General features: G+C 43.6%; 3 protein-coding genes and 1 long non-coding RNA gene across 4 annotated transcripts; 2 read left to right on the top strand and 2 right to left on the bottom strand.

Annotated features, from left to right (window-relative positions):
* The first annotated feature begins 969 nt into the window (after nt 1-969).
* On the top strand, nt 970-2,565 carry LOC311142418. The gene is made up of 3 exons (XR_014614304.1): nt 970-1,282; nt 1,551-1,693; nt 1,936-2,565. It is a non-coding gene; the product is annotated as an uncharacterized lncRNA (long non-coding RNA).
* Nucleotides 2,566-39,052: 36,487 nt separating this feature from the next.
* Nucleotides 39,053-44,001, top strand: LOC311142164 (creatine kinase M-type). Its single transcript, XM_084177756.1, has 8 exons — nt 39,053-39,111; nt 40,654-40,862; nt 41,405-41,559; nt 41,752-41,884; nt 42,126-42,297; nt 42,424-42,547; nt 43,101-43,290; nt 43,586-44,001. Exons 2-8 carry the CDS (start codon nt 40,670-40,672, stop codon nt 43,762-43,764), a joined length of 1,146 nt encoding a protein of 381 aa, XP_084033882.1. The 5' UTR covers nt 39,053-39,111; nt 40,654-40,669; the 3' UTR covers nt 43,765-44,001.
* A 5,940-nt stretch (nt 44,002-49,941) lies between these two features.
* LOC311142625 (uncharacterized protein) lies at nt 49,942-53,917 on the bottom strand (the record flags this gene model as incomplete). Its single annotated transcript, XM_084178285.1, has 8 exons — nt 53,304-53,917; nt 52,818-52,958; nt 52,547-52,680; nt 51,992-52,128; nt 51,802-51,895; nt 51,586-51,685; nt 50,604-50,826; nt 49,942-49,954 (listed from the first exon to the last, which is right to left on the bottom strand). Exons 1-8 carry the CDS (start codon nt 53,383-53,385, stop codon nt 49,942-49,944), a joined length of 924 nt encoding a protein of 307 aa, XP_084034411.1. The 5' UTR covers nt 53,386-53,917.
* A 19,445-nt stretch (nt 53,918-73,362) lies between these two features.
* On the bottom strand, nt 73,363-110,603 carry LOC311142252 (MAP/microtubule affinity-regulating kinase 4-like; the record flags this gene model as incomplete). The annotated part of the gene is made up of 18 exons (XM_084177872.1): nt 73,363-73,714; nt 73,972-74,016; nt 79,942-80,028; nt 80,523-80,810; nt 83,609-83,712; nt 89,012-89,223; nt 89,899-90,088; nt 90,375-90,484; nt 90,752-90,851; nt 93,332-93,451; nt 93,854-94,090; nt 95,989-96,045; nt 96,255-96,325; nt 96,929-96,994; nt 101,593-101,641; nt 103,489-103,542; nt 104,418-104,615; nt 110,553-110,603. 18 exons carry the CDS (start codon nt 110,601-110,603, stop codon nt 73,363-73,365), a joined length of 2,391 nt encoding a protein of 796 aa, XP_084033998.1.
* Nucleotides 110,604-144,179: the final 33,576 nt, after the last annotated feature.

Genomic DNA, 144,179 nt, shown 5'->3' with positions numbered 1-144,179 from the left:
AGAAAAGTTAGAAGGTTGTTGATTTGTCCTCCATTGAGGGTGTGTGAGACTTTTATTATCCTGTCAGTCCTGTGTCTTCACTCAAAAGACAAAACACTGATCCCACACAGTAGGTCTGTCTCACCTACAGAGAATGGAGAGGAAGTCTGATTGGCTTGTCGATTGGTCGTGGAGATTGTTTACTCTCTAATTAACTGTGTAGATTACTGTATGTTTATTGTCAATTAACCAGTTAGCAGTATACCTGTTTATTTTCTGTGTGCCAGTCCTTATTACTTTTAAGCAGCGTTACTTGCTCAGAAATCAGAGGATGCACTGTTAATTAATAAGGATCTTATTCCAACCAGCCTTATAATTTTTGTTTGGGTGAGTGCTAGGAGTAGGAAATTATGATCATGTCTATGAACCGTGTAATCTGTTTATAATGTGGCATAGACTGCCTGTATTCTATTAGCATAGGCAAGGCATCCGCATGCTTCCCAGCCGAAACAGTTCTGAAGAGTTCTTGCATATATTATGATTGCATTTTGTGATATTTTTGTCCGTTTTGGACTTCGGTAAAGGTTTTTACGGCTGTTCGGGCAAGTCACATTTTTGCTCAAGGCCAGCCTAAATTCGGGAGCTGAAGTGTACGTGATTGGTCAACTGTAGGGATTCTTAAATAAAGTATTTGTTGGCATCCATGAAAAAAAATAACATAGCGAATTTTGCACAATTTTTTTTAGTTAGACTAAAGGCGTCAGCATGCTTCAGTTTGGCTGGCGAACTCGGCTAGCCGAATCGAACGAGTGTGCTTCCATACTCCCTTAAAAGACCTTCGCTTGAAATACGAGAAAAAAGCGCCAATAGTAGTTTGTCCATTTTGAGACGCTTTAATGTACGCTTCCTCAAAATATGCAGAATTAATCTAAATTAACTCAAGAAATCTGTCATTAATTTTGGGTGTGACGAAGGGGTGTAGACTTCGGCTCCGAACTTTGGCTTGCCTCTAGAAAACGTTTTGTGTGCCCGAACAGCGGAAAAAAACACTCACCGCAGTCAAAAACGTCACAAAATGTCGCCATAATATATGCACAAATTATTTCGAACTGTTTCGGCTGGGAAGCATGATGACGCCTTTACATCTCCTCTGCAAAAACATCAAAATGTATGACAGATTTCTTGAGTTATCGTATATTAATTTGGACTATTTTGAGGAAGTGTATACTGGCTACGGCGTTTCAAAATAGACAAACAGTACAATTGCCGCTTCTTTCTCGTTTTTCAAGCGAAGGTCTTTTAAGTGAGTATGCGAGCACAGCCGAACTGAAGCATGCTGACGCGTTTAGGGCGGCCGCATGCTTCCAAACCGAAACAGTTTGTGCATATATTATTGCATTTCTATTTATGTGATATGACAATTTAACAGGCATCATTTCCATTCAGTAGTGTAATTACTCTCAATTATGTGATAACATTTGTGATAGGAGATACCCAAACAATTCTAGATGTTCATACATTGTAAGATATGGATACAAGTGTTCTTCCTCTTCTATTCCTGTTTGAACCAGTGAAGAGGGCCAGTGTGAGAAGAGCAATAGGACAGCCTATTCGACTCCACAGACTGTGTGCTGTAGGGGAATCCTCTGAGCATTGTAGTGCCCAGCTGAGGGTGATCGGGGATGAGGTGAACAGTATGTTCTCCAAGGGAAAGGTGAGTAAGTTCAATGGAGTGAGAGGGGAGAAAGAGAACAATAGGTTAATAGAGGGATAACAATCAAGAAGAAAGAGAATGTGTCATACTAGACCGGGTTACTTTTAAAGGACTTTGAGACAACTGCTGATGTAAAAAGGCCTTTATACATTTGATTGATTGCTTGATGTCCTCCTTCATAGAGATTCCTAATAAAATATGTCATTCATTCACACCTGATGTTCTGTGTGTGTGTGTATTAGGTGGGGTCCGCACAGTGGCAGACCTGGAGGGAAGGAATCATCACGTGCCTGTTCACCGTCCTCAGTGGCCTGGGATCTCTCTACCTGCTCCAGCACAGAAACCTCAGGACGCCCTAGAGACCCACTGATCCACTGCGTCACACCGCACTTGACCTTGGACCTTTCTTAATAAATGTCTATCCATTCCTACAGAATGTCATAAGGCATTTATGATTTGATTTATTTTGATTTATTTGATTGTTTATTGATTTAGTTGATGTTGCACAATATGTCATATAGAGTTGAAGATTTGCACTTGCTGTTCCTTTACTTGACAATGTAGGCTGGCTATTTTGAGGGGCTAGTTGACAGTGCTTACTGTGGAAATGGCTCCACCTAGTGGGTTTTGATGGTGTCTGAAGCTACTTATTTAATAGCGCCAAAATCCAGTGCTGTGGAGAAATATGTGCTTTATCTCCACTCAGGATTTTGGTAGTGTCAGACACCATCAAAATCCACTAGATTACACAATTGATTAACTCTTTAATGATTTTATAATTTACTTAAATCATACTGTGATTTTAGTAGACTATACAGTCACATCCGAAATTATTTGCACCCTTGATAAAGATGAGAAAAAAAGACGGTATTAAATAAATAATACAAAAACTGACCTATATTGTATGCAAAACATTTTTTTGACAATTTTATTATTTTATACATACACAATTGCTCAGAGAAAAAGTAAGGAGAAAAAAAAAGTTAAAATAAAAGTCGTAAAAAAAAGATAGGTGTCAAAATGATTGGCTCCTCTGTCTTCAATACTTTGTGTACCCTCCCCTTGTGAGGATAACGGCACTGAGCATTTTTCTATAATGTTTTATGAGATTGGAGAGCATATTGGGAGGGATCTTAGACCATTCCTCCATACAGAATCTTTACAGATCCTTGATATTCTTCGGTCTGCGCTTATGGACAGCCCTCTTCAACTCAAACCACAGGTTTCCAATGGGGTTCAAGTACGGAGACAGAGATGGCCATTACAAAATGTTGATTTTGTGGTCAATTAACAATTTCTTTGTGGATTTTGATGTAGAGTGCATTCGGAAAGTATTCAGACCCCTTGACTTTTTCCACATTTTGTTACATTACAGCCTTTTTCCAAAATGGATTAAATAGTTTTTCCCCCTCATCAATCTACACACAATACCCCATAATGACAAAGCAAAAACAGGTTTTTAGACATTTTTGCAAATGTATTACAAATAAAAACAGAAATACCTTATTTACATAAGTATTCAGACCCTTTGCTATGAGACTCAAAATTCAGGTGCATCCTGTTTCCATTGATCATCCTTGAGATGTTTCTACAACTTGATTGGAGTCCACCTGTGATTGGATATGATTTGGAAAGGCACACACCTGTCTATATAAGGTCCCACAGTTGACAGTGCATGTCAGAGCTAAAACCAAGCCATGAGGTTGAAGGAATTGTCCATAGAGCTCCGAGACAGGATTGTGTCGAGGTACAGATCTGGGGAAGGGTACCAAAAACTTATGCAGCATTGAAGGTCCCCAAGAACACAGCGGCCTCCATCATTCTTAAATGGAAGAAGTTTGGAACCATCAAGACTCTTCCTAGAGCTGGCTGCCCGTCCAAACTAAGCAATCGGGAGAGAAGGGCCTTGGTCAGGGAGGTGACCAAGAACCCGATGGTCACTCTGACAGAGCTCCAGAGTTCCTCTGTGGAGATGGGAGAACCTTCCAGAAGGACAACCATCTCTGCAGTACTCCCCCAATCAGGCCTTTATGGTAGAGTGGCCAGATGGAAGCCACTCCTAAGTAAAAGGCACATGACAGCCCACTTGGAGTTTGCCAAAAGGCACCTAAAGGACTCTCAGACCATGAGAAACAAAATGATCTGGTCTGATGAAACCAAGATTGAACTCTTTGGCCTGAATGCCAAGTGTCACTTCTGGAGGAAACCTGGCACCATCCCTACGGTAAAGCATGGTGGTGGCAGCATCATGCTGCTGGGATTTTTTCAATGGCAGGGACTGGGAGACTGTGGTCCTCTGTAGCTCAGCTGGTAGAGCACGGCGCTTGTAACGCCAAGGTAGTGGGTTCGATCCCCGGGACCACCCATACACAAAAATGTATGCACGCATGACTGTAAGTCGCTTTGGATAAAAGCGTCTGCTAAATGGCATATTATTATTATTATTATAGTCAGGATCGAGGGAAAGATGAACGGAGCAAAGTACAGAGCAATCCTTGATGAAAACCTGCTCCAGAGTGCTCAGGACCTCAGACTGGGGTGAAGGTTCACCTTCCAACAGGACAACGTCCCTAAGCACACAGTGAAGACAATGCAGGAGTGGTAAAGGCCCCAGGACCAGTGGAAGCAAAACAGCCGCATAACATCAAATATCCTCCACCATATTTTACAGTAGGTATGAGGTTATTTTCTGCATATGCATCCTTCTTTCAAGGCCAAACCCACCACTGGTCTGAGTGGCCAAAGAGCTCTATTTTTGACTCATCTGACCATAGCACCCGGTTCCAAGTGCCAATGCCATTTAGCAAACTCCAGGCATGTCTCTTTTCACATGTGAGTTCTTTGCCTTTCCCCATGGTGATGGCTGACAAATAGATTTTACATGTGGGTTACCTCATTTTTATAGCTCAGTGAAACCCAAAACCATGAAAGGCCACAATACAGTTCCTTAAACTGAGATTAACTTTAAAAAGTGGATTGTAATGCAGATACAATTTTATTTTATTTTATTTATAATAATCGTAAGGGGTGTCAATAATTTTTTTGCATACAATATAGCTCAGAATTTGTATTATTTATTTTAATATTCATCTTAATCAAGGGTGCTAATCATTTAGGATGTGACTGTATGTGCTTAGATGAGCTGTAGCAGGGGTACTCAAATCTTTGGGCAGTGGGCCAAACAAATACACATTAGGCCTATGTATTTAGACATATAAAAGGTAAATAATAGCTATTTTTGGTCTTTAAACAATAGCTTTTTAGTAAGCAATCATACAAATCACACTTCAAACATTAATAAAATTGTAGCCATATAACTTGACACCAAACAACACATTCTGATTACCAGTATTAAATATGTATAAAAAAAATTTAAAAAAATTTTGTGGCACAGAAACTGCAACCAAGTGTCTATGTTCAGAAGGACAATAACTTGGATATGTGTCAAATGACTTGAGGGAAAGGTGTAACAATCAGTAAGTGACTGAAATGCATCAAAACGGTATTGGAAATGTCCATGCTCAATTAAGCACAATGTACCCTCAAATATTTGAGTCACTTAGGTGAGACAAAAATGTTCAGCTGCCCCCTTTAAGGGCTGGTGGTTGGTTACACTGCCATGTCAGAGATGAGATTCCCCGACCTCTCTTCTCCAATCGCCAGCAGTTGAGAAAGCTCAAACTAACATTGAAATACAACCTAGCGTGTGAACAAAACGATGTAAATAGCCAAGAAGCACAAGGACCAACTTCTATCCCTGCGCGCTCCTAAAAATGAATATTTCAGTTTCGGCTCTAAAAATGAATATTTCAGTTTCAGCACTTCACTCACAGTCCGCACAGCCCCATTGCTGCAGAGGGTAAAATCCCTCCTCACAGTCCTCGCGCAACAACGGGGCTGTGCATACTGTGAGTGAAGAGCTGGAAAGTGGAAAGCTGCTGATGGATGCACTACCAAATTTCAAATTTGCACCTGTGTATTATAATTTTCTAACTCCCAACAGTAAATTGAGAACTAAGGGCTATATTCCTTCTGCATTGCAGAAGTTCAGCTTTACAGCATGATTGATATTGTACATTTTAGTAGACACTCTTATCCAGAGCGACTAGGGTTAAGTGCCTTGCTCAAGGGCACACTGACATTTTTTTCACCTAGTCGGCTCATTGGATTCAAACCAGCGACCTTTCGGTTACTGGCCTAAAGCACTTAACCAATAGGCTACCTGCTACTTAGCTACTTAGCGGAGACTGCTGCCACAAAAAAACGATGCATAAGTCAGCTCAATTGGACGTTACCTTTACATTTCTATTGCGGAATCTTTAACAGAGCCCTAAGTTGTCCCACCCCCCTCCCCCTCCATTGTCGGGCCCCAGTTTGGTCGGCCCTGAGCTATATGGACATGCATTGTACTAAGCCCTTAAGTAGAGCATGTTAGGTGTTAGGCAAGAATTAGTGAAAGGGTGTTTCTCTGTCACTATGGGTGTGTGTGTGTGTAGGTGTGTGTAGGTGTGTGTGCATGTGCATGTGCTTGTGTGCAACTAGGGCTGGAGTATTATACAAGCTAATTTATGGTTCAGCTGCTAGTGGCATAGAGAGACACCCATACCCTATACGGGCTGTCAAAATCTGGCAGGGGGCAGCACAGGGCCTGGAATCATACTGGGGAATGACACAGTTAAATGTACCCAAATTCTCTCGTTGCACCAAGATACTTATTAACCAACAAATTGACGTTTGAAAGTCAAGTGCCAAGACTGTATTTCACAGTACACATTTAAACGCTCTGTGAAACAGGGTACAAGTAAACACTGTGTACTTATAGAATAGAACTGTACTGAGATCAGTGAAGAAGCCTCAAGGATGTAGATTGTAGATAGACAGCTGAGCTGTCCAATGATCGGCATTTGCTTGACGTTTTGTTGCTTTGTACTTGATGTGTTTTAAGGGTGGGGATCGGTGGGGTTGGGATGGGCACAAACTGTGCAATAACATATTTTGCAATGACATGAACAAGTGTGTATGTGTATTTTGTCTGTTCATATACAGTATGCACTGTATGTAGCAGCATGTGTTGTTAGGCAGGCCTCAACAGAAGGGAGTGGTGCTGGCATAGGGTGTTTTCCACTGCACTGGGTGAAGGCCTATATACTGTCTGAGCCTGTGCTTAGTGTTGGGAATGCCTGTGCGCAGGCCAGAGGCTGTTTATGCTGGGATCAATGCAACCACACCAGGTGATGCCCATGGGACAGCTGGCAAACAGCAGTTGTCTGTTCCTGTGCATTGTGGTTGTACCATATAGGCAGGACATGTGTTAGGGGTGACCCCCAGCTCCCATTAGAGCCGTGAGGGATCAGGAGTTGATCCACTCAAGCCGAGAGACAGTAGATTATGTCAAATAGGGTTTATGCTGCAACATACTGTATGCAAATATAATTGACATTAAAGGTTTAAGAATTACATAATTGTTAAAAAATGTATTTCAATAAATAATAAAATATTATATACCCTTTGTTGGCAATGACACAGGTCAAACGTTTTCTGTAAGTCTTCACAAGGTTCTCACACACTGTTGCTGGTATTTTGGCCCATTCCTCCATGCAGATCTCCTCTAGAGCAGTGATGTTTTGGGGCTGTCGCTGGGCAACACGGACTTTCAACTCCCTCCAAAGATTCTCTATGGGGTTGAGATCTGGAGACTGGCTAGGCCACTCCAGGACCTTGAAATGCTTCTTACGAAGCCACTCCTTCGTTGCCCAGGCAGTGTGTTTGGGATCATTGTCATGCTGAAAGACCCAGCCACGTTTAATCTTCAATGCCCTTGCTGATGGAAGGAGGTTTCCACTCAAAATCTCACGATACATGGCCCCATTCATTCTTTCCTTTACACGGATCAGTCGTCCTCGTCCCTTTGCAGAAAAACAGCCCCAAAGCATGATGTTTCCATCCCCATGCTTCACAGTAGGTATGGTGTTCTTTGGATGCAACGCAGCATTCTTTGTCCTCCAAACACGACGAGTTGAGTTTTTACCAAAAAGTTATATTTTGGTTTCATCTGACCACATTCTCCCAATCCTCTTCTGGATCATCCAAATGCACTCTAGCAAACTTCAGACGGGCCTGGACATGTACTGGCTTAAGCAGGGGGACACGTCTGGCACTGCAGGATTTGAGTCCCTGGTGGCGTAGTGTGTTACTGATGGTAGGCTTTGTTACTTTGGTCCCAGCTCTCTGCAGGTCATTCACTAGGTCCCCCCGTGTGGTTCTGGGATTTTTGCTCACCGTTCTTGTGATCATTTTGACCCCACGGGGTGAGATCTTGCGTGGAGCCCCAGATCGAGGGAGATTATCAGTGGTCTTGTATGTCTTCCATTTCCTAATAATTGCTCCCACAGTTGATTTCTGGTGCAGGTCTACAATTGTGTTTCTGGTGTCCTTTGACAGCTCTTTGGTCTTGGCCATAGTGGAGTTTGGAGTGTGACTGTTTGAGGTTGTGGACAGGTGTCTTTTATACTGATAACAAGTTCAAACAGGTGCCATTAATACAGGTAACGAGTGGAGGACAGAGGAGCCTCTTAAAGAAGAAGTTACAGGTCTGTGAGAGACATACATCTTGCTTGTTTGTAGGTGACCAAATACTTATTTTCCACCATAATTTGCAAATAAATTCATAAAAAATCCTACAATGTGAATTTCTGGATTTTTTTTCTCTCAATTTGTCTGTCATAGTTGTGTCACACCCTGGCTCTGGGACTCTATATGTTGAGCCAGGGTGTGTTCATTCTATGTGTTGTAATTCTATGTCGGGAGTTCTGGTTGTTGTGTTTCTATGTTACATTTACATTACATTTTAGTCATTTAGCAGACGCTCTTATCCAGAGCGACTTACAGGAGCAATTAGGGTTAAGTGCCTTGCTCAAGGGCACATTTACGTAATTTAGCAGACGCTCTTATCCAGAGCGACTTACAAATTGGTGCATTCACCCTATAGCTAGTGGGATAACCACTTTCCAAATTTTTTTTTTTTTTAGAAGGATTACTTTATCCTATCCCAGGTATTCCTTAAAGAAGTGGGGTTTCAAATGTCTCCGGAAGGTGGTGAGTGACTCCGCTGTCCTGGCGTCGTGAGGGAGCTTGTTCCACCATTGGGGTGCCAGAGCAGCGAACAGTTTTGACTGGGCTGAGCGGGAACTATGCTTCCGCAGAGGAAGGGGAGCCAGCAGGCCAGAGGTGGATGAACGCAATGCCCTCGTTTGGGTGTAGGGACTGATCAGAGCCTGAAGGTACGGAGGTGCCGTTCCCCTCACTGCTCCATAGGCAAGCACCATGGTCTTGTAACGGATGCGAGCTTCAACTGGAAGCCAGTGGAGTGTGCGGAGGAGGGGGGTGACGTGAGAGAACTTGGGAAGGTTGAACACCAGACGGGCTGCGGCATTCTGGATGAGTTGTAGGGGTTTAATGGCACAGGCAGGGAGCCCAGCCAACAGCGAGTTGCAGTAATCCAGACGGGAGATGACAAGTGCCTGGATTAGGACCTGTGCCGCTTCCTGTGTAAGGCAGGGTCGTACTCTCCGAATGTTGTAGAGCATGAACCTGCAGGATCGGGTCACCGCCTTGATGTTAGCGGAGAACAACAGGGTGTTGTCCAGGGTCACTCCAAGGCTCTTCGCACTCTGGGAGGAGGACACAATGGAGTTGTCAACCGTGATGGCGAGATCATGGAACGGGCAGTCCTTCCCCGGGAGGAAGAGCAGCTCCGTCTTGCCAGGGTTCAGCTTGAGGTGGTGATCCGTCATCCATACTGATATGTCCGCCAGACATGCAGAGATGCGATTCGCCACCTGGTTATCAGAAGGGGGAAAGGAGAAGATTAGTTGTGTATCGTCAGCGTAGCAATGATAGGAGAGGCCATGTGAGGATATGACAGAGCCAAGTGACTTGGTGTATAGGGAGAAAAGGAGAGGGCCTAGAACTGAGCCCTGGGGGACACCAGTGGTGAGAGCACGTGGTGCGGAGACAGCTTCTCGCCACGCCACTTGGTAGGAGCAACCGGTCAGGTAGGACGCAATCCAGGAGTGAGCCGCGCCGGAGATGCCCAGCTCGGAGAGGGTGGAGAGGAGGATCTGATGGTTCACAGTATCAAAGGCAGCAGACAGGTCTAGAAGGACAAGAGCAGAGGAGAGAGAGTTAGCTTTAGCAGTGCGGAGAGCCTCCTTGACACAGAGAAGAGCAGTCTCAGTTGAATGACCAGTCCTGAAACCTGACTGGTTTGGATCAAGAAGGTCATTCTGAGAGAGATAGCAAGAGAGTTGGCTAAAGACGGCACGCTCAATAGTTTTGGAAAGAAAAGAAAGAAGGGATACTGGTCTGTAGTTGTTGACATCAGTGGGGTCGTGTTGGTTTTTTGAGAAGGGGAGCAACTCTCGCTCTCTTGAAGACGGAAGGGACATAGCCAGCGGTCAAGGATGAGTTGATCAGCGAGGTGAGGTAGGGGAGAAGGTCACCGGAGATGGTCTGGAGAAGAGAGGAGGGGATGGGGTCAAGCGGGCAGGTTGTTGGGCGGCCTGCAGTCACTAGTCGCAAGATTTTATCTGGAGAGAGAGGGGAGAAAGAAGTCAAAGCATAGGGTAGGGCAGTGTGAGCAGGACCAGCAGTGTCATTAGACTTAACAAACGAGGATCGGATGTCGTCAACCTTCTTTTCAAAGTGGTTGACGAAGTCATCCACAGAGAGGGAGGAGGGGGGGGGGGGGGGAGGATTCAGCAGTGAGGAGAATGTGGCAAAGAGCTTCCTAGGGTTAGAGGCAGATGCTTGGAATTTAGAGTGGTAGAAAGTGGCCTTAGCAGCAGAAACAGATGAAGAAAATGTAGAGAGGAGGGAGTGAAAAGATGCCAGGTCGGCAGGGAGTTTAGTTTTCTTCCAGAGTGGCTCCCAATCAGAGGCAACGAGTGTCAGCTGTGGCTGGTTGTCTCTGATTGGGAGCCATATTTAAACTGTCTGTTTTCCCTTTGTATTTGTGGGATCTTGTTCCTGTTGGTTGTTCCTTTCGGTGTGTTCCGTGTTTGTTGTGTACAACATAGGACGTCACGTATCGTTTATTGTTTTGTTCGTGCATTCATTCAATAAAAGTAAAGTATGTTCGCAACTAACGCTGCGCCTTGGTCCACTCCATACGACGATCGTGACAGAAGATCCCACCATACCAGGACCAAGCAGCGTGTCCAGGAGCAGGCAGCCTGGACGTGGGAGCAGATCTTGGACGGGCAGGGGTCCTGGACCTGGGAGGAAATCCTGGCCGGGATGGATCACCGGCCATGGAGTGAGACGGTAGAGGCGCGACGGAGAGAGGAGCAACGGCGTAATCAGTGTCGTTGTCGGACGGACGAGAGGCAACCCCAAAAAAGTTTTAGGGGGGGGCACAGGGCATGGACGACGGGGCCAGAAGGCAGGTTGGCGGAGCCTGGATGGAGAGCGGAACCAACTTCCCGTACTCAGGCATGGCAGCATGGGACTGGGCAGGTGCCGCGGTATGCGGAGCGGCGTACGGTGCCACGAGTGGTCCGGCAAAGTCCGGTACGTCCTGTGCGAGCACCCCGCACGTGTCGTGCGAAGGTGGGTATGCAGCCAGGACGGAGTGTGCCGGCTCAGCGCTCGTGGTCTCCAATGCCTCTCCTCGGTCCCGGATATCCTGCTCCAGTGTCACGTGCTGTTATGCCAGTACGGGTACACAGCCCTGTACGTCCTGTGCGGATGCCTCACACAGAGTGTGTGAAGGTAGGCATTCAGCCAGGACGGGTTATGGCCGCTCTTCACTCCAGGTCTCCTATCCGTCTCCACAGCCCGGTACGGCCTGTTCCTGCCCCTCGCACCAAGTCTACGGTGCGCGTCGCCAGCCCGGCCCGGCCTGTTCCTGCCACTCGCACCAAGCCTACGGTGCGCGTCGCCAGCCCGGCCCGGCCTGTTCCTGCCCCTCGCACCAAGCCTACGGTGCGCGTCGCCAGCCCGGCCCGGCCTGTTCCTGCCACTCGCACCAAGCCTACGGTGCGCGTCGCCAGCCCGGCCCGGCCTGTTCCTGCCACTCGCAACAAGCCTACGGTGCGCGTCGCCAGCCCGGCCCGGCCTGTTTCTGCCACTCGCACCAAGCCTACGGTGCGCGTCGCCAGCCCGGCCCGGCCTGTTCCTGCCCCTCGCACCAAGCCTACGGTGCGCGTCGCCAGCCCGGCCCGGCCTGTTCCTGCCACTCGCACCAAGCCTACGGTGCGCGTCGCCAGCCCGGCCCGGCCTGTTCCTGCCACTCGCACCAAGCCTACGGTGCGCGACGCCAGCCCGGCTCGGCCTGTTCCTGCTACTCGCACCAAGCCAGGGGTGCGAGACGTCAGCCTGGTAAGGCCCGTTGCTGCTCCACGCACCAAGCCTACGGTGCGCGTCGCCAGCCCGGCCCGGCCTGTTCCTGCTACTCGCACCAAGCCAGGGGTGCGAGACGTCAGCCTGGTAAGGCCCGTTCCTCCTCCACGCACCAAGCCAGGGGTACGAGTCGTCAGCCTGGTAAGGCCCGTTCCTCCTCCATGCACCAAGCCAGGGGTGCGTATCGTCAGCCCGGTCCGGCCCGTTGCTGCTCCTCGCACCAAGCCAGGGGTGCGCATCGTCAGCCCGGTCCGGTCCGTTCCTGCTCCACGCACCAAGCCAGGGGTGCGCGTCGTCAGTCCGGCACAACCCGTGCCTGGGTCACCGGTGCCTGATCAGGTACTGGTCGGCTGCTCCACACCGGAGCTGAAGCTATCCGCTCCTACTATGTCCAGTTCAGCTCCAGCCAGCGGGGCCAGATCGGACCAGGGGCGCTATGGGGGGATTATTGGAGGGTGGTGGGCAAGCCCGGAGCTAGAACCGCCGCCGAGGAGGAATGCCCACCCAGCCCTCCCCTGTTTGGTTCTAGTTGAGGCGCGGTCGCAGTCCGCGCCTTTAGGGGGGGGTACTGTCACACCCTGGCTCTGGGACTCTATATGTTGAGCCAGGGTGTGTTCATTCTATGTGTTGTAATTCTATGTCGGGAGTTCTGGTTGTTGTGTTTCTATGTTGGCCAGAGTGGCTCCCAATCAGAGGCAACGAGTGTCAGCTGTGGCTGGTTGTCTCTGATTGGGAGCCATATTTAAACTGTCTGTTTTCCCTTTGTATTTGTGGGATCTTGTTCCTGTTGGTTGTTCCTTTCGGTGTGTTCCGTGTTTGTTGTGTACAACATAGGACGTCACGTATCGTTTATTGTTTTGTTCGTGCATTCATTCAATAAAAGTAAAGTATGTTCGCAACTAACGCTGCGCCTTGGTCCACTCCATACGACGATCGTGACAAGTTGACGTGTACCTATGATGAAAATTACAGGCCTCTCTCATATTTTTAAGTGGGAGAACTTGCACAATTGGTGGCTGACTAAATACTTTTTTCCCCCACTGTATTCCCTGTCTTAGGTCAGTTAGGATCACCACTTTATTTTAAGAATGTGAAATGTCAGAATAATATTAGAGAGAATGATTTATTTCAGCTTTTATTTATTTCATCACATTCCCAGTGGGTCAGAAGTTTACATACACTCAATTAGTATTTGGTAGTGTCGTGTCCCGTCGGCTGTTGGTGGCTATTGCTGTCAAACAAAGAGTCCGCTTAGGCTGCACCTTGATTAGAAGCTTTTATTAATATCACAAGTTTACAGCATAAGTTACAGACCCGCGGTGTCTGGAGAAGCACCGTCCCAAATTAATCTGAATGCTTCTGAATCCCCTCTTTGTCTAGCTCATACTTATAAACAATGGGAAAATATGGGTTGCTCCCTCTTCCGTCCAATCACCGGTCTCCCCTGGGGCGTCACCCTAAAACGGACTACTTTTGAACTAACATAAACAACATTCCATTTCTTCATGAAAAACATTTAACAAAGGCATAATCCTAATACACTACATTTCCCCCCTTCGAGACTAACTAAAAGTCTCGAAAACAAACAGAATAGGATTATGACCAGTAACAATTTATCTTATTGAGTATCTTTAACATTAAACCAAAAACATTCTCCTCTAGAGTGTAAATACCTTTCTATGAAGTATGAACAAATGTTTATGAAGTGTGAATACATTATTATGAAATATGAACAAATCTTTATGGAGTGTGAGAGCGAAAAACTGTCCGGCAACCTTCGTTCCAAATATCCATCCATCAATCAAGACAGTAAAATTCTCTCACGGTACCTCTGCCCCAGGCAACCACCTAGATACTCCAGATAAACTCATAAATCCCTATCAATGCATTTGAAACTATGATGCAATTAAATACACATGTAAGCCCCTGCAAACAAAATACTATCCAAAAAAATGTCCACTCTAAGGCTGGTCAACCCATCAGATCCTACAGTGGACCTCTCCCTGCCTAGACTCCCTGTCCCTAAGCATCAACGAAATAAACAAAAACATCTAAGATCCCCACATGTATCCAATAACATCAAATATCATTCTACAAAAATTAATACCTAAGAATATGACACAAATTATGTATTACACATGCAAATATGTCTATATTTCATTGCAGACACTGGAATGTAGTCCACTACACTTCATCTCCCCGTAGTCTCCTCTTCCAATGTATTGTTGATGATGGAATCGGAATCTTTCCACACCTTCTTTGTTCCATCTCCTCCAGTCATTGTCCTTTCATATTGTCCCTTCATATTGTCCTTGTTTGAGTATTTCAATCTCCACATATTCCCCCAAATGCTTCTGGAAGAAAAGAAAAGACCAAACAGTATCTTTTGCAAAACAACACTTTCAAATTAAACATCAATATCAACTAAGAATATAAAAAGTATATATAAATGATGTATGAATCAATATAAATGATAGAATAATGAAATAGGATAATACGATTCATTCATACACTTCCCCCCTTTGATTCATACAATCATACTAAAATCACCCTAATATTGAAAAACAATTTTTTTTGTTGAAAAATGATCAAATATTCAAAAAGGATATTTATCCATTAATACTCCATCCAGACCCCCTTGTCCATCTTCATCCAGATCAGGAACAGTCAACAACGGCATCTGAGTGTTGTCTCCAGGCATCACAACACCAACCCATCTTAAAATCATAGCTTTCGCAAAGGTCAGTAACAAAGTACAAAAGCAAAACATCACACACAACGCTATCAGAGCTGCAACTAAAATCTGAACCATCACTGCCCCTACTGGGCCTAACTGATCTTGCAACCAAGACTTCGCTGACCATCCAGCTCCTTCAGATCTACCAAACGCATCCCTTATATTCTTCAACCCATCTATAACACTCGTGATATTATCGGAACTATCTGGGATCAAAGTATAACAATCATCCCCCGTCAGATTCATAGCCAAACATAAGCCACCTTGTTTTGCCAAAATATAGTCAAGAGCCATGTCATGTTTCAACAGCGTCAGTCTGTGACTTCTTTGAGTATTTGACAGAAGGTTAAACCCTCTTATTGTTTCATTCGCAAACCCCTGCAAAGTATATGTAATATTATCAATATGATCTGCCAAAAATGTTACACCATACCATGGAAAAAGACAGAGTCCCCACTTCTCTCCCAGACTTATTCTCCAATGGTAGGCTTCAAGACTATGAAATGTAGCCATGTCTCTTTTCACCCTATTTTCAACTCTAGTTTCAGATTGATCTGTGTTCGGTGCTACCCCTCTTTTAATGGTAAAAGCCTCATATGGAAGCTTCAACGTTGACATGTAACAACATCCTGTCCATCCATATGGTAAGAATATATATGCTTTATCACCACAAACCCACCAAATATCTCTAAAATTCCCAATAGTCACATTGCCAGGCAAAAGCTGATCTTTCACCATCAAAGTCCTGCTCTTCTTACTACCTGGTACATAAAAAGTTACATTATATTTGTCATTACTACCCTTAAGGTCATGCTTACCCAAAGTTATCATATAATCATCACAATCTGATATTCCCATAAACATACCCCTTACATCATATGTTTTATTAGAACAAAAACAACTTTTAGCCCTCAATGGTTTCACCTCCAATGCTTCAGGGTTCGCTGTTACCTGATTTTTCTTCCCATTTAACAAATTCCCAGAGGGTAATTCATTTAACCAAGAACACTTAAACCTAGGCTTAAACAAATGTTTTGACAACGACATTATTTTATCTGTTACTGATCGTTGTTGCTGATACAACAGTCATGACAAAGCATAAGATTGACACATACTTGATAGAGATCGAACCCCACGTCTCTGGTGCTGGAATTCTCAACAGACATGGACCCTCAAGATTCCTCACTGATATTACAGAATGAGCTGCTGGAACCAAAGATTCCTACCTGCCCATCTATCTCTAATTTTCACAACAGAAGAATCAAACCCATCCATTTAGTTTCTCTCTTCCCTAACGAGCGGTACTGATCAGATACCTCTCCTTGTCTGTCATTAAAATCAAAGACCTCATCCTGTACCTCCATGATAGTATCCTTCACTATTTCAGATGAATCTATATTGTTCTCTACTATATCTGCTCTCCTATTTTAACCCTATTCGTACTATCATTGACAGCACTCTCCATCCGTAACATAAACCCCTGAGTCCTTCTTGCTACCCCCTTTAATTTCAGAAAAGTTGTTGTCGGTGTCGGTGTCATACTTCCTACATTTGCTATTGCCATTGTATCATTAATCCCTTCCAAAGTTACCATTAAAGTAGTTGATTTAGTTGATGTATTAACACTCTTAACTACTTCTAGCGGGAAAGTTACCGATATCCTCTGTGTATTATCTACTGTTGGAGTGACTACTGTAATCTACTCCTCCTGAACTCCTTTGGTGACTGTGGAAGCTTCAACAGATTTCACATCTTCCATTTTAAGCGTCACTTTACGAATTACATAGCCTTTTAACCAATAATTCTTAACCGGAACAAATTTTAATGCTTGCACTAGATAAGTACACATATATTCTCCCTGATCTTTCTCTGTAACATTACGCAAAATAAGTGAACAGTCACTCATAACCCTCTTCCACTTCATATTGTTGTACAAACTATACCTCCTTTGACTAGGTGCAACAGCTTCTACTCCTGGTCCTGATAACAATACTTCTTCTCCATAATTATCTCTCCATGTGGGAGGAACGTCCCCATCCTAACCCTAATAAGTATTTTTCCCCCTAAAATTGGTGCTGGAGCTATTGGTTCCCTTATAATCAAATGCGATATATTTATGGCTTTAATAACTATCAATGTTGAAAGAGTTAAATTGCTTCTCACTGTTGTTATAATAGACTGAAGTGTTGATGTCATTGTTGTTACTTCATCCATTTTCCCCAAAGCTTTGAACTCTTTGCTTGTACTTCCATCTATCACCACTAGTGTCACTTTTTCAACTCTCAGTCCTACCTCTTATCCCTGACTTTCAAACTTTTGATTATAAAAAATACACCCACAATTACCTTGATCTTCCTGCTGGGAATTGTAAATATAGATACTCAATCACCCTCAATCTTCTCTTATCATTCAGCAACGCATCTGCTCCTAACAGATCTAAACTCCTACCATATTTATCTTCCCACTAAACTCTAAAAATGTCCTTCACCATTGTTCTCTCTCTCTTACTACTAACTAACATTGAAACTTAGCTTACTGTCTTAGAGTTCCTTCAACCCTAGTTCTCCTAACTTTTTTTAATCTAATCTTTTCTCCTAACCTTTAAAAACCTTTTCCACTGATTTATTCACAAAATCCTTTACCACCAATATTTAGAATATGTGATGACTTCTTTACACACAGACTTGGCAAACGACTAAACACCTTTTAGCCTAGCCTGAAATTTCTTGGTGTAAGAATGTAACCCAGAATAACAGTCACCCCTTTTAACTTTATTTTTCAGACAGATTGTCTAATAGGCAGTCTAATAGATTATCATCCTTCCTATGATATTATCTTTTTAAGCAAATATGATTCCCAAAAACCCTACTTTTTAAAATATTCTACCAGACAGCCGTCTAGTGTACATCTTATTGTACAGTTCAATTTACACAATGCATCTCTTCCCAACAATGCAATAGGTATATGTTCTAATATTAGTATGTCTATTTTAATTTCTCTTTGATTTTTATAGCAGAGCTCAATTGGTTCCTTAAGAGTAATTAGATGTTTTACTACCTCAAATCCCTATCCTAATTAGTTAATTTTACATAGTGAGATGTTTAACCTCTTTAGGCTGAACACAGATAAGTTTTTCCACTGTTCCCCATTATTTCTCATAGTCCTTTGTTTTCACTTCAATTGTTAGATATTTTTCTTCCTAATTGGTGCTACCAGCTGACACCCCCCTTCGTATCTTCTAGGCTCTAGACTCTTTGCTCCGGCCCCCTGTAGGGGTTCACCTGTCCTCCTGATGATCTTGACTGGCTTCTGTATCTTCCTCTGAAATTCCCTCTGATGTTTCCTCCTGACTTATTGCACTCACAGGTAAATTGACCAACCTGTCCATAAGTATAACACTCTTCTGAAAGTTGCTGGAAGTGTAGCTGAAATCTTCCTCCTCCTTCTAAGCCTTCTCGTCCTCTTCCTCTCCAATTCTGTGTCTATCCAGAAACTGGCTGTGGATATGAAACACCTGGTACCCCCCTTGGCTGGTACAATTGCATTTGATATTGTTCAGTTGAAGCTGTAACAGTGATTGTTGATTTGGTTCACTCTGATTCTTCATAACCAAAGCTTCTCTTCTCCACCAGTTGTATGATTGAGTTTTCTGAGAGTTTCTTGGTCCTGTTCTTTCTTGGTGTTGACATATCAGGATTCTTCAACAGCTTATATTCTAAGTTCTGTCCTCGAAATATCATCTTCCATCATCTTCTTACTTTTCTTCAGCTTTTTGGCCTCAATGTATTCTTCTCCTCCAATTCTTGGGATCCTTTTCTCAGCAGTTTTTCTTCTCTTCTGTATCTTCATCCTCATCTTTCCGAACCTCATTCTTCTCTTAGTTTCCAGACATCTCGGTTTTTCTTACTTCTGGAGTTTTGGATTCATCTTCATTGTCGTTTCTGCTTGTCCTCTATCTATTATTCGTTCATCTTCATCTCTGATGCAATAATCACCCTGCTAGAGGATCACTGGAAGCTGAGGATAAACATCCCTAAGCTCTACTTCCTTCTCATAAGGTGGGTGTCTTTTTGCTGAATCCGTATGTGAGAAAGGTGTACTAACTTCTGCCATTAGTTTTTCTGTCGCCTTCTCTTCCTTTAGCATTTTCTCTATATCTTTGTTTATCTTATCGCTGGAATCTTTTATCAGTTTTTGTTTGAGAATGAAGGGCAACTTTTGTTTCATTTGCCGGATAACCTAGCAATACTTTAGTTAAAGGATTACTATTTTGTACTATATCAACAGGTGTAATCACCTTCATAGCCTTGCTGTCCTTTCTCCCCATTGTAACAACCCTTTTATATTCCTTTATTGTGAATTATTTTATTTTAGACTATATAGCCTATGGCTTCCCCCCTTTAATTATTAATATAAACTAAACAATCAACAAAAATATGACTATCAAAAAATTATATTAAAAAATTTATTCAAAAAATATTTTTTATTAAAATAAAAAATCAATTAAAAAAAATCAATTAAAAAGTATGAATAATTAAAACCAATTTTTTATTTCTATATCCTATCTTACCAATTTATCAATTAGTGGCTATCTTACCACAACCCATCAAATGCAAGTAGTCAACTTCAGACTACAATCCTAAAAACAAAGCCTCTAACCCTACCATCACTACAATTCCCATAAACCCCCTTGCTCTATAAGCACCTAATTATCTTAATTTTACAGAATAATGTCAGTCCTTGATTCCCAACACATCTCCAATCAAACCCAAGTGATGCACAGAGCCTCGCAAATGCAATTTTTAATGAATCAGTATTTGCCAAGCCTATGTGAAATTGTCATAACATCAAACATCCTGTAGGGGAAGATTTTGCAAACAGACCAGTACCAAAACCCCTTGAATGATCCTCTGTCGCGTTACGTGATGTCACGTCAGCACCCCCTCTCTTTCTCTCTCTCTCTCCATTGTTCCTCTCATATGACAAAAGAACAGAGACACAGGAAAAGATTTTAGTAGTTAATGCAATACTGAGTTACTTCAACCATATTCAATATTCCCCCACTCACATTCTCTATAAGACTTAACTCAGGACTAAATAGATCAATAACATTTTTATTTAATTTTAATTTATTTTAATCGTCTTTTAATTTAATTTATTATAATCCGTCAACATATATCTAATTCATCAATTCAATAGGTCACAAAACAAGTTTCATCTTTAACCAACAGCCGATGTAACAACTAGAAGATTTAATTCATTTTCAAATCTTTCCTCTTTGTTCCCTCGTCTGTGTTTCTCTGTCTCCCCCTGCAGCACGCAGCCCCACAGAAATATGACACTTTACCCACAATCCCGTGTTGTAGTTTTAGCAAATCCCCTCGTGTTGTAGTTTTAGCGCCGTAAAATCAAGCGCATGCGCAAATCCATTTAACAATACGATTGCCAAACAATAGAACGCCAGCATTCTACCTCAGTTCTCTATTTTACACTTATAGTCAGACAATAACACTTAACAGAGCTCACATTTGCGTAGAACTCTGACTTCCACACACACAAACACATTTAAGAGGGTTATTCCATCGCAATGGGACCTCTAAGGACACCCGTTAGCATGTAGCACGCAACACAATTAGCATTTAGCCTTAGCATTTAGCATTAGCCGCTATGTACAATGTGGTAGAAACATAGCCAGCATTTAGCATTAACATTAGCCTTAGCCTTTAGCTAACTGTGGCCTACCCCACGCAACAAGTACCCTGCACTGCCCTTTCCTTTTGACTTATTTTCCTACCATTTGTGCTACCGTGAGTTTAATGACCATCTACTGAGAAATTACACCCAAGCGGACCCCCCGTCGGATGAAAGTCGAGCAATAATCACAATCAGATAAATTCCATCAACCCGAGTTTTCTTTAAAACACACCGACTGCACATTCTAACGCGCAACCGGATTTTCGGCCCATTCTAAATGGCCCCCCTGGGGTCTTACGCGGTACAGTGCTCTAATGTATACGCATATCTGCCTTAATATCTGCCCATATCTGCCTTAATATCTGCCGTTAATATCTGCCTTCGATTGCTGTACAATTTTAGAATAATTATGACAGACCCTTAGTCGACCGCAAGAGCACCACATCCGCACAATCCCAAGTAATTTTACATGGTACACCTTCACCAGCGCACATTCACAAGCCAGCCAAACAACTAATGCCCAATAATTTGTGAGGAATCTCACCTTTTTTTAGCCGGCTTGAGCGGTAGTCACCCCGCTGCTTATGAATGAAACAAAGGGAAGTTGCAGGCCAATCTCAGCGGAGCCTCCATTTTGTCGTGTCCCGTCGGCTGTTGGTGGCTATTGCTGTCAAACAAAGAGTCCGCTTAGGCTGCACCTTGATTAGAAGCTTTTATTAATATCACAAGTTTACAGCATAAGTTACAGACCCGCGGTGTCTGGAGAAGCACCGTCCCAAATTAATCTGAATGCTTCTGAATCCCCTCTTTGTCTAGCTCATACTTATAAACAATGGGAAAATATGGGTTGCTCCCTCTTCCGTCCAATCACCGGTCTCCCCTGGGGCGTCACCCTAAAACTGACTACTTTTGAACTAACATAAACAACATTCCATTTCTTCATGAAAAACATTTAACAAAGGCATAATCCTAATACACTACAGTAGCATTGCCTTTAAATTGTTTAACTTGGGTCAAACGTTTTGGGTAGCCTTCCACAAGCTTCCCACAATAAGTTGGGTGAATTTTGGCCCATTCCTCCTGACAGAGCTGGTGTAACTGAGTCAGGTTTGTAGGCCTCCTTGCTCGCACACGCTTTTTCAGTTCTGCCCACACATTTTCTATAGGATTGAGGTCAGGGCTTTGTGATGGCCACTCCAATACCTTGACTTTGTTGTCCTTAAGCCATTTTGCCACAAATCTGGAAGTATGCTTGGGGTCATTGTCCATTTGGAATACCTATTTGCGACCAAGCTTTAACTTCCTGACTGATGTCTTGAGATGTTGCTTCAATATATCCACATAATTTTCCTTCCTCATGATGCCATCTATTTTGTGAAGTGCACCAGTCCCTCCTGCAGCAAAGCACCCCCACAGCATGATGCTGCCACCCCCGTGCTTCACGGTTGGGATGGTGTTCTTCGGCTTGCAAGCTATCCCATTTTTCCTCCAAACATAACGATGGTCATTAAGGCCAAACAGTTCTATTTTTGTTTCATCAGACCACAGGACATTTCTCCAAAAAGTACGATCTTTGTCTCCATTTGCAGTTGCAAACCGTACTCCGACATTTCTATGGCGATTTTGGAGCAATGGCTTCTTCCTTGATGAGCGGCCTTTCAGGTTATGTCGATATAGGACTTGTTTTACTGTGGATATAGATACTTTTGTACCTGTTTCCTCCAGCATCTTCACAAGGTCCTTTGTTGTTGTTCTGGGATTGATTTGCACTTTTCGCACCGAAGTACGTTCATCTCTAGGAGACAGAACGTGTCTCCTTCCTGAGCGGTATGACGGCTGCGTGGTCCCATGGTGTTTATACTTTCGTACTATTGTTTGTACAGATGAACGTGGTACCTTCAGGCGTTTGGAAATTGCTCCCAAGGATGAACCAGACTTGTGAAGGTCTACCATTTGTTTTCTGAGGTCTTGTCTGATTTCTTTTCATTTTCCCATGATGTCAAGCAAAGAGGCACTGAGTTTGAAGGTAGGCCTTGAAATACATCCACAGGTACACCTCCAATTGACTCAAATGATGTCAATTAGCCTATCAGAAGCTTCTAAAGCCATTTTCCAAGCTGTTTAAAGGCACATTCAGCTTAGTGTATGTAAACTTCTGACCCACTGGAATTGTGATACAGTGAATTATAAGTGAAATAATCTGTCTGTAAACAATTGTTGTAAAAATTACTTGTTTCATGCACAAATTAGATTTCCTAACCGACTTGCCAAAACTATAGTTTGTTAACAAGAAATGTATGGAGTGGTTGATGAATTAGTTTTAATGACTCCAACCTAAGTGTATGTAAACTTCCGACTTCAACTGTATATACACCTGTTCTGAAAGGCCCCATAGTCTGCAACACCACTAAGCAAGGGCCACCACCAAGCAAGCGGCACCATGAAGACCAAGGAGCTCTCCAAACAGGTCAGTGACAAAGTTGTGGAGAAGTACAGATCAGGGTTGGGTTATAAAAAAATATCCAAAACCTTGAACATCTCACGGAGCACCATTAAATCCATTATTAAAAAAACCACAACAAACCTGCCAAGAGAGGGCCGCCCACCAAACCTCTCGGACCAGGCAAGGAGGGCATTAATCAGAGAGGCAACAAAGAGACCAAAGATAAACCTGAAGGAGCTGCAAAGCTCCACAGCGGAGATTGGAGTATCTGCCCATAGGGGAGACTCCCCAAACATATGGAAGAAGGTACTCTGGTCAGATGAGACTAAAATTGAGCTTTTTGGCCATCAAGGAAAACGCTATGTCTGGCGCAAACCCAACACCTCTCATCACCCGAGAACACCATCCCCACAGTGAAGCATGGTGGTGTCAGCATCATGCTGTGGGGATGTTTTTCATCGGCAGGGACTGGGAAACTGGTCAGAATTGAAGGAAGGATGGATGGCGCTAAATACAGGGACATTCTTGAGGGAAACCTGTTTCAGTCTTCCAGAGATTTGAGACTGGGACGGAGGTTCACCTTCCAGCAGGACAATGACCCTAAGCATACTGCTAAAGCAACACTTGAGTGGTTTAAGGGGAAACATTTAAATGTCTTGGAATGGCCTAGTCAAAGCCCAGACCTCAATCCAATTGAGAATCTGTGGTATGACTTAAAGATTGCTGTACACCAGCGGAACCCATCCAACTTGAAGGAGCTGGAGCAGTTTTGCCTTGAATAATTGGCAAAAATCCCAGTGGCTAGATGTGCCAAGCTTATAGAGACATACCCCAAGAGACTTGCAGCTGTAATTGCTGCAAAAGGTGGCTCTACAAAGTATTGACTTTGGGGGGGGTGAATAATTATGCACGCTCAGGTTTTCTGTTTTTTTGTCTTATTTCTTGTTTGTTTCACACAAAAGTTTTTGGGGACATCTTCAAAGTGGTAGGCATGTTGTGTAAATCAAATGATACAAACCCCCCAAAAATCCATTTTAATTCCAGGTTGTAAGGCAACAAAATAGGAAAAACGCCAAGGGGGGTGAATACTTTCGCAACATGATACAGTATATTGTGGTCAATTACATGACATTTTTGCTGAACCTATAGGCTTTCTGGGAACAGTTTGCATGGCATGGATCTTTGGGATGGAGGACAGACAAGAGACTGACTCAATGAAACTTAATCACTACATTAGGTAGGTGGTGGGGGGGGGGGGGGCAGTGTTTGGGGTGTGATAAATATAGCCTCCTCTTGATCTCAGTACACGTGACCCTGCAGGTTCTGGTTTCAATTAGGGCGGGGGGGGGGGGGGGGGGGGGGGGGGACTATAATGTCATAGCAGTTGGACAGGTGAACAACGATAACATGGTGGTGTAAAAAATTGTCACCATTAAAATTGTATTTATTGGGGGCTTTTAAAAAGCTTGATATGCTGCTCAGGACAAGAGGTGAAGAACAATTTTGAAATCTTATTTCTGTGTCATGTTTCTTAAGTAATTCACAAGAGTATGGATAAGGGTAAGATAATGGTCTAGGAAAGACTATGAGGAATCCTAATGGAGCCCCCTGCTTTGGATGAGTAACCCCCTCCACAATGCTGCTCCTTCGTCTCCCACCTTAAGCATTGAGCCACCAGTTGAAATCCCTTAACATGTTACATATGTAGTGTTCAGAATCAGGTTTCAAAAGGCTAGAAGTATTTTGGGCAGCTGCAGCTTGCCACCATGCTGTTCTGACATGGGTTGTACAGTTGACATGGCTAGCTCCTCCAAAGGGTCAAATTGTATGGATTCCAAGCAAGGCGCCCTCAGGGGCTCCAATTCTCACTTCCTCCAACACGTATCCAGAGTAGGCCACAAGTGATAATGTCTTCCATGTACAACGTTCTTATGTTCCCAACATATGACTTTCCTTAAAATGCCATCATTGTAACTTTCAGGAATCCTTACAGGTTATGCTTTTGTCTTTGATCCAGTAGTGCTCTACAAAAAATAAACTAAATTAACAAACAGACAAAATGTCCAACATTTTACAAAAAGTTGTACACTGCTTTTGCCAGCATCACGTCGGTTTACTAAGCTTACGTATCCACCTCTCGGCCTTCATCAGAGCTTCTTTGATACAGTGGCTTGCAACAGTATTCACCCCCCTTGGCATTTTTCCTATTTTGTTGCCTTACAACCAGGAATTAAAATGGATTTATTTGGGGTTTGTATCATTTGATTTACACAACATGCCTACCACTTTGAAGATGCAAAATATGTTTTATTGTGAAACAAACAAGAAATAAGACAAAAAAACAGAACTTGAGCATGCATAACTATTCACCCACCCAAAGTCAATACTTTGTAGAGCCACCTTTTGCAGCAATTACAGCTGCAAGTCTCTTGGGGTATGTCTCTATAAGCTTGGCACATCTAGCCACTGGATGTTGGATGAGTTCCGCTGGTGTACAGCAATCTTTAAGTCATACCACAGATTCTCAGTTGAATTGAGGTCTGGGCTTTGACTAGACATTTAAATGTTTCCCCTTAAACCACTCAAGTGTTGCTTTAGCAGTTTGCTTAGGGTCATTGTCCTGCTGGAAGGTGAACCTCCGTCCCAGTCTTAAATCTCTGGAAGACTGAAATAGTTTTCCCTCAAGAATGTCCCTGTATTTAGCGCCATCTATCATTCCTTCAATTCTGAGCAGTTTCCCAGTCCCTGCCGATGAAAAACATCCCCACAGCAAGATGCTGCCACCACCATGCTTCACTGTGGGGATGGTGTTCTCGGGGTGATGAGAGGTGTTGGGTTTGCGCCAGACATAGCGTTTTCCTTGATGGCCAAAAAGCTCAATTTTAGTCTCATCTGACCAGAGTACCTTCTTCCATATGTTTGGGGAGTCTCCCACATTGCTTTTGGCGAACACCAAACATGTTTGCTTATTTTTTTCTTTAAGCAATGGCTTTTTTCTGGCCACTCTTCCGTAAAGCCCAGCTCTGTGGAGTGTACGGCTCAGAACAGGTGTATGTATACTGAGATCATGTGACAATTAGATTGCACACAGGTGGACTTTATTTAACTAATTATGTGACTTCCTGAAGGTAATTGATTGCACCAGATCTTATTTAGGGGCTTCATAGCAAAGGGGGTGAATACATATGCACTCACCACTTTCCCGTAATGTATTTTTTAGATTTTTTTTATTTATTTTTACTTCACCAATTTGGAATATTTTGTGTATGTCCATTACATGAAATCCAAATAAAAAATACATTTAAATTACAGGTTTTAATGCATTAAAATAGGAAAAACGCCAAGGGGGATGAATACTTTTGCAAGGCACTGTACAGTTGAAGTCAGAAGTTTACATACACCTTAGCCAAATACATTTAAACTCTGTTTTTCACAATTCCTGACATTTAATCCTAGTAAGAATTCCCTGTCTTAGGTCAGTTAGGATCACCACTTTATTTTAAGAATGTGAAATGTCAGAATAATAGTAGAGAGAATGATTTATTTCAGCTTTTATTTATTTCATCACATTCCCAGTGGGTCAGAAGTTTACATACACTCAATTAGTATTTGGTAGCATTGCCTTTAAATTGTTTAACTTGGGTCAAATGTTTTGGGTAGCCTTCCACAAGCTTCCCACAATAAGTTGGGTGAATTTGGCCCATTCCTCCTGACAGAGCTGGTGTAACTGAGTCAGGTTTGTAGGCCTCTTTCCTCGCACACGCTTTTTCAGTTCTGCCCACACATTTTCTATAGGATTGAGGTCAGGGCTTTGTGATGGCCACTCCAATACCTTGACTTTGTTGTCCTTAAGCCATTTTGCCACAACTTTGGAAGTATGCTTGGGTTGGGGTCATTGTCCATTTGGAAGACCCATTTGCGACCAAGCCTAACTTCCTGACTGATTTTATTTTATTTTATTTCACCTTTATTTAACCAGGTAAGCCAGTTGAGAACAAGTTCTCATTTACAACTGCGACCTGGCCAAGATAAAGCAAAGCAGTGCGATAAAAACAACAACACAGAGTTACATTTGGGGTAAAAAACATAAAGTCAAAAATACAACAGAAAATATATATACAGTGTGTGCAAATGTAGCAAGTTATGGAGGTAAGGCAATAAATAGGCTATAGTGCAAAATAATTACAATAGTATTAACACTGGAATGCTAGATGTGCAAGAGATTATGTGCAAATAGAGATACTGGGGTGCAAAAGAGCAAAATAAATAACAATATAGGGATGAGGTAGTTGGGTGGGCTAATTTCAGATGGGCTGTGTACAGGTGCAGTGATCGGTAAGGTGCTCTGACAACTGATGCTTAAAGTTAGTGAGGGAGATAAGAGTCTCCAGCTTCAGAGATTTTTGCAATTCGTTCCAGTCATTGGCAGCAGAGAACTGGAAGGAATGGCGGCCAAAGGAGGTGTTGGCTTTGGGAATGACCAGTGAGATATACCTGCTGGAGCGCAGACTACGGGTGGGTGCTGCTATGGTGACCAATGAGCTAAGAGAAGGCGGGGATTTGCCTAGCAGTGATTTATAGATGGCCTGGAGCCAGTGGGTTTGACGACGAACATGTAGTGAGGACCAGCCAACAAGAGCGTACAGGTCACAGTGGTGGGTAGCGTATGGGGCTTTGGAGACAAAACGGATGGCACTGTGATAGACTACATCCAATTTGCTGAGTAGAGTGTTGGAGGCTATTTTGTAAATGACATCGCCGAAGTCAAGGATCGGTAGGATAGTCCGTTTTACGAGGGCATGTTTGGCAGCATGAGTGAAGGAGGCTTTGTTGCGAAATAGGAAGCCGATTCTAGATTTAACTTTGGATTGGAGATTCTTTATGTGAGTCTGGAAGGAGAGTTTACAGTCTAACCAGACACCTAGGTATTTGTAGTTGTCCACATACTCTAGGTCAGACCCGTCAAGAGTGGTGATTCTAGTCGGGTGGGCGGGTGCCAGCAGCGTTCGATTGAAAAGCATGCATTTAGTTTTACTAGTGTTTAAGAGCAGTTGGAGGCTACTGAAGGAGTGTTGTATGGCATTGAAGCTCGTTTGGAGGTTTGTTAACACAGTGTCCAATGAAGGGCCAGATGTATACAAAATGGTGTCGTCTGCGTAGAGGTGGATCTGAGAGTCACCAGCAGCAAGAGCGACATCATTGATATACACGGAGAAAAGTGTCGGCCCAAGAATTGAACCCTGTGGCACCCCCATAGAGACTGCCATAGGTCCAGACAACAGGCCCTCCGATTTGACACACTGAACTCTATCTGAGAAGTAGTTGGTGAACCAGGCGAGGCAGTCATTTGAGAAACCAAGGCTATTTAGTCTGCCAATAAGAATGCGGTGGTTGACAGAGTCGAAAGCCTTGGCCAGGTCGATGAAGACGGCTGCACAGTACTGTCTATTATCAATCGCGGTTATAATATCGTTTAGGACCTTGAGCGTGGCTGAAGTGCACCCATGACCAGCTCGGAAACCGGATTGCATAGCGGAGAAGGTACGGTGGTATTCGAAATGGTCGGTGATCTGTTTGTTAACTTGGCTTTCAAATACTTTCAAAAGGCAGGGCAGGATGGATATAGGTCTGTAGCAGTTTGGATCTAGAGTGTCACCCCCTTTGAAGAGGGGGATGACCGCGGCAGCTTTCCAATCTCTGGGGATCTCAGACGTTATGAAAGAGAGGTTGAACAGACTAGTAATAGGGGTTGCGACAATTTCGGCGGCTAGTTTTAGAAAGAAAGGGTCCAGATTGTCTAGCCCAGCTGATTTGTAGGGGTCCAGATTTTGCAGCTCTTTCAAAACGTCTGCTGTCTGAATTTGTGTGAAGGAGAAGCGGGGGGGGCATGGGCAAGTTTCAGCGGAGGGTGCAGAGTTGGTGGCCGGGGTAGTGGCAGCCAGATGGAAAGCATGGCCAGCTGTAGCAAAATGCTTGTTGAAATTCTCGATGGTAGATTTGTAGATTTATCGGTGGTGATAGTGTTTCCTAGCCTCAGTGCAGTGGGCAACTGGGAGGAAGTGCTCTTATTCTCCATGGACTTTACAGTGTCCCAAAACTTTTTGGAGTTAGTGCTACAGGATGCAAATTTCTGTTTGAAAAAGTTTGCCTTTGCTTTCCTGACTGCTTGTGTATATTGGTTCCTAACTTCCCTGAAAAGTTGCATATCGTGGGGGCTATTTGATGCTAATGCAGTACGCCACAGGATGTTTTTGTGCTGGTCAAGGGCAGTCAAGTCTGAGGAGAACCAGGGGCTATATCGGTTCTTAGTTCTGTATTTTTTGAATGGGGCATGTTTATTTAAGATTGAGAGGAAATTACTTTTAAGGAACAACCAGGCATCCTCTACTGACGGAATGAGATCTCTATCCATCCAGGATACCTGGGCCAGGTCAATTAGGAAGGCCTGCTCGCTAAAGTGTTTTAGGGAGCGTTTGACAGTGATGAGGGGTGGTCGTTTGACCGCGGACCCGTTACGGACGCAGGCAATAAGGCAGTGATCGCTGAGATCCTGGTTGAAGACAGCTGAGGTGTATTTAGAGGGTATGTTAGTCAGGATGATATCTATGAGGGTACCCATGTTTACGGATTTAGGGTTGTACCTGGTAGGTTCGTTGATAATTTGCGTGAGGTTGAGGGCATCTAGTTTGGATTGTAGGATGGCCGGGGTATTAAGCATATCCCAATTTAGGTCACCAAGCAGTACGAACTCTGAGCATAAATGGGGGGCAATCAATTCACATATGGTGTCCAGGGCACATCTGGGGGCTGAGGGGGCTCTGTAGCAAGCGGCAACAGTGAGAGACTTATTTCTGGAAAGGTGGATTTTTAGAAGTAGAAGCTCAAACTGTTTGGGCACAGACCTGGATAGTATGATAGAGCTCTGCAGGCTATCTCTACAGTAGATTGCAACTCCACCCCCTTTGGCAGTTCTATCTAGATGGAAAATGTTATAGTTGGGGATGGACATTTCAGAATTTTTGGTGGTCTTCCTGAGCCAGGATTCAGACACTGCTAGAACATCAGGGTTGGCGGAGTGTGCTAACGCAGTGAATAACTCAAACTTAGGAAGTAGACTTCTGATGTTTACGTGCAAGAAACCAAGACTTTTGCGATTACAGAAGTCAGCAAATGATAGCGCCTGGGGAGTAGGAGTGATACTGAGGGCTGCAGGGCCTGGGTTAGCCTCTACATCACCAGAGGAACAGAGGAGGACTAGAATAAGGATACGGCTAAAGGCTTTAAGAACTGGTCTTCTAGTGCGTCGGGTACATAGAATAAAGGGGGCAGATTTCCGGGTGTTGTAGAAAAGATTCAGGGCATTATGTACAGACAAGGATATGGAAGGATATGAGTAAAGTGGGGGTAAACCTAAGCGTTGGGTAACAATGAAAGAGATAGTATCACTAGAGGCATCAATTGAGTCGGTCTCTGAGTGTATGGGGGGTGGGACAAAATAGCTATCTAAGGCAGGTTTAGCTGGGCTGGGGGATCTACAGTGAAATAGTACAATTAGAAATAACCGAAACAACAATAAGCTAACCATGTTTGGGCTGAGGCTAAACATAAACAGGATGTAGTACCGTAAAAAGGAACAGTCCAGCAGACATCAGCTGTATAGCTGAGTTATCATAAGGTCCGGTGAACAGCAATAGGATAGTTCGGAGGCTTCTAAAGCACTAGCAGGTAAGAGGCCACGGCTAGCGTGTGCTAGCGGGCCGGAGCTAGCAGATGGAATATTCGTGGTCGACGTCGTCGCAACCACATCAGACGATTTCGTCGGCAGACCAGTCGTGTAGGATCGGCGGGGCTCCGTGTCAACACTAGGTGGTCCCGTCCGGTTGACAGAGAGGTAGATAGCCGGGAGATGGGCCTAGCTCAGGATGATTAGCCAGACCACAGCGTCCATTTAGTTGAAGCTAGCTGGTAGCGATGAATCCGGAGTTAAAGGTCCAGTGATTCAGTGATTCCGGCAGAAAAACTGATATGTTCTGGGTCGATAACGCGCTGTGCAGACTGGCCGAATATCCGGTGATTAATATCCAGTGATTTAATTAATCCCGCAGAAAAAAATCCAATGTTCTGGGTGAAATACCGCTAACTGTGGCTAATAGCAAGTAGCTAGTTAGCTGGCTAGCTGGCTAGCTAGTTTCAACTGGAGATTCTAGATAAAAGGTAAGTCAATAATAGAATCCGTTCCACATTGAGTGAGGCGGGTTGCAGGAAAGTATATTTTGTAGAAGGATGAAAAGTCTGATAGGGAAATATGGGTATTTACAGGCTATTTACAGACACACGACAAAAACAGAACTGCACTACTTCGCCATCTTGATGTCTTGATGTCTTGAGATGTTGCTTCAATATATCCACATAATTTTCCTTCCTCATGATGCCATCTATTTTGTGAAGTGCACCAGTCCCTCCTGCAGCAAAGCACCCCCACAGCATGATGCTGCCACCCCCGTGCTTCATGGTTGGGATGGAGTTCTTCGGCTTGCAAGCTGTCCCCTTTTTCCTCCAAACATAACAATGGTTATTATGGCCAAACAGTTCTATTTTTGTTTCATCAGACCAGAGGACATTTCTCCAAAAAGTACGATCTTTGTCCCCATGTGCAGTTGCAAACCAGTTGCAAAACTGGCTTTTCTATGGCGGTTTTGGAGCAGTGGCTTCTTACTTGCTGAGTGGCCTTTCAGGTTATGTCGATATAGGACTTGTTTTACTGTGGATATAGATACTTTTGTACCTGTTTCCTCCAGCATCTTCACAAGGTCCTTTGCTGTTGTTCTGGGATTGATTTGCACTTTTCGTACCAAAGTACGTTAATCTCTAGGAGACAGAACGTGTCTCCTTCCTGAGCGGTATGACGGCTGTGTGGTCCGATGGTGTTTATACTTGCCTACTATTGTTTGTGCAGATGAACGTGGTACTTTCAGGCGTTTGGAAATTGCTCCCAAGGATGAACCAGACTTGTGGAGGTATACCATTTTTTTCTGAGGTCTTGGCTGATTTCTTTTCATTTTTCCATGATGTCAAGCAAAGAGGCACTGAGTTTGAAGGTAGGCCTTGAAATACATCCACAGGTACACCTCCAATTGACTCAAATGATGTCAATTAGCCTATCAGAAGCTTCTAAAGCCATGACATCATTTTCTGGAATTTTCCAAGCTGTTTAAAGGCACAGTCAACTTAGTGTATGTAAACTTCTGACCCACTGGAATTGTGATACAGTGAATTATAAGTGAAATAATCTGTCTGTAAACAATTGTTGGAGAAATCACTTGTTTCATGCACAAAGTAGATGTCCTAACCGACTTGCCAAAACTATAGTTTGTTAACAAGAAATTTGTGGAGTGGTTGAAAAACGAGTTTTAATGACTCCGACCTAAGTGTATGTAAACTTCCGACTTCAACTGTATGCGCTAATGGGCATTAAAAATATATGCTACAAAGCCAACAGCCCAGCACTGTATGTTTTATTTTTCACCCTTTAGTAGACTTCGCTCTACCCACATCCGTTGAGTGCGGTGAATGGAGTTAGAAGAATTAAGCAATTAACTGGAATTAGTGAGTGAGTGGCTAATCGACAACAAGTTATCACTGCACCTTGGCAAAAACCGAATCCATATTATTTGGATCAAAACGGAGACTGAACAAAGTGGATGGGATCAAGGTGACTTGTGCAGGAAATTACATTGTGTCGAAAGAAAGTCACTTACTTGGGAGTGACTGTGGATCAGTCTCTCTCATGTCAAGCTATTGCAACAAGAGTCCTCATCAAGAGTGCCAACAAGCTCAAGTTTTTCTTCCGCAAAACTAGGGTGTTTGACACCAATCGAGAAATTGCTGGTGACAACGTTGATACAGTACGCCACTTTAAGTTATGCCTGTTGTTCAGCATGGTATAGTGGGCTGACAGTGAAGCAGAATAAGAGGATTCAGGTGGTAAAGTACAACATAATCATATATCTGCTGGATGTATCTGCCAGAACCCATGTAGGAGCTAGTCAGTGCAGGGCGCGCTGGTATGTTTCCAGTAGAACAAAGAGTAGCACAGCACAAACTTAACCACATGCACAACGTCAAACAAGGTACTGCCCCTGGGTGCTTGAACACTCATATACACATGGTGCAGCATATAGCCACAATACAAGAGCCAGTGTCCACAATTGCAAGGTGCCCAGAGCCAATGATGCAGCACGGAGCACTTTCTTTTAAACTGGAATTCAATTGTGGAATAGCCTCCCATTAGCCATTAAGCTGTCCCAGTCCCAAAATATTTTTATGGCAGTTTACAAAACGTGTACAGGTCTATAAAGGAGAATGACTGAAATAGACTACTTTTAGTCTTGAATTTTTGTATTTATTATTTATTTATTGAGATGTAGGCTTGTTAGTTGCTTATCATAGGCCGATGTATTTTTCTGTGTATTTCCATGTATTTTCCTATCTTTTATGTCCTGTGTTGGTCCTACACCGAGGACAACATTTAAATAAGTGTTTTTACGCTTTCATGTGCAGACCTGGGTTCAAATACTATTTCAAATATCTCAATTACTTTCACATACATTCGATGTAAGTATTCAGATATCTTTTAGTTGAATATTTTTATGTATTTGGAAATACACTTGGAAAGTATTTGAAAATACCCTAATACACTGACTCAAATGCACTGACTCAATTACACTATTTGGTTAAAAGAAATAACCGTTAAAATACTCAAACAAAAGTACTTATTTTGGGCTGTGCATTTGAAAATACACAGAAAAAGGTATTTAAATAATGAATACTCAAATACACACGTATTTGAACCCAGGTCGGTTCATGAGTCATCCTCTGGGCTTCTTGTAGTTTCTAAACTGTACGAATTGTTTTACCCCCCAAAAATGTATCAATCCATCAATAAATCCATTCAATCAATATAAATCATGAAACCTCAATGTAGACATCGACCAATTTATTTAAGTCATTAAGAACAGTGCAGGATAAATAAGTAATCCATACATCAGTAAATTCATATTTTATATCTACAACATTACATGAAACAACATTTCTAACCAAATTTGGCTCAAACATCCGCTGGTCAGTGTGAGTGCACTAGGAAAGTGTCTGTGGACTGTCTGCGTATGAAAGGATAGTGTATGCCCGAAATGTTTTTAATCATGTTTCCTCATTCTGTAGTCTATGGGGTGAGAAGGCACTGGCATTTAGGTTTCTCCAGCCTTGGACGGTGGTTCCTGAACTCGTCATCCTTGCATAACCCAAATAAGATTAACCAACTCTCTGCATTGGGAAACATTGACCTAGACAACAAGACAGTATAAAAAATATCTGTAGTCTACAGATGTAGGATCTTAATTCAATCACTCTTTTGTTGCTGAGAATGTCTGTGCCGCAGGAAATGCAGATGAGCTTCGTGATTTACATAAATTCACTGAAAACCTGCACTAACACACCTTTATATTAACTGTATTCCACTTTTCACGTAGCCTCATTTTGTCCAGCTAATAGCTTAACCACCGATCAAGCGACATTATGGACTAAACGTTCAAATACCGTTGCTGCAGGATTCTTTTGCTGCAACAATAAAGGTCAAATTAAGATCCTACATCTGTATGTAGTGAGGTGGCCAGACTGTGAGGTGAGATAATTTATTTGGTCTGAGCAGAGGGGTTTCCATATCTTGTGAAGTCACAGTGATTCCGTAGCTTTTATAGTGTGATCTGTTGGTTCACACGCATCGTATAACGTCCCTCCGTTGCATAACTGTTCTAGCTCGGATCTGGGCGGCTGTAGTGTGTGACAGGTTTGCACTTTGCAGCTGCTATATCAGGAGACTGAGAGAGACATTCTTAGACGCTACTACTTAACTGTCTCTCAACCTACAGCTCGACTAATGATCGGTACGGAAGAAACACACTCAAAACACACAGGCCTATTACTGCACTGCTGAGGTTACCATTATCAAAGTTGTGAGTTAACAGTGTTGTCAACCCATTCCAGCCCAATAGACTCATTCCAATTTCATAATGCAACAACAACGCAATCTCTAATTTACAACGTGTATCCATTGCAAAAAGCTGGATGGTCAGCTTTAATCAGGGTGACAGTTAAGATTGCTGATGAGTCTTGGGGTGTGGGGGATTGGGCATAAGGAGGGTGGAAGAGGGGTGGGTGGCAGGAGCTGGGAAAGAGACTAATTTGGTCAGCCCCCTGTTGAAGGTGGACATGCAGCAGACAGCTGTGTAACAAGAGACAGAGTGTCAATTCAGGGCAAGGGCAGCGTGACCAGCCCACACTCCACCCCTCCATATCCCCTCACAGTGGTAGAGGAAGGAGGGGGTAGAGTAGTTGGGTTGGGGTTTAGTAGGTGAGGTTGCGATTGGGGTGAGGGAAGGCAGAGGGAATGAGGGCGTTATCAGGGGTCAAGAAAGAAAGAGTGAAGACATAGTGTGTGGGATTGAGTGTTGGGTTAGGGTTAGGAACAAGGTGGTGTGGTGGGTGACAGGTGTGATTGGGTAAGGCAAGTGTTGTGGTGGGACAAGCCAGGGATGCAAGCTGTTGCCGTTGCCAGATCACACCATAGACTGGCAGGGATGGCGGGATGCCCGTCTCCCCTGGGGCTATCTCAAGGCACTTCATCGCTCATGGGACTTTCTCTGCATCAGTGTTGGTCTCCTCTCACTTTGTCCAGGGGGGGTCAATGCAAATGGTCCGGGTAGCCATTTGATTAGCTGTTCAGGAGTCATGGCTTGGGGGTAGAAGCTGTTAAGAAGCCTTTTGGACCTAGACTTGCCGGTACCACTTGCCGTGCGATCGCAGAGAGAACAGTCTATGACTAGGGTGGCTGGAGTCTTTGGCAATTTTTAGGGCCATCCTCTGACTCGGCCTGGTATAGAGGTCCTGGATGGCAGGAAGCTTGGCCCCAGTCATGTACTGGGCCGTACGCACTACCCTCTGTAGTGCCTTGTGGTCGGAGGCCGAGCAGTTGCCATACCTGGTGGTGATGCAACCAGTCAGGATGCTCTCGATGGTCCAGGTGTATAACTTTTTGAGGATCTGAGGACCCATGCCAAATCTTTTCACTTGCCAGTTGGTCAACACATGCTCAGAGTACACGTCCTGGTAATCCGTCTGGCCCTGCGGCCTTGTGAATGTTGACCTGTTTAAAGGTCTTACCCACATTGGCTACGGAGATTGTGATCACACAGTCGTCCGGAACAGCTGGTGCTCTCATGCATGCTTCAGTGTTGCTTGCCTCGAAGCGCGCATAGAAGTCATTTAGCTCTTCTGGTAGGCTCGTGTCACTGGGCAGCTTGCGGCTGTGCTTCCCTTTGTAGTCCGTAATAGTTTGCAAGCCCTGCCACATCCGATGAGCATTTGAGCCGGTGTAGTAGGATTGAATCTTAGTCCTGTATTGACGCTTTGCCTGTTTGATGGTTCGTCGGAGGGCATAGCAGGATTTCATAGCAGAAGCGTCCGGGTTAGAGTCCCGCTCCTTGAAAGCGGCAGCTCTACCCTTTAGCTCAGTGTAGATGTTGCCTGTAATCCATGGCTTCTGGTTGGGGTATGTACGTACGGTCACTGTGGGGACGACGTCATTGATGAAGCCAGTGACTGATGTGGTGTACTCCTCAATGCCATCGGAAGAATCCCGGAACATATTCCAGTCTGTGCTAGCAAAACAGTCCTGTAGCTTAGCATCTGCGTCATCTGACCACTTCCGTATTGAGCGAGTCACTGGTACTTCCTGCTTTAGTTTTTGCTTGTAAGCAGGAATCAGGAGGATATAGTTATGGTCAGTTTTGCCAAATGGAGGGCGAGGGAGATCTTTGTACGCATCTCTGTGTGTGGAGTAAAGGGGGTCTAGAGTTTTTTCCCGCTCTGGTTGCACATGTAACATACTGGTAGAAATTAGGTAAAACAGATTTTGAATAATTGTTCTGAATAAAAAACACTTGAATGCCATTATGTCATATTTATGACCTCAATAACTAGGAAATACAACATACAGAGGAGCATTTGAGAGAAGCACAACATCATAATAATGAATTAATTTGAATTAGGGAAGGGGTCTGTAGTGTCCATTATGGGTGCAAAGTAATGTGATTGACTTTTGGGGGTCATTTGATAATATTACAATTATAGTGGCAGATGCATGGATTAATTTGCACGAGACAGGAATGGGAGATGGTTTGGGTGAATCAAACCACCAAGGGGCTCTACAACATCTCAGGCATGAGTGTAATACTGGTGCCTGACTGAACATTTTCAATTGGCGCTGATGAAGATTTGATTCAAAGGGCATTAGAGTGGCTTGGAAACATGATGCCATTTGAAAAGGAGACAAATAATTAGCAGGAAAACCTTTTGTCATCATTGTGATGTCGCCAGGAAAACTTGATGCAGTATAACTTTAGCTAGCTAGCTAAGATTGAGGGGACAGCACCAGACAGTACCACCAAAAAGTTATCCTTCCCACCATCTAATCTTTCTTTGACAGCCCCTCTAATCATACAGTGGCCATAAAGAAACCCAGAACAAGACTGGGTCAGAGTAGACTGTGTCTGAAGTTGTGGGCCTGCCCTCACCCGCCAACAGACACATATCCCCGCCACATGATGGGCTTCCAACGCTGCTAAAATGTCCTTCTTGCAAATACTCTGTCTGGATAAAAACATAATGATGCGCAAACTAGATCTGCTGTTCAATCAATCAATCAAATGCATTTTATAAAGCCCTTTTTACATCAGCAGTTGTCACAAAGTGCTTTACAGATAACCAGCCTAAAACCCCAAAGAGCAAGCAATGCAGATGCAGAAGCACAGTGCATAGGAAAAACTCCCTAGATGGCAGGAACCTAGGAAGAAAGAAACCTAGAGAGGAACCAAGCTCCGAAGAGTGGCCAGTCCTCTTCTGGCTGTACCGGGTTGAGATTTAAGAGTACATGTGGTCATTAATGCCAGATCATTGATCTAATGTGGCCTGCATTGATCTAAGGTGACATTGAATATAACATTAATATAATTCACTTGACATGTAAATAACATGCATTACACATGCATTACTAATTAATGTGTAATATACAAAACACATTAAAAGACAAACCTACTATAGGCTAAACTGAGTAGCGTTCATGGGGTATAGGAATCCATGTGATAAGGCAAAAGAATTCCAGCTTTTCCCAACCTTTGCTACTGACATAAGGACCCCTGCTATCCATGGCATGTTTGTCAAAAGCATTGCTCAGCTTTTTTGGAGCGTGCTACTTACTACTCCCACCCTATCGCACAACCCCTCCCACCATCCTGATGACCCAGTGGAGAGTCGACTCCAAAATACTTGATTCCTCGACTCCTTGACCATCGAGCGGGTCTACTCCCATTTTATTTAAAAAAAGAATTGATTGCTGCTAATATTGATTATTTTAGGATAATGTAAGTAACACATATCTGCAATACAATAGCATGTTCTTCGACTAAAGAGCAGCTTCAAGCTATCTGTTTATTGAGTTTTAAATTCATTAAGGTATAGGCAGCTAGGCTGATGTACTGATTAGCCTTGATTATTTTGGTTAGTAGATTGTCAGACAGCTCCGTTTGTATCACTAGTCAATCACATAGTTCATGAGTGTGCATACACACACTCAATTATAGCTAATTGTAGCTCATTTTGGCCAGTTTTGTTAACTTGGAGTCTAAAGAGAGTCAATTCCATAGACTCTGCTAGCAAGAGTCAGGAATCGACTGCAAAAATCCTGGATGGACTCCACAAAAACACTAGATCCCCCACCACAGGCTCTATTGCAGGGGGACAGGGAGGGGAGAGCATGGAGGGGTTGAGAGGGTGAGGGTGCAGCTGCAGCCCCGCCTTGGATGACAGATGTAAATCCAGTCCTTTCGTAAACTAAACTGGGTATCAGAGACAGGCTTGGGCCAATGAGAGACTGGCATGCAATAAAATGGGCAGCCAATGGCTGCGTGTCTGCCCGGTATATAAGAACAGGGCAAGGATCTTCAGAGTTGGGTGACCTCTATATTTTGGCTCTGGTGAACAGGATCTGATCCCAAGGACTGTTACTTCTTTTTCTTGTCTGGTGTGCAGGTAAAAACGCAACGCTGTGCTTTGTATGAATAGCTAAGGCTTTGGGATGAGGGCAGTGTGGCGGTTTGGATTAGTTGGACTCGGAAAGGCTTCTGAGCTTACAGTTTTTGGGGAGAAAAGGTTTGAAAAATGTAATTGTGCACATTTGTTAGCTGAGTTCTGTTATTTTGTCTTGTCCCTATTTGAAAGGGGGAGGTGCTTTACAAGCTCCTCAGTTGTTTTTTTTAAACCTTTCCTACACACTTTTCTTTCGTTTTTTAGTTTTAATCATATTGTTTTGTATTTTTCTTCTGTGCAAATAAATAATACAAATAACAATATACTTAAATGAGGCATATACTTAATGATGCAAAAATAAGTAATGGGTCAGCAAATGTATATATGGGGGCATTCTGGAAGGGTTTCAGATCAGTGGGATAATGAACAGCATATCTTAGTAGGAGTCTGATTCTCTTGGCTCATTTGATAAAAACAAAAAAATTATCTGGAAATGAAGATGTGAATTGTGAAGTTGTGAACTGTTGCAAACTTTTATAAGCTTTGTGTCGGCAAATGGTTCTCTGGTGTGGATACTGAGATAGATAAGTAAGTGTATCACAATCAGATACAGTATAAGGGCTATACACAGCTGTGGAACAGGTGTAAAAAGATTGCTGGTCTTGAATGTCCAGAAGTTGCTTTTCGGACAGTTACTGTAACAGTCACACCCTTTTCATTGCTTTTGGACATGGGCATGTGATGCAACAAGTGTGTCAATAGTTCCGTCCAGATCATGTGCTCATTCTTTTCAATCAATATTTCAAGAAAGGTTGAGGTAAATTCCATCCCAACCAAATGCATTTAAGGAACATAAAGGAAATACAATTTATGAATTGGAGAATGGCCTATCAAGTATAGTGAATACAATTCAATTAATGAGTTGACCTTTAAAATCAATTTACCCTGGTGTTAAAAAACAAATACACAGCAATGTTGTTTCACAAGACTTCATGTGTGACGCGCATCAAGGTAGCTAAATGTTTCAAGATATTGTGATGGAAAAGCAAGAGGGGCTGGAAAGGGTAATGACATGAAGGGGGGGCTCTTTGCATGAGTGGAGAGGAGGGGTTGGAAATATGTTGCATAGGTAAGGGGGCAAAGGGAATATAGGATAGGGGTGGAATGTTGAAGAGGATGTGAGGTTTGGGTTGAGGGTGTTAAAAATACCCAACACACAAGTGCTCCTCCCCCTTATCTATTCCGAACAGAAACATGACCCAGTGGACGGGGACGTTGACTGACGTTTGTAACTAGGATACGGGGTATCCACACCACTAGGAGTTTTTGCAGCTGTTCTATCGAGTATCCCACAGTAATCTTTTAAAACGTTGGGCTAAGGAAGTTTCTCTGGCCCTGAGACAGAGCACTCCTTGTAGACTCTACTCAGCTGTCAGTGTCAGGGAACTTCCTATCAGATCGGTTACTATTAGGATTTGTGGATTGTTTTCTGTGCAAATAGACAATAAAGATCTGAAGATTTCTTATTTTCTTTCACCCCTACAGTGTTAGAAACGCAATCATGCCTTTCGGTAACACCCACAACAACTTCAAACTCAACTTCAAAGTTGAGGAGGAGTACCCTGACCTCACCAAGCACAACAACCACATGGCCAAGGTGCTGACCAAGGACATGTACGCCAAACTGAGGGACAAACAGACCTCCTCCGGCTTCACCGTGGATGACGTCATCCAGACCGGTGTCGACAACCCTGGTGAGTGCCACATATCTCCCAAACCCCCTGAGGATATCACCACAAACACACAACTGTCAAAGGTAGAGCTGAGAAGTTATGATCCCTAAAGTAGTCTGCACAACCATAGTAGCCTGCTGAGTTGAAGCTTAGGCATCAATCAATCATAATGCAATTGCTTAAGAGATACTAATACCACAACATATAATATTAACTAGATGAAGTGGCGTGTGGGTACTAGGGTGATGATGTAGCCTATAACCAAGACTGCACTCTAGTCATTGAGTGGGATGGACACAGGAACCCAGTTGAGGAGTTCCAATAATGCAACGCTGTAATACATGTGGAATTGGGGCTTATATGGAGGGTTATATGCGCAAGCTTCAATGTTCGTGGGCTTTTAGTTTCTTACAATATATAATACTGTATGTGCAGCGTACATTTCACATATCACACTCACACACTTTGAATTCTTGCGTATTTTTCATACAACAGTGGTTTATTAATGTCAGTTAGCCTACTATGTAGATGTGCTGCCTTTTTACCCTCCTCCCCCTCCTCAGGTCACCCCTTCATCATGACCGTTGGCTGCGTGGCTGGTGATGAGGAGTCCTACGAGGTCTTCAAGGATCTGTTGGACCCCATCATCTCAGACCGTCATAGTGGATACAAGCCCACAGACAAGCACAAGACCGACCTGAACTTCGAGAACCTGAAGGTAGAGGCTCATTCTTCTGACATGTTTTATGGCTTTCATTTGCTATATGAAATGCCAAAGAGTACTGCTGAGCAAAAGTAGTGTGGAAAATGTTTGAATAATCTCTACATAGGAGGTTGGGAATCACAAACTTCTTTGAGACACTTTAAATGTTCAGGTCTAAAACTCTGTTGTGACCTTCTCTCTGTGTAGGGAGGGGATGACCTGGACCCCAGCTACGTCCTGTCCAGCCGTGTGCGTACCGGCCGCAGCATCAAGGGATATACCCTGCCCCCCCACAACAGCCGTGGCGAGCGCAGAGCAGTGGAGAGACTGTCCGTCGAGGGTGAGCCTCCCAGCTATCGATAGCTACAGTACATTCACAGGATTATGCATGAAGCTAGGCAGTAAAACGAACAAAAGGGAAATGGAGATCCGAATTCTTAGCCACCCCTCAAATTAATTGGAAATAGAGATCAAGAGTGAATCCTTAGCTAAAATGACTAGTGCATGGTGTCGGATAACTCCATGCAGGGAGATACCATGTTAAGAGTGAGGGGAAACTGAGGGGTTTTCTGTCTCTCCAGCTCTGAACACCCTGGATGGTGAATTCAAGGGAAAGTACTACCCCCTGAATAAGATGAGCGATGCCGAGCAGGAGCAGCTTATCGCTGACCACTTCTTGTTTGACAAGCCCGTCTCCCCCCTGCTGCTGGGCGCTGGTATGGCCCGTGACTGGCCCGATGCAAGAGGAATCTGGTATGTCCCCAGAACACAGACCCATACCAATAGTCAACCAAAACAATACTGTATTGTACTGTACAGAATATCCCACCACGTATCATAGTGATGTGTCATGTGAAACCTCATCCCTCCTTTCTGAAGGCACAACGATGCCAAGAGCTTCTTGGTCTGGGTGAACGAGGAGGATCACCTGCGTGTCATCTCCATGGAGAAGGGTGGCAACATGAAGGAGGTCTTCAGACGCTTCTGCGTTGGTCTGAAAAGGGTATGTACTGGTACTGAAACTATTTTGCAACTAGCTCTCACAGTCTCACGTCTGAATTAGACGTTCAACCATGTATCTCAAACGTCAAATTTCGAAGTTGTTGCAAACATCAAATTTAGAAATGTTTAAGGTTAAGTTTAGGCATTAACTCAGAATGTTTAAGGTTAGGGTTAAGTTTAGGCATTAACTCTGAAATCTTAAGGTTAGGCATTAACTCTGAATGGTTAAGGTAAGGGTTAAGGTTAGGGATTGGCATAAAACAAAATCTCAAAAATAACTTATGCCCATCCACTAGCCCCATCCACAACACCCTAGCAAAACCGACACCTACTTGAGGGTAACAGTGCTCACTGTTGCCCCTAGTGGCCGGTTTCCACGTCATCTCCCGACGTCCTCAGACATGGATGGACGTCGAATACTGACTTGTTTCACGGGTAACTTGGCTGCCATTTTGACAATGCAGAAAAACACCCCTAACACAATGAAAATACATGAAAACGCAGAGAGACAATTACAAGAATGTTGATACAGGGTTGTTTCTTTCACCTGACAGATTGAGGAGACTTTCAAGAAGCACAACCACGGCTTCATGTGGAACGAGCATCTTGGCTACGTACTGACCTGCCCCTCCAACCTGGGAACTGGTCTGCGTGGTGGCGTGCACGTCAAGCTGCCCAAGCTGAGTACACACGCCAAGTTTGAGGAGATCTTGACCAGGCTGCGTCTGCAGAAGCGTGGCACAGGTATCAACACGCACAACAACAAATATCTAGAACAGCTGCTGATATATTCAACTCTGATTCGTCACAGATCACGACAGTCTTCCCTTTAACAACAAAACATGTAAAAAGGAACAGAGATTAAGATGACCGAAAGCTATTCTGAAATAGCCATATCCACAGCGGTTAGGACATCTATTCATTTAGTCTGTTATTTTTGGTGATATTTAGATGATTTACGGTATGAGTAATGGTGCAGAGATTGTCTGAGACATTCACTTACACCCGCTTCTCTCTCCCTTTTCCCTGCTCTCTACAGGTGGCGTGGACACCGCCTCCGTGGGTGGAGTGTTCGACATCTCCAACGCTGACCGTCTGGGATCCTCTGAGGTAGATCAGGTCCAGATGGTGGTGGATGGTGTCAAGCTCATGGTGGAGATGGAGAAGAAGCTGGAGAAGGGAGAGGCCATCGACAGCATGATCCCCGCCCAGAAGTAAAGAGTTGTTGACGTTGCTGGTCGTCTTCTGTTTTTCTATTGTCAAGTAATGTACCATTGAGCCAACCAACCGGCGTGGAGAGGAAACTGATGCTCGCTCTAGAGACTCTTGACTGCTCACCTATTTTTCTTCTTTCCTTCAGCCTTTCTTTCTCTCCTTTGTTTTTTCCTTTCCTTTTCTTCCTTGCGCCTTTTTCCACTTCTCTCCTGTTCAGTTTGTAACATCCTGGATCAGCTTCCACTGAAGTCAGCTTGCCTGACAGATGTGGCATCACTTAAACTTGAAATTTGGTTCTAGAAAAATGATCATTGAAACTGTGATTAAAAAAACCTGGCCTCATGAACTAAAACAGATTGGTCTTTCATGTTCATGCACTCATGATAAGTCACTGCAAATCTAATACTGTTCAATTTAACAATCAAAAAGTGTCTATATGGTTCCACACTACACAGAGTTAATAGTACACGTTCAAAAGTGTAAATTTCACAGATATTCTGTAACTCAGTAAATAGTTGCAAATTAAGATAACTGGCCATCACTGGTTTGTTGGAATTACTCTACTTTGGTGTAAAATGTAAAAAAATATATAATCCATCAGAGACATTTCTTAAAGACATGCTCCCGAACTTTGGCGACTACTAAGTATTTTTTAAACCTCCCACTTTGGTCTGGATGTGTCAGTGTAGTTCATACATGCATAATATATGAGCTGAATTACTGTTTTACCTCAATTAGCCACAAAATCCCTAGTTTGAAAGGAACAGTTTTTCTGGATGCTGTGCTGCGCCATTTTTCCTACATTTACCCCCTAGAAATTTGAGTTCAACCAATGAGCTTCATATCTGTACCTGAGGCAGAGGTCGGTAATCCAGAACAGTGTCACAAGGTACAGAATGGCAAGCAGTCTCAGGGTCAGGGCAGGCAGAATTGTCAAAACTGGGGAAACTGAAAAACAGGGACTAGAGCAAAACAGGAGTACGGGAAAAACGCGGGTAAGCTTGACGAGACAAGACGAACTGGCAACAGACAAACAGAAAACACTGGTATAAATACACAGGGGATAATGAGGACAAATGGGAGACACCTGGTGGGGGTGGAGACAAGTACAAGACAGGTGAAACCGGTCTGGGTGTGACACTTCAGTACCTCGCAATTTGAGTGACAGCTAGCAAGATGCACATGATGCAGCCACAGCAGAGCGAGAAAGAGCAATGACGTGGTGCACATATCTGCACATACAGTAGGGTCCAAAATTATTTACACCCTTGATAAAGATTAGCAATAATGACTGTATAAAATAAATAATTCAAATACTGAGCTATATTGTATGCTCCAAATAATTGGGGAAATTATGTTATTTTATACTAATACAGTTACGAGAGTACGAGATATTGTTTAACAAGTAATAAAGAAAAATCTCAAAAAGGTAGGGGTCAAAATTATTGTTACCCCTAAAGATTCTTATAGATAATGTAGTCAAAAGTATAGTATTTGCTCCTATATTCCTAGCACGCAATGACTACATCAAGCTTCTGACCCTAAATACTTGTTGGATGCATTTGCAGTTAGTTTTGGTTGTGTTTCAGATTATTTTGTGCCCAATAGAAAAGAATGATAAATAATGTATTCTCTCATTTTGGAGTCACTTTTATTGTAAATAAGAATAGAATATGTTTCTAAACACTTCTACATTAATGTGGATGTTACCATGATTACGGATAATCCTGAATTAATTGTGAATAATGATGAGTGAGAAAGTTACAGAGGGTCAAAGATCCAACCCCCAAGACATGCTAACCTCCCCTGTATGTGACGTAGTACGCAATTTTCGGGGACCGCTTTTGTCTCGTGAGTGCTACTTTCAGAACTACTGGCTATAAAATATTCGAAAGTACTGGAGACTCCCTTTAACTCTAAGGGCTCTATTTTAACAAACCTAATGCAATGGTAAATCTTATTGCTGGTGGTATATGTCAGGAGGTGTGTCAGAAATATATTAGCTATTTTCACAGCAGGAATTATGAGCACAATAGCTGGTGGTGGTGCAAAACGGCTGGATTTTGATTAATAAATAAATGGTATGTTTGATGAGGGCTTGGCCACTCACTTAATACTGCAAGTTCTGTAGGTTATTGACATTTGTCTCAAGTTCTGTAGGTTATTGAAGTTAGTCTCAAGTTCTGTAGGTTATTGACACTTGTCTCAAGTTCTGTAGGTTATTGACGGTCTTTACGTTGTCATTACTCCACAGGCTACAGTAATGAGTAATAGCAACAGTAAAAAAAAAACATCCAGTGTTTGCTCAATATGTTTGGAGTGTTGGCAGTCAACATTGTTGTAGGAGTAATTGGCTTCAAGGAGTATAGGCCTACATGTCTTTACGCATCGCACTTCTCCTAAAATAAAAAATACTTTGCTCCTGTACATTTTATTGTATGTGTGAGGCACGTTCTCAATAAGCAAGATATAGCCTACACAGTAAATTTTGAAGTGTTAAAGTAACACTTAAAGAGTTAAATTTAACACTATTTCTGAGTGTATATGGTCCCACCCTGAAATAGTGTTAATTTGACTCTTTTCATAGTGTTAACATTTTAGAGTTAAATTAACTCTAAATAGAGTAAAAATTTAACACTCGCTTACACTGAATAGTGTTATTTTAATTTTACACTAAAGGTTAAATAACACTGGAGAGTGTAAATATTACCCTTGGAAGAGTTAATCATTTACTCTTCTAAAATAACAAATCAACTCTGATTGAGTTTGATTCCAGTCCAGTTTAACACTGCATGGAGTTGACACTCAATGTTAAAATAACTCTGATAAGTGTTGATGTTACACACTATTGTGTTGATAATTGACTATCTTGCAGTGAAAAACAAGCTCAAATAGAGTCAAATTCTAACACCGTATAGTGTCACGGAAATAAATCTCAGCAGTATTCATTTTACACTTTTTTAGTGTCAAATTACACCAAATACTCCATTAAGTGAGTAAAAATCACAACTTACCACAAAATAATGCATTTCAAATTTTTATTAACAGCTCAACTATGTCAGGCTAAAATATATTAAGAATACAAATCCCTTTTTAAAACATTGACCTTAGGTTTCCATAAAATGGCAATAGGGAACAACATACAAGGAGGAATCTGTCGTTCCATACTTCATTTGAACATCAAAAGGTTTAAAGTAACACAGTTCAGTAATGTTGATCACCTTTTGAACCCTGTCTGGATGCATCCTGACCTTAAAGGCATAGTAATGGTAATCAAAACACACTGTTTCCATCAGTTTTCCACAGAGCAATACACAGTCATCTTTCACAGCAATAATTTTGATTTTACAAAATACAGGCATCTCAAATGCTACCTCAGTACAGATAATGAAGTCACGGCGGTACTCTGTACCATGATGTTTGATCCACTTGGCAGAAAACACACTGGTAGACAATACAGACCCAAATTTTAAAGCAATCTCGGGACCTTCTTTGAGCTCACTAAGTGTTACCATCTTCCCCGAACCTAAAGTTAATCTTTCCTTGCTAAAGGACTCTCGATACATTGCCATACAACTTTGGTGCTTTTTGGCTAATGTTTTTGTTACATTTTTAAAGCTTTTTAATTGCTTCTTAAAAAAATTATGTTTAGCTTCATAACGCATGCACCACATGTGCAGAACTGGGCCGATGTTTTTTATATTACGAGGGTAATGAATCATGAAGTGATGCTTTGGTAAGAGATTGATTGCAGGAAACAACTGCTTGAAGAGCTGATGATGATCAATGATTAAATGTTTGAGGTAAATGGTCATGCCTTCTGTAAGGACTGGGGAAAATACAATGTTAACAATGTGTAGAAGCAAAAGTAGAAGATGCCAGTGCTGGTCATCTGACTGTATTAAATCACCAAATAGCAAAGGCATATTACGTAATAAGCACCAAGACTGTATAGCATTCAACCCCAAATCATTACTTCCATCAAACAACTTTACTCTAGGTGGACGGTTTCGCTGCTGATTGTATCCATAGTCAAAAGCATGTATTCTACCAGCCAGTTGTTCAGCATTTAGGAAGTTTTCCTTAATGTACTGCAGGACAAGTTTGACTTCAAACTGAGCAACTCCTTCTAAAATATCGTGCATTATATCTACAGAAAAATTGTTGGCTGTATTAAAATACTGTAGTGAATTCAGCAGACAAATGCGTTTGACACCATAGATATGAGGTAGTGTAGGATCTGTTTGTAAAGTTTGACAGTGCAGTTTGTGCATCTCGATAGTTCGTAGTACAACTTTTGGATCATCTTCACAGAACACAGTTTGAAAACAATCTTTCTCAAGGAGACAGAAACGACAACAATACCTTGCCCCAAATGACTCCACAAAGCCAAATAAACCATGCAACCCAAGATTATCACCAGTGACCTGAACTATGGTACCGTGAATCACATCTTTCAATCTGGGAACTTTAAGTCCCTCTGTCTCGAGTACTTTAAGATCACTGACAAGTGGCTCAAGTATCAAATTAAAACCATAACGCTTGATGTCCTGCGCATGGAAAAGAGCACCCAAATGAATATTTATCAATGATGAATTAAAGATTGGGGGAAAATTCCTTAATGTAAAGTATATAGCACCTAATTTGTGTATATCCTTTTTAGACCCCAAGGGGTTTGCTGTTTCAAAGTCGTCATAAAATAGCTGGATCTGTATGGCATCCTTTTCTATAGAGAATAAGGGACTTTTTTTAAAATAGGCGGCATCTCTCAAGTCTGCATACACACCTTCCTTGGGCATGTGCCTGGGCTTGAACATGTCTGCAAGTTCTGGGTTTTGAAAAATGGCCTTTAGTGTTTCTAAAATAGGAATATATGCAAACTTGTCAGTTACAACGACCTGATCGTATGTCCCAGTTGTTTTGTTTCTTCTGCTGTCAAATCTTGTGCCAAGCACCTTTTCAACAGGTTCTACGATTCCCCATTTCTCTTTGAAGTGTTTATTTCGTTTAGCTTCTGAATTTAAGGGTGTGAAAGGGTTTTCCAACTTTTGCAAAGATTGTTCTATTCTGTTCTTATTTTCAGTTTCCTGTGGAGATAAGCACTGCAAAGCTGCATCTGTAGCTTGACTTTGAATCTCAAAAAACACTTCTTCCATGGAGGAAACAAAACTATTTACAGTAGATTGACTTAATCCAGCTGCTTTTAGTTGTGCAACAGCAGAGGCACACATATCTAGAGTGCTCCTGTTGGACTTTTTCAACAGAGTAGATGTGGCTACCTCGTGTTCATTAACTGTCCGTGACGTTGTAGCTGTCTCCTCTACATTAGTGGTCACTGCCTCTCCAATGCTGCTTAAATAAACATCAGGGTCAACCTGTTGGTCAATATACTCAGTGTGTTTTGTGTTTAAATGTTTCCTAAAACCAGAAAACGTACCAAACGCACAGCCACATCCAGTCTGAGCACATTTAAGCCGGAGATTTTTTCCAGGCAAGTAACCGTGAACTAATCGTAAATGCCTAACAAGCATATTTGAACTCGATAACTCAGCCTGACAAACAAAACACTTCATGTTCGAGGAGAAACTTCAAGCACTAATGAAGTAACCTCGCCCTGATTTCAGCAACACGAGGGCTCTCTTTGACCTTGCCAGCATCGATGCTGTACACTGTAGTTTGGATGAAAGTGTACATGTTGTGGAGCATGGTGTTGTAGGATGTGCCAAACACAAAATGTGCCTTAAATAGTTCGTCAAAAGCAACAAGAGAAGAGGTTGACCTGCAAGGTATGGCATTCTTGTCGATAATGATGAAGAACTGGTGGATTGCATTCTTCTTAACTCCAACAGCTATAGGGCTGAGCGCTAGTAGTGATGGCATCGAGATGCTCTTGAATGTTTGTTCCGGTCTGCGAAGACAAATGAGGGAAAACTGTAGTTAATGGCCAAGTAGTTGTAGAATATGCAGAAAGAGCCAATACACTACTCTTATTGAATATGAATATTGAATGAATACTTGTAGCCTAATATTAGGTGTTCATACCACAAATTAGAAAAAATACAAACCTTCTTGAATACCACAAGATGTTTCTCTGCTTGGGATGCGGAAACCTTTCCTGGTCTCTTCCGACCCTGAGCGGAGGGTGGAATCAGGTGTATAAGCAGTAAAACCGATGACAGATCACTGTCCCAACCTGTAACAACACAAGTTCAATGTTAACACACTTCAGTTACGTTGTTTTCTTTACAAAAGACCCCCCAGACAGACAGCAGTTCTACATCACAAGAAGTTCTCTAACTAAAACATCCACAGGGCTGAGTCAAATCTCAAAAGTTTTGTTCAATATACTGCTACAGAACGTACTCGTAAATCTTTCACAGATCCAGCTTCTTAGTATTATGTTGATATTTAAATGTTTACACATAATGTTGATATTGCAATACAACACAAAAGGTAGGCTTACAAGCATCTTACCAAAGTCAACATCCAATTCAGTGCCATCCTCAGGAGGATCAGCTGCCAGCAAGAGTTCTTCAAGCTCACTTGTGGATGGAAGCTTTCTGCATTGTTTGATGATCTTTTTCTTGAACGTGACCGGCCACCTTTCCAGAAGCTTGCTTGAGGTATCCTCTCCGAACATTAGAACAAAATCCTGTTCAACCTGGAGTGGGGTGGTGTTGGTGACAATTTCAGTTATTTGACAGCCAATCAAATTGTATTGCGTGCTAGTTTAGCTAGCTAGTATCACTACAATGTCTTACAAAACAATTCACTTGTCATAGTATTTTCAAAATAACATAATTACCAAGCTTTTGACGTCTTTAAAACGTGGAAACTCAGACAGTATGTTGCTTGACTGCTGGGGGTCGAGGATCATTTTGCGGCGATACACAAACGTCAGTTCCATTTTCTTCTTGATTGTGTCTGCATCAGCAGAATGTTTCATCAGTGAGATTGCTTTGTTGCACTCATCATCAGTCAGGGCAGTCTCTGGAACAAACTGGGATTCTCGTCTGACAGTCGGTCCTCCAGACATGTCTTCACCAGTTGATCCTTTGGCTGATTCTACACAACACGGGAAAATTTCAATCATGTCAAAAGTTTTAGTAGCCTGGCTAACTTTTAAAGGAAGTACTCCACTGTAAAATATACTTTTTGAGCTGTAAACTAAATGATATGAATGATATGTTTGATGCTAGGGAGTGTGGCAAGCTGGTTTAGCCAAGGCCAAATGGGAAGAAGGCCAAATTACAGGTGTTGGCCATCTGAGGGGCAGAGGACAGCAAAGGGGGGGGGTGGTTACATGATATATATGAATGTATATGGAGCGTGATAAAAAGGTGACCTTGAAATTGTGGCGTTAATGGCGACGCAAGGAAAAAATTTGGGTGCACCTACATTTTGTGCTGGTGCACCTAAATAAAAAAGTTAGGCGCACAAGTGCAACCAAGACAAAAAGTTAGTGTGGAGCCCTGCATCAATGCTGGTGTTAATATTGACATTATTTCTTCACAATTTATGAAATCTGCAGTTTGTGGGTTGAAAAATGTATGAAAATGCCATCTACTGGTTTAAATCACCCTAAAGTTTGCAAGGCCAGTTTGCCAGGGGTTGCCTCGACCAGTCAGTGTCGAGGCAACCCCCCCTTATGTCACAGTCCTTTGTAGGTCTCTGATGCATATTTTCTTTAAATTTGCTAAGAGGGAGGGAGCTAGCAGAATTGAAGGATGTAGTTACACATTATACTATATGTCTGAGAAATAGTGCAACAAATGCAATTATTGATCTAGCAACTGTTTTGTTCCATACATTTTCCAGTATTACCTCCGAATGATGATCGCCTGTCTTTGGCGGTGCCTCTCTGAATAGTTTTAATCCTCCAGGCCAAGTACCCAGTTCCACTCTCGCCATCATAATAATGCTCCTTGAAGGATGAAAGGATAACAAAAATGGATACTTCATTGAAAACAACATGGTCTGGTAGGATTCAAAAACTTCCAATAGCATTTAACATTACAACTATTACTGTGTGCAACTCACATAGCCATTCTTAGAGAATGGGTCACTGAGGTACGGGAATAAGGTCACTATTCCTTTGGCATACATTTCTTTCACCTGTCTGGGTGGAGATGTACTGCAAAATTGAAGAAGAAAGGATTGTGCAGTCATATTAACTTAGATTCAGATTTAGATTTACAGATTGAGAACACAAGGACTATTAACAAATTACCCATTCTTTTCTGTCATGTCAGCTGCCAGCATGTTCACCATTTTGCGTCTTGTTTCATCCGTCAAGGACTTGGTTCGGTTGTATTCATTTATTATACGTTCCCCACCGGTTTTGTTGGTAAGAGCTGATTCCACCAACTTAAAACAAAATGCATAACAATTCTGCATGTTATGTCCACTGCAAATAAACTGGAAATAAACTAATATGATGTCAGAGGATGTCCCGATCCAATCTCAAAGATTGCAAGTGCTACAAAAATCCAATGAAAAAGCCAATAATGGTAAGAAACTCCCTCCAGACAGCGACAATAACTTGAATGTACTCGAAGTGTGCACTGTATTATCAATAAATAAATAAAAGTATCTGATCAGGACTCAATATCAGCAGATACTTTTTTTAATCGGACAGGGCGCTTAAAAAAACTTGATCGGGACATCCCTAATCAGGACTTCAAAAATGTTTTGAAACCATGTAATTTACAATGTATATTAATGTAATTTTAATTCTCTGAGAACAGATTCAAGAACAGAATTTAAAATGTCAGAATTGTCTTACTTGCTTGGCTTCTGTATCCAGCCTCTGGCGTTTTCTGGAGGGGCTATCTGAAATAATGACTGTATCCTCAGAGTCCAAGGTATCAAGGGATGATGGTTGGGATTGCTCAGAAGAGGCCACCATGGAGACAGATTCTAACCATGATTTTTAGAAGAAAAAGAATTATATATAGTTCCCTCATAATCTAAGACACTTATTTAATAGACACCATGAACTTCATAAAACAAAGAAATAACGTATTCATTAATTAGTCTAATTAACTGAAACAAACCTGAGTCATATTTGATGGTTAGCACCCCAGTTGAGGGATCCTTTATAATATCCTCAAAAACATCATCATCCAATTCAGTCCCTGAACTGTCAACAATTTTCACACCTTCTGTTACAGCTGGGACACCAAACTTTGCAAATGCTAGAAAAAACAGGGATAAAAGCTTGTGTAAACAAAAGTAAATCATTATTTATATAATAATTTCACTGTGTACACCTACCTTACCCTATAAAATAGGTTTTAAACAAACACTATTAAGTGATTAAAATGTTTTTTTTTGTAGCATCATAACTATACCTTAAGCAATGCATCCACAATTAAAGTGTAGTTACCAAGGGCAAAACAGAAGAAATTTAGACGTACAAAAATGGACCAGTTCCAAAAACCTGAGAACTTAACATGTCCCATCATTTTAGGAATATTCCAGTATATCAATTTTAAACAGCTAAATTCAGACAGTTATTACTAACATTGTCAAATTCTTACCTGCAATCAAAAAGTCTTTCAGATTTGGCTCAGTTATTCTGACAAATTTTTGGACATCTCCAAGTTTAGCTTTAAGCAGCATGCTCCCTGCAAATAGTATCAGTACAATTTCTCACAGTTAAAAAGTTGATGGTCTTATTTTAGCAGTATTTCCTCAAATATAAGAAAAAATATTGTTTCAAGCCACCAAAGTGCTGAGAAATGATCAGCACTTTTGCAGAAATGGCCAGTTAAATTGAAGTTACTGTCAAACACATTAAAAAGGATAACGTCTGATTTTCATCCTTGTAACATTAATGTTACCGCCTTGCCCGCACAATTACTGCAATTGTTGGGTCTTGGTATATTATAGAGTGTGGTCTAGACCTACTCTGTCTGTAAAGTGTCTTGAGATAACTCTTGTTATGATTTGACAATATAAATAACATTGAATTGAATAATGTTAGCTAAACGTTACACCATAAGTGTGTGCTAAGATAGTGCTTAAGTATTTTAACAGTACTGCTGCTGCTTTGAAACCCGAAAGTCATTTTGTATAATATCCAGGAAAAAAATAAAGGCACACCGCTTAAGCAGTGTCCAAGGTTAATGTCTACCCGCCGTTAACATAATAAATCCATGCCACCCGCACATAGTTAGCCAGTCAAGCTAACGTAGCTAACTGTAGCTAGTTTAGCCAACTCCCCTTAGTCTTTGCTATGTTCCTGTAATATCTGAACGTTAACAAGAAGTACACAATCCCCCCTCCACGTTGTATTAACATAACTTACAATAAATCGGGCTGACATTGTCTAGTTTGAACGTTATGTTCGTCAGTTAATGTTAATTAACGTTAGCTTAATACTGCTGGCACATGGACTGGACAGAAGTCAGTCACAACATGTTAACGTTAGCCTTTTTAAAATTCGACATTTTAAGACCTAAAACCAACTAGAGTGCACTGTTAGCAACGATATAAAGTAATTCTTAAATGCTGCTTCTGTTAAAATGACAAATAATGTGTGTATAGTCGCTTAGGAGAAACTTACCACAGTCATTCAACATGAAGAAAATGGCGCCGTGAAAATGTGTGGTCCGTTTGAGACGAGTCGTAGGTGGGCGGAGCTTTCCAGAGTACGTCTGACACTGCGTCTTTTAACAACGTACTTTTTCACCAACACTGGGCGGTATCTTACTCCAACTGTTGTAGTAATAACTCTGTAAGAGTCAATGTACTTTGACACTGCATATTTAACACTATGGAATTTACTGTGTAGGTTTACCGTTGATACTGTATTATAGGACTGAATAAAATAAATACGTTTGGAGGAGCACGTCTTTGGTAATCCGATGAGAGGCGCACTTTGGAAATGGAGATGGATACTTGAACAAGTATGCAGGTTTTAAATATATGTAAGCATCAAAAGTAAATGTAATTGCAAAAATATACTTAAGTATCAAATGTAAGAGTAAAAGTATAAATCATTTCAAATTGCATATATTAAGCAAATCAGACAGCACAATTGTCTTATTTTTTTTAACGAATAGACAGGGGCACACTACAACATGCAGACATCATTCACAAACTAAGCATTTGTGTTTAGTGAGTCCGGCAGATCAGAGGCTGTAGCGGGTGATGTTGGACGGAGTAAGGCGCAGGAGAGGAAATCATTGTATTTGTGTGTGATTGTTCATTGTAGAGGATATATAGCTCGTGGAGCTAGATTTGTATTGTGTATCGCCGGGATATTCACCCGTGTGCCTTGTCTTCCCCAGTGCGCCGTTTACCGCACTGGTGTATATTATATTATACACCGCGACCAAGCATGTCCCGAAACACCTCGTTCACAAAGGACTGGAAGACTGATGGAGCATTCATCAAACCGTACGGCATCACCAGGTATTCGTCACACCCATCTCAGACACGCACCAGGTTGTACGCACTCCGGAGATCTAATTTGGTGAAGAAGTGCGCCCCATGCATTGACTCGATCACAGATGGAATGAGGGGTAGAGGATAAGTATAACGAATAGTCCCCTTGTTAAGTGATCGGTAATCAATGCAAGAGCTCAGACCTCCGTCTTTCTTCTTCACAAAAAAAAAAAACTTGAGGAGGCGGGCGAAGTGGAGGGACGTATGAATCCCTGGCTCAGGGACTCGGAGACGTATGTCTCCATCGCCTCCGTTTCAGCCTGTGACAGGGGATATACAGTGGCTTGCGAAAGTATTCACCCCCCTTGGCATTTTTCCTATTTTGTTGCCTTACAACCTGGAATTAAAATAGATTTTTGGGGGGTTTGTATCATTTGATTTACACAACATGCCTACCACTTTGAAGATGCAAAATATTTTTTGGGGTGAAACAAGAAATAAGACAAAAAAACAGAAAACTTGAGCGTGCATAACTATACACCCACCAACGTCAATACTTTGTAGAGCCACCTTTTGCAGTAATTACAGCTGCAAGTCTCTTGGGGTATGTCTCTATAAGCTTGGCACATCTAGCCACTGGGATTTTTGCCCATTCTTCAAGGCAAAACTGCTCCAGCTCCTTCAAGTTGGATGGGTTCCGCTGGTGTACAGCAATCTTTAAGTCATACCACAGATTCTCAATTGGATTGAGGTCTGGGCTTTGACTAGGCCATTCCAAGACATTTAAATGTTTCCCCTTAAACCACTCGAGTGTTGCTTTAGCAGTATGCTTAGGGTCATTGTCCTGCTGGAAGGTGAACCTCAGTCCCAGTCTCAAATCTCTGGAAGACTGAAACAGGTTTCCCTCAAGAATGTCCCTGTATTTAGTGCCATCCATCATTCCTTCAATTCTGACCAGTTTCCCAGTCCCTGCCGATTAAAAACATCCCCACAGAATGATGCTACCATCACCATGCTTCACTGTTGGGATGGTGTTCTCGGGGTGATGAGAGGTGTTGGGTTTGCGCCAGACATAGCGTTTTCCTTGATGGCCAAAAAGCTCAATTTTAGTCTCATCTGACCAGAGTACCTTCTTCCATATGTTTGGGGAGTCTCCCACATGCCTTTTGTCGAACACCAAACGTGTTTGCTAATTTTTTTCTTTAAGCAATGGCTTTTTTCTGGCCACTCTTCCGTGAAGCCCAGCTCTGTGGAGTGTACGTTAAGGTGGTCCTATGGACAGATACTCCAATCTCCGCTGTGGAGCTTTGCAGATCCTTCAGGATTATCTTTGGTCTCTTTGTTGCCTCTCTGATTAATGTCCTCCTTGCCTGGTCCGTGAGTTTTGGTGGGTGGCCCTCTCTTGGCAGGTTTGTTGTGGTGCCATATTCTTTCCATTTTTTAATAATGGATTTAATGGTGCTCTGTGGGATGTTCAAAGTTTCTGATATTTTTTTAGAACCCAAACCTGATCTGTACTTCTCCACAACTTTGTCCCTGACCTGTTTGGAGAGCTCCTTGGTCTTCATGGTGCCGCTTTCTTGGTGGTGCCCCTTGCTTAGTGGTGTTGCAGACTCTGGGGCCTTTCAGAACAGGTGTATATATACTGAGATCATGTAAATCAATTTACAACATTTTTGACATGCGTTTTTCTGGATTTCTTTGTTGTTATTCTGTCTCTCACTGTTCAAATAAACCTACCATTAAAATTATAGACTGATCGTTACTTTGTCAGTGGGCAAACGTACAAAATCATCAGGGGATCAAATACTTTTTTCCCTCACTGTATATACTAAGATCATGTGACAGATCATGTGACAATTAGATTGCACACAGGTGGACTTTATTTAACTAATTATGTGACTTCTGAAGGTAATTGGTTGCACCAGATCTTATTTAGGGGCTTCATAGCAAGGGGGATGAATACTTTTGCAAGGCACTGTACATGACTCCTGGGAGGCACAGCGTCTACCCGGAGGTTTATCGCGTAATCCCCCGCCCGATGAGGTGGTCATTTGGTCACCTGCATTTTGGAAAACGCGTGCGTCAAATCGAGGTATTCGGGGGGAATGCGCACGGTGGAGGTAGTGTCTGGACTTTCCACCGTGGTTGCACCAACGGAAACAGCCAGACACCTACCCTGACACTCTCGCGACCACCCCGTGAGAACCCTCTGCGGCCATGAAAAGGTGGGGCTGTGTAGTGCTAACCAGGGAAGACCCAACACAACAGGGAAATCAGGAGACTCAATAATAAAAAAAGTGACTTGCTCTCTATGGGTCTCTTGTGTAACCATTGTGACTGGTGCTGTAACCTCCCTAACGAACCCTGACCCTAATGGTCGACTGTCAAGTGCTTGGATGGGAATTGGAATGGATAGGGGAACCAATGTAATACCTAGACTATGTGCTAACGACCTGTCCATAAAGTTCCCAGCTGTGCCTGAATCGACCAGCACCTTACACTGGGGAACTACCGTGTAATCAGGGAAGTGGATGTGTAGGGTACAGTGTGCAGCAGAGGGCTCTGAACGAGTGTGGGTGTTAGATAACTGGGGTGACGCGAGAGTGCCCTGCCTGCCGCCTCCAGACCCAAAAGAACGCTGACGACAACGTGCAGTAGAATGTCCTCTCGTGCCACAAGAGTGACACTGGCGCTGTCATCCTCCGCTCTCCTGGATCACCGCACCACCCAATCTCCATCTTCTTGTGATCCGGTTTGGGGGGAGGTGAAACGGGCAGGCCCCTCCCAGGACGTCCTCTAGAAGCCAGCAGGTTGTCCAACCCGGCAGGTTGTCCATCCCGGCAGGCTAGCTCCCTTCGGACATCCTCTCGCAGGTGGCACCGGAAGTGGTTGATGAGGGCCCGCTCGTTCCACCCAGACCCAGCCACTAGAGTCCTGAACTTCAGGGCAAAGTCCTGCGTGGTCCTCGTCCCCTGCCTCAAATGGACCAGACGCTCGCCCGCCTCTCTTCCTTCAGGAGGGTGATCAAAGACGGCCCGGAAGAGGCGAGCGAACTCCCCGTAGTTGTCCAACGCGGCTCCTCCTTCACTCCAGACGGCATTGGCCCACTCCAGGGCTTTGCCCGAGAGGCAGGAGATGAGGGCGGACACCTTCTCCCACTCCGAGGGAGCCAGGCTGATGGTGGAGAAATAGAGGTCCATCTGCAGGAGGAAACCCTGGCAGCGGGCCACTGTCCCGTTGTACTCCCTCGGTCGGGAAAGGTGAATCCTTCTGGGTGCTGGGGTGTGGGTAGCTGGATCCGGTCGCTCAGCTGGTCTCGAAGGGTCGGGTCCTCTCCTCTCCAGGCGTTGGACGACCTGGAGAACCCGATACTTCGCCTCGCCCAAGCTGGCTAGCATGTTCGAATGTTCCCGGACCCACTCCATGACTCCAGACATATTCCCAGTTCCTGCTGACTCCATGTTGTTCGGGTGTGTGATTCTGTAGCGGTAATGTAGGACGGAGTCAGGTGCAGGAGAGGAAATCACAGAATAAATTGTTTATTCAAATAAACAGAGGTACGCAGCACTGCATAATATATACCAGTGCGGTTAACGGCGCACTGGGGAAGACAAGGCACACGGGTGAATATCCCGGCGATACACAATACAAATCTAGCTCCACCGAGCTATATATCCTCTACAATTAACAATCACACACAAAGACAAGGGGGCAGAGGGAACACTTATACAGGTACTGATTAGGGGATATGAACCAGGTGTGTGTAATAAACAAGACAAAACAAATGGAATGATGAGATGAGGAGTAGCAGTGGCTAGAAGGCCAGTGACAACGAACACCGAAGCCTGCCCGAACAAGGAGAGGAGGCAGCCTCGGAGGAAGTTGTGACAGAGGCAGTAGGGATGACCAGGGATGTTCTCTTGATAAGTGCGTGAATTGGACCATTTTCCTGTCGTGCAAAGCATTCAAAATGGGTACTTTTGGGTGTCAGGGAAAATGTACGGCGTAAAAAGTACATTATTTTCTTTAGGAATGTAGTGAAGTAAAAGTAAAAGTTGTCAAAAATATAAATAGTAAAGTAAAGTACAGATACCCCAAAAAACGACTTAAGTAGTATTTTAAAGTATTTTTACTAAAGTACTTTACACCACTGGGTAAAAGCATATGTGTGTATGTTAAGGATGTGCAGTATATTTTCAACTCAAGGCACTCATGAATGGACCATTTAAAAACCTTTTATGGATAGGCTAGGCCTACTTGGCTGCAAGGCCAGGATAAAAAAGACACCTGATGACGCATTGCTGTTGAACCAGACTTCCAGCACGGGGAACGTGCTTACTGAGGGCTTTTAATCAAGTGAAACGGAAAACAAGAAACTGTTACAGTAAAATAACTTAAATGTTTCTAAATACGAGGGTCATTGGCATCATCTCATCTCTCGTTTCATGATGGGCATACAGTACATGGCAGGGATTCCCAACTGGGGGCCCGCGGGTCATTTTATTTCCCCCCAAGTTTTCTGAGCTAAAAAGAGTGTGCAAAGCTGTCATCAAGGCAATGGGTGGCTATTTGTAGGATCTCAAATATAAAAATATATTTTGATTTGTTTAACACTTAAAGTTTTTAAAAAAAATTTAGGGGGTAGATCAGCTTTAATATTGCAGATAGATTGTAACTTCCATCAATGTAATTGTCTGCATCACTTCCAATCCCCCATAGGTTTTTTTTCTCTCTTAAATATATATCTATATATCTACATACATACAGTGGGGGAAAAAATTATTTAGTCAGCCACCAATTGTGCAAGTTCTCCCACTTAAAAAGATGAGAGAGTCCTGTAATTTTCATCATAGGTACACGTCAACTATGACAGACAAAATGAGAAAAGAAAATCCAGAAAATCACATTGTAGGATTTTTTATGAATTTATTTGCAAATTATGGTGGAAAATAAGTATTTGGTCAATAACAAAAGTTTGTCAATACTTTGTTATATACCCTTTGTTGGCAATGACACAGGTCAAACGTTTTCTGTAAGTCTTCACAAGGTTTTCACACACTGTTGCTGGTATTTTGACCCATTCCTCCATGCAGATCTCCTCTAGAGCAGTGATGTTTTGGGGCTGTCGCTGGGCAACACGGACTTTCAACTCCCTCCAAAGATTTTCTATGGGGTTGAGATCTGGAGACTGGCTAGGCCACTCCAGGACCTTGAAATGCTTCTTAGGAAGCCACTCCTTCGTTGCCCGGGCGGTGTGTTTGGGATCATTGTCATGCTGAAAGACCCAGCCACGTTTCATCTTCAATGCCCTTGCTGATGGAAGGAGGTTTCCACTCAAAATCTCACGATACATGGCCCCATTCATTCTTTCCTTTACACGGATCAGTCGTCCTGGTCCCTTTGGAGAAAAACAGCCCCAAAGCATGATGTTTCCACCCCCATGCTTCACAGTAGGTATGAGGTTCTTTGGATGCAACTCAGCATTCTTTGTCCTCCAAACACGACGAGTTGAGTTTTTACCAAAAAGTTATATTTTGGTTTCATCTGACCATATGACATTCTCCCAATCCTCTTCTGGATCATCCAAATGCACTCTAGCAAACTTCAGACGGGCCTGGACATGTACTGGCTTAAGCAGGGGGACACGTCTGGCACTGCAGGATTTGAGTCCCTGGCGGCGTAGTGTGTTACTGATGGTAGGCTTTGTTACTTTGGTCCCAGCTCTCTGCAGGTCATTCACTAGGTCCCCCCTTGTGGTTCTGGGATTTTTGCTCACCGTTCTTGTGATCATTTTGACCCCACGGGGTGAGATCTTGCGTGGAGCCCCAGATCGAGGGAGATTATCAGTGGTCTTGTATGTCTTCCATTTCCTAATAATTGCTCCCACAGTTGATTTCTTCAAACCAAGCTGCTTACCTATTGCAGATTCAGTCTTCCCAGCCTGGTGCAGGTCTACAATTTTGTTTCTGGTGTCCTTTGACAGCTCTTTGGTCTTGGCCATAGTGGAGTTTGGAGTGTGACTGTTTGAGGTTGTGGACAGGTGTCTTTTATACTGATAACAAGTTCAAACAGGTGCCATTAATACAGGTAACGAGTGGAGGACAGAGGAGCCTCTTAAAGAAGAAGTTACAGGTCTGTGAGAGCCAGAAATCTTGCTTGTTTGTAGGTGACCAAATACTTATTTTCCACCATAATTTGCAAATAAATTCATTAAAAATCCTACAATGTGATTTTCTGGATTTCTTTTCCTCAATTTGTCTGTCATAGTTGACGTGTACCTATGATGAAAATTACAGGCCTCTCTCATCTTTTTAAGTGGGAGAACTTGCACAATTGGCTGACTAAATACTTTTTCCCCCCACTCCCCGTGTTCCCTTTATTTTTTTGAGCAGTATATATATATATATATATATATATATATATATATATATATATATATACAGTGGGGAGAACAAGTATTTGATACACTGCTGATTTTGCAGGTTTTCCTACTTACAAAGCATGTAGAGGTCTATAATGTTTATCATAGGTACACTTCAACCGTGAGAGACGGAATCTAAAACAAAATTCCAGAAAATCACATTGTATGATTTTTAAGTAATTAATTTGCATTTTATTGCATGACATAAGTATTTGATACATCAGAAAAGCAGAACTTAATATTTGGTACAGAAACATTTGTTTGCAATGACAGAGATCATACGTTTCCTGTAGGTCTTGACCAGGTTTGCACACACTGCAGCAGGGATTTTGGCCCACTCCTCCACACAGACCTTATCCAGATCCTTCAGGTTTCGGGGCTGTCGCTGGGCAATACGGACTTTCAGCTCCCTCCAAAGATTTTCTATTGGTTTCAGGTCTGGAGACTGGCTAGGCCACTCCAGGACCTTGAGATGCTTCTTACGGAGCCACTCCTTAGTTGCCCTGGCTGTGTGTTTCGGGTCGTTGTCATGCTGGAAGACCCAGCCACGACCCATCTTCAATGCTCTTACTGAGGGAAGGAGGTTGTTGGCCAAGATCTCGCGATACATGGCCCCATCCATCCTCCCCTCAATACGGTGCAGTCGTCCTGTCCCCTTTGCAGAAAAGCATCCCCAAAGAATGATGTTTCCACCTCCATGCTTCACGGTTGGGATGGTGTTCTTGGGGTTGTACTCATCCTTCTTCTTCCTCCAAACACGGCGAGTGGAGTTTAGACCAAAAAGCTCTATTTTTGTCTCATCAGACCACATGACCTTCTCCCATTCCTCCTCTGGATCATCCAGATGGTCATTGGCAAACTTCAGACGGGCCTGGACATGCACTGGCTTGAGCAGGGGGACCTTGCGTGCGCTGCAGGATTTTAATCCATGACGGCGTAGTGTGTTACTAATGGTTTTCTTTGAGACTGTGGTCCCAGCTCTCTTCAGGTCATTGACCAGGTCCTGCCGTGTAGTTCTGGGCTGATCCCTCACCTTCCTCATGATCATTGATGCCCCACGAGGTGAGATCTTGCATGAAGCCCCAGGCCGAGGGTGATTGACCGTCATCTTGAACTTCTTCCATTTTCTAATAATTGCGCCAACATTTGTTGCCTTCTCACCAAGCTGCTTGCCTATTGTCCTCTAGCCCATCCCAGCCTTGTGCAGGTCTACAATTTTATCCCTGATGTCCTTACACAGCTCTCTGGTCTTGGCCATTGTGGAGAGGTTGGAGTCTGTTTGATTGAGTGTGTGGACAGGTGTCTTTTATACAGGTAACGAGTTCAAACAGGTGCAGTTAATACAGGTAATGAGTAGAGAACAGGAGGGCTTCTTAAAGAAAAACTAACAGGTCTGTGAGAGACGGAATTCTTACTGGTTGGTAGGTGATCAAATACTTATGTCATGCAATAAAATGCAAATTCATTACTTAAAAATCATACAATGTGATTTTCTGGATTTTTGTTTTAGATTCCGTCTCTCACAGTTGAAGTGTACCTATTATAAAACTTACAGACTTCTACATGCTTTGTAAGTAGGAAAACCTGCAAAATCGGCAGTGTATCAAATACTTGTTCTCCCACTGTATATACACTCTACCGATCAAAAGTTTGGGGTCACTTAGAAATTACCTTGTTTTCGAAAGAAAAGCAATTTTTTTGTCCATTAAAATAACATCAAATTGATCAGAAATACAGTGTAGACATTGTTAATGTTGTAAATGGCTATTGTAGCTGGAAATAGCTGATTTTTAATGGAATATCTACATAGGTGTACAGAGGCCCATTATCAGCAACTATCAGTCCTGTGTTCCAATGGCACGTTGTGTTAGCTAACCCAAGTTTATAATTTTAAAAGGCTAATTGATCATTAGAAAACCCTTTTGTAATTATGTTAGCTCAGCTGAAAACTGTTGTGCTGGCCTTCTTGAGACTAGTTGAGTATCTGGAGCATCAGCAATTGTGGGTTCGATTACAGGCTCAAAATGTCCAGAAACAAATAGTTTTCTTCTGAAACTTGTCAGTCTATTCTTGTTCTGAGAAATGAAGGCTATTCCATGCGAGAAATTGCCAAGAAACTGAAGATCTCGTACAACGCTGTGTACTACTCCCTTCACTGAACAGCGCAAACTGGCTCTAACCAGAATAGAAAGAGGAGTGGGAGGCCCCGGTGCACAACTGAGCAAGAGGACAATACATTAGTGTGTCTAGTTTGAGAAACAGACGCCTCACAGGTCCTCAACTGGCAGCTTTATTAAATAGTACCCGCAAAACACCAGTCTCAACGTCAACAGTGAAGAGGCGACTCCGGGATGCTGACCTTCTAGGCAGAGTTGCAAAGAAAAAGCCATATGTCAGACTGGCCAATAAAAAGAAAAGATTAAGATGGGCAAAAGAACACAGACACTGGAGAGAGGAAGATTGGAAAAAAAGTGTTATGGACAGACAAATCAAAGTTTTAGGTGTTCGGATCACAAGTGAGTGGCGCAGTGGTCTAAGGCACTGCATCGCAGTGCTAACTGTGCCACTAGATCCTGGTTCGAATCCAGGCTCTGTCGCAGCCGGCCGTGACCAGGAGACTCATGGGCGGCGCACAATCGGCCCAGCGTCGTCCAGGGTAGGTGAGGGAATGGCCGGCTGGGATGTAGCTCAGTTGATAGAGCATGGTGTTTGCAACGCCAGGGTTGTGGGTTTGATTCCCACGGGGGGCCAGTATACAAAAAAAATAAAAAATAATATTATTACATGTATTCACTAACTGTAAGTCGCTCTGGATAAGAGCGTCTGCTAAATGACTAAAATGTAAAATGTAAAATGTGAGACGCAGACCAAATTAAAAGATGCTGGAGGAGTGCTTGATGCCATCTGTCAAGCATGGTGGAGGCAATGTGATGGTCTGGGGGTGCTTTGGTGGTGGTAAAGTGGGAGATTTCTACAGGGTAAAATGGATCTTGAAGAAGGAAGGCTATCACTCCATTTTGCAACGCCATGCCATACCCTGTGGACGGCGCTTGATTGGAGCCAATTTCCTCCTACAACAGGACAATGACCCAAAGCACAGCTCCAAACTATGCAATAACTATTTAGGGAAGAAGCAGTCAGCTGGTATTCTGTCTATAATGGAGTGGCCAGCACAGTCACCGGATCTCAACCCTATTGAGCTGTTGTGGGAGCAGCTTGACCGTATGGTATATAAGAAGTGCCCATCAAGCCAATCCAACTTGTGGGAGGTGCTTCAGGAAGCATGGGGTGAAATCTCTTCAGATTACCTCAACAAATTGACAACTAGAATGCCAAAGGTCTGCAAGGCTGTAATTGTTGCAAATGGAGGATTCTTTGACGAAAGCAAAGTTTGAAGGACACAATTATTATTTCTATTAAAAATCATTATTTCTAACCTTGTCAATGACTACATTCCCTATGCATTTTGCTATATTTCCTATTCAAAATAATTTCATGTATGTTTTCATGGAAAACAAGGAGATTTCTAAGTGACCCCAAACTTTTGAACGGTAGTGTATTTTGAACGGTAGTAGCTTGCAAAAGTATTCACCCCCTTGGCATTTTTCCTATTTTGTTGCCTTACAACCTGGAATTAAAATTGATTTTGGGAGGCTTTGTATCATTTGATTTACACAACATGCCTACCACTTTGAAGATGCAAAATATTTTTTATTGTGAAACAAACAAGAAATAAGACAAAAAAACAGAAAACTTGAGCGTGCATAACTATACACCCCCCCAAAGTCAATACTTTGTAGAGCCACCTTTTGCAGTAATTACAGCTGCAAGTCTCTTGGGGTATGTCTCGATAAGTTTGGCACATCTAGCCACTGGGATCTTTGCTCATTCTTCAAGAAAAAACTGCTACAGCTCCTTCTAGTTGGATGGGTTCCGCTGGTGTACAGCAATCTTTAAGTCATACCACAGATTCTCAATTGGATTGAGGTCTGGGCTTGGACTAGGCCATTCCAAGACATTTCAATGTTTCCCCTTAAACCACTCGAGTGTTGCTTTAGCAGTATGCTAAGGGTCATTGTCCTGCTGTAAGGTGAACCTCCGTCCCAGTCTCAAATCTCTGGAAGACTGAAACAAGTTTCCCTCAAGAATTTCCCTGTATTTAGCACCATCCATCATTCCTTCAATTCTGACCAGTTTCCCAGTCCCTGCCGATGAAATACATCCCCACAGCATGATGCTGCCACCACCATGCTTCACTGTGGGGATGGTGTTCTCGGGGTGATGAGAAGTGTTGGGTTTGCGCCAGACATAGCGTTTTCCTTGATGGCCAAAAAGCAAAATTTTAGTCTCATCTGACCAGAGTACCTTCTTCCATATGTTTGGGGAGTCTCCCACATGCCTTTTGGCGAACCCCAAACGTGTTTGCTTATTTTTTTCTTTAAGCAATGGCTTTTTTCTGGCCACTCTTCCGTAAAGCCCAGCTCTGTGGAGTGTACGGCTTAAAGTGGTCCTATGGATTTATACTCCAATCTCCGCTGTGGAGCTTTGCAGCTCCTTCAGGGTTATATTTGGTCTCTTTGTTGCCTCTCTGATTAATGCCCTCCTTGCCTGGTCCGGGAGTTTTGGTGGGCGGCCCTCTCTTGGCAGGTTTGTTGTGGTGCCATATTCTTTCCATTTTTTAATAATAGATTTAATGGTGCTCCGTGGGATGTTCAACGTTTCTGATATTTTTTTATAACACAACCCTGATCTGTACTTCTCCATAACTTTGTCCCTGACCTGTTTGGAGAGCTCCTTGGTCTTCATGGTGCCGCTTGCTTGGTGGTGCCCCTTGCTTAGCAGTGTTGCAGACTCTGGGGCCTTTCAGAACAGGTGTATATATACTGAGATCATGTGACACTTAGATCGCACACAGGTGGACTTTATTTAACTAATTATGTGACTTCGGAAGGTAATTGGTTGCACCAGATCTTATTTAGGGGCTTCATAGCAAAGGGGGTGAATACATATGCACGCACCACCTCTCCGTTATTTATTTTTGAGAATTTTCTGAAACAAGTAATTTTTTTCATTTCACTTCACCAATTTGGACTATTTTGTGTATGTCCATTACATGAAATCCAAATAAAAATCAATTTAAATTACAGGTTGTAATGTAACAAAACAGGAAAAACGCCAAAGGGGATGAATACTTTTGCAAGGCACTGTATTTTATTGAAATAAAGTGCATGTTTTCTGGAGAACAAAGGAGAGTTGAACAAAAATAATCTCTGGGCCCTGCATTAATGAGAGAAATGACACTTTCTGTCTCCTGCCAATGCTGTGAACTTTGGCACAATGGTGTGAGAGAAACTCTGAGACACTGGTGCTGGTGTTCATCGGTGAGCCTGGTGCCATATTTGTTTATAATACAAGTTAATTGTGGAGAAGGCTGATTCACAGCTGTATGTGAGACTTCAGCTGCAGGCACCATCTTTCCCCAGAAAGTGACAGGGTCACAATCACCAACCTGCTCCTTCAAAGCCACATTTTCTTCCCTGAGCTCATATTTTTGTTTACCTTCAAGCAAGCATTATTTTACCATCTCAGCGTCTGAACATGTTTTTTTTTGTGTTTTCCCAAAACCCAAGCTATCCTCAGTGAACACGTCATTGCACATTGTTGGGCTGTCAGGGAATTGAAAAGGACTTTGGTGGACCTCTGATATTGGGATTTGAGTTGGTTAATCTTGTTTGTTCTCGCCTCCGTGTTCAGGGGATATGTCTGATCGAATTTACTAAGCCTGGTGTCATAATGGCGCTTAACATTGGCACTTTTCACGAGAGCTACGGACTCACTGCATATCAATCACATTCGTTTTGTGCTAGTTGCGGGGAGAATGAATAAATACTGTTCTGTCCACTCGTCTTTGAATATACGATTTTCAGAGTAAACGTTTCTCTTTTTTTATATTTACAGTTGAACCCCGGTGAAATCTCTCTCTGCCTGCTTGTCCCAAGGTTCCGCTGAGAATATTTGGATTAATGTGATTGGGTAAGACAATGTATTTGCATATAACCACGCGATTGGATTAGACAGGGCACTAGTAGAGGTGGGCGTTGCTTCGAAAGCGGCCGAGAGGTCGCCGAGTTAAAGAGGCCACTGCTCCCGGTTGATTTTTTAAAGCTGTCTAAAAATAATGGATTTACTTTTGTATAACAAAATACGATGTTGTCCGGTCCGGATTGACCCTTCTCTGGGTCCGGACACGGACCGCCAATTGAGTTTGGCTGGTATAGGGTGTATAGGGTGACTACCTTTACCACAGTAAGGTGTAGACTAGACCAGTGGTGTAAGTACTTTAAAGTAAAAATACTTTAAAGTACTACTTAAGTAGTTTTTTTGGGGTATCTGTACTTTACTTGACTATTTATCTTTTTTTACAACTTTTACTTTTACTCCACTACATTCCTAAAAAAAGTATGTACTTTTTACACCCATACATTTTCCCTGACACCCAAAAGTGCTCATTACATTTTGACTGCTTAGCAGGACAGAATAATGGTCAAATTCACAGACTTACCAAGAGAACATCCCTGGTCATCCCTACTGCCTCTGATCTGGCAGACTCACCAAACACAAATACTTTGTTTGTAAATGATGTCAGTGTTGGCGTGTGGCTATCAGTAAATAAATAAAAAACAAGAAAATGGTGCCATCTGGTTTGCTTAATATAAGGAATTTGAAATGATTTATACTTTTACATTTGATACTTAAGTATATTTGAGCAATTACATTTACTTTTGATACGTACATATATTTGAAGCTCACAACCTGGAGTAAACACTGAGACAACATTGTGTGGTGGTTGTGTGTTTGCTGGGTAGTAGGTAAAGATGATATTCAAAGCCTATCTGTCCAACAATTAAGGGTGAACAGAGTTATTATCAGCAGTAAGAGCAATAGCAATAATCAAGTGATGATCAATCATGCAGCAAACAGAGAGATCCATTGTAAGAAAAAAATAAAATAATGGAAACAATGGCAACATCTGTGAATTTTATTTCTCGTCAGCTCCATGTTTCTCACTTTAGCTGTAGACCAAAAGCACCAGGGCCTTTGGGCAACACAACCTCACATTGTTTGTTTCTGAAGGGGTCAAGGGGTGAATAGAATTAGGCGTCCAGGTCAAAATGTGTCTCTTCATCCATCTCATTGGCCTCTATTGCATATTACATCAAAGGTTTTGAAAAATTAACAGTTCCAGTATGACAATGCACATGACTTAAATACTGAGCCCGTGGGGCCATAATACTGTGTGCAACAACCATCTATAACACTGACAGTCTCTTATAGGCATACCAGCACACATTGAACTAACTTTATCTAAATGCATTTCATAGGTTTGCATTCCACTTGGAAACAATTTATTTCCTTTAACTCAGCACCCACTGTGGATATGTTCAACCAGATGCTTCCCTTTCATTCTGTAAAAATGTAAACAGACGTTTCTATGGCTTGAACGCAACCCAACCCAACATCAGATGTGCCTGACATTTGTGTCTATCAGAGATGGTCTGAATTCTAACGGCAATTTAAACATTTGTAAAATTGCAGATTTTGTAACAACACATTGGAATTTAAAACAATGTTTATGTAATTTTTCATTTAGTTACGCAGTAGAGAAATTCAGACTTGTGAATTACATTTCTGAATATCCAGTGAACCAATTTCCCTGTAAGTAATAGAAGATGGAGTTTGACCCAAAATCTGCCATCTGTACTTGTGATAGGGGGGAAGAGCTGGTACAATACCCAGTACAATTTCTCTGTGTCCATATTCATGTCCAAACACTGACTGCATCTTTATTTCATAAAGCATCCACATATGGGTGTGAATCATTACATTTTTTACCCCCAAAACCCAAACTCTGAAGTCATGCAGGATTGCAGGTTGGTATTGTTCCCTACTGTCATTGACAGAAACTGATTTAAACTAGAAGTACTTCCCTTGTTCTAGCTATAAATAAACCTTGACCTCTAAGATATATACTATATTCATGTATTTTTTATACAGCCATTAACTGGCTAATATAAATCCAGTTTTTTTTATTACGATATTCATCTACAAAATAAATAAAAGTACCTGTGCAAATATCCACAAATTGAAGTGTTCACATTTAAGACATTGGCGCCCTCCAGTGGCTTGTTGTGGGCATTGCCCTAGGGTCCACTGGAAGGAGCTGATTCAAGTCAAAGCAAAGTGCATTGAGGTCTATATTACCTAATGCTAATATACACCACAATGTTATAGGACATAGGACTGACCCTCTTCAGGTCAATACGTCTGTCTGTCTGTACTGTCAAGGGCGGTGAAATGTAGTAGACTAGTATTATTCTCCTATATATAGGGGATCCTGTCATGGGGCAGACCAAACAGCACAAGGAGGTTGAGAAGAGATGATTCAACAACATGTCTGTGAAGTAGATGACAGTTGGGAGTGATTCCGAAAAAAGAAACGACAGGAGGAGGATCGCAAAAACAAACTGACATACAGACAGCAAAAACACTTGTGGTGAAGATCAAACCCTACATGATCACTTTGGTCTGACTGGTTAAGTCACCAAGCGCAAAAAGCCACAACCGAGATCGAGAGCATTAACAGTAAATAACCAGGCAGACATCTTGGTCTCTGTAGCCTACATGAACATCACAGTACATCATTTAGTCTAATCAGGAGGACGGTGAGGAAGCCTTTTTGAGCTTCTTATTTTCTAACATTGAACTTCTACTGTATGTAGGCATACTGTCAGAGGAGCAACAGGGAAAACACAGCATCCCAGTCACACTGTCTTTATGTCGCTCTCTCTCTCTCTCGCTCTCTCTCTAAATGACTCCTCTGCGTTTCTATGCACTTCCCCTACATCCCACAGCAGTCGACCCCACATGAAAAAATACTATATTATACTATGGTAAAAATACTGTAGTATTACTATATTTATATACTATAGTATTCACTGTAGTGTTTTTGCAGACTTTACTTTAGTATTCAATTGTAGTGTTTTTGCTGACATGACTGTAGTATACTGTAGTATTTACTGTAGTGATTTTGCAGACATGACTGTAGTATACTGTAGTATTTACTGTAGTGTTTTTGCGAACATGACTGTAGTATACTGTAGTATTTACTGTAGTGATTTTGCAGACATGACTGTAGTATACTGTAGTATTTACTGTAGTGATTTTGCAGACATGACTGTAGTATACTGTAGTATATACTGTAGTGTTTTTGCGAACATGACTGTAGTATACTGTAGTATTTACTGTAGTGTTTTTGCAGACATGACTGTAGTATTTACTGTAGTGTTTTTGCAGACATGACTGTAGTATTTACTGTAGTGTTTTTGCAGACATGACTGTAGTATTTAATGCAGTGTCTTTGCAGACATGACTGTAGTATACTGTAAAAAAATACATGTTTTATTGTCACATACACCGGATAGGTACAGTGAAATGTGTTGTTTTATAATCAGCCATAGTAGTTCGGCACCCCTTTAGCAAATTAGGGTTAAGTGCCTTGCTCAAGGGCACCAACAGATTTTTCACCTTGTCGGCTCAGGTATTTGAACCAGCAACCTTTCGGTTACTGGCCTCAATGCTCTAGGCTCCCTGCAGCACTGTAGGAAACCTACAGGACAAATACTAAAATAGCTAATTTTATATAACCTGTAGGTAGGTAGGAATTGAGTCTGAACGGATAGTTTAGAGCTTCTGTTCTTTTATATAACCTGTAGGGAACACAATATATGGTCTATACTTGACATGTAGGTTTCTCACTCATGGGTGGCACAAATTGGGGTACGGGGTATGGGAATGGGTGGGGTATATGCAAATTAATATTGTAGTATTACTATAGTTAAAACACTGTAGTGTTTTTGCAGATACTGTAGTATTTTGAGGAAATTACTGTAGTATTTACTATAGTATTCTACAGCATACTACAACATTCTATAGTAAGCACTACACGATCGAGGGATACTACAGTGTGGAGTATACTATTCTACAGTATACTACAGTTTACTACATCATTCTATAGAATTCTATAGTAAGTACTAATATTTTACATAACAAACTGTAGTATTTTGTCATGTGGGACAGTCATCAACAGTAGACAAAACCAGTTTGATCTGAAGTTCACCAATGTCAAAATGTTGAAGGATGTCAGAGTAGAGGCACCAGCGTGTGTAACAGTAGGAATGGGATTGGGTGGTTTCAGTTACCTCAGAAAAAAACTGATTTTGATGTTCAGATGGCTGAAGATAAATTGGCATGGCACGGAATAGAACCCCCCAAAAATTGCATTGCATCGCATTGCACTGAAAGAAATATGACTTACTCAAATACACAGAAATAAAGTATTTCAAATATAAATACATAAATAATCATGTATTTCAACCATTGTCTGTTCCATATTTGATTCACTATGATGTCTGACAGCTTTGCATTTTGGCAAGCCATGTGGCATTCAAGGGTGCAATGTTCGCAGTGAACCGCTTTTGCATGGATATATTATTTTGCCTTCCCATCACCCTTTCAGCCATTAGACATTGAGTTAGTTAATTGTTCCTCAGCATAACATAGTCTATGTAACTGTTTCATGACTTGAATTCAACTTTGTTGAAGAAAGGTAAAAGGGATAGATCATATTGTGAGAGGTAGGGGATAAAATGCTTAAAAACAGCTTGATATAATTATTGATAATGACCAGTTCCAACACAGACATTGATCCCAGCCAATCAGAGGGTTAAAATAGTTTCTCCGGAAAAGGAATTTGCCAATGGAATTACTTTGCAAAGGTGTGTGCAGGAAACCAAAGCTACAGGTAGCTAAAGAGGTATGAAGGTGAAAAAATAGCACTATGAACCACAGTTTTGATCTACATAGATTACGTTTTCATATTGCCACTGATGGAGCATGATGTGTACCAATGTGTATACTACCTGACCTTATACATTAACAAAGCTTATTATGGTGTGGGTTGTACAATACTACAAAACTGAAACCTATATCCGTCCAGTTTATATTTGTCATGTGCAGTAAGACTAACTGAGATAGATTCATGGTGTGCCCGAGAAAACATCCCCACCTACTACTTTATTTAGTTGATGATGATGTAAGTGGTAAATGGATTTGAAGGTTACCATTGGCTGGTTCAAAGTGTCTGTCAACTCCTCTGTCATTGCCAATAATTCAATCCTGCCCATACTGTGCACACAATGAAAAACAGAGCAAAATGTATTGCTACTTGTCAAATCATTGAGTTAACTGTCTCCCTATTTGTGCATGTTGTCCACAGGCGACAAGTCCTTGGATAATCACTTCATCAGTATCAATGTTCAAATGGGAGAAGAATTATGAAAAACACATACAGTGACACGCAGAAGACGATCAAAGACGGCGAGACACAATAAATGTTTTCGAGAATGTTTTCGATAGTGTCGGTTCAGAGGTGGTGATGGTTAAAAACCACAATGATATCAATCATAAAAGTAATAGTCATTATGGCTAGAGTTAACGCTAAAAAATATGAAGCTGGATTCCTCTCTGATCCGGATCCAGTGGATGAAGTTGGGGGGAGGGGGTGCTTGAGTATGTGTGGCGTGGGGGTGTTTGGGTGGTTAGGTTGAGACTGGTGTGGAGGGTGGTAGGTCTTTAGCCACATAAGAGACAGGGGGAAATGTATTTTTATTTCAGGTCCAGCCCCAAGTCCCTATATCTATTTCTCTTTCCATCCCCCATTATATTCAGAGTTCGAGGTCCTTCGAGATTTGCGTGGCGATGTCCCGGAAAGCGAGCGGTGCCCCCCAGAGTCGCGTGTAGCGCACCCCGTTGGAAGACTCATTGTTGGCGGCGCTGCCCCCCGTGGAGAGGTGGCACACCTCGGCCTCAAAGGCCACGCGACCACCGGCCGCCCCGTGGGTGCAGGAGAGCAGAAAGGGGCCGGCGTGGTGGACCTGGCAGCCGCAACCCCGTGCCGCCGCCCGCAGAGCCAGCACCACCTCCGCCGGGTCCCGTCGCCCCCCGGGTCCCCTCAGATCCCAGCCACGTCCGACGGCCCGGGGCTCGGCCGCTTTTTGATGCCCAGGTAAATGGCGACTGGAGACCAGAAAGGGACAGAAAAGAAGAAGGAGAAAGGACAGAGTGGTGGAAGAGTGGAGGAAAAAGGAGGAGAAAAGAGTTGTTAGAGGGAAAGGGGTAGTAAATGTGGGTAAGAAGAAAAACTTGAGATAACGGGTTGTTGAATCTAAGCTTAAATGTCCAGTTAAGGTGTGCAAGTTTACTGTCTGAAACATGAGTTCAAGATGGGTTGACGAAGGGTTGCTGGATATACTGACCTTGTGACATATACTGACCTTGTGACCGCAGATCGGCAGATTCCCTCAGGTTCATTTGTGACCCTGCATAGAGAACACACACACACACACAGTTAAAGGGAGAATCGGAGAAGTGATTTATGGGAGGTGCAGTTCCATGTCCACGAAGTACACAGTCATCATCCATCCACAATACTGTGAAGCCATTCAAAAAGAAAGGAAAATAAATCATAGAGTGAGGACAAACAAACAACAGCAACAAAAACCTCCAGGTGTTCATGGGTTGCACGTTGCATCACAATATTGTTATGAAAGTTCTATTGACTCCCGAGTGAATGTTCTACTCAATGCATTGTCAATTGGCGTTGATGAAGATTTAGTCTAAAGTGCATTATAGTGGCTTGGAAACATGTCATTTCTAAAGGAGGCAAATAATGAGTAGGAAAACCTTTTGTCTTCATTGTGATGTCGTCAGGTTAACTTTAGATGCAGTATAACCACAGATAGAACAAGGAGCCATATGTTTCACCAGATGTACAGTACCAGTCAAAAGTTAGGACACACCTACTCATTCAAGAGTTTTTCTTTATTTTCACTATTTTCTACATTGTAGAATAATAGTGAAGACATCAAAACTATGAAATAACACATATGGAATCATGTAGTAACCAAAAAAAGTGTTAAACAAATCAAAATATATTTTATATTTGAGATTCCTCAAAGTAGCCACCCTTTGCCTTGATGACAGCTTTGCACACTCTTGGCATTCTCTCAACCAGCTTCATGAGGTAGTCACCTGGAATGCATTTCAATTAACAGGTGTGCCTTCTTAAAAGTTAATTTATGGAATTTCTTTCCTTCTTAATGCATTTGAGCCAATCACTTGTGTTGTGACAAGGTAGGGGTGGTATACAGAACATAGCCATACTTGGTAAAAGACCAAGTCCATATTATGGCAAGAACAGCTCAAATAAGCAAAGAGAAACAACAGTCCATCATTACTTTAAGACATGAAGGTCAGTCAATACGGAACATTTCAAGAACTTTGAAAGTTTCTTCAAGTGCAGTCGCAAAAACCATCAAGCGCTATGATGAAACTGGCTCTCATGAGGACCGCAACAGGAAAGGAGGACCCAGAGTTACCTCTACTGCAGAGGATAAGTGTCCACATCACCAACAAACTAACATGGGTCCAAAACACACCAAAACAGTCGTGAAGAGGGCACGACAAAACCTATTCCTCCTAAGGAGACTGAAAAGATTTGGCATGGGTCCTCAGATCCTCAAAAGGTTCTACAGCTGCATCGAGAGCATCCTGACTGGTTGCATCACTGCCTGGTATGGCAACTGCTCGGCCTCTGACCGCAAGGTGCTACAGACGGTAGTGCGTAAGGCCCAGTACATCACTGGGGCCAAGCTTCCTGCCATCCAGGACCTCTATACCAGGCGGTGTCAGAGGAAGGCCCTAAAAATGGTCAGACTCCAGCCACCCTAGTCATAGACTGTTCTCTCTGCTACCGCACGGCAAGCGGTACCGGAGCGCCAAGTCTAGGTCCAAGAGGCTTCTAAACAGCTTCTACACCCAAGCCATAAGACTCCTGAACATCTAATTCAATGGCTACCCAGACTATGTGCATTGCCTCTCTATTGTTATTTTACTGCTGCTCTTTAATTATTTGTTACTTTTATTTTGTATTATTTTATATTCTATTTTTTTTGTGTGATTTGTTTTGGTATTCTTTCTTAAAACTGCATTGTTGGTTAAGGGCTTGTAAGTAAGCATTTCACTGTAAGGTCTACACTTGTTGTATTCGGTGCATTTCACAAATAACATTTCATTTGATTTGATGTTCATTAGAGTTAACTGCACCTCAGATTGCAGCCCAAATAAATGCTTCACAGAGTTCATGTAACAGACACATCTCAACATCAACTGTTCAGAGGAGACTGCGTGAATCAGGCCTTCATGGTCAAATTGCTGCAAAGAAACCACTACTAAAGGACACCAATAAGAAGAAGAGACTTGCTTGGGCCAAGAAACACGCACAATGGACATTAGACCGGTGGAAATCTGTCTGATGAGTCCAAATTTGAGATTTTGGGTTCCAACCACCGTGTCTTTGTGAGATGCAGAGTAGGTGAACAGATGATCTCTGCATGTGTGGTTCCCACCGTGAAGCATGGAGGAGAAGTTGTGATGGCGTGGGGGTGCTTTGCTGGTGACACTGTCTGTGATTTATTTAGAATTCAAGGCACACTTAACCAGCATGGCTACCACAGCATTCTGCAGCGATACGCCATCCCATCTGGTTTGTGCTTAGTGGGACTATCATTTGTTTTTCAACAGGACAACGACCCAACACACCTCCAGGCTGTGTAAGTGTTATTTGACCAAGAAGGAGAGTGATGGAGTGCTGACCTGGCCTCCACAATCACCCGACCTCAACCCAGTTGAGATGGTTTGGGATGAGTTGGACCGCAGAGTGAAGGAAAAGCAGCTAACAAGTGCTCAGCATATGTGGGAACTCCTTCAAGAAAAGCATTCCAGTTGAAGCTGGTTGAGTGTGCAAAGCTGTCATCAAGGCAGTTGGTGGCTACTTTGAAGAATCTCAAATACACTTTTTTGGTTACTAAATGATTCCATATGTGTTATTTCATAGTTTGATGTCTTCACTATTATTCTACAATGTAGAAAATAGTAAAAATAACGAAAAACCCTTGAATGAGTAGGAGTCCAAACTTTTGACTGGTACTGTATAAATCTGAAGCATCCGGTTTGAAGTTCCACTCTCCAGCAAATATAGTGAGGAGAGGAAGCACCAGTGGCCGGCAGTGGAAGAATATGGAGCCAGATGGAACTGGGCCGACACGCTAATTTTCTCAGCGATGAAACATTTGATCTGAATACAGTTTGCTTTTCCCAAAACAATCATCTGTAACGAACAGAGTTGACTAGGTCTTGTAGACCTTACCCTTTGCCAAAGTTATAAAAAATTGTGTTGTTTAGAAGGAGGGCAATGGCGAATTTAGTTACTGCACATGCGCAGTTCACAGAGTAGGCATTCCTTAACGGAAATATGCAAACACATGCTAGAACGCGCCAATAGGATCTCGCTAGCTCGTTCTTGGCTCTGCCCACCTCCTTGCTTGTTCTGCCCACTATGCTTAATTTGCTCCCATTGGAAACGACAGGCTGTGGTGTATCTTGGGTTAGTTATAAAAAATATTTGGTGTAGCGTTAGATGGCTAGCTAAGAGTGAGCCTCCGTTCAGATGGCGTGACGCGAATAGGTGACGTAGGTGCAATCCATGAATACGGGTCAGAGTATGGAGTGATATCAATGCAATAGTACTAATATCACTCCATATCAGAGCGCCCTGACTCGATCAACATAGTCAAATAATAAGGCTGTATCATGTCCGGGAATCAACTGTCATTCAAAATAAAACAAGGGAGAAGACCTTATCCACTAGGACGGTGCCCCTGGAACAAATACTTATTTAAAGCAAGCCCTTACGTATAATAAAGGCTCCATAACACTTTCATAACAATGACAACAGATATCATAGGTGTCAGCTTATGACAACTGAGACCATGTTTACTGTATATCAGCCAATTGTCTAGCAAAACTGCAATAGCTAATTCATGGTTTGGGTCATGACAGTGTTAAGTCAGTTGCAATCATGACACCCGTTAAGTCATTGTTTTGACAGTAATATGTAGCCCTTATGATGCAGGGTTCAAGTAAAATGTAATCCCCCAGGCATGCCAAAGGAATTAACCAAAAAGCAGTGTGAAAGAGCTACAGAACAAAGACAAGTAGGTACAGACAGTCATACAGACAGACAGACAGACAGACAGACAGACAGACAGACAGACAGACAGACAGACAAGAATATAGACAGGAAAGGCATACGGACAGACATACAGTTGAAGTCAGAAGTTTACATACACCTTAGCCAAATACATTTAAACTCAGTTTTTCACAATTCCTGACAATTAATCCTAGTACAAATTCCATGTTTTAGGTCATTTAGGATCACCACTTTATTTTAAGAATGTGAAATGTCAGAATAATAGTAAAGAGAATGATTTGTTTTAGCTTTTATTTATTTCATCACATTCCCTGTGGGTCAGAAGTTTACTTACACTCAATGAGTATTTGGTATCATTGCCTTTAAATTGTTTAACTTGGGTCAAATGTTTCGGGTAACCTTCCACAAGCTTCCCACAATAAATTGGGTGAATTTTGGCCCATTCCTCCTGACAGAGCTGGTGTAACTGAGTCAGGTTTGTAGGCCTCCTTCCTCGCACACGCTTTTTCAGTTCTGCCCACATATTTTCTATAGGTTTGAGGTCAGGGCTTTGTGATGGCCACTCCAATACCTTGACTTTGTTGTCCTTAAGCCATTTTGCCACAACTTTGGAAGTATGCTTGGGGTCATTGTCCATTTGGAAGACCCATTTGCGACCAAGCTTTAACTTCCTGACTGATGTCTTGAGATGTTGCTTCAATATATTCACATAATTTTCCTTCCTCATGATACCATCTATTTTGTGAAGTGCTCCTGCAGCAAAGCACCCCCACAGCATGATGCTGCCACTCCTGTGCTTCACGGTTGGAATGGTGTTCTTCGGCATGCAAGCAACTCCCTTTTTCCTCCAAACATAACGCTGGTCATTATGACCAAACAGTTTATTTTTGTTTCATCATACCAGAGGACATTTCTCCAAAAAGTACGATCTTTGTCCCCATGTGCAGTTGCAAACCATAGTCTGGCTTTTTTATGTTTTGGAGCAGTGGCTTCTTCCTTCCAGAGCGACCTTTCAGGTCATGTCGACATAGGATTCGTTTTACTGTGGATATAGATACTTTTGTACCTGTTTCCTCCAGCATCTTCACAAGGTCCTTTGCTGTTGTTCTGGGATTGATTTGCACTTTTCGCACCAAAGTACGTTCATCTCTAGGAGACAGAACGCGTCTCCTTCCTGAGCGGTATGACGGCTGCGTGGTCCCATGGTGTTTATACTTGTGTACTATTGTTTGTACAGATGAATGTGGTACCTTCAGGCATTTGGAAATTGCTCCCAAGGATGAACCAGACTTGTGGAGGTCTACAATTCTTTTTCCTGAGGTCTTGGCTGATGTCTTTTGATTTTCCCATGATGTCAAGCAAAGAGACACTGAGTTTGAAGGTAGGCCTTGAAATACATCCACAGGTACACCTCCAATTGTCTCAAATGATGTCAATTAGCCTATCAGAAGCTTCTAAAGCCATGACATCATTTTCTGGAATTTTCCAAGCTGTTTAAAGGCACAGTCAACTTAGTGTATGTAAACATCTGACCCACTGGAATTGTGATACATTGAATTATAAGTGAAATAATCTGTCTGTAAACAATTGTTGGATAAATTACTTGTGTCATGCACAAAGTAGATGACTAACTGACTTGCCAAAACTATAGTTTGTTAACAAGAAATGTGTGGAGTGGTTGAAAAACAAGTTTTAATGACTCCAACCTAAGTGTATGTAAACTTCCGACTTCAACTGTACAGGCATACAGACAGACAGACAGACAGACAAGCATACAGACAGTCAGGTAAGGCAGACAGACAGACAGACAGACAGGTAAGGCAGACAGACAGAGAGGTAAGGCAGACAGACAAGCATACATACAGGTAAGGCATACAGACAAACAGGTATACAGACAGGCAGGCAGGCATACAGACAGGTAAGTACTAGGCACATGGGAAGTTAGAGAAAGGCAGACATACAGACAGACAGGTCGGTAAGACATAGACAGGTAGACATGCAGAAAGACAGACACAAAGGTATGTAACAGAAAGGCAGACCGATAGGTAAGTAAACAGGAACACCGTCAGACAGGCACGCACACACACACACACACACACACACACACACACACACACACAGTGTTAGTATGTCCAGAAGGTAGGCAGGCAAGCAGGCAGGCAGATCGACAGAGAGAAGCTAGAGACATGGGAACTTACTAACTGTTTTTGATCCCTGGGGAAGGGTACAACCCGAGACTGATTTGTTTGAGCCCTGGCGCTTAGAGGGTTCAAGATTGACCCTGATGTAAGGAGAGGAAGAGGAAGCGCAAGAGAGAGAAATAGAAAAATAAATGGGAGAGGAGGGGGAGAAAGAGAATATATTTGAAACATGGCCAAGGGAGTGGTGGATAACAGCACAGCTGTAGCTGATTGGCATGGAGGAAGCATATGTTTCATTACATTACATATATGTGATTATACTGTATATTAAAGCTGATTCCAGGCAGAGATGGGTTAGCTCTCTATGTCAGGACCCAGGGCCGTGGCCTGTAACTTTTTGCAACAGAGAATGATAATTGGTGATCTTCTTGAACAAATTCAGGTAGTATGCATACCTCCCCCGTTTCCCCTTCTAAACACGACCCAGGTCCACGATTACCTGCTTGTGAGTTTGGAGGCAGGCATTACGGAGGCGACTACTACTATTCACTGAGGTGATAGTCCCCTGCATTTGGAGGCGAGTGTTACTGAGGTGACTGTTACGGAGGTGACCGTTACGGAGGTGACCGCTTACCTGCGTGTGAGTTTGGAGGTGAGCTTGGTGAAGAGGTTGGAGGTGGCACGGCTGCGGGCGTGCGGCAGGGGACTGGCGTCATGGTGGGACAGCGTGGGGGAGGTGGGCGGGGCCGAGTAGACGGGCGGGCCCCGGTCCCTCAGCTGGCCCCCGTGAAAGGTGCTCCGAATGGTGGAGCCCCGTGTCAGACGGCAGCGCTCGCTAGAAGAGGAGGAGGAGGCCCCGGCCCCAGCCCCAGAGATGCTCAGCGTGGAGGGGGATGTGGGGGGCAGGCGGTGGGACAGGGAGCTGGAGCAGAGAGACAATTAGAATTAGACAAATGTTACTGTCCACACAAAGTGGAAGTTTGTCTTCGACTTCACAATAAAATGGTTGACAAAAAACAACACTAAAAACGGGGCGCCAGGTAGCCTAGCGGTTAGAGAGGCGACCCAGCAGCCAGAGAGTTGCCAGTTCAAATCCCGGGTCAGACGGGAAAAATCTGTCGGGAGGTGACCTGGTGGGAAATGGGAAGTGAGATGGCAACCAACCGGAGGGTTGCTGGTATCAAATCCTAGATGCCATTGCCTGCCTATGTCCCTTTCAGCAAGGCACTTAACCCCCCACAACAACAGCTCCCGAGCGCTCAGTGTGACAGCCCCCCCGCACCTCTCCAAAAGCCTGTATGTGTGTCTTTCGTTGGGATAAAGGAGAAGTTTTGTTTTTCACAATCAAATCTCTATTTTTGATGTAAATGGCATGTTATAGAAGGGTCCAGACACCTTTTCTGTGACTTCATTTGTTTTTCAGAAACTTACCCCAAACAGCAAATCACCCACTGGGCACAGATGTAGATGCAACCTCTATTCCACGTTTGTTCAACATTTACATTTTAGTCATTTAGCAGACGCTCTTATCCAGAGCGACTTACAGTTAGTGAGTGTATACATATATATATATTTTTTTCCATACTGGACCCCCGTGGGAATCAAACCCACAACCCTGGTGTTGCAAACGCCATGCTCTACCAACTGAGCTACATCCCTCCCGGCCATTCCCTCCTCTACCCTGGACGACGCTGGGCCAATTGTGCGCCGCCCCATGGGTCTCCCGGTCGCGGCCGGCTACAACAGAGCCTGGATTCGAACCAGGATCTCTAGTGGCACAGCTAGCACTGCGATGCAGTGCCTTAGACCACTGCGCCACTCGGGAGGTTCAACATACACTACGAGTCAAAAGTTTGGACACACCTACTCATTTAAGGGTTTTTCTTTATTTTTACTATTTTCTACATTGTAGAATAATAGTGAAGACATCAAAACTATGAAATAACACATATGGAATCATGTAGGAACCAAAAAAGTGGTGTTAAACAAATCCAAATATATTTTATATTTGAGATTCTTCAAAGTAGCCACCCTTTGCCTTGATGACAGCTTTGCACACTCTTGGCATTCTCTCAACCAGCTTCATGAGGTAGTCACCTGGAATGCATTTCAATTAAACGGTGTGCCTTCTTAAAAGTTAATTTGTGGAATTTCTATCCTTCTTAATGTGTTTGAGCCAATCAGTTATGTTTTGACAAGGTAGGGGGGGTATACAGAAGATAGCCATTTTATGGCAAGAACAGCTCAAATAAGCAAACAGAAACGACAGTCCATCATTACTTTAAGACATGAAGGTCAGTCAATACGGAACATTTCAAGAACTTTCAACGTTTCTTCAAGTGCAGTCGCAAAAACCATCAAGTGCTATGATGAAACTGGCTCTCATGAGGACCGCCACAGGAATGGAAGACCCAGAGTTACCTCTGCTGCAGAGGATAAGTTCATTAGAGTTACCAGCCTCAGAAATTGCAGTCAAAATAAAAGCTTCACAGAGTTCAAATTACAGACACATCTCAACATCAACTGTTCAGAGGGGACTGTGTGAATCAGGCCTTCATGGTCGAATTGCTGCAAAGAAACCACTACTAAAGGACACCAATAATAAGAAGAGACCTACTTGGGCCAAGAAACACAAGCAATGGACATTAGACCAGTGGAAATGTGTCCTTTGGTCTGGATGTGTCTTTGTGAGACGTGGTGTGGGTGAACGGATGATCTCCGCATGTGTTGTTCCCACCGTAAAGCATGGAGGAGGTGGTGTTACGGTGTGGGGCTGGTGACACTGTCTGTGATTTATTTAGAATTCAAGGTACACTTAACTGCATGGCTACCACAGCATTCTGCAGCGATACGCCATCTCATCTGGTTTGGGTTTAGTGGGACTGATGGAGTGCTGCATCAGATGACCTGGTCTCCACAATCCCCCGACCTCAACCCAATGGAGATGGTTTGGGATGAGTCGGACGGCAGAGTGAAGGAAAAGCAGCCAACAAGTGCTCAGCATATGTGGGAACTCCTTCAAGACTGTTGGAAAAGTATTCCAGGTGAAGCTGGTTGAGAGAATGCCAAGACTGTGCAAAGCTGTCATCAAGGCAAAGGGTGGCTACATTGAAGAATCTCAAATATAAAATATATTTGGATTTGTTTAACACCACTTTTTTGGTTCCTACATGATTCCTTATGTGTTATTTCATAGTTTTGATGTCTTCACTATTATTCTACAATGTAGAAAATTGTAAAAATAAAGACAAACCCTTGAATGAGTAGGTGTGTCCAAACTTTTGACTGGCACTGTAATTTCATTGAAATTACATGGAAACAATGATGATTTAACCAATGTGTTTTTGGAGCCTTTGTTCATGTTTTTTCAGGGCCCCCATACTACACAAGGAGGATGAGGAAGCGCCCACTGGGCACACACTGGGTACATTTCTAAAAAACAAGTGAAATCACAAAAAAGGTGTCTGGACCCTTCTAGAACATATAATTTACATACAAAATAGAGATTTGGTTGTAAAAAATTAATCTTCTCCTTTAAAAGCAGAAGTCAAATTTCGGTTGGACCTTGTGTTCAATTCACCAATAAATTGATCTTAATCTCTTAATCTTAATCATCATCAGGGGACATATTTGGGAGTCTCTCTCTCTCTCTCTCTCTCTCTCTCTCTCTCTCTCTCTCTCTCTCTCGCTCTCCCTCCCTTGTCCCTCCATGTCCTTTACCTGTTCTCCTTGCCATTCTGCAGCAGGGAGTGTCTGTCAGTGCTGGAGCGGTCCGTGCAGACGTATGTGTTCCGGCGGGTCATGGCACTTCCCGGAATGTTGTTCTGGGAAAGTAAGAGAGCGGGGTCAGAACAAATGACCAAATCAGACTTTACCATAGATACGATGGTGGTTGTCTTGAAGCATGTACCCAGGACAGGGACATTCTTGCTAAAATTACTATTCTATTTTATCTTGAGTTGTATTTTATATACACTACTGTTCAAAAGTAGCAAGCAATTGTTTTGTCCATTAAAATAACATCAAATTGATCAGAAATACAGTGTAGACATTGTTAATGTTGTAAATGCCTATTGTAGCTGGAAACTGCTGATTTTTAATGGAATATCTACATAGGTGTACAGAGGCACATTATCAGCAACCATCAGTCCTGTGTTCCAATGGCACATTATGTTTGCTAATCCATGTTTATCATTTTAAAAGGCTAATTGATCATTAGAAAACCCTTTTGCAATTATGTTAGCACAGCTGAAAACTGTTGTGCTGATTAAAGAAGCAATAAAACTGGCCTTCTTGAGACTAAACATAAACATGCCATTTAGCAGACGCTTTTATCCAAAGCGACTTACAGTCATGTGTGCATACAGTTTTACGTTGAGTATCTGGAGCATCAGCAATTGTGGGTTCGATTACAGGCTCAAAATGGCCAGAAACAAATAACTTTCTTCTGGAACTCGTCAGTCTATTCTTGTTCTGAGAAATGAAGGCTATTCCATGCGAGAAATTGCCAAGAAACTGAAGATCTCGTTCAACGCTGTGTACTACTCCCTTCACTGAACAGCGCAAACTGGCTCTAACCAGAATAGAAAGAGGAGTGGGAGGCCCCGGTGATCAGAAAAAGCTATATCTCAGACGGCCCATCTTAATCTTTTCTTTTTATTGGCCACTGAGATATGGCTTTTTCTTTGCAACTCTGCCTAGAAGGTCAGCATCCCAGAGTTGCCTCTTCACTGTTGAGACTGGTGTTTTGCGGGTACTATTTAATGAAGCTGCCAGTTGAGTGTATATTTTGTACTTTTATTTCCCTTCTTTACCCATTGACTTTCTCTATTTTTGTTGTACTGTTGAGAGGTTAACCTGCAAGAGAGCATTTCATTGCACTTTGTACTCCATGTATATCATGTGTATATGACGAATAAACAAACTTGAACAATTCGCACTCGAGTGCGCACCAAACCACGCACTGTGGTTCGCGAAAAAACAATGGTCTCGGTCCGATTCCATTAGTACCTCGGTGTGGTTTGTATGGTAATATTTTATGTATCATTAAGGAAAATGTTGGGAAATGTCAAAGGTAAAATATAGTAAACATAATTGACATTTTATAATCCAGATGCATGTCTAAATAAGGAATATAGCCAATACAGTGTGTAAACATGCTTTAATGAATGTATGTATATTATTTTAAAAAGTGTCTGAGCCACGCCACCAATATAATGAGATAAGGGAAAGAGGCAAAAGCGCCCATGGTCTTTTGGAGTAAACAACATGTGTTGTTGGACTTTGAAAGATAATAGTGGCGTGGCAGTTAAAGATGTTAATCAGTTATCTTAAGGGGAGTAGCATTGTATGCTATGTAAACATGACTGTGCATTTGTGTGTGTATAAAAGAGATTTCTGAGCCAGAGAGAGACAGCCGTTCCATGGAGTGGCTCGGCTTTGTTACGCAAATAATAAAGTCAAATTTTTGGATTCACAAGCTCCAGTCTCTTGAGAGATATTTTTGAGTTGACTACTTTTGAGCCAAATATTTCTACGACATTTGCTGCAGGTGAGAATGCAGTCTGGACCAAACACAAGAAAATAACCAGAGTCCAGCAGTATTATTGGTTGTTTAACTGTGAGCATTAGATGAAATGCACACAATATCATAACTTTATATTTCTGAAACATTTTGTGAGTAGCTAGCAGCACATTTTTAAGCGCATCCGATGCAAAGTAGGCTACTGCCTGGGCCGGCTCTACGGGGTGGCAAAGCCGGGCATGGACCACCCAGATAGAATTTGTGCCCCCCCCAGTTATGTTTCCCCATAAACATAACAAATGATATATGAATTACAATGCCTGGTTTTGCCAATGTAGCGCTGCCGGGCCTGCCAGTAGTGCAGGCCAGGACAGAGGCTATATGGCGGGTGAGCGATCATGATCTGAGGAGGGGGGATGTAATAATGTAACATTTAGTAGTTAAAATCCAATGCATTCTGATTGGGCACCTAGCCATGCAATTTAATAAGGTACCACCTTCATTAGCTTGTTTAGGAAGCACATTGGATCCCACCAGGGTGGGGTCAAATTGACCCGTTTTTTTTCACAGAGAGGGAAAAAAAGTTGTTCACTTTTGCAGACAGCTACAGCTAATAATAGGATAGCTTGTATATACTAGCTTCGTTAAGTTTTGGTAGCAGTGAGCTGAATAATTATAGCTGGCTAATCAGCATGGATATCCGAAAATGTCTGGCCACTGCCATGAGCAAAACACTGAGGACCACCATGTCGAGAGCGATGCCTAGCTCATTGAGCAACCTGCTGGCCCGACCACCGAGGTTGAGGAGCCTAGCATCAAATGTAATATCCGCCCATCCCCTATGCTGCCTGCTGACCAACAAGATGGAGAAGAGCCAGGGCCTAGCACCAACAGCACGAGGTTAACATCACAACAAGCACCTGCACCTCCGTTACTCCAACAAATAGCACCTGACGACCTGTTGGATTTAACCAAAACTGAACCAGTGGAAGCAGAGTGTATTGTGGTTTGCAAAGTGCATTTTTGCTAAGTGAAATCACAACCACAGCCAGCAACAACAAATGGACCCCACTCAGTGTTCTTCAAAGATATGGCGGGCCTTTGGTCAGCAATGCCGACTGTGCACTGAAACATGGATTATTTGGGACATCTACAGCAATGTGTGAAAATTCATTCTCCACCCTGAAGAACATATTCAGTGAACACAGACGCAGCATGTTACATCAACGAAAAGCCCAGCTTGTCGAGCTTGCATTTGAGATGGACCTGACAAGTACATTTAGCCAGAAAGGAGAATGAAATCAGAAACTTCTCATGAGGTTTAACAACATGGTGGATGCTGCAACTCTTCTAAATGGTAAGCTACAACCTTTATGGCTCTGGTTGCCGTGCCAGAATTAATTAGTTTTCCCTCATGTAAGCCTACCGGTTGTTTGGCAGATTTTTTAATGTAATGTCTAGTTTAGGCCTTTGCTTTTTACTTCAATGCATCTTTTAGAGATTCTTAATATCATTGCTTGCTTTTGCGGGTGTAATTGCTATTGATATATACAGTGGGGAAAAAAAGTATTTAGTCAGCCACCAATTGTGCAAGTTCTCCCACTTAAAAAGAAAAATCACATTGTAGGATTTTTAATGAATTTATTTGCAAATTATGGTGGAAAATAAGTATTTGGTCACCTACAAACAAGCAAGATTTCTGGCTCTCACAGACCTGTAACTTCTTCTTTAAGAGGCTCCTCTGTCCTCCACTCGTTACCTGTATTAATGGCACCTGTTTGAACTTGTTATCAGTATAAAAGACACCTGTCCACAACCTCAAACAGTCACACTCCAAACTCCACTATGGCCAAGACCAAAGACCTGTCAAAGGACACCAGAAACAAAATTGTAGACCTGCACCAGGCTGGAAAGACTGAATCTGCAATAGGTAAGCAGCTTGGTTTGAAGAAATCAACTGTGGGAGCAATTTTTAGGAAATGGAAGACATACAAGACCACTGATAATCTCCCTCGATCTGGGGCTCCACGCAAGATCTCACCCTGTGGGGTCAAAATGATCACAAAAATCCCAGAACCACACAGGGGGACCTAGTGAATGACCTGCAGAGAGCTGGAACCAAAGTAACAAAGCCTACCATCAGTAACACACTACGCCGCCAGGGACTCAAATCCTGCAGTGCCAGACGTGTCCCCCTGCTTAAGCCAGTACATGTCCAGGCCCATCTGAAGTTTGCTAGAGTGCATTTGGATGATCCAGAAGAGGATTGGGAGAATGTCATATGGTCAGATGAAACCAAAATATAACTTTTTGGTAAAAACTCAACTCGTCGTGTTTGGAGGACAAAGAATGCTGAGTTGCATCCAAAGAACACCATACCTACTGTGAAGCATGGGGGTGGAAACATCATGCTTTGGGGCTGTTTTTCTGCAAAGGGACTAGGACGACTGATCCGTGTAAAGGAAAGAATGAATGGGGCCATGTATCGTGAGATTTTGAGTGAAAACCTCCTTCCATCAGCAAGGGCATTGAAGATGAAACGTGGCTGGGTCTTTCAGCATGACAATGATCCCAAACACACCGCCCGGGCAACGAAGGAGTGGCTTCGTAAGAAGCATTTCAAGGTCCTGGAGTGGCCTAGCCAGTCTCCAGATCTCAACCCCATAGAAAATCTTTGGAGGGAGTTGAAAGTCTGTGTTGCCCAGCGACAGCCCCAAAACACCACTGCTCTAGAGGAGATCTGCATGGAGGAATGGGTCAAAATACCAGCAACAGTGTGTGAAAACCTTGTGAAGACTTACAGAAAACATTTGACCTGTGTCATTGCCAACAAAGGGTATATAACAAAGTATTGAGAAACTTTTGTTATTGACCAAATACTTATTTTCCACCATAATTTGCAAATAAATTCATAAAAAATCCTACAATGTGATTTTCTGGATTCTTTTTCTCATTTTGTCTGTCATAGTTGACGTGTACCTATGATGAAAATTACAGGCCTCTCTCATCTTTTTAAGTGGGAGAACTTGCACAATTGGTGGCTGACTAAATACTTTTTTCCCCCACTGTATACACAACTTTGTGTTATTTGATGGGTATAGGGACAATGACCAATGTAGCCTAATTGGTTGTGCTCTGAGGTGAGCCCTGGCACAGTGCTCCTGTTGTCCTGACTGTCCACTCCGGTGGTGCTGAAATTGGCTGTGCATCTAATATTATCCTTTCATCGCGCTGACTGCAGTAGCCTTCTGTCCATAGTCCTGAATCTATGGTTACGGTGTGGCGTTATGACTTGCATAAACAAATGGTTTTGTATATGCATTTTTGTCTGTTTGACATTTGGCAATGTGAAACCGACCGGACCAAATGAAGAACTATAGCAAACAAACTTGTGTGAAAACGCCCTTACATTTTACCCTGTGGAAATGTGTCCACACAAGTCTTATAGCTAGCAGCCATTTGCTAACCTAGAGTATGTCCAAAATGGCACCCTTTTTCCTGTGTAGTAATAAACTACTTATGGAATAAGGTGCCATTTCAAATGCAGCCCTATAAACCCCCGCTACCCAACCCACCCGTCCTACCTCACTGTTCCTCACCGTGGTGGCAGTCATCTCCTTTCGGCGGTCGGGGATCTCTGACTTGTTGGGGTTATTGGCGCTGCTGACCATGGGACTGGAGGGTGGCAGCGAGCGGCTGCCCATCACGCTGCAGCTGGCCTTACGCGGGGGCATGCGCCCCTCCCGCAGCTCCCGGTCGCCCGTGCTGGTGGGGCTCCGCTTGGGGTGCATGACCGGCATGGAGGGCCCGCCTGAGGGGGGAACACACATGTTAACACCGGAGCGACCACTCTGCCACTTCTCACAATGGTGCTAGATTAGTAAAGTTAGATCAAAGCTGAATATGATGTATTTCAAGATCACATAATCATGAATTGGTATTCTACATAACATAACCAAATATAATAACATAGTATAACATTACTGTTACACCAAAAACACCACCTAATTTCTTATGAGATTTTAGGATGTTAGCTGAATAGTAAATAAAAAAATTGAATGTGGCCAAAACTCAACAGCGTGCCACTAGACAGAATGTGCTTTGACTGAAACAAAATACAGGAAGGCTATATAGTTTGCTAACACCATCTGCTCTAATTGGCTCAGGGTAATTCAAGAAGAACTAAATGCATATTCCCATGAAACTGATTGAGATCAAATGATTGGCATAAAGATGCAATTTGGACGTTTCACCGTAAAACATGAAGAATTATCATTCACAGTTGACAGTGATGATTGTCTATTTTGAAATTAGGTATGCCTAACTTGGTGTTTGAGGGTATTAAAAATATAACATTTTCTTTTGACAATATGGGGGGGCGGGTTATGAGACGGTGAGGGAAGGTACATTACAGTAGAATCTACAGTAGAAAGTAAACAAGAGGGTACAGTAGAAGGTGCAGCAGAATGCACAGTAGAACACTCACAGAAGTCACTGTGCCGCCGCTGCCTGTGATAGGTGGAGGCGCTGCGCTGGGTCTTGCTGTGCGAGGAGGAGGAAGATGAGGAAGAGGAGCCTGCAGTGGCCGAGGAGAGTTTGTTGGTCCCGTTGGTGATGGGGCTGGGCCGGACCCGTGCCAGGGACAGGGTACTGGCCGAACGAGACTCGCCGCCTTCCTGTTACCAAGACAACCACAGCGCAGGTGTTAACCAGCTGCATGGACTAAATGTGGAGCCACCAAGAGCACAATTTCTTTCTGTGTACGTATATGTTGTTTTACATTCACATAATACGCCTACATAAATATCTATTGTTTGCCTACATAATTCTTCATCAAATAAGCCATTTTAGTATGTCCTAAATCCAGTATACATACTGATTACTAGGGCTGCAGTGTATTTCTGTGTAATAGCGCATTGATATCTTGTGCTGCCCTCTGGTGACCAGGCTCAGACTGCTCACCTCATTCTTGAGGCCCAGCAGTAGGTAGGTAGCGGTGACCTCGTTGTACTTCTGGTTGAGCAGAGCGTCCTTGATCTCCTCGGGAGTGAAGCCCATCCCCACCATCACCTCTGAGGACCACAAATAAGGGGAGATGGGGAAAAAGAAGGTGGCCATTTTGGAAATAATTTTAAGCTAAAGTTCATTTTAAGCTAACGTTTCATGAACAGATATTAACTGAAAGGATACTGTATCTGAAATGTGTTTCATGATAATGTCAAAAGGCATGAAGTGACCTGGCTAAAGAAGCCACGAGAGCCAAAATGGAAGAGTAACACATTGCCCTTAGAGCCAACATGGTGGATAGCAACCCAGTGGCCTGCACATAGCTGGCTCACCTATGCGAGCGGCATCACTGTAGTCCTCAACAGGCTCTATATGGGGCTTCAAGGAATCCTCATCATACCCTGCGTTTATCCACTTGTCCTTCATGACTTGCTGTGGAGATCACAACAAGATTCCATGTTAGAGAGTAGCTAAAGTTGGAAATCCTGTGTGTGTGTGTGTGTGTTGGGGTTCTGGGGATGTAGGTGATATTCCTGTTATGGTGGTTTGTAGGGCCGGTGGCGATACCAGTATTGCAATACTCATTAGTATCGTGGCAAGGAAACAAAACACAAAGCGGATTTAACTTTAGGAAAACCACCCTAATGTTGGAAACAAACATCATTATGTTGTCATCCCGAGTCACATGTATTTATTTTCCAAGCTATAGCACACAATATTTTATATACAGCTGGTTTTTAAAAAGGACCAAAGAGATTGGTCTGCTTTGTGTAAAAAATGTTGCCATGGGAGAAAAAAAATGCGATATTGGTATGGTCCCGGCCCTAGTGGTTGGGGCTTTATTACATGTTGGGGTATTAGTGTGTGACACTAATAGCAATGTACACTGCTGTTACAGTGAGGGAAAAAAGTATTTGATCCCCTGCTGATTTTGTACGTTTGCCCACTGACAAAGACATGATCAGTCTATAATTTTAATGGTAGGTTTATTTGAACAGTGAGAGACAGAATAACAACAAAAAAATCCAGAAAAACGCATGTCAAAATTTTATAAATTGATTTGCATTTTAATGAGGGAAATACGTATTTGACCCCCTCTCAATCAGAAAGATTTCTGGCTCCCAGGTGTCTTTTATACAGGTAACGAGCTGAGATTAGGAGCACACTCTTAAAGGGAGTGCTCCTAATCTCAGCTTGTTACCTGTATAAAAGACACCTGTCCACAGAAGCAATCAATCAATCAGATTCCAAACTCTCCACCATGGCCAAGACCAAAGAGCTCTCCAAGGATGTCAGGGACAAATTTATTTGCATTTTAATGAGGGAAATAAGTATTTGACCCCTCTGCAAAACATGATTTAGTACTTGGTGGCAAAACCCTTGTTGGCAATTACAGAGGTCAGACGTTTTTGTAGTTGGCCACCAGGTTTGCACACATCTCAGGAGGGATTTTGTCCCACTCCTCTTTGCCGATCTTCTCCAAGTCATTAAGGTTTCGAGCCTGACGTTTGGCAACTCGAACCTTCAGCTCCCTCCACAGATTTACTATGGGATTATGGTCTGGAGACTAGCTAGGCCACTCCAGGACCTTAATGTGCTTCTTCTTGAGCCACTCCTTTGTTGCCTTGGCCGTGTGTTTTGGGTCATTGTCATGCTGGAATACCCATCCACGACCCATTTTCAATGCAGGTTCTCACCCAAGATTTGACGGTACATGGCCCCGTCCATCGTCCCTTTGATGTGGTGAAGTTGTCCTGTCCCCTTAGCAGAAAAATACCCCCAAAGCATTATGTTTCCACCTCCATGTTTGACAGTGGGGATGGTGTTCTTAGGGTCATAGGCAGCATTCCTCCTCCTCCAAACACGGCGAGTTGAGTTGATGCCTAAGAGCTCAATTTTGGTCACATCTGACCACAACACTTTCACCCAGTTCTCCTCTGAATCATTCAGATGTTCATTGGCAAACTTCAGACGGGCCTGTATATGTGCTTTCTTGAGCAGGAGGACCTTGCGGGCGCTGCAGGATTTCAGTCCTTCACGGCGTAGTCTGTTACCAATTGTTTTCTTGGTGACTATGGTCCCAGCTGCCTTGAGATCATTGACAAGATCCTCCTGTGTAGTTCTGGGCTGATTCCTCACCATTCTCATGATCATTGCAACTCCACGAGGTGAGATCTTGCATGGAGCCCCAGGCCGAGGGAGATTGAGAGTGTTTTGTGTTTCTTCCATTTGCGAATAATCGCACCAACTGTTGTCACCTTCTCACCAAGCTGCTTGGCGATGGTCTTGTAGCCCATTCCAGCCTTGTGTAGGTCTACAATGTTGTCCCTGACATCCTTGGAGAGCTCTTTGGTCTTGGCCATGGTGGAGAGTTTGGAATCTGATTGATTGATTGCTTCTGTGGACAGGTGTCTTTTATACAGGTAACAAACTGAGATTAGGAGCACTCCCTTTAAGAGTGTGTTCCTAATCTCAGCTCGTTACCTGTATAAAAGACACCTGGGAGCCAGAAATCTTTCTGATTGCGAGGGGGTCAAATACGTATTTCCCTCATTAAAATGCAAATCAATTTATAACATTTTTGACATGCGTTTTTCTGGATGTTTTTGTTGTTATTCTGTCACTCACTGTTCAAATAAACCTACCATTAAAATTATAGACTGATCATTTCTTTGTCAGTGGGCAAACGTACAAAATCAGCAGGGGATCAAATACTTGTTTCTCTCACTGTATACACTTTTTACACTACAGAGCCAAACCGAACCAAGCCAAGCCGTGCTGTACTGGCATAGTTACACATCCACATCCACATCCACCATTGCTGAAACTATGCAAGAAAGGACAATGTGAAAAGAAAATATCGAAGCCAGTCCTATAGTGTGAATCAGGCATGGGTGGTTGGTCCTCCTCACATCTAGGGTGCAGCGCTTGGTGGGATTGAGCACCAGGAACCGGCGTAGGATCCCCTCGCAGTCGGTGGACATGTAGAAGGGCACACGATACTTCCCCCTCAGGACGCGCTCACGCAGCTCCTGTGGGCAGTGATAAACACACACATACACACACGTTTTTAAGCACACACCGAAAACACACACCAAACGCGGATTGTCAACCACAGACCGAAAACACATGAAAACATAAATAGTCAAAACACACATCAAACAACAGGCCAACCCAGACACACACCAACACAGTACAGTAGAAATAAGACATCCATTGTACACGCAATGCACTCTGCACTCATTACAACACTATATCCTATGAAGCATGCGGATTAGCAGCCACACAGCCACACACTCCGATGGGCAGGAGCTGCTGACCAGTGTGTACAGTATGACTCCCAGGCTACAGATGTCCACCTCTAACCCCCCCCCCCCCCCCACCCCCCCACCCCCACAACGCCTCACTGCCCCACCTCCCCCACACACACACACCTTGAGGTTCTGCCCATCGAAGGGCAGCGACCCTGACACCAGCGTGTATAGTATGACTCCCAGACTCCAGACGTCCACCTCAGGCCCGTCGTACTTCTTCCCCTGGAAAAGTTCCGGGGCAGCGTAGGGTGGGGAGCCACAGAACGTGTCCAGCTTGTTGCCCAGCATGAACTCATTACTGAAGCCGAAGTCGGCAATCTTGATGTTGGCGTTGGCATCCAGCAGGAGGTTCTCGGCCTGGAGGGAAGAGCGGGAGGAGAGAGAGTAGGGGGAGAGAAGGAGGGAGGAGGAAGGGGTGGAGGGATGCATGGAGCAGAGGGATGGAGGGATGGAGGGGGAGGGGGAGGGATGGAGGGGGAGGGAGAGGGATGGAGGGGGAGGAATGGAGGTATGGAGGTATGGAGGGGGAGGGATGGAGGGGGAGGTGGAGAGGGAGGGCAGTCATCCAGGATTTCTATAGATACAGTAGTCCGGAAATACTGGGAGAAGAAGTGACTCACACTCCGTCTGTCTGTGCTTATGTTCAGGGACGTAATATCCAATAACAATCAGAAGACTATCTCCTCTATCTATATCTATTTCCTCTATCCATTCCACATCTATAAATACATGTACTGTTCATCCATAAATGTTCACATCTATAAAATAGGAGGATGACTGACTGCACGGTCACAATGTTTATGTTTAGGATTATAATGACAATTACAAATAATGTACAATGAACAAAAATATAAATGCAACATGTAATGTGTTGGTCCCATGTTTCATGAGCTGAAATAAAAAATCCCAGAAATGTTCCATACACACTAAAAGCTTATTTCTCTAAAATTTTGTGCACAAATTTGTTTACATCCCTTTTAGTGAGCGTTTCTTATTTGCCAAGATTTGCCTGACAGGTGTGGCATATAAAAAAGCTGATTAAACAGCATGATCATTACACAGGTGCACCTTGTGCTGGGGACAATAAAGGGCCACTTTAAAATGTGCAGTTTTGTCACACAACACACTGCCACAGATGTCTCAAGTTTTGAGGGAGTGTGCAGTTGGCATGCTGACTGCAGGAATGTCCACCAGAGCTGTTGCCAGATAATCAAATGTTCATTTCTCTACCATAAGATGCCTCCAACGCTGTTTTAGAGAATTTGGCAATATGTCCAACTGTGTGTGTAACCACGCTAGCCCAGGACCTCCACATCCGACTTCTTCACCTGTGGGATCGTCTGAGACCAGCCACCCGGACAGCTGATGAAACTGTGGGTTTGCACAACCGAAGAATATCTGAACAAACTGTCAGAAACCGTCTCAGGAAAGCTCATCTGCGTGCTCGTCGTCCTCACCAGGGTCTTGACCTGACTGTAGTTCGGCGTTGTAACCAACTTCAGTGGGAAAATGTTCACCTTCCATGTCCACTGGCACGCTGGAGAACTGTACTCTTCACGGATTAATCCCGGTTTCAACTGTACAGGGCAGATGGCAGACAGCGTGTAAATCAACATTGTGAACAGAGTGCCCCATGGTGGCAGTGGGGTTATGGTATGGGCAGGCATAAGCTACAGATAACTAACACAATTGCATTTTATCGATGGATACCGTGACGAGATCCTGAGGCCCATTGTCGTGCCATTCATCGGCCGCCATCATGTAACCATGTTTCAGCATGATAATGCACGACCCCATGTCGCAAGGATCTGTACACAATTCCTGGAAGCTGAACATGTCCCAGTTCTTCCATGGTCTGCATACTCACCAGATATGTCACCCATTGAGCATGTTTGGGATGCTCTGGATCGACGTGTACGACAGCATGTTCCAGTTCCCGCGAATATCCAGCAAATTTGCACAGCCATTGAAGAGGAGTAGGACAACATTCCACAGGCCACAATCAACAGCCTGATCAACTCTATGCGCTGCATGAGGCAAATGGCGGTCACACCAGATAGTAACTGGTTTTCTGATTCACGCCAACAGATGCATATCTGTATTCCCAAATCATGTGAAATCCATAGATTAGGGCCTAATTAATTTATTTCAATTGACTGATTTCCTTATATGAACTGTAACTCAGTAAAATCTTTGAAATTGTTGCATGTTGCGTTTATATTTTTGTTAAGTGTATATTCAATCAGCATTCTCACCTTCAAGTCTCGGTGGACAATGTTCTTCATGTGGCAGTAGTGGACAGCAGACACGATCTAGAGGGCAGAGAGACAGGTAATCAGACAGACAGACAAACAGACACACAAACATACAGACAGGCAGATAGACAGACAGACAGACACACACAGACAGACAGGTTAGCAGGCAGCAAGCCAACCAGCAAGCCAGACCGAAAAGACAGACAGACAGCCAGAGAGACAGACAGACAAACAAACAGGTGTGCGAGGCACCGTGGTCGTCATACCTGTCGAAATTTGGCTCTGGCTTCAATCTCCTTCATTCTACCATGAGATACGAGGTAGTCAAACACTTCACCTTAAAAAAAAGAGAGTGGTCAACATGATGATGAGGGAAATATTGTATGTGACAAAATATGTTTCAATGCATCATACTGTACACTCAATCTTCCTTAAACCCTTTCCTGGTTCCATAATGTACTCATATTGTGCTCGTAGAATCTGCAGTATTTTCAACCATCATTAACAGTTATTAAACTAATATGTTTCCAGTAGCTAATATCAAAGGCCTAACACTAATGTTATCATGACAGAGACTGTGGGGCTGTGGCCTGCTTCCTCCTAGATTTTATCCTAATGACATTTCAGCTGGTAGAAATATTTTCCCTGGCCACTAAACCCCCATCTTAAGCTATAAGCCTATTACCGAAATCCCCCACTACATTTACAATATAATTTCGTAGAACACCAAAGGTAAATTATGCAACATTCGGTTATGTTTACATACACATACAGTAGGAGTACGTAATGTACAAACCGTTGTATTCGGTTATGGTTTTGAGTCATCTCCATTGGTTTATTTATACTTTTCTCCCCTGTCAATCAAACACAAGCTAATCCGCCATTATGGAGACACAGTAGCTAGGACTATTGAAACAGACAGGAAGGCAGATGCACCTACCTCCACTGGCATACTCCATGATTAAGTAAAGGGTCTTATCAGTCTCAATCACCTCAAACAGCTGCACTGTAATAGGCACAAACAAAATCAGATTAAAAATAATATATAAATAAAATCCCCTATCGTAAAAATTAAATAAACACACATCTCTGTATCTGCCTGCTAAAAACAGTGACGCCGGTCTAGTCTAATGCCATGTGTTTTCTTTTCTTTTTTATCCATATGACATTTCAGCTTTAGAAAATCCCCCTCCCCTCCCCAACCCAACCCTGGGCCCTCTATCCCCGGGCCTTGCTAGCTCCTGTATGTGCTAGTAGTGTAGCCTATTCAACACATACAGTGAGAGTCCTAGACAAAAGCCTGCTGTCTGGGTGGATGAGACAGGAGTGGACCAGCCATTCAGACTACAAACACTACTGTCAGTATGCTATGCTACCTTATGCTATTCTAAGCTATGCTATACTAAGTATACACAAACAAGATGGACTAGTACATTGACTGCGGACTACAAGTAGTCAAGCCATGGCCACAACATAAATATACAGCACTGCAGTAGCCTACAGATACAGTGCAGTCGGAAAGTATTCAGACCCCTTTACTTTTTCCACATTTTGTTATGTTACAGCCTTATTCTAAAATGGATTAAATAAATATAAATCTCAGCAATCTACACACAATACCCCATAATTGTCACGCCCTGGCTCTGGGGACTCTTAAATGTTGAGCCAGGGTGTGTAGTTTCTATGTTATATTTTCTATGTTGAGTTTCTAGATCGTGTAGATCTATGTTGGCCAGGGTGGTTCCCAATCAGAGGCAGCTGTAGCTCGTTGTCTCTGATTGGGGCCCATACTTAGGCAGCCGTTTGGCACCAGTCTGTGTGGGATCTTGTTCCGTATAGGTATGTTATTAGTCTACCTTGGACTTCACGTATCGTTTGTTTGTTGTTTTGTTCGTGTTCAGTACGTTAATAAATATGTACGCTTATCACGCTGCGTCTTGGTCCGTCTCTTCCGTAAACGACCGTGACAGAAGATCCCACCAAATGAGGACCAAGCAGCGTGCCCAGGAAGAGAGAATAGCGATGTCTCAGGTGGGCAAATGGTGGTCATGGGAGGAGATATTCGCAGGGAAAGGGCCATGGGCGAAGGTAAATGCCCAGGCAGGAGAGGAGAAACGGCGCCAACCGTGCCGACGACGGACACCCGAGAGGCAACCCCAATAAAAAAAATTGGGGGGGCACACGGCGTGGATGACGAGGCAGCAGGAGGCAGCGACAGGGCGAATCTGCAGACTAGGAGAGGAGGCCACCAGGTTACGGGGGTTATTGGTCCAGAGGGAGCAGGAGTTAATTGGTCAGAGGGAGGAGCTACAGGAGGCGATAAGGGAGAAGGAGAGTGTAGAGGCACGGCGAGAGGAGCTGGTTAGGCAGCAGGAGCGGGGGTTTATAAGGGAACCCAGTCCCGCTCCTCGCACCAAGAAAGTGGTGTGTGTCACCAGTCCGGTCCGGCCCGTTCCTGATCCCCGCACTAAGCCAGTGGTACATGTTCCCAGTACGGCCCGACCCATTCCTGCTTCCCGCACAAGGCCAGTGGTGTGTGTTCCCAGTACAGTCCGGCCCGTTCCTGTCCCTCGCGCCAAGCCAGTGGTGCGCGTCGCCAGCCCGGTCCGGCCTGTTCCTGCTCCTCGCACCAAGCCAGTGGTGCGCGTCGCTAGCCCGGTCCGGCCCGTTCCTGCTCCCCGCACTAAGCCAGTGGTGCGTGTTCCCAGTCCAGCCCGGCCAGTTCCTGCTCCCCGCACCAAGCCGGTGGTGCGCGTCGCCAGCCCGGTCCGGCCCGTTCCTGCTCCCCGCACCAAGCCAGTGGTGCGCGTCGCCAGCCCGGTCCGGCCTTTTCCTGTCCCTCACGCCAAGCCAGTGGTGCGCGTCGCCAGCCCGGTCCGGCCTGTTCCTGCCCCTCGCACCAAGCCAGTGGTGCGCGTCGCCAGCCCGGTCCGGCCTGTTCCTGCCCCTCGCACCAAGCTAGTGGTGCGCGTCGCCAGCCCGGTCCGGCCCGTTACTGCTCCCCGCACCAAGCCAGTGGTGCGTGTTCCCAATCCGGCCCGGCCAGTTCCTGCTCCCCGCACCAAGCCGGTGGTGCGCGTCGCCAGCCTGGTCCGGCCCGTTCCTGCTACCCGCACCAAGCCAGTGGTGCGCGTCGTCAGCCCGGTCCGGCCCGTTCCTGCTCCCCGCTCCAAGCCAGTGGTGCGTGTGTCCAGTCCGGCACGGCCCGTGCCTGTTCCACTGGTGCCTGGTCCGGCACCGGTCAGCTGCTCAACTCCGGAGCCAGAGCAATCCGCTCCACCGGGGTCCGGTCCAACTCCAGTCAGCGGATCCACTCCGGAGCCAGAGCAATACGCTCCACCGGTGCCCAGTCCAGCTCCGGCCAGCGGCTCCAGTCCGGAGCCTGTACAGTTCGTTCCACCGTCGTCGGGTCCAGCTCCAGTCAGCGGTGCCAGACCAGACCAGGGGCGCAACAGGGAGGTGTAGAGAAGGTGGTGGTTACGCCCGGAGCCGGATCCGCCTCCGAGGCGGAATGCCCACCCGGCCCCTACCCTGTTATGTTTATGGGGTGCGGTCGGAGTCCGCACCTTTGGGGGGGGGGGTACTGTCACGCCCTGGCTCTGGGGACTCTTAAATGTTGAGCCAGGGTGTGTAGTTTCTATGTTATATTTTCTATGTTGAGTTTCTAGATCGTGTAGATCTATGTTGGCCAGGGTGGTTCCCAATCAGAGGCAGCTGTAGCTCGTTGTCTCTGATTGGGGCCCATACTTAGGCAGCCGTTTGGCACCAGTCTGTGTGGGATCTTGTTCCGTATAGGTATGTTATTAGTCTACCTTGGACTTCACGTATCGTTTGTTTGTTGTTTTGTTCGTGTTCAATACGTTAATAAATATGTACGCTTATCACGCTGCGCCTTGGTCCGTCTCTTCTGTAAACGTCCGTGACAATAATGACAAAGCGAAAACAGGTTTTTTGAAATTTTAGAAAATGTATAACAAATATTTTATAAACAGAAATACCTTATTTACATAAGTATTCAGACCCTTTGCTATGAGACTCGAAATTGAGCTCAGGTGCATCCTGTTTTCATTGATCATCCTTGAAATGTTTCTACAACTTGATTGGAGTCCACCTGTGGTAAATTCAATTGATTGGACATGATTTGGAAAGGCATACACCTGTCTATATAAGGTCCCACAGTTGACAGTGCATGTCAGAGCAAAAACCAAGCCATGAGGTCGAAGGAATTGTCCGTAGAGCTCCGAGACAGGATTGTGTCGAGGCACAGATCTGGGGAAGGGTACCAAAAAATGTCTGCAGCATTAAAGGTCCCCAAGAACACAGTGGCCTCCATCATTCTTTAATGGAAGAAGTTTGGAACCACCAAGACTCTTCCTAGAGCTGGCCGCCCAGCCAAACTGAGCATTTGAGGGAGAAGGGCCTTGGTCAGGGAGGTGACCGAGAACCCAATGGTCACTCTGACAGAGCTCTAAAGTTCCTCTGTGGAGATGGGAGAATCTTCCAGAAGGACAACCATCTCTGCAGCACTCCACCAATCAGGCCTTTATGGTAGAGTGGCCAGACGGAAGTCACTCCTCAGTAAAAGGCACATGACAGCCCGCTTGGAGTTTGCCAAAAGGCACCTAAAGACTCTCAGACCATGAGAAACAAGATTCTCTGGTCTGATGAAACCAAGATTGAACTATTTGGCCTGAATGCCAAGCGTCACATCTGGAGGAAACCTGGCACCATCCCTACGGTGAAGCATGGTGGTGGCAGCGTTATGCTGTGGGGATGTTTTTCAGCGGCAGGGACTGGGAGACTAGTCAGGATCGAGGGAAAGATGAACAGAGCAAAGTACAGAGAGATCCTTGATGATAACCTGCTCCAGAGTGCTCAGGACCTCAGACTGGCGCGAAGGTTCACCTTCCAACAGGACAACAACCCTAAACCCACAGCCAAGAGAACGCAGGCGTGGCTTCGGGACAAGTCTCTGAATGTCCTTGAGTGACCCAGCCAGAGCCCGGACTTGAACCCGATGTAACATCTCTGAAGAGACCTGAAAATAGCTGTGCAGCAACGCTCCCCATCCAACCTGACAGCGCTAGAGAGGATCTGCAGAGAAGAATGGGAGAAACTCCCCAAATACAGGTGTGCCAAGCTTGTAGCGTCATACCCAAGAACACTCAAGGCTGTAATCGCTGTCAAAGGTGCTTCAACAAAGTACTGAGTAAAGGGTCCATTTTTTTTTCTTTATAAATTAGCAGACATTTCTAAAAACCTGTTTTTGCTTTGTCATTATGGGGTATTGTGTGTAGATTGATGAGGGGAAAAAACAATTTAATCAACTTTAGAATAAGGCTGTAACCTAACAAAGGGGTCTGAATCCTTTCCGAAGGCACTGTAGACATAGTGTGATCATGTGAATGACACAGACACACAGCATAAACACCAGCACAAATGCATATGATGGTTCAGTACCTACTAGCACAAATCCTTGATAGAAATATAGAATAGATACAACATAGCCCGTATCAACATAAACAAACCACACACACACACACACACACACACACACACACACACGTACACACACACACACACACCCTTAATGCAGGCCCTTACCTATGTTTGGGTGATTTAAACCTTTCATTATCCGAACCTCTCGAAAAAGCTATGAAAGGCAGAAGGATATGTGTTAGAAGTGAATAGAATACAAATAATATATATAGAACATATTCATATGGGGTCTTCAACTGAGAGTAAATGTTACAGCAATGTGTACCATGTGTTCTTTCAACATTTTATGCATTTTCAATTCATACTGCTGTAAGGCTTACACTTACAGTATTGGGAAGAAATCAGTTCAAATGCTTTGTCATAAAGCAGGATATTTAATTTGAGCCATCCATCTGGCTCATCTGGTTCACAATACATATAAGCTCCTAGCTTTGGGACACAACATCAGGAGTCTGTGTATTGGTTGGACTCCCTGAGCTGTGCCTCGTTCTGGTGGTTGGTGACAGAAAATAACCATACCACAATATAGCCGGCTTCACCCCAATAAAAGTTTCAACGTTTCCTGTCAACAAAAGTATAAATCTGTAGCAACTCTACTTACCAGACGTTAAGTGAAATGTGTCCCTCGATATCAATTTTTTTTTTTTATCCTCCTATTTTCCTACTGTGTAAACAGCGGTAGTCTCGCGTGAAGTGCGTGGTCTAATGGCAGCCCGCTGTCTAACTCGGCAGGAATATGGTGGGGTTCAAATCACTCGCTTTTCTATCCACTATCCTCCCCCTCTTTCTATATGTCTCTCTCTCCCTCCGTTTCCTCCTTCATTCTATCCTTTATTTTCTCAGTCTAAAGACTCTTGCGATGCCCAACGTCACTGTTGCCATAGCGACCCAGGTATTAAGACTAGGCCCTTCCCCGCTTCTCCAGCTGTGCCAGTGGGAATTTTGGGATACGATGTGTTTTGCCGTCGTCATCCTGAAATCCCAGAATTCCACAGACCAAACATGCCCCAGGCCATTCGCTATCTGACCTACTGTCACTGATATACCATTAATACAGTATATAGGGTACATTTACAGACAGATGCATTTGATTGTCAGTGTTATACCCATTTTATGAGATAAGGCTTATTAGTGCAAGTACTTAAATTGACACAGTTCTGACCACCTCTAGATAGCATTAACACTACCTAACGCTTCGCTCTCTCACCCCCCTCTCTCCTCTGTCTCTTTACCTCCCCCAACTCTCTCTTTCCCTCCCTTCTTTCTGCGTAACAGACCAGATTATGTTAATATGGCCTCTTTCATGTCTTCTGTATTGAGGATTTTCTCTAGCCACGGGCATGTAAAGCAGCCTGCTATCAACGCCAATTGTAGAGCGTTCTCTCGTCGCTAGCCAATCCCAGCCCGCTCTCGTCAATCTAGGCCAAATCTGATAGATAGTAGGTGTAGTCTCCGACAATGGCCCAATCGCATTGTTTGGTCTCAAGCAGCCGCCCAATCAGTCTCCTCTCTTGCACCGCTGCCCAATCGGAGATAAGTGAGAGAATTGCGGTGGATTTATCAAGGAAGGGCATAGGCATATGATCACAGATCCTGGTAAGACATGCCATCCAGGCAAGAACAGTGCATGTCAAGGGAAAGACAAAGTAGCCATGCATTAGAACCCACGCAGTGGCCATCTTTCTCTCTCACCACCCCCCCTTGCATCTCTCTCTCACCACCCCCCCCTTTCTCTCTCTCTCTATATATATATCTCTCTCTCTCACTTTCACTCTCTCTCTCTCTCTCTCTCTCTCACTCTCCAGAGTAGCCGCGCTCCACAAAAACTCTCTCAGGTTTCCAGCTACTTCACTTTAGTCATTCAGTCATTGAATCAACTCACTTAATAAAGATGCCCCTGCCTGCTTACTCTGTGTAATGTCAATGGGAAAAGAGGGAGTTTATTAAGCATTTAAAGTCAGGTCCACCGTGACTGAGAAAACACAAATGGCCAATACTCACCTTCTGTAGGCTGGTTGGATTCAACTGAGTTTTGTCAATGATTTTTATTGCAACCTGGAGGAGACATGAGGAGAACATGAGGAGAACTTGGAGTCAGAGGAAGCGAAGAAGGACATTTTACAAACAAGCACAACGAGAAGACAAAAACATCCCAGTAGAAATACTAGTGGTCACTAAGGCCAAAGCTAATGGGGATCCATCTTAATAAAAGAACAACCACAACTACAGATCCCCCTCCCATCCACTTCCTACCCCCACCACTCACTCTACTCCTATCCATGACCAAGTCTCACCTCTCTGCCCTATATCCCAAGTCCCCCCCAATCACTACAACAACCCAATCCCAAGACCAGGATTCCCCAACTGATGGCCCGTGGGCCGAATTTGGCCCGCAGGTGGTTTTATTCCCCCCTCCCCCCTCTCTCTCTTGCTCTGCCTCTCTCCACCTCCCCGCTTCTTTCTGTCTCCGTCTCTCTCTTTCTCCGCCTCTCTCATTCGCTCTCTCCACGCTTCTATCTCTCTCTCTCTCTCCGCGCCGCTCTTTCTCTCTCCCCGCCTCTCTCTCTCTAATTGTTGGACATAAAAGACTGTAAAAACACCAAAAATCAGCTCCAAGTGATTTTAATTCTGGAAATCTGTTCCCAAGTATTCCCACGCATAATAGAGAGACACGTGATCGTATACAAATGTAAACAAGGTTTGAAATGATTATGTTTTAGTCAAATATTATATCTGTTTTGGTATAAATATGGTGAAGCTTCCGGCTATGCTGGGTCTAGGGGTCGATTTGAGATTGGGCCCCATGCATCCATCCAACCCACTACCATATAAATATACACTATTTCATTCTATTTCTATGGCCACTACCCTTCCTTTGCATCATGTACCTTACCCAACAACCCCCCACCCTCCCCGTGCCCCAGCCTCACCTCCTTGCCCGTCAGGATGTGGCGGGCCAGCTTGACCTTGGCGAAGTTGCCCTTGCCGATGGTCTTGAGCAGGCGGTAGTTGCCGATGTGCGGAGTCTCGTCAGAGCAGGAGGCAATGGAGTTCCTGCAGCGGGCGCCCAGCGAGCGGCTGGACAGGCTGGTGCCCTTGTCTGAGCGGCTAGCAGCTAGGGACACATGCTGGGGGGAGAGTAGTGAGGGGAAAGGGGGGGTCACAACCAGCACCCTCATGACAACGACCACGCAAAGCCTGGGAACTCCAAGACCCTTTTCACACTATTCTGCCGACCCGAAACATACACTGAACAAAAAATATAAACGCAACATATAAAGTGTTGGTCCCCTGTTTCATGAGCTGAATTTTTATTTTTTCGCATACATTTTCTATATTCACAAAAAGCTTATTTCTCACATATTTTGTGCACAAATTTGTTTACATCCCTGTTAGTGAGCATTTCTCTTTTGCCAAGATAATCCATCCACCTGACAGGTGTGGCATATCAAGAAGCTTATTAAACAGCATGATCATTACACAGGTGCACCTTGTGCTGGGGACAATAAAAGGCCACTTTAAAATGTGCAGTTTTGCCACACAACACAATGCCACAGATGTCTCAAGTCTTGAGGGAGCATGCAATTGGCATGCTGACTGCAGGAATGTCCACCAGAGCTGTTGCCAGATAATTGAATGTTAATTTCTCTACCATAAGCTGCCTCCAACGTCGTTTTAGAGAATTCTAACCGGCCTCACAAACGCAGAGCACGTGTAACCACGCCAGCCCAGGACCTTCACAAACTCATTCTGATTGGCTAGGCCTAGCTCCCCAGTGGGTTGTCCTGGCTGCCAAGTGGGTGGGCCTATTTCCTCCCAGGCCCACCCATGGCTGCACCCCTGCCCAGTCATGCGAGATCCATAGATTAGAGCCTAATGAATTTATTTCAATTGACTGATTTCCTTATATGAACTGTAACTCAGTAAAATCTTTGAAATTATTGCATGTTGCGTTTATATTTTTTGGTTCAGTATACTTAGATGGCACTGATATTTTCTTTTCACATTGCTTTCTCCAGTACGCTTCCAGCAACTATGTTGGATGCGTAACCAGGCCAGCCAAGTGCAGCTCGGCTCAGTGGGGTGAAAAGGGTACAAGGCCAACTGAGAGACCAATAGCCCTTTTACACTACTGTGCCAACAGCTGACCTGAACCACACTACTGTGCTGGCTCGGATGGAAGGAATTGTATTTTCACATGGCCCCTTCTAGCACGGTTTCAGCAACTATGGTGGATGTGTAACCAAGCCAGTACAGTTTGGCTCGGCTCAGCTCGGCATGGTAGTGTTTAAGGTACTACTCTACTGGACTGGACATATAGCACGGTGGCTCTGGCTCTCCAATAGGACAGGGTAATACTGAGAGTGAATAGATCTAAGTAAGATAACAATGTTACATCAGTGTTTTCCCTAGATCCATTTGACCTGAAAGCAACACCCAGGACTGCTGGTACACCATAGTTCTACACTGAAATTATATTCTAAGTTGGTATATTATCTTTGATTTGGACATCATCATGCCTGGGCTACATTCAACAGGGCACAATGTTGTGGAACGTTTAGATAGAAACATATAATGTAGAACAGACATGTCTCTCTACACACATGTAGACTAAGGAACCATGTTCTATTCATGATATTTCTATTTGTGACGCTCCACACTGTAAAAAGTACCCAATTGTCATACTTGAGTAAAAGTAAAAGGTACCTTAATAGAAAATGACTTAAGTGAATGTCACCCAGTAAAATACTACTTGAGTAAAAGTCTAAAAGTATCTGGTTCTAAATGTACGTAAGTACAGTGGTGGAAAAGTAGTCAACTGTCATACTTGAGTAAAAGTAAAAAGTACAAGTAAATGCAATATATCAAATTCCTTATATTAAGCAAACCAGATGGCACCATTTTCATGTTTTTTTTAAATTTACGGACAGACAGGGGCACACTCAGACATAATTTACAAACTGAGTAGTTGTGTTTAGTGAGTCCGCCAGATCAGAGGCAGTAGGAATGACAACTCGTTATATTTATAAGTGCGTGAATTGTACCATATTGCTGTCCTGCCTGAGCATTCGAAATGTAACTTTTGGGTGTCAGGGAAAATGTATGGAGTAAAAAGTACATATTTTCTTTAGGAATGTAGTGAAGTAAAAGTAGTCAAAATATAAATAGTAAAGTACAGATATCCCCAAAAACGACTTAAGTAGTACTTTAAAGTATTTTTACTTAAGTACTTTACACCACTGGTGACTAGTCACATGATGTCCGTGTAAAATACTTAGTCAGGGGCCAAGATGACCGATGTCATTTCTAGCACTACAAATACTGAGCTAGTGTACCTCAAACCTGGGTTCAAATACTATTTGAAATCTTTCAAATATTTTGAGTGTTTGCTTTAGACTGCCTGGAGTGCAATTTGGGCATGATTTGCAATTTTGGGAGTTTTCTATCAGTTCCATTGCAAGAGGCAAGCTCAATCAAACACAGCTAAAGTATTTGAAATGATTTCAAATAGAATCTGAACCCAGGTGTGGTATGCATCACATGCTAGTAAGTGCTCGATTCCAGAACCCAACAGCTTTAGTACTAGGTGCTGTGAAGATCCAGTCCAAAGCTTGAGTCATGGCTAATTTTCAGTCATCCAGGCAGGCAGCAGAGCATAAGAAAAAGAACACCAATATGTTTTTTACAGGAACAAAGATAAATGTACAGCTCCTTGTCATGTGATCAAAAGGAAACAGGGCCCCAAAAAACGAGAGAATGAGATGCCAGTAGGAGAGAGAGAGAAAATACAGAGAGAAACAGAGAGAGAGAGGCGGAGAGAGAGAGAGACGGAAAGAGAGAGAGAGAGAGAGAAGCGCAGAGAGAAAGAGGCGGAGAGAGAGAGCGGAGCGAGAGAGAGGCAGCGAGACAGAGAGGCGGAGAGAGAGAGCGACGCTGAGAGAGAGCAGCGTGGAGGGAGAGAGAGAAGCACGGAGATAGAGAGAGAGAGATGCGGAGAGAGAGAGATGCGGAGAGAGAGAGAGGCGGAGAGAGAGAGAGAGGCAGAGAGAGAGCGAGCGAGAGAGAGAGCAGATGCAGGCACAGTGGTCCCTGGCCAGTCTCGAGGCCTGAGGCTTAACACTTCCATCCCCTCAGCATGTCCTCCTGCTTTCTGCCTGAATGGCAACCTATTCCCTTTAAAATGAACTACTTTTGAATAGGGCCCATCTGGTCAAAAGTAGTACACTAAATAGGGAAGAGGCCCATGGGGCTCTGGTCCAAAGTAGTGCACTATATAGGGAATAGGGTGTCATTTGGGATGCAGTAGTACACTAAATAGGGAAGAGGCCCATGGGGCTCTGGTCCAAAGTAGTGCACTATATAGGGAATAGGGTGTCATTTGGGATGCACATTTGCAATAAAGACATGGTCTCCACATAAATATTTGCTTCATCAAACAGCTCCTTGATAAACACACATGTCAGCAGAGAAATTACCATTTATGGAATCACATCTAAAGAGGAACCCCCATAAACAAGTGCATAGTAGGTTAACATTTACATTTTAGTCATTTAGCAGACACTCTTATCCAGAGCGACTTACAGTTAGTGAGTGCATACATTATATTTTTCATACTGGCCCCCCCGTGGGAATCGAACCCACAACCCTGGCGTTGCAAACGCCATGCTCTACCAACTGAGCTACATCCCTGCCGGCCATTCCCTCCCCTACCCTGGGCCAATTGTGCGCCGCCCCATGGGTCTCCCGGTCACGGCCGGCTACGACAGAGCCTGGATTTGAACCAGGATCTCTAGTGGCCCAGCTAGCACTGCGATGCAGTGCCTTAGACCACTGCGCCACTCAGGAGACTTGTAAGCAAATTAGATAGGCCTACAGTGCATTTGGAAAGTATTCAGACCCCTTCCCTTTTTCCACATTTTGTTACGTTACAGACTTATTCTAAAATTGATTAAATTATTTATTTTCCTCATCAATACCCCCTAATTACAAAGCGAAAACAGGTGTTTTGAAATGTTATCAAACTAAAAAACAGAAATACCTTAATTACATAACTATTTAGACCCTTTGCTATGAGACTCGAAATTAAGCTCAGGTGCATCCTGTTTCCATTGATCATCCTCTACAACTTGATTGGAGTCCACCTGTGGTAAATTCAATTGATTGGACATGATTTGGAAATGCACACACCTGTCTATGTAAGGTCCCACAGTTGACACTGCATGTCAGAGCAAAAACCAAGCCATGAGGTCGAAAGAATTGTCCGTAGAGCTCTGAGACAGGATTGTGTCGAGGCACAGATCTGGGGAAGGGTACCAAAACATTTCTGCAGCATTGAAGGTCTTCAAGAACACAGTCGCCTCCATCATTCTTAAATGGAAGAAGTTTGGAACCACCAATACACTTCCTAGAGCAAGAACCCAATGGTCACTCTGACAGAGCTCCAGAGTTCCTCTGTGGAGATGGGAGAACCTTCCAGAAGGACAACCATCTCTGCAGCACTCCACCAATCAGGCCTTTATGGTAGAGTTGTCAGACGGAAGCCACTCCTCAGTAAAAGGCACATGACAGCCCGCTTGGAGTTTGCCAAAAGGCACCTAAAGGACTCTCAAACCATGAGAAACAAGATTCTCTGGTCTGATGAAACCAAGATTGAACTCTGTGGCCTGAATGCCAAGCGTCACGTCTGGAGGAAACCTGGCACCATCCCTACAGTGAAGCATGGTGGTGGCAGCGTCATACTGTGAGGATGTTTTTCAGCGGCAGTGACTTGAAGAATAGTCATGATCGAGGGAAAGATGAACGGAGCAAAGTACAGAGATCCTTGATGATAACCTGCTCCAGAGAGCTCAGGACCTCAGACTGGGGCGAAGGTTGACCTTCCAACAGGACAACAACCCTAAGCACACAGCCAAGACAACGCAGGAGTGGCTTCGGGACAAGTCCCTGAATGTCCTTGAGTGCCCTAGCCAGAGCCCGGACTTGAACCCAATCAAACATCTCTGGAGAGACCTGAAAATAGCTGTGCAGTGACGCTCCCCATCCAACCTGACAGAGCTTGAGAGGATCTGCAGGGAAGAATTGGAGAAAGTCCCCAAATACAGGTGTGCCAAGCTTGTAGGGTCATACCCAAGAAGACTCAAGGCTGTAATCGCTGCCAAAGGTGCTTCAACAAAGTACTGAGTAAAGGGTCTTAATACTTATGTAAATGTGATATTTCCTGGTTTTTTACATTTATTTCTGCAAACATTTCTAAAAACCAGTTTTTGCTTTGTCATTATGGAGTATTGTGTGTAGATCGATGAGAAAAACTACAATTTAATCAATTATAAGAATAAGGCTGTAACAAAACAAAATGTGGAAAAAGTCAAGGGTTCTGAATACTTTCCGAATGCCCTGTACATACATTCTGTTTAATGCTAATCTCCATTGTTGCTTGTGCAGGCCCTACTGCTACTGGCTGGAGTGTCAGGCTGTAGCGGATGGCGCTGCGCTGTTTGACCTGGATAGCTCTGGATAGTCCGCTATACGCAGCAATCAATTTCATTTTGCACAACATTGTATGCAATGATCCGAAATAGTTATTTTAAAATCAATTTGACTAGGGAAATTCTCGTTTTTATTAATCTGAATGGTTGTATGCCAGTTTTAACGGCTTTTCGGCCACACAAGTGGAATACACGGACAGTATGTGACATCACTATCTATAAAGCGTTATAAATAGCTGACGGTTAGTATGAAGCTTCTGCGCATATCCACTGTCTGAGTGTTATCGTATGCGGATGGACTCATCCCGGTCTGTTCGCCTATAGCCATCAGCTCTTTCGCTGTTTAGACGTTCAAGGATACGGCCCATTTTGAGAGAACCTGCTATGCTAAATATCCATCCTCTCATAACCGGGCTCCTTTTTCAAACAACCAAAATGAATACACCATATAATATGCGCTACAAATAAATATGGCGAATGTAAGGCGCCATGTTATGACCCATAGTTCTATAATCCACATAGGATGCAGAATTTCTGCATGCACACAAATTATGGGGATAGCCTAATAATTCCACTTACATGGTCCGTGCCCCTGTCGTTCCCAGACGGTAACGCAGAACGAGAAGACATTTTCCCTGAGTTTTTCCCGAATTACTGTTTGTTTTCGCTTATAATATTTACAGGATCAGGCTCCACTGATAATATCATCTGCAGCTGCGACAACGTCCCAATCAATCTGTTCTTCTCCAACCCGCGAAACCGTGATCGAGAGGAGACTTCTGCCTGTCATTGCAGCAGCAGCCAACCGATATATGGGGTGTCCTCAAGCAAGCTGCATTTCTCTGGCAAAATTTGCTCAATTCGGTAATGTTTCACCAAAAGCAACGCAACCCCACGACTACGTCAATTATGGACTAAAACAGGGTGATGTTTGGCCAAAGCCCAATGTTTCTGTAGCGACTCTCCACCCCCTGTCTCAGTTCGGTATCCAAAACAAATATGGCTTCGGGAGGAGCGTCTCCGTTTATCATAATAAAACTGTATTATTTATCAATGCCCCATCGCTGTCCTGCATGCAACCGACGGCGATTGCATCAAATTCACGGGAAAACATAGGGTATCTTGCACGAAAAGGCCGAATCGTTCATAACCGGATAGTCCTGGCGGCTGCTCCGTGAGATGCGCCAATTCTCCCGTCAGAGACGCTTACTGACACATCCACCGACCGAAAACGCACTGCTTATTTTACGAGTGTAAACTTCAGCGTAAAATAAACCTCTCCAAAACTGCAGAGGGAATAAGCGTGTTTAAACCACTGTCTTATATGCCTACTGCATCATTTATTTAGCCTATTGTTTGCTCTTGCATTTGTATCCCAACCGTTACTGCACATTACGATCGGTGATGTCCTGATTGGTTAGCTATAGACTAAGTCAGTATTTAGATAAACAAACACTCACCTCGCCACCCTCTCCAATCCATCCATCCATTTTTAAGGTATTCTCCCAACCAAAGGCATCACTCCAGACCAGGTGCACAAATTGGGATTCTTGAAGGCTAGCCTACAGATCGACTAATAGACATTGTCTACACTCTAAAAATAAAAGGTTCCTTAAGGGGTTCTTCAAATTGAAACTGTGGGGGAACCCCTATAAGTTCTTTGAAGAACCCCTTTTAATGGATCCTCATAACCTTGTGCGGTTCATTTTTGAACTACCCCCCTCCTCTAATAATAATAATAATTAATAATATTATGCATAACAATAACACAATATTTTAGTTCTCAATGTTTTATGATTTTAGTGGCAAAGCAGAATAAAAAAATGTATATATATATTAGGGAAACTCCCAGCAGAGCCCTAAGTCCAATGGGTATATCCTCTGCACTCTAAAAATTAGGGGCTCAACAAGGGTTCTTCTAAGATCCTCAATGTTTGAAGATCGTAGGGTTCTTGGCACTGAAAATTGCCCCCAAAAGGTTCTTTCAAGAACCCCATAGGAGGTGGGGTTCATCGAGGAACCTCCTTAGTTGGTGGGGGTTCTTCCAGGAACCTAACTGCCCAACTGAAACATTTGGATTTGAATTTGAAAGGACAGCAGGTGCAGGCACTTACCTTAAATTGAGGAGATCTTTACATTTCAGTTAAGGTTTGTCCCTTGTATGATCTAAATTGATATTGTTTTATGATGATACCATCTATCTTTTCATATTTGTGCAAATCTTTCTAAAATAGAAAATGGACACAATTCAAAGGATATCAATCAACAAAGAGGTAAGACTATGAAGGCTATAAGAATATGTTGAAGGCTAGCTGTATTGGGTGAAGATGACTGAACTGCTCACTTTTGTGTCTGTCTGCAGGTATACAGACGAGGAGGCATGCAAAGGTATGTCAATGGGTATTGGTGTGTTATGCATATCACATGTACTATTCTCCTCCCTTACCTCTTCAATGAAAATCCCATAGGCCTCTACATTATGGACAAGGTATGTGTATGAAAACAATTATCAAAAAAAATAATCATTCACATTTACTACAAAAAGCAAGGTATGAATACTGTTGTGTGCATTCTTTCTTAAAGATCTGTATAATTACTTTTTTTTTTGGAGTCATAGACTTCACCCTCACTACACCTCTGAATATAACAGGAAACATGTTCGATCAACATGCACTGGTAAACTCTGCTGGGAGTTTACCTCATATTTAGATTTTTTATTCTGCTTTGCCACTAAAATCATAAACACTGACAACTAAATGTTGTGGTTATTGTTATGTGTATTATTATTCATAATAATATGGGGGGGTAGTTCAAAAATTTACCCCAAAAGGTTATTCAAAAGGTTCTTTGAGGATCCTTTAAAAGGGGTTCTTTGAAGAACCCTTTTCCTCAAATAACTTATAGGGGTTCCCCCACAGTTTCAATTTGAAGAACCCCTAAAGGATACTCCAGGAACCTTTTCTTTTTAGTGTGGCATGTTGATGTTAATGTGTTGATATTCTCCATATCCATAGCCAGAATGATTTTGCAGTGCATAGTGATCGAATAGGTTTCCTGTTATATTCATTAAAGGTGTAAGGAGGGTGAAGTCTGTGAATCCCAAAAATAGTAATTATACAGATTAACAAAACATGCACACGACAGTATTCATACCTTAGTTTTTGTGGTGAATGTACATTTCAAAAATTTTTGATAATGGTTTTCATAAACATACAGTGAGGGAAAAAAGTATTTAATCCCCTGCTGATTTTGTACGTTTGCCCACTGACAAAGAAATGGTCAGTCTATAATTTTAATGGTAGGTTTATTTGAACAGTGAGAGACAGAATAACAACAACAAAATCCAGAAAAACGCATGTCAAAAATGTTATAAATTGATTTGCATTTTAATGAGGAAAATAAGTGTTTGACCCCCTCTCAATCAGAAAGATTTCTGGCTCCCAGGTGTCATTTATACAGGTAACGAGCTGAGATTAGGAGCACACTCTTAAAGGGAGTGCTCCTAATCTCAGCTTGTTACCTGTATAAAAGACACCTGTCCACAGAAGCAATCAATCAATCAGATTCCAAACTCTCCACCATGGCCAAGACCAAAGAGCTCTCCAAGGATGTCAGGGACAAGATTGTAGACCTACACAAGGCTGGAATGGGCTACAAGACCATCGCCAAGCAGCTTGGTGAGAAGGTGACAACAGTTGGTGCGATTATTCGCAAATGGAGGAAACACAAAATAACTGTCAATCTCCCTCGGCCTGGGGCTCCATGCAAGATCTCACCTCGTGGAGTTGCAATGATCATGAGAACGGTGAGGGATCAGCCCAGAACTACGCGGGAGGATCTTTGATCTCAAGGCAGCTGGGACCATAGTCACCAAGAAAACAATTGGTAACACACTACGCCGTGAAGGACTGAAATCCTGCAGCACCCGCAAGGTCCCCCTGCTCAAGAAAGCACATATACAGGCCCGTCTGAAGTTTGCCAATGAACATCTGAATGATTCAGAGGAGAATTGGGTGAAAGTGTTGTGGTCAGATGAGACCAAAATCGAACTCTTTGGCATCAACTCAACTCGCCGTGTTTGGAGTAGGAGGAATACTGCCTATGACCCCAAGAACACCATCCCCACTGTCAAACATGGAGGTGGAAACATTATGCTTTGGGGGTGTTTTTCTGCTAAGGGGACAGGACAACTTCACCGCATCAAAGGGACGATGGACGGGGCCATGTACCGTCAAATCTTGGGTGAGAACCTCCTTCCCTCAGCCAGGGCATTGAAAATGGGTCGTGGATGGGTTTTCCAGCATGACACTGACCCAAAACACACGGCCAAGGCAACAAAGGAGTGGCTCAAGAAGAAGTACATTAAGGTCCTGGATTGGCCTAGCCAGTCTCCAGACCTTAATCCCATAGAAAATCTTTGGAGGGAGCTGAAGTTTCGAGTTGCCAAACGTCAGGCTCGAAACCTTAATGACTTTGAGGATCTTAGAAGAACCCTTGTTGAACCCCTAATTTTTAGAGTGTTGTCAAATCGGTAGCCTGGATAGGATCTAACAGTTTCTCAGTCATAGGGTTGCAAAATTCCTCCAACCAGAATTTTGGGAAAGTTTGTCAACCCTAAGCTAACACTTTTCCTAACCTTAACCTAAATCTCTTAAACTGCTGTGTTATTTATCCAAACTGCTAAGTCAATTATCCTAACCTTTGTCATTAGTTCTCTTAACCTGCAACATAAATTCTCCTAAGCTTTGTCTTTACCACAAATTCTAATGAAGCATCAAGCGGCCTGGTCTAAGAGCAAGACGTATAATACGTTACGTCAGCCAATTTGTATAATATTGTATGACGGGTAAGACGTATGATAATACATCCTCCAATTCAGATGATATTGTACAACCGCAATTCCATTCGTAACGTAACATATCATACTAAATGGAGGGACACAAATGTACATCCCAAATCCTAAGAATTTCCCTGAATCCATGTTGTGGTATTTGATTCCAGGTACAAATCAATGCCATTGTGCCCCTGAGCAAAGCCCTTAACCCTAAATTGCTGTCCATCCAGCGGTGCTGCTGTGGCTGACCCTGTGCTCTGGTCAAAAGTAGTGCACTATATAGGGAATAGGGTGGCATTTGGGATGTAAACCCTGTCTATATGCAGCATTGTCTATCAGCACATACTAACCCATGAGTTTGGTGATATTGATGCTAGAGCAACCAAGTAGATTGGGATCCTTTCCTATTCAGGTATGGGCCTTGTTCCAATACACACAACATGCATCTTTCCTCCCTTCCTTCCTCGAGCTTATGTGAATTGGTGAAATGAATGCAGTGGAAAGCTTGATGTTATATCGGTGATTACTTAATATGCCATTTAGCAGATGCTTTTATCCAAAGCGACTTACAGTCATGCGTGCATACATTTTTGTGTATGGGTGGTCCCGGGGATCGAACCCACTACCCTGGCGTTACAAGCGCCGTGCTCTACCAGCTGAGCTACAGATTACTTCAAGGAAGGGTGAAAGGATAGAAGGAAGGATGTATTCAAACAAGCCCTTGGTCTACCCAGCAGGGGCACAAGCCTGCAGCAGTGCTTTAAAGCTTCCAGCAGATGATAGCAGTGTGTTGCTTTCACTATCCAGTTCCAGAGAACCAAGTACCCTGTCTGACTGGCTGCCCCATCACATCTGGGCCTACAGTATGTTTACAAAACGTCTCAGAGTAGGAGTGCTGATCTAGGATCGGTTTTCCTTTTTAAATTATAATCAATAAAATTGTATGGACATGGAGGACCTTCATATTGTAATGTCAGAACTATAGCCTGTGGTGTATATGGCTCTGTTGTGTGACCTGTTGTCATCTGTGTCAATGTAGATTATAATTTAGATCTTTACTCAAGAATGTGAGACAAATTCCTGCAAAGGCCAATAGAGAGAACTGAACTTGGTTACTTTTGACTGGCTCTGAGGTAGGCCTACCTTGTTCTGATCTAATGAGGCATTTACAATTTTCATTATTATTATTATTTTTATCTATACGCTATCATCATTGATCAGCAGGAAAACCTGTGGATTGTGACAATAAACGAGAAACATTTTGTTCATTTGGAGGGTCATAAGAATATTCAATTTTATTTGAGGTGTGTCAAAATGCAAACATTTAGGAAATAATTGATTCAGCATCCTAGCTTTCTTTGCTACGCAATGCTGTACCTCTCCTAGCCTCTGAGTGGCGACAATGACCAGTGTTTGTAATATAATTACCAACCAAACTGGAGTAAGCATTCAGCGTGCATGAAGTCCCCTGCTGGTTTACCGTTTTTTTTATCCCTTTGGTACTATTTTCACAAGTATGTGTTAACATTTCACAACTCTTGGTACAAAACTCAAAACAGATCATCAAAGCGGATGTTTTTTTAAGCACATTTTCAATTGACTAAGTACAACACACAAAATCACACAGTCACTTTTTCACCAAACCTAATCAGTGTTTCATCTATAAATACCTTTCATATAAAGTAATTGCCTTTCACAATGCAATGCTCACAGTACTTTTCATATGATTCTCTTCTCATTTGTTTAAATACCTTTGACCATCACTTAATCCAACTTTGCTTAATGTTTATACACTTAACAAATTGGGAAACCTATAGATTTTAAACTGGTTTGTCTACTACAATGCCTTGCAAAAGTATTCATCCCCCTTGGCATTTTTCCTATTTTGTTGCATTACAGCCTGTAATTTAAATGGATTTTTATTTGGATTTCATGTAATGGACATACATAAAATAGTCCAAATTGGTGAAGTGAAATGAAAAAAATAACTTGTTTCAAAAAAATCAATAACGGAAAAGTGTGGCGTGCACATGTATTCACCCCATTTGCCATGAAGCCCCTAAATAAGATCTGGTGTAACCAATTACCTTCAGAAGTCACATAATTAGTTAAAGTCCATCTGTGTGCAATCTAAGTGTCACATGATCTGTCACATGATTTCAGTATATATGCACCTGTTCTGAAAGGCCCCAGAGTCTGCAACACCACTAAGCAAGGGGCACCACCAAGCAAGCGGCACCAAGGAGCTCTCAAAACAAGGTCAGGGACAAAGTTGTGGAGAAGTACAGATCAGGGTTGGGTTATAAAAAAATATCAGAAACTTTGAACATCCCACGGAGCACCATTAAATCTATTATTAAAAAATGGAAAGAATATGGCACCACAACAAACCTGCCAAGAGAGGGCCGCCCACCAAAACTCACGGACCAAGCAAGGAGGGCATTAATCAGAGGAGGTTGGAGTATCTGTCCATAGGATCAATTTAAGCTGTACACTCCACAGAGCTGGGCTTTATGGAAGAGTGGCCAGAAAAAAGCCATTGCTTAAAGAAATAAATAAGCAAACACATTTGGTGTTCGCCAAAAGCCATGTGGGAGACTCTCCAAACATATGGAAGAAGGTACTCTGGTCAGATGAGACTAAAATTGAGCTTTTTGGCCATCAAGGAAAACGCTATGTCTGGCGCAAACCATGTTTTTCATCGGCAGGGACTGGGATACTGGTCAGAATTGAAGGAATGATGGATGGCGCTAAATACAGGGTAATCCTTGAGGGAAACCTGTTTCAGTCTTCCAGAGATTTTAGACTGGGACGGAGGTTCACCTTCCAGCAGGACAATGACCCTAAGCATACTGCTAAAGCAACACTCAAGTGGTTGAAGGGGAAACATTTAAATGTCTTGGAATGGCCTAGTCAAAGGCCAGACCTCTATCCAATTGAGAATCTGTGGTATGACTTAAAGATTGCTGTACACCAGCGGAACCCATCCAACTTGAAGGAGCTGGAGTAGTTTTGCCTTGAAGAATGGGCAAAAATCCCAGTGGCTAGATGTGCCAAGCTTATAGAGACATACCCCAAGAGACTTGCAGCTGTAATTGCTGCAAAAGGTGGCTCTACAAAGTATTGACTTTGGGGGGGTGAATAGTTATGCACGCTCAAGTTTTCTGTTTTTTTGTATTATTTCTTGTTTGTTTCACAAAAAAAAATATTTTGCATCTTCAAAGTGGTAGGCATGTTGTGTAAATCAAATGATACAAACCCCCCAAACATCAATTTTAATTCCAGGTTGTAAGGCAACAAAATAGGAAAAATGCCAAGGGGGGTGAATACTTTCGCAAGCCACTGTAGGTGACCCCTTTACCTTGACAGGCCTGCTCAATTTCATTGAGAAACACAATGAGGTGCACAGCGTTGTGGGATCCAAGTAATGGCGTACGTCCTACCACACCATCTTCAGAGATAGCTGTGCACATGGAGCTGTTTCTCCCACGTTGTCCAGGCACTTGGACGGTCGCCCGTTAACCACACATCCTCCGAGAGCACCTTGCCATAAGGCAAAAGTGATAACTAAGTGGCTCGGGGAACAAAACATCGACATTTTGGGTCCATGGCCAGGAAACTCCCCAGACCTTAATCTCATTGATAACTTGTGGTCAAATCCTCAAGAGGCGGGTGGACAAACAAAAACCAAAAAATTCTGACAAACTCCAAGCATTGATTATGCAAGAATGGGCTGCCATCAGTCAGTTCATTGACAGCATGCCAGGGCGGATTGCAGAGGTCTTGAAAAAGAAGGGTCAACAGTGAAAATATTGACTCTTTGCATAAACTGTCACACCCTGGTTCTGGGACTCGTTATGTTGAGCCAGGGTGTGTGCATTCTATGTGTTTATTTCAATGTTGGTAGTTCTGTTGTGTCTATTTCTAGGTTGTTGTATGTTTGTATTGAGTGACTCCCGATCGGAGGTAACGAGTGTCAGCTGTCGGCTCGTTATCTCTGATTGGGAGCCATATTTATACTGTGTTTTCACCTTGGGGTTGTGGGTTTTTGTTCCGTGACGGTATGTTTAACCGTGGACTTCACGAATCGTGTTTTGTTTATATTTAGGAACTTTAATTAAATTAAGTCATGTTTATTTCACACGCTGCGCCTTGGTCTACTACTCCTTACCCAGACGATCGTGACAGAAAAACCCACCAAGAAAGGACCAAGCAGCGTGTCCAGGAATCGGCAGCCTGGATGTGGGAGCAGCGTCGGAGGGACGAGAGGCACCCCCAAGAATTTTTTAGGGGGGGGCACAGGGCATGGACGACGGGGCTGACGGAGGCAGAGAAGGGGCGAATTCAAAAGGCCACCAGGTTACGGGGGCCACTGGTCAAAGTAGGGAGAGGAGATGTAGAGGCACGGCGAGTGGTACTGGGGTGTATTACCAGTCCGGTCCGGCCCGTTCCAGTTCCCGGGGTAGAGCCAGTGGTGTGTGTCCCCAGTACGGTCCGGCCTGTTACGACCCCTCGCACCAAATGGACGGTGCGCGTCGCCCAGCCCGGCCTGTTCCTGCTCCACGCACAAGACCTACGGTGTGCGTCGTCAGCCCAGCCCGGCCTGTTCCTCCTCTACGCACAAAGCCTACGGGGTGCGTCGCCAGCCCAGCCCGGCCTGTTCCTGCCACCCGCACCAAACCTACGGTGCGCGTCGCCAGCCCGGTCCGGCCTGTTCCTGCCACCCGCACCAAGTCTACGGTGCGCGTCGCCAGCCCGACCCGGCCTGTTCCGGCCACTCGCACCAAACCTACGGTGCGCGTCGCCAGCCCGGTCCGGCCTGTTCCTGCCACTCGCACTAAGCCAGGGGTGCGAGAAGTCAGCCTGGTAAGGCCCGTTCCTCCTCCACGCACAAAGCCAGGGGTGCGAGAAGTCAGCCTGGTAAGGCCCGTTCCTCCTCCACGCACAAAGCCAGGGGTGCGAGAAGTCAGCCTGGTAAGGCCCGTTCCTCCTCCACGCACCAGGCCTACGGGGTGCGTCGTCAGCCCTGTCCGGCTCGTTCCTGCTCTCCGCACCAGGTCTGTGGTGCGCGTCGCCAGCCCATTCCGGTCCATTCCTGTTCCACGCACCATGCCAGGGGCGCGTGTCGTCAGTCCGGCTCCGGCCAGCGGGGCTAGACAGGACCAGGGGTACTGTGGGGGGTGTATCGGAGGGTGGTGGTCTAGGCCGGAGCCAGAACCGCCACCGAGGAGGTATGCCCGCCCAGCCCTCCCCTGTTAGGGGTTTTTGAGGCGCGGTCGCAGTCCGCGCCTTTAGGGGGGGGTACTGTCACACCCTGGTTCTGGGACTCGTTATGTTGAGCCAGGGTGTGTGCATTCTATGTGTTTATTTCAATGTTGGTAGTTCTGTTGTGTCTATTTCTAGGTTGTTGTATGTTTGTATTGAGTGACTCCCGATCGGAGGTAACGAGTGTCAGCTGTTGGCTCGTTGTCTCTGATTGGGAGCCATATTTATACTGTGTGTTTTCACCTTGGGGTTGTGGGTTTTTGTTCCGTGACGGTATGTTTAACCGTGGACTTCACGAATCGTGTTTTGTTTACATTTAGGAACTTTAATTAAATTAAGTCATGTTTATTTCACACGCTGCGCCTTGGTCTACTACTCCTTACCCAGACGATCGTGACATAAACTTAATGTAATTGTCAATAAAAGCCTTTGACACTTATGGATTGCTTGTAATTATACTTCGGTATACCATAGTAACATCTGACAAAAATATCTAAAAACACTGAAGCAGCAAACTTTGTGAAGACCAATACCTGTGTCATTCTCAAAACTTTTGACCACGACTGTACAGAAATAAAATGTGGTTTGTAAAGTATAAACATCTAAATTACATGTATGGTACATGATAACCATATGTTATTGCTAATTGATTTCACATAGTGATAACCACAATTGGTCACCATATAAAAAACATGGAGCAGGATAGACAGCAAGGGAGAGGAAGAAATCAAAGACAAGGGGCCTGTCAGAGAGGTGGGCATGGGCCCCGTCAAAGAGGTGGACATCAGAGAGAGGGAGGCAGACTGCAGGGAACTGTTGTGTCTAATGAAGTCCAGGCCATCGTTGTTGACCATGTGGTAAAAAGAGGCCTTACCATGGCAAAGGCTGCCAGATTAGTTCACCCCAGTCTGAAAAGCTCAACTGTCAATTCGATCATGAAAACATTTCACCAAGAAAACCGGTAAGTCTGCAGGATATGCACTATACTTTACCATTACATTTAAAGTAAATGACATATTGTAATGCATGTAAATTCACAGAACATGTTACAGTATTCTTACAGTATGAGCTATTGACAGTATACTCTGTTCTACCCTCAGAAGTGACAGAAGACGCCATGGTGGTGGCCGTGTGCTGACCGACCAGCAGTGGTTGAAATGGTGAGAGCAAGGAATGACATACGGCTGTCCGAAATAAAGCAGGCTATTGAGGAGAACGATGACACCTTTGCCAATGTGGCATCCATCAGCCTACCAACAATCGCCCCGCCTTTTGAAGAGGCACCAGGTATCTATGAAACACATCTACCTAGTGCCTTTTGAGAGAAACAACGACCGGGTGAAACAATTGCTGGCCGAATATGTTCAGGAACAGCACTATATACTGCGTTACTGTTACTATTTGATGCACATGTTACTTCACAATATCATATTGGAACTATACTGTAATAAGAACTTGATGCTGCTGGGAACCGTAAGTATATCTTTATTGAAGAAGTGGGCTTCAACCTGGCCAAAACTCAGCGCCGTGGGCGGAACCTCATTGGTTAACGGGCGACCGTCCAAGTGCCTGGACAACGTGGGAGAAACAGCTCCATGTGCACAGCTATCTCTGAAGATGGTGTGGTAGGACGTACGCCATTACTTGGATCCCACAACGCTGTGCACCTCATTGTGTTTCTCAATGAAATTGAGCAGGCCTGTCAAGGTAAAGGGGTCACCTACAGTGGCTTGCGAAAGTATTCACCCCCCTTGGCATTTTTCCTATTTTGTTGCCTTACAACCTGGAATTAAAATTGATGTTTGGGGGGTTTGTATCATTTGATTTACACAACATGCCTACCACTTTGAAGATGCAAAATAATTTTTTTTGTGAAACAAACAAGAAATAATACAAAAAAACAGAAAACTTGAGCGTGCATAACTATTCACCCTCCCAAAGTCAATACTTTGTAGAGCCACCTTTTGCAGCAATTACAGCTGCAAGTCTCTTGGGGTATGTCTCTATAAGCTTGGCACATCTAGCCACTGGGATTGTTGCCCATTCTTCAAGGCAAAACTGCTCCAGCTCCTTCACGTTGGATGGGTTCCGCTGATGTACAGCAATCTTTAAGTCATACCACAGATCCTCAATTGGATTGAGGTCTGGGCTTTGACTAGGCCATTCCAAGACATTTAAATGTTTCCCCTTCAACCACTCGAGTGTTGCTTCAGCAGTATGCTTAGGGTCATTGTCCTGCTGGAAGGTGAACCTCCGTCCCAGTCTCAAATCTCTGGAAGACTGAAACAGGTTTCCCTCAAGGATTACCCTGTATTTAGCGCCATCCATCATTCCCAGCCCTGCCGATGAAAAACTTGGTGGATGGTGTTCTCGGGGTGATGAGAGGTGTTGGGTTTGCGCCAGACATAGCGTTTTCCTTGATGGCCAAAAAGCTAAATTTTTGTCTCATCAGACCAGAGTACCTTCTTCCATATGTTTGGGGAGTCTCCCACATGGCTTTTGGCGAACACCAAACGTGTTTGCTTATTTATTTCTTTAAGCAATGGCTTTTTTCTGGCCACTCTTCCGTAAAGCCCAGCTCTGTGGAATGTACAGCTTAAAGTGGTCCTATGGACAGATACTCCAATCTCCGCTGTGGAGCTTTACAGCTCCTTCAGGGTTATCTTTGGTCTCTTTGTTGCCTCTCTGATTAATGCCCTCCTTGCCTGGTCTGTGAGTTTTGGTGGGCGGCCCTCTCTTGGCATGTTTGTTGTGGTGCCATATTCTTTCAATTTTTTAATAATGGATTTAATGGTGCTCCGTGGGATGTTCAAAGTTTCAGATATTTTTTATAACCCAATCCTGATCTGTACTTCTCCACAACTTTGTCCCTGACCTGTTTGGAGAGCTCCTTGATCTTCATGGTGCCTCTTGCTTGGTGGTGCCCCTTGCTTAGTGGTGTTGCAGACTCTGGGGCCTTTCAGAACAGGTGTATATATACTGAAATCATGTGACTGATCATGTGACACTTAGATTGCACACAGGTGGACTTTATTTAACTAATTATGTGACTTATGAAGGTAATTGGTTGCACCAGATCTTATTTAGGGGCTTCATAGCAAATGGGGTGAATACATGTGCACGCACCACTTTTCCGTTATTTATTTTTTTGAATTTTTGGAAACAAGTTATTTTTTTCATTCCACTTCACCAGTTTGGACTATTTTGTGTATGTCCATTACATGAAATGCAAATACAAATCCATTTAAATCACAGGTTGTAATGCAACAAAATAGGAAAAACACCAAGCGGGATGAATACTTTTGCAAGGCGCTGTATTATGGAAATTATAGATTTTCTGTAAATTCTGTTGGGTAATGTAAGTGTATTGCCTAATGTGAAAACTGTAATTTACAGTACTGTAGCATATTACTTTCAGCACTTCTAAGGGTGATTTGAAATACGTATCTTGCATTGTTTGCTATTGGATTAACTGGTAGTTAAAACGACTTGAGAATATATCATTATTTTGTGTTTAGTGATTAAACCAATGTTCTCATTACATTTCACAAATTTATATTTTGAATCCATGGTTGTGGTGAGAGATGTTTACGATCCAAATGAATGCACAATGACAGGTTTGCGTTACGTGTGACCAGTTTGTAGTTTTGTACTAAGAGTTATGAAAATTTACCACATACAGTGCATTCAGAAAGTATTCAGACCCCTTGACTTTTCTCCACATTTTGTTACGTCACAGCCTTATTCTGAAATGGATAAAAAATTGATATTTTTTCCCCTCAAATCTACACACAATACCCCATAATTGTCACGCCCTGACTCAGGGGACTTGTATTTGTTGAGTCAGGGTGTGTATTTTCTGTGTTGTGTTTGGCTATGTTGATTGTCTGTTAGATTCTAGTATTTCTAGATCTATGTTGGCCTGTGTGGTTCCCAATCAGAGGCAGCTGTCGCTCGTTGTCTCTGATTGGGGACCATACTTATGCAGCGTTTTGGCACTAGTTAGTTGTGGGATCTTGTTCCGTAAAGGTACGTTGTTTGTATGCTACCTTGGACTTCACGTTTTGTTTGTTGTTTTGTCGTGTGTTTAGTCGTTAATAAATATGAATGCATATCACGCTGCGCCTTGGTCCTTCTCGTTCGTCAACGATCGTGACAGAAGATCCCACCAAAATAGGACCAAGCAGCGTGTTCAGGAGCAAACGCCGGGAATTAAACAGGAGGTTACGTTAGTAGATGTCCTCCTCGGTTGGGGGAGAATCACGGAGGAGGAGGCCGTCCGTTACCGGAGGGCAATGAATGAGGATGCCCAGGTAGGAGAGGAGAAACGGCGGCAACAGTGCCGACGACAGAGACCCGAGAGGCAACCCCAATAAAAAAATTTGGGGGGGCACACGGTGTGGACGACGAGGCAGCAGGAGGCAGCGACAGGGCGGATCTGCAGGTTAGGAGAGGAGGCCACCAGGTTAAGGGGGCTATTGGTTCAGAGGTAGCAGGAGTTAATTGGTCAGAGGGAGGAGCTACAGGAGGCGATAAGGGAGAAGGAGAGTGTAGAGGCACGGCGAGAGGAGCTGGTTAGGCAGCAGAAGGAGCGGGGGTTTATAAGGGAACCCAGTCCCGTTCCTCGCACCAAGAAAGTGGTGCGTGTCGCCAGTCCGGTCCGGCCCGTTCCTGATCCCCGCACTAAGCCAGTGGTGCGTGTTCCCAGTACGGCCCGACCCGTTCCTGCTCCCCGCACTAAGCCAGTGGTGCGTGTTCCCAGTACGGCCTGACCCGTTCCTGCTCCCCGCACTAAGCCAGTTGTTTGTGTTCCCAGTACGGTCCGGCCCGTTCCTGCTCCCCGCATTAAGCCAGTGGTGCGTGTTCCCAGTACGGCCCGACCCGTTCCTGCTCCCCGCACTAAGCCAGTGGTGTGTGTTCCCAGTACGGCCCGGCCCGTTCCTGCACCTCGCATCAAGCCAGTGGTGCGCGTCGCCAGCCCGGCCCGGCCTGTTCCTGCTTCCCGCACCAGGCCAGTGGTGTGCGTCGCCAGCCCGGTCCGGCCCGTTCCTGCTCCTCGCATCAAGCCAGTGGTGCGCGTTGCCAGCTCGGCCCGGCCCATTCCTGCTCCTCGCACCAAGCCAGTGGTGCGCGTCGTCAGCCCGGTCCGGCCTGTTCCTGCTCCCCGCACCAAGCCAGTGGTGCGCGTCGTCAGCCCGGTCCGGCCCGTTCCTGCTCCCCGCACCAAGCCAGTGGTGCGTGTGTCCAGTCCGGCACGGCCCGTGCCTGTTCCACCGGTGCCTGGTCCAGCACCGGTCAGCTGCTCCACTCCGGAGCCAGAGCAATCCGCTCCACCGGGGTCCGGTCCAACTCCGGTCAGTGGATCCACTCCGGAGCCAGAGCAATCCGCTCCACCGGGGTCCAGTCCAGCTCCGGTCAGCGGCTCCACTCCGGAGCCAGAGCAGTTCGATCCACCGTCGTCGGGTCCAGCTCCAGTCAGCGGTTCCAGTCCAGACCCAGACGTCAGCCCCTCTCCAGGTTCGGGGTCTCCCACACCAGGGTCCAGACAGGGCTTGGTACGTCGTGGGAGGAAGGAGAGGGGAAGCAGCGCGCCGAGGTCCAGACCAGACCAGGGGCGCAACAGGGAGGTGGAGAGTAAGTGGTGGTCACGCCCGGAGCCGGACCCGCCTCCGAGGCGGAATGCCCACCCGGCCCCTACCCTGTTAGGTTTATGTGGCGCGGTCGGAGTCCGCACCTTTGGGGGGGGGTACTGTCACGCCCTGACTCAGGGGACTTGTATTTGTTGAGTCAGGGTGTGTATTCTCTGTGTTGTGTTTGGCTATGTTGATTGTCTGTTAGATTCTAGTATTTACATTTACATTTACATTTTAGTCATTTAGCAGACGCTCTTATCCAGAGCGACTTACAGTTAGTGAATACATTTTTTTTTTTTTATACTGGCCCCCCGTGGGAATCAAACCCACAACCCTGGCGTTGCAAACGCCATGCTCTATCAACTGAGCTACATCCCTGCCGGCCATTCCCTCCCCTACCCTGGACGACGCTGGGCCAATTGTGCGCCGCCCATGAGTCTCCCGGTCGCAGCCGGCTGCGACAGAGCCTGGATTCGAACCAGGATCTCTAGTGGCACAGCTAGCACTGCGATGCAGTGCCTTAGACCACTGCGCCACTCAGGAGTACTAGATCTATGTTGGCCTGTGTGGTTCCCAATCAGAGGCAGCTGTCGCTCATTGTCTCTGATTGGGGCCAATACTTAGGCAGCCTATTGGCACTAGTGGGTTGTGGGATCTTGTTCCGTGTGAGGTACAGTGGGGAAAAAAAGTATTTAGTCAGCCACCAATTGTGCAAGTTCTCCCACTTAAAAAGATGAGAGAGGCCTGTAATTTTCATCATAGGTACACGTCAACTATGACAGACAAATTGAGGAAAAAAAATCCAGAAAATCACATTGTAGGATTTTTAATTAATTTATTTGCAAATTATGGTGGAAAATAAGTATTTGGTCACCTACAAACAAGCAAGATTTCTGGCTCTCACAGACCTGTAACTTCTTCTTTAAGAGGCTCCTCTGTCCTCCACTCGTTACATGTATTAATGGCACCTGTTTTAACATATTATCAGTATAAAAGACACCTGTCCACAACTTCAAACAGTCACACTCCAAACTCCACTATGGCCAAGACCAAAGAGCTGTCAAAGGACACCAGAAACAAAATTGTAGACCTTCACCAGGCTGGGAAGACTGAATCTGCAATAGGTAAGCAGCTTGGTTTGAAGAAATCAACTGTGGGAGCAATTATTAGGAAATGGAAGACATACAAGACCACTGATAATCTCCCTCGATCTGGGGCTCCACGCAAGATCTCACCCCGTGGGGTCAAAATGATCACAAGAACGGTGAGCAAAAATCCCAGAACCACACGGGGGGACCTAGTGAATGACCTGCAGAGAGCTGGGACCGAAGTAACAAAGCCTACCATCAGTAACACACTATGCCGCCAGGGACTCAAATCCTGCAGTGCCAGACGTGTCCCCCTGCTTAAGCCAGTACATGTCCAGGCCCGTCTGAAGTTTGCTAGAGTGCATTTGGATGATCCAGAAGAGGATTGGGAGAATGTCATATGGTCAGATGAAACCAAAATAGAACTTTTTGGTAAAAACTCAACTCGTCGTGTTTGGAGGACAAATAATGCTGAGTTGCATCCAAAGAACACCATACCTACTGTGAAGCATGGGGGTGGAAACATCATGCTTTGGGGCTGTATTTCTGCAAAGGGACCAGGACGACTGATCCGTGTAAAGGAAAGAATGAATGGGGCCATGTATCGTGAGATTTTGAGTGAAAACCTCCTTCCATCAGCAAGGGCATTGAAGATGAAACGTGGCTGGGTCTTTCAGCATGACAATGATCCCAAACACACCGCCCGGGCAACGAAGGAGTGGCTTCGTAAGAAGCATTTCAAGGTCCTGGAGTGGCCTAGCCAGTCTCCAGATCTCAACCCCATAGAAAATCTTTGGAGGGAGTTGAAAGTCTGTGTTGCCCAGTGACAGCCCCAAAACATCACTGCTCTAGAGGAGATATGCATGGAGGAATGGGCCAAAATACCAGCAACAGTGTGTGAAAACCTTGTGAAGACTTACAGAAAACGTTTGACCTGTGTCATTGCCAACAAAGGGTATATAACAAAGTATTAAAAAACTTTTGTTATTGACCAAATACTTATTTTCCACCATAATTTGCAAATAAATTAATTAAAAATCCTACAATGTGATTTTCTGGATTTTTTTTTCTCATTTTGTCTGTCATATTTGACGTTTACCTATGATGAAAATTACAGGCCTCTCTCATCTTTTTAAGTGGGAGAACTTGCACAATTGGTGGCTGACTAAATACTTTTTTTCCCCACTGTATGTTGTTTCTGTACCTTGGACTTCACGTTTCGTTTGTTGTTTTGTCGTGTGTTTAGTCGTTAATAAATATGAATGCATATCACGCTGCGCCTTGGTCCTTCTCGTTCATCAACGATCGTGACAATAATGACAAAGCAAAAACTGTTTTTTTTTTACATAAGTATTCAGACCCTTTGCTATGAGACTCGAAATTGAGCTCAGGTGTATCCTGTTTCCATTGATCACCCTTGAGATGTTTCTACAACTTGACTGGAGTCCACCTGTGGTAATTTCAATTAATTGGACATGATTTGGAAAGGCATGTCAGAGCAAAGACCAAGCCATGAGGTCAAAGGAATTGTCCGTAGAGCTCCGAGACATGATTGTGTCGAGGCACAGATCTGGGGAAGGGTACCAAAACATTTCTGCAGCATTGAAGGTCCCCAAGAACACAGTGGCCTCCATCATTCTTAAATGGAAGAAGTTTGGAACCACCAAGACTCTTACTAGAGCTGGCCGCCCGGCCAAACTGAGCAATCGGGGAGAAGAGCCTTGGTCAGGGCACACAGCCAAGACAACGCAGGAGTGTCTTCGTGATAAGTCTCTGAATGTCCTTGAGTGTCTAGCCAGAGCCCGGACTTGAACCCAATCGAACATCTCTGGAGAGACCTGAAAATAGCTGTGCAACGACACTCCCCATCCAACCTGACAGAGCTTGAGAGGATCTGCAGAGAAGAATGGGAGAAACTCACCAAATACAGGTGTGCCAAGCTTGTAGCGTCATACCCAAGAAGACTTGAGGCTGTAATCACTGCCAAAGGTGCTTCAACAAGGTACTGAGTAAAGGGTCTGAGTACTTATGTAAATGTGATATTTCAGTTTGTTATTTTTTCTAAATTTGCACACATTTCTAAAAACCTGTTTTTGCTTTGTCATTATAGGGTATTGTGTGTAGATTGAGGGGGGGGGGGGGGGTTAGTCCATTTTAGGATAAGGTTGTATCAAAATGTGGAAAAAGTCAAGGGGTCTGAATACTTTCCGAATGCACTGTGCTTGTGAAAATAGTACCAAAAGCTATGGAGAAAAGAAACTAAACAATCACATCAAGCAATCTTAGCATTCTTACATAAGAGGGACAGGGAGGAAGACAGACAGAGGAAGAAAAACACAGAAAGGTGAATACCGTCCACTTTCGGAGACTAAAGTAGATGAGTAGGCACCTGTGTCAAAGGTCTTGTACACTGTGGAAGAGCAGTGAGATGTGGACTAGAAGGATGAATCATCCCAAATGGTGCCCTATTCTGGCGCCATTTGGGACAAGGTAAAAGAGGGACGAGGCTGAAGGGCCGTTTGGGGACTGGGGAGGATGTCATGTCAACAGGGTCAAACCACAACTCCCTAATGATGAAAGATGGCAGGGGGTTCAGGCAGAGGTGAGGGGTCACAGAGGAATAATTTTGCTATTTTTTCCCCAAGGCCTGACTTATCTCTCCAGGGAGAGCATGATGTCCCTGCCACATGTTTGGGACTAATTTAGCGCAAATGTTCTTCCTAAAAAAAGCCCCTTCAGTAAATTAGCCAACTGTACATGTTTACATGTATGATGCACCCTCTTCCACCAGTTGAAGCTCATTTACTGTACTTTTACACCATTTTTAAACTCTAAAATGCTATTTGGAGAACAGCAAAAATAAACAAAAATGTCCCCCAGACATTATCACTTCAATATTAGGTTTATATTAGGTTTGGCATGTACAATGTGGAAAGTGTACAACCTCATTGTGTACAACCTCATCATACATAGGCTACATTGACTCATTTAGCCTACTTGTGGAACAGTGCATACAGTGCAACATGAAATAGATGCATAATACACCCTATCAAGGCCGACTTCAAATACCGACATCAATGTGAAAGTAACCAGCACATAAAACAGCTGACTGCGAATGCAAACTATGACAGATAAATCCTACACATGCATTAAAATAAAAGGCATGCATCAAAGGAATTACTTAGGCCTACAATCGACAAGGACGCATGAAGATAAACAAACTCAACCAAGGAATGAAGAAAAATCGACACATTAAGGCCTTGCCAATGATTCAGCACCGCTGAATGGACAGTGCCTCGGTACAGGTAGGCACAGTGGAGCTCTGTGGGGTGTGGCTGAATGGACAGCGTCTCTGCCAGCTAGAATTAGGCTATTCAGTTTGTGGGCAGTTAGACATTTTCTGGGCACAGTTGAGATAGCCTACAATGCTTATATGAAAATCATAACTTGCACGCAGATCTTCAGAAATTGTAGGATCAATTGTAAATTGTCACTCATATGAAAAAGGTGCAGATCCCCTGCTATAGGCTGTATGTAGTCACCCTTGTGGAACGGCACTCGTGCTCTTCCCACCAAAATAGTTGCTCTGCATTCAGAGATGTTCCTTATAATGTGTGCGCCCAGCTAATTTCTGTATTTGCCTGTCTGCATTATTTGCCAGGGAAGGGAAACATTCTGCGAATATTGAAGCATTGCATCAACAAGGTGTTTCTGAGAATATTGAAGTATTGCATCAACAAGGTGTTTCTGAGAATATTGAAGCACTGTATCAACAAGCTGTTTCTGAGAATATTGAAGCATTGTATCAACAAGGTGTTTCTGAGAATATTAAACATTGTATCAATGAAGGAGGCTGCTCAGAGAATATTGAAACATTTTGTATCAATAAGACTGCTCAGAGAATATTAATATTAATATTGCAACATAGTAGCCAACGCTACTATCTCAATTATAATTCTGTCACTGCATGACAATGCACATTTGTTATAGCCTACAATTGTTATTGTCTTTGAAGCCAAAAACAAGACATGTCTTTTGGGGAAATGCTCTAAATACCAAGTTGCTCAGTTGTTTATTTTCATACCAATAGGCTTACATGAAACCAAAATTACATGAAACCACTAAACCCACTTCCGGTCTGCTCCGCCCTCTTCCCATACCCAGTCGCCCCTGGTCACACATAGCTCTGGACTTCGTCACTGGCCTTCCCCCATCTAACAGTAACTCCGTCATCCTCACCATTATTGACAGGTTTTCCAAAATGGCTCACTTCATTCCCCTCTCCAAGCTCTCGTCCTCCAGGGAGACTGCGGACCTGTTATTATCCCATGTGTTTTGTCTGCATGGCATCCCCACTGACATCATTTCCGACAGAGGACCCCAGTTTACCTCCCAGGTATGGAGATCCTTCTGTTCAGCTCTTGGTATCAATGTCAGTCTTTCTTCTGGATATCACCCCCAGACCAACGGCCAGACCAAACGGGCCAACCAAGAGATGGAGACTGCCCTACGCTGCGTGACTTCTGCTAACCCTTCCTCCTGGAGCGCTCAGCTACCCTGGGTTGAATATGCCCACAACACCCTCACCAACACCTCGTCAGGTATGGCTCTAATCGAAGGACCTGCCATTGAAGGTGGCATCGAAGAAACTTTCCCCCCGATTCATTGGTCCCTTTGAAATTGACCGTGTCGTTAACCCCTCTGCGGTGCGCCTGAAACTCCCAGCATCTCTCAGGATCCATCCTACCTTCCACGTATCCCTGATTTAAACCTGTCTGCTCCAGTCCCCTGTCTCCTCCTGCAGCAGCTCCTCCACCTCCTCGGCTCATCGATGACCATCCTGCCTATACCGTCCGGCGGCTTCTGGACGTACACCGTTGGGGTCGTGGCTGGCAGTACCTGGTGGACTGGGAGGGATACGGGCCTAAGGAGCGCTGCTGGGTACCCCGCCGTCACATTCTGGACCCCTCTCTCTTACGGGATTTCTATACCTCACACCCAGATAAGCCTGGTCTGGCGCCAGGTGGTGCCCATAGAGGGGTTGCTCCTGCAACGCCCTCTACTGCTCATCCTGTGTCTCCTTGACCTGACGCCACTCCCCCAGTACTCTCTCTCTCTCTCTGTGTGTGATTGTGTGGGCGGAGTCAGAGCAGATCCCCACCAGCTGCAACCTGTTCCATAATCAAGACCTCTACAGATACTCAGTCCTGCCACTTCCACACTGCCAGATCATAATCTCTGCTCAGTCAGTCTACGGTTCTAGCCGTTTTTTACTATTATGATCCTTTTATTCTGTTGTATCTGTCTTCCTTGCCTGATGCTGTTTTCCTCTCCGCTACAGTTCTGCCTGCTCTGACTCTGGTCCCTGTCTCCAGTCCCACGTCTCATCATCCTGCTACTCTGTCCTGGATTCCCCACTCTACTCCCTTGGATTCCCCTCTAGACCTGCTCACCCAGTCTCAACCCCCCTCGCTCCAGCCGCAGCCTCCGCACCTGGTTTCCAGCAGTTTCCCCTGACCTGCACTCCATCTCCCCCCTGTGTCTCAATAAATACCTTGGTTACTTCATCCCAGTCTCCTCATCTGAGTCTGCTCTTGGGTTCCCCTATTCCACTCCGCGTAACACTTACAGCTATCACAACCTATATTTTAATAGCAATAAAACAGCTTTTGGTGTCGAATGGTCACCAAATTACGTTCAAATTACGACATCAAATTCAAAGCAATTGGCGCACTGCCTAAACAGCTGACCGGCAAAGCAAATGGCACTGTCTCTGCCCTCTGCTTTCTAAAAGTGACAGAAAAGGTGCACAGGCTGGCAGTTGCTCTGCATGGTCCAAAAGCTAGCCAAATCGTAAACAGCCATTGCATTTTAATCGGGATTGGAATGATTTTAGTCAACTTTTTTGTTGTTGGCGCCTACCCATATGACCCCTGCGGGTCATATCGGTTGACGTCTATATCGGTCCGCTAATACAGGACTAGTAAACGCCCAGTCCACTACTTTAGTGACAAAAAAATAAATTATTTGAGTGTTTACCAGCATTTGTAACTTTAAAATCATTATCTGTACAAAACAGTTAATCTGATAATACTTGTGGAACATAAAAATACTTGCTTGATATGTTTTCCAGTGTCTTGAAATACTTTGCAAATGTAACTTATTTCTATGTGAAAACTGAAATGGTCTATTCACTCCTTATCCATTTTAGTAGACACTATTATCCAGAGCAACTTACAGTAGCGAGTGCATACATTTTCATACTGGTCCCCTGTGAGAATTGAACCCACAACGCTAGCATTGCAAATGCCATAATCTACCAACTGAGCCACATCATCACAAACCACTTGATGGCTCAATGTACTCAATTACTGTATTGTGCATTGTTTTTCTTGTACAAACCTAGATGACCAGCCTATGTACAACACAATAATGTACATTTACATTAAGTGGTTTGTAAGGATGGTAAATCAATGCTGCACAAAGTGGTTGTTTTCCATGTTATTTGATCAATAAATATTTAATTTGATGTGGATGTTTTGTGTCTTTGCCCATAACTTTGCACCTTTTGATGTAAATGTTTGAGGACAGGGTTTTGTTTTATCTGGATTCCATTAGAATGACAATCACAGAGAAAGGGACAGGGAACAACTCTTACAATTCCAACTATTGAATCCTGCAAGATACTGTTCTTAATTATACAACTACTTTTTTGCCGATGTGGAGATGCTGAAAAAATGTTTTTCCCTCTCTACAGACATCTAGCTCTACAAACATCTATATCGGTCCGCTAATACTAATAAAGCCCTGTGCACTACCTTTGTTTAAAAAACACTTACAAAAATCTTAAAAAACTAATATATTTGTATAAATATTTTCGTTTTCTGTTGCAAACATTTTTGCTATGGTGTGCCCTAATAAATACAACCCAGTAGTAGTCCCACGTTGGCTGACTTTAGCGAGGACGCCAAGGAGGTTCATAAGTCAGCACGTGTCTCCCCAGGAGGGGGAAGTGGCAAGCCGAGTGCATGGTGCTATCAGCTCTAAGATCTCCGATAAGGATCACACTGGGGGTCTAAAGCTGTGAGTTTACCCTGGATTCTACCACAGGTTTGGGCTTCCTGCAACGCCTCTTCCTGATCGGGTACGAGAGAGCAGGGAACACAACCTTGCTTACGTAAATAAGGCAGGGGGAGAAAAGCACACAGAGCCAAAGGTGAGGCCCTGTTGCCATATTTCACGAGAGGCACCATTGTTTGTGCTCCAGACTTCTTTCTTACCATGCAAAGTAGTTTCCTTTCCTGGGATCAGGTCGCGCCAATACATTTGTTGTTCTGCAGAAACAGATTTTTTTAGGTGGCAGGTGAATGAAAAAACTAAACCCAGTGGGGGAGGCCTCTTAGAGAACAACTGTCTTTATTTATTTTACACTTCGTCTAGCTATTAGCTCCATTTGTTCACAACTCTGACACTCCGCCAAAAGCAGCTTTAAAGTAGAGGTCACATTAAGGAGGGGTAAGAAGAGGGTAATACAGACATTTCGCAATACAGAAATATTTGCTGTATAAGGAGTGTCATATTTATAAATTATATATTAAATCACAATTTAATCGAAATTTTTCTACAGCGTAATTATCCAGCTCACATCTACAAATCTACGAGCAACTTTTGTAATTGAGTTCATGAGGTTTATGAAGAGGGTCTCAATTTATTGTGACTAGACTGCTATTCTTACGACTTGACAGAGAATATCACAATATCAATCTACAGCCACCTAGCATGGCCCATGGACTTCCCCTTATGATCCATAATGAATACACAGCCATTGAGGATGTCCGTTTGTCCACCCTGTTTTCCATTAAAGATCTGACAGCACAGTCACTCACTGTCTCTGCCTCGCTCTACTAATAGACCTTTTTTTCCTGAAGTTGTTTTGCAGGGTTTTCTTCTCTTTCTCTCTCACTCTCTCTCTCTCTCCACCCAGCTAGCGCATAATGTTCTGAGAACCATATGTTTCTTAGAGCTTAGTGAAAGCGTGGTTGTCCTATGGTTATTTAGCATACAACCTTCCCACAATGTTCTGGTAATGGTGCAGGAGAGTTGCTTGGCTTTGGAACATTCTCAGCACTTTTAAGGAACTTGACAAAATAACAATATTTTCCTGGTATTTCATTACTTTAACAGAACATTTCCTAAAAGTTAAAACATGGTTACATTTAATGTAATGTTTGCTAATGTTCTCCAACTGGTTTGTCATTGGCAATGTTCTCAAATAGTTCAGAGAACGTTAAGAAACAACGTTCTTCGGTGGGAATTTAAGTACTTCAGCATAACGTTTTCAGCAGGCTTCCTCATGGTTCTATTTAAAGTCATGTTCTCAGAACATTAAGAAAACTTTCCATAAAAACTAGAAGAAAACATTAGTAACGTTCAAAGAACGTTCTAAGGATGTTATTTAAAAACATATACATACCCATCTCAGCATCAACAAAACTTTCTCTAGCCTCTATCTTGTTAAGTGTTTTTCAGGTGTGTTAGCCACGCCCACTAATTGGCCATACCTGATCTTAATGAGTGCTTGTTTACTTTGAAATGGGGTCTGTTTGAATAGACAAAAAATAACAGCTTTGTAGACTAATTCCATGGATAGAAAACAGAAGATCACAGGTTCAAATCTCAATGATGCCGTGCCGCATAAAAAAATGAAATGTGTTTGCATGATTTATGCCTAAGCAAATGAATTTCCAAGTGTCCTCAAAACAGTCAACCCAAACTAAGCTAGCAGTGTTATTAAAAGTCTTATTGAAACATTTAGTGAAAATGTTGAAGTTATTCAAAAACCTCCAAATAACCTTTACATTTCTTTCAAAACATTCACAACATTTAGAGAATGTTCTCAGAACGTTAATTAATTACCTTCAAATAACCTATAATTTCCGTTCTCAGAACCTTAATTAAAACATCCCAGGAAACTTTCAGGAAACCATAGTAAAACGTTCTCAGAACCTCTCTGCAACCCAAAAATAACATTCCCAGAACAGGCAACATTTTCACTTCCATTCTCAGAATGTTTAAAAAATGTTTTCTAGTTTTACTGGTCAGGAAATGTATGGTTTCATTCCCAGAACCAAGGGGAAACCAAAAATGTAGGTTCCCATAACTTCCAAGGAACCAAATGTGCTAGCTGAGTCTCTCTCTCTCTCACACACACACACGTGCATGCTGCACACACACATACACACACAAAATGATGAAGCAGTGGTAAGGCTTAGGCTCTTTCTTACTGTCTAAACACCTGTCCTATCCAGGCAGTGATCAACCTACAGAGAGATCGGAAATTAACTGTATTCCAATTGTGGTAAATTTTTATTGAATTTAATATATAACATTTTAACAACCTTATGGGCCCCCTTCTTGAGGTCAAGGGCTCGTAGTGCAGATGAAGGGAAGGAGGCGAGGAGTGAATGGATCGATCACATAACATTCTGACAATAGTTGTACAGTTAACTTTTTTTAAACCCTATTTTCTAGTATTGTGGTGGCAGCATCATGTTATGGGTATGCTTGTCACCAGCAGGGACTGGGGAGTTTGTCAGTATCAAAATAAATATGAAAGGAGAAAAGCCCAGGTAAAAAGTTAGAGGAAACCCCGCCTCAGTTTTCTGAAAACCTAACCCTGGGATAAAGTTAACATTTTCTGCGGGACAATTACACAAACTGTAATGCCAAACACCAAGGGGTGTTGAGTGTTCCTGAGCGGTCCAGTCTCAGTCCTGGCCTTACATTTGCTTGAAAATCAGAGACAAGGCTTGAATGCTGTCCATCAATGACTCCCAACCAAATTTACTGAGCTTGAGCAATTCTGACAAAAACAATGGAGCTACAGTATGTTGCCCTCGGAGTTGTGCACAGTTAGTAGAATCATATTCAAAATGATTCACAGCTTGAATGGCTGCCAAAAGAGCTTTCACCTTCCACCAAGTGTTACCTCTGAGATGTAAAGACATACGCAATTAAGACATCTTTGTTTTAAAATGTTTTATTGATTTTCACCATGAAACTGTGAAGTCGGTTGTGTAGACTGGTAGTAAACAAGTCAGATTTATTCCCTTTTTAGATTTCATTCTAAGGCAGCAATATGTGAAGACTGTGCAAGTGGTGTGTAAACTTTCACTAGCGACTGTATGTCATTTAGTTATTTGGGTAAACTATCCCTTTGTTTGTTCTATGAAGATCAATCAAATTCAATCAAATGTATTTATAAAGCCCTTTTTACATCAGCAGATGTCACAAAGTGCTTATACAGAAACCCAGCCTAAAACCCCAAACAGCAAGCAATCCAGGTGTAGAAGCACGGTGGCTAGGAAAACATCCCTAGAAAGGCAGGAACCTAGGAAGAAACCCAGAGGAACTAGGCTCTGAGGGTTGGCCAGTCCTCTTATTAACTCATTAGTGAGTAATGCAACCAAGGACAGTCACATTTTACGAACTACGCGTGGCCTATGACTTCGCGGCTGAGCAGTTGTTGCTCCTAGATGTTTCCACTTCACAATAACAGCACTTACAGTTGACTGGGGCAGCTCTAGCAGTGCAGAAATTTGACGAACTAACTTGTTGGAAATGTGGCATCCTATGACGGTGCCATGTTGAAAGTCACTGAGCTCTTCAGTAAGGCCGTTCTACTGCCAATGTTTGTCTATGTAGATCGCATGGCTGTGTGCTCGATTTTATATACAGTGGGGGAAAAAAGTATTTAGTCAGCCACCAATTGTGCAAGTTCTCCCACTTAAAAATATGAGAGAGGCGTGTAATTATCATCATAGGTACACGTCAACTATGACAGACAAATTGAGATTATTTTTTTCAGAAAATCACATTGTAGGATTTTTAATGAATTTATTTGCAAATTATGGTGGAAAATAAGTCTTTGGTCACCTACAAACAAGCAAGATTTCTGGCTCTCACAGACCTGTAACTTCTTCTTTAAGAGGCTCCTCTGTCCTCCACTCGTTACCTGTATTAATGGCACCTGTTTGAACTTGTTATCAGTATAAAAGACACCTGTCCACAACCTCAAACAGTCACACTCCAAACTCCACTATGGCCAAGACCAAAGAGCTGTCAAAGGAAACCAGAAACAAAATTGTAGACCTGCACCAGGCTGGGAAGACTGAATCTGCAATAGGTAAGCAGCTTGGTTTGAAGAAATCAACTGTGGGAGCAATTATTAGGAAATGGAAGACATACAAGACCACTGATAATCTCCCTCGATCTGGGGCTCCACGCAAGATCTCACCCCGTGGGGTCAAAATGATCACAAGAACGGTGAGCAAAAATCCCAGAACCACACGGTATAACTTATTTCATAACTTATTTCAAAATATTCTATAAAATAAATAACGGAAAAGTGGTGCGTGCATACAGTGAGGGAAAAAAAGTATTTGATCCCCTGCTGATTTTGTACGTTTGCCCACTGACAAAGAAATGATCAGTCTATAATTTTAATGGTAGGTTTATTTGAACAGTGAGAGACAGAATAACAACAAAAAAATCCAGAAAAACGCATGTCAAAAATGTTATAAATTGATTAGCATTTTAATGAGGGAAATAAGTATTTGACGCCCTCTCAATCAGAAAGATTTCTGGCTCCCAGGTGTCTTTTATACAGGTAAAAGGAGCACTCTTAAAGGGAGTGCTCCTAATCTCAGCTTGTTACCTGTATAAAAGACACCTGTCCACAGAAGCAATCAATCAATCAGATTCCAGGATTGAGGAATCAGCCCAGAACTACACAGGAGGATCTTGTCAATGATCTCAAGGCAGCTGGGACCATAGTCACCAAGAAAACAATTGGTAACACACTACACCGTGAAGGACTGAAATCCTGCAGCGCCCGCAAGGTCGCCCTGTTCAAGAAAGCACATATACATGCCTGTCTGAAGTTTGCCAATGAACATCTGAATGATTCAGAGGAGAACTGGGTAAAAGTGTTGTGGTCAGATGAGACCAAAATGGAGCTCTTTGGCATCAACTCAACTCGCCGTGTTTGGAGGAGGAGGAATGCTGCCTATGACCCCAAGAACACCATCCCCACCGTCAAACATGGAGGTGGAGACATTATGCTTTGGGGGTGTTTTTCTGCTAAGGGGACAGGACAACTTCACCGCATCAAAGGGACGATGGACGGGGCCATGTACCGTCAAATCTTGGGTGAGAACCTCCTTCCCTCAGCCAGGGCATTGAAAATGGGTCGTGGATGGGTATTCCAGCATGACAATGACCCAAAACACACAGTCAAGGCAACAAAGGAGTGACTCAAGAAGAAGCACATTAAGGTCCTGGAGTGGCCTAGCCAGTCTCCAGACCTTAATCCCATAGAAAATCTGCCAAACTTCAGCCTCGAAACCTTAATGACTTGGAGAAGATCTGCAAAGAGGAGTGGGACAAAATCCCTCCTGAGATGTGTGCAAACCTGGTGGCCAAGTACAAGAAACGTTTGACCTCTGTGATTGCCAACAAGGGTTTTGCCACCAAGTACTAAGTCATGTTTTGCAGAGGGGTCAAATACTTATTTCCCTAATTTAAAATGCAAATAAATTTATAACATTTTTGACATGCGTTTTTCTGGATTTCTTTGTTGTTATTCTGTCTCTCACTGTTCAAATAAACCTACCATTAAAAGTATAGACTGATCATTTCTTTGTCAGTGGGCAAACGTACAAAATCAGCAGGTGATCAAATACTTTTTTTCCTCACTGTATTTATTCACCCCCTTTGCATTGAAGCCCCTAAATAAGATCTGGTGCAACCAATTACCTTCAGAAGTCACGTAATTCGTTAAATAACGTCCACCTGTGTGCAATCTAACTGTCACATGATCTCAGTATATATACACCTGTTCTGAAAGGCCCCAGAGTCTGCAACACCACTAAGCAAGGGGCACCACCAAGCAAGCGGCACCATGAACACCAAGGAGCTCTACAAACAGGTCAGGGACAAAGTTGTGGAGAAGTACAGATCAGGGTTGGGTTATACAAAAATATCTGAAACTTTGAACATCCCACGGAGCACCATTAAATCCATTATTAAAAAATGGAAAGAATATGGTACCACAACAAACCTGCCAAGAGAGGGCCGCCCACCAAAACTCACGGACCAGGCAAGGAGGGCATTAATCAGAGGCAACAAAGAGACCAAAGATTACCCTGAAGTAGCTGAAAAGCTCCACAGCGGAGATTGGAGTATCTGTCCATAGGACCACTTTAAGCTGTACACTCCACAGAGCAAGGCTTTACGGAAGAGTGGCCAGAAAAAAGCCATTGCTTAAAGAAAAAAATAAGCAAACACGTTTGGTGTTCGCCAAAAGGCATGTGGGAGACTCCCCAAACATAAGGAAGAAGGTACTCTGGTCAGATGAGACTAAAATTGACCTTTTTGGCCATCAAGGAAAACGCTATGTCTGGCGCAAACCCAACACCTCTCATCACCCCGAGAACACCATCCCCACAGTGAAGCATGGTGGTGGCAGCATCATGCTATGGGGATGTTTTTCATCGGCAGGGAATGGGAAACTGGTCAGAATTGAAGGAATAATGGATGGCGCTAAATACAGGGAAATTCTTGAGGGAAACCTGTTTCAGTCTTCCAGAGATTTGAGACTGGGATGGAGGTTTTACCTTCCAGCAGGACAATGACCCTAAGCATACTGCTAAAGCAACACTTGAGTGGTTTAAGGGGAAACATTTAAATGTCTTGGAATGGCCTAGTCAAAGCCCAGACCTCAATCCAATTGAGAATATGTGGTATGACTTAAAGACCAGCAGAACCCATCCAACTTGAAGGAGCTGGAGCAGTTTTGCCTTGAAGAATGGGCAAAAATCCCAGTGGCTAGATGTGCCAAGCTTATAGAGACATACCCCAAGAGACTTGCAGCTGTAATTGCTGCAAAAGGTGGCTCTACAAAGTATTGACCTTGGGGGAGTGAATAGTTATGCACGCTCAAGTTTTCTGTTTTTTTTGTCTTATTTCTTGTTTGTTTAACAAAAAAAAATATTTAGCATCTTCAAAGTGGTAGGCATGTTGTGTAAATCAAAAGATACAAACCCCCCAAAAATCCATCTTAATTCCAGGTTGTAAGGCAACAAAATAGGAAAAATGCCAATGGGGGTGAATACTTTCGCAAGCCACTGTACTTTGGGCATGGAAATGTATAATTGTAGAATAGATTCTACTTTATTTCTATGCATTTGGACCCCTGTTTCCATTTTGGAAGTGAGGTAAGGTGTCCTGTCCTGTGTGTGATGAGTGTAGACAGTGCTTCTGTATGGCAGCCAGGTCTCGAAGGAAAGGGGATGTGATCACGTAAATAAAGACAGCTGCATACGCACGCAGGACGAATAAAGCATCCCTCTTTTTTTTCTCACTATTATTCAAATGTCAAAACAATTTACACAAAGGAAAAAAAATATCCCAGCTACTTTGGATGTTTACAGTGTCTGTGACATCATGCGAGCTCTGACCTAACCGAATAGTTACAGTGCATTCGGAAAGTATTCAGACCCCTTGACTTTTCCACATTTTGTTACGTTACAGCCTCATTCTAAAATGAATTAAATTAGTTTTTTCCCCTCATCAATCTACACACAATACACCATAATGACAAAGCAAAAACAGGTTTTTAGAAATGTTTGCAAATAAAAAATATAAAAAATACAGAAATATCACATTTACATAAGGATTCAGACCCTTTACTCAGTACTTTGTTGAAGCACCTTTGGCAGCGAATATAGCCTTGAGTCTTCTTGGGTATGACGCATCAAGCTTGGCATACCTGTATTTGGGAAGTTTCTCCCATTCTTCTGTGTAGATCCTCTCAAGGTCTGTCTGGTTGGATGGGGAGTGTCGCTGCACAGCTATTTTCAGGTCTCTCCAGAGATGTTCAATTGGGTTCAAGTCTGGCCTCTGGCTGGGCCACCCAAGGACATTCAGAGACTTGTCCCGAAGCCACTCCTGCGTTGTCTTGGCTGTGTGCTTAGGGTCGTTGTCCTGTTGGAAGGTGAACCTTCGCTCCAGTCTGAGGTCCTGAGCACTCTGGAGCACGTTTTCATCAAGGATCTCTCTGTACTTTGCTTCGTTCATCTTTCCCTCGATCCTGATTAGTCTCCCAGTCCCTGCCGCTGAAAAACATCCCCACAGCATGATGCTGCCACCCCCATGCTTCACCGTAGGGATGGTGCCAGGTTTCCTCCAGATGTGACGCTTGGCATTCAGGCCAAAGAGTTCAATCTTGGTTTCATCAGACCAGAGAATCTTGTTTCTCATGGTCTGAGAGTCCTTTAGGTGCCTTTTGGCAAAGTCCAAGCTGGCTGTCATGTGCCTTTTACTGAGGAGTGGCTTCCGTCTGGCCACTCAACCATATACAGTGAGGGAAAAAAGTATTTAGTCAGCCACCAATTGCGCAAGTTCTCCCACTTAAAAAGATGAGAGAGGCCTGTAATTTTCATCATAGGTACACGTCAACTATGACGGACAAATTGAGATTTTTTTTCTCCAGAAAATCACATTGTAGGATTTTTAATGCATTTATTTGCAAATTATGGTGGAAAATAAGTATTTGGTCACCTACAAACAAGCAAGATTTCTGTCTCTCACAGACCTGTAACTTCTTCTTTAAGAGGCTCCTCTGTCCTCCACTCGTTACCTGTATTAATGGCACCTGTTTGAACTTGTTATCAGTATAAAAGACACCTGTCCACAACCTCAAACAGTCACACTCCAAACTCCACTATGGCCAAGACCAAAGAGCTGTCAAAGGACACCAGAAACAAAATTGTAGACCTGCACCAGGCTGGGAAGACTGGATCTGCAATAGGTAAGCAGCTTGGTTTGAAGAAATCAACTGTGGGAGCAATTATTAGGAAATGGAAGACATACAAGACCACTGATAATCTCCCTCGATATGGGGCTCCACGCAAGATCTCACCCCGTGGGGGCAAAATGATCACAAGTAAAAATCCCAGAACCACACGGGGGGACCTAGTGAATGACCTGCAGAGAGCTGGGACCAAAGTAACAAAGCCTACCACCAGTAACACACTACGCCGCCAGGGACTCAAATCCTGCAGTGCCAGACGTGTCCCCCTGCTTAAGCCAGTACATGTCCAGGCCCGTCTGAAGTTTGCTAGAGTGCATTTGGATGATCCAGAAGAGGATTGGGAGAATGTAATATGGTCAGATGAAACCAAAATAGAACTTTTTGGTAAAAACTCAACTCGTCGTGTTTGGAGGACAAAGAATGCTGAGTTGCATCCAAAGAACACCATATCTACTGTGAAGCATGGGGGTGGAAACATCATGCTTTGGGGCTGTTTTTCTGCAAAGGGACCAGGACGACTGATCCGTGTAAAGGAAAGAATGAATGGGGCCATGTATCGTGAGATTTTGAGTGAAAACCTCCTTCCATCAGCAAGGGCATTGAAGATGAAACGTGGCTGGGTCTTTCAGCATGACAATGATCCCAAACACACCGCCCGGGCAACGAAGGAGTGGCTTTGTAAGAAGCATTTCAAGGTCCTGGAGTGGCCTAGCCAGTCTCTAGATCTCAACCCCATAGAACATCTTTGGAGGGAGTTGAAAGTCCGTGTTGCCCAGCGACAGCCCCAAAACATCACTGCTCTAGAGGAGATCTGCATGGAGGAATGGGCCAAAATACCAGCAACAGTGTGTGAAAACCTTGTGAAGACTTACAGAAAACGTTTGACCTGTGTCATTGCCAACAAAGGGTATATAACAAAGTATTGAGAAACTTTTGTTATTGACCAAATACTTATTTTCCACCATAATTTGCAAATAAATTCATAAAAAATCCTACAATATGATTTTCTGGATTTCTTTTTCTCATTTTGTCTGTCATAGTTGACGTGATGAAAATTACAGGCCTCTCTCATCTTTTTAAGTGGGAGAACTTGCACAATTGGTGGCTGACTAAATACTTTTTTTCCCCACTGTAGGCCTGATTGGTGGAGTGCTGCAGAGATGGTTGTCCTTTTGGAAGGTTCTCCCATCTCCACAGAGGAACTCTGGAGCTCTGTCAGAGTGACCATCGGGTTCTCGGTCACCTCCCTGACCAAGGCCCTTTCCCCCAATTGCTCAGTTTGGCCGGGCGGCCATCTCTAGGAAGAGTCTTGGTTATTCCAAACTTCTTCCATTTAAGAATGATGGAGTCTAATGTGTTCTTGGGGACCTTCAATGCTGCAGAAATGTTTTGGTATCCTTCCCCAGATCTGTGCCTCGACACAATCCTGTCTCTGAGCAGGATGCACCTGAGCTCAATTTCGAGTGTCATAGCAAAGTCGGAATACTTATGTAAATAAGGTATTCCTGTTTT

Source organism: Coregonus lavaretus (genome assembly GCF_964263955.1).
Source record: "Coregonus lavaretus genome assembly, chromosome: 15".
Lineage (NCBI taxonomy): Eukaryota > Metazoa > Chordata > Actinopteri > Salmoniformes > Salmonidae > Coregonus > Coregonus lavaretus.
This window is presented reverse-complemented; position numbering and strand designations above follow the sequence as displayed.

Excerpts from the sequence above, each read along its gene's own strand:
- LOC311142164 (XM_084177756.1), top strand. The coding sequence starts at position 40,670 with ATGCCTTTCGGTAACACCCACAACAACTTCAAACTCAACTTCAAAGTT. Across the intron at positions 40,863-41,404 it reads GACCGGTGTCGACAACCCTG|GTCACCCCTTCATCATGACC; the intron begins GTGAGTGCCACA and ends CCCCCTCCTCAG. Across the intron at positions 41,560-41,751 it reads TGAACTTCGAGAACCTGAAG|GGAGGGGATGACCTGGACCC; the intron begins GTAGAGGCTCAT and ends CTCTCTGTGTAG.